This window comes from Lonchura striata, chromosome 19 (genome assembly GCF_046129695.1).
Source record: "Lonchura striata isolate bLonStr1 chromosome 19, bLonStr1.mat, whole genome shotgun sequence".
NCBI lineage: Eukaryota > Metazoa > Chordata > Aves > Passeriformes > Estrildidae > Lonchura > Lonchura striata.
In genome coordinates this window covers 4,267,290-4,401,003 of record NC_134621.1, presented here as the reverse complement: position 1 = coordinate 4,401,003, position 133,714 = coordinate 4,267,290, and the positions used below count along the sequence as shown (strand labels likewise).

General features: G+C 50.2%; 10 protein-coding genes across 14 annotated transcripts; 3 read left to right on the top strand and 7 right to left on the bottom strand.

Moving 5' to 3' along the window:
• Window positions 1-1,562: 1,562 nt before the first annotated feature.
• Window positions 1,563-7,887, bottom strand: WBP2 (WW domain binding protein 2). Of its 2 annotated transcripts, none has more exons than XM_021541672.2 (8): window positions 7,766-7,887; window positions 6,055-6,163; window positions 5,387-5,522; window positions 3,747-3,839; window positions 3,411-3,527; window positions 3,073-3,198; window positions 1,910-1,986; window positions 1,563-1,735 (listed from the first exon to the last, which is right to left on the bottom strand). In XM_021541672.2, the coding sequence occupies exons 1-8, from the start codon at window positions 7,822-7,824 to the stop codon at window positions 1,682-1,684; spliced, it is 771 nt and encodes a 256-aa protein (XP_021397347.1). In that variant the 5' UTR covers window positions 7,825-7,887; the 3' UTR covers window positions 1,563-1,681. The 2 variants fall into 2 exon arrangements, with proteins under 2 accessions (XP_021397347.1, XP_021397348.1); XM_021541673.2 differs by having other exon boundaries at window positions 7,761-7,865.
• Window positions 7,888-9,193: 1,306 nt separating this feature from the next.
• TRIM47 (tripartite motif containing 47) lies at window positions 9,194-19,281 on the bottom strand. The gene is made up of 6 exons (XM_021541639.3): window positions 18,565-19,281; window positions 16,794-16,889; window positions 16,029-16,259; window positions 15,290-15,485; window positions 14,564-14,638; window positions 9,194-13,137 (listed from the first exon to the last, which is right to left on the bottom strand). The coding sequence occupies exons 1-6, from the start codon at window positions 19,279-19,281 to the stop codon at window positions 12,512-12,514; spliced, it is 1,941 nt and encodes a 646-aa protein (XP_021397314.3). The 3' UTR covers window positions 9,194-12,511.
• Window positions 19,282-20,427: 1,146 nt separating this feature from the next.
• On the bottom strand, window positions 20,428-25,010 carry TRIM65 (tripartite motif containing 65). Its single transcript, XM_077787423.1, has 6 exons — window positions 24,428-25,010; window positions 23,755-23,850; window positions 23,453-23,683; window positions 23,000-23,171; window positions 22,588-22,668; window positions 20,428-21,485 (listed from the first exon to the last, which is right to left on the bottom strand). The coding sequence occupies exons 1-6, from the start codon at window positions 24,872-24,874 to the stop codon at window positions 20,965-20,967; spliced, it is 1,548 nt and encodes a 515-aa protein (XP_077643549.1). The 5' UTR covers window positions 24,875-25,010; the 3' UTR covers window positions 20,428-20,964.
• Window positions 25,011-26,162: 1,152 nt separating this feature from the next.
• On the bottom strand, window positions 26,163-31,387 carry MRPL38 (mitochondrial ribosomal protein L38). Its single transcript, XM_021541640.2, has 9 exons — window positions 31,313-31,387; window positions 30,028-30,207; window positions 29,410-29,538; window positions 29,117-29,325; window positions 28,717-28,789; window positions 27,989-28,034; window positions 27,504-27,662; window positions 27,015-27,151; window positions 26,163-26,745 (listed from the first exon to the last, which is right to left on the bottom strand). Exons 1-9 carry the CDS (start codon window positions 31,377-31,379, stop codon window positions 26,609-26,611), a joined length of 1,137 nt encoding a protein of 378 aa, XP_021397315.2. The 5' UTR covers window positions 31,380-31,387; the 3' UTR covers window positions 26,163-26,608.
• A 2,523-nt stretch (window positions 31,388-33,910) lies between these two features.
• On the bottom strand, window positions 33,911-54,454 carry ACOX1 (acyl-CoA oxidase 1). 2 transcript variants are annotated; one of them, XM_021541675.3, is made up of 14 exons: window positions 54,302-54,454; window positions 53,158-53,317; window positions 47,618-47,778; window positions 42,765-42,872; window positions 42,160-42,279; window positions 40,876-40,991; window positions 40,508-40,677; window positions 40,044-40,206; window positions 39,160-39,350; window positions 38,379-38,558; window positions 37,647-37,752; window positions 37,414-37,557; window positions 36,427-36,633; window positions 33,911-35,487 (listed from the first exon to the last, which is right to left on the bottom strand). In XM_021541675.3, exons 1-14 carry the CDS (start codon window positions 54,441-54,443, stop codon window positions 35,437-35,439), a joined length of 2,019 nt encoding a protein of 672 aa, XP_021397350.1. In that variant the 5' UTR covers window positions 54,444-54,454; the 3' UTR covers window positions 33,911-35,436. The 2 variants fall into 2 exon arrangements, with proteins under 2 accessions (XP_021397350.1, XP_021397349.1); XM_021541674.3 differs by lacking the exon at window positions 47,618-47,778 and adding an exon at window positions 44,589-44,749.
• Window positions 54,455-54,533: 79 nt separating this feature from the next.
• TEN1 (TEN1 subunit of CST complex) lies at window positions 54,534-58,698 on the top strand. The gene is made up of 4 exons (XM_021541676.3): window positions 54,534-54,573; window positions 56,237-56,339; window positions 56,460-56,617; window positions 57,857-58,698. Exons 2-4 carry the CDS (start codon window positions 56,254-56,256, stop codon window positions 57,994-57,996), a joined length of 384 nt encoding a protein of 127 aa, XP_021397351.1. The 5' UTR covers window positions 54,534-54,573; window positions 56,237-56,253; the 3' UTR covers window positions 57,997-58,698.
• A 1,356-nt stretch (window positions 58,699-60,054) lies between these two features.
• Window positions 60,055-64,163, top strand: CDK3 (cyclin dependent kinase 3). The gene is made up of 7 exons (XM_021541641.2): window positions 60,055-60,182; window positions 61,067-61,144; window positions 61,472-61,592; window positions 62,086-62,256; window positions 62,682-62,783; window positions 63,441-63,644; window positions 64,038-64,163. Exons 1-7 carry the CDS (start codon window positions 60,055-60,057, stop codon window positions 64,161-64,163), a joined length of 930 nt encoding a protein of 309 aa, XP_021397316.1.
• An 11,592-nt stretch (window positions 64,164-75,755) lies between these two features.
• EVPL (envoplakin) lies at window positions 75,756-100,937 on the bottom strand. Its single transcript, XM_021541697.2, has 22 exons — window positions 100,811-100,937; window positions 94,894-94,993; window positions 93,803-93,957; window positions 93,032-93,155; window positions 91,551-91,676; window positions 91,190-91,228; window positions 90,285-90,446; window positions 89,305-89,412; window positions 88,601-88,696; window positions 88,247-88,372; window positions 87,276-87,422; window positions 86,986-87,140; window positions 85,653-85,750; window positions 84,949-85,130; window positions 84,062-84,240; window positions 83,513-83,651; window positions 82,039-82,232; window positions 81,560-81,710; window positions 80,903-80,986; window positions 80,707-80,817; window positions 80,018-80,110; window positions 75,756-79,205 (listed from the first exon to the last, which is right to left on the bottom strand). Exons 1-22 carry the CDS (start codon window positions 100,882-100,884, stop codon window positions 75,756-75,758), a joined length of 6,093 nt encoding a protein of 2,030 aa, XP_021397372.2. The 5' UTR covers window positions 100,885-100,937.
• An 8,854-nt stretch (window positions 100,938-109,791) lies between these two features.
• SRP68 (signal recognition particle 68) lies at window positions 109,792-125,290 on the bottom strand. 2 transcript variants are annotated; one of them, XM_021541677.2, is made up of 16 exons: window positions 125,112-125,290; window positions 123,254-123,320; window positions 122,007-122,120; window positions 120,910-121,105; window positions 120,115-120,197; window positions 119,779-119,888; window positions 119,393-119,475; window positions 119,035-119,175; window positions 115,640-115,738; window positions 115,297-115,361; window positions 114,852-115,011; window positions 114,054-114,148; window positions 113,692-113,821; window positions 113,211-113,286; window positions 112,368-112,420; window positions 109,792-111,946 (listed from the first exon to the last, which is right to left on the bottom strand). In XM_021541677.2, the coding sequence occupies exons 1-16, from the start codon at window positions 125,260-125,262 to the stop codon at window positions 111,719-111,721; spliced, it is 1,851 nt and encodes a 616-aa protein (XP_021397352.2). In that variant the 5' UTR covers window positions 125,263-125,290; the 3' UTR covers window positions 109,792-111,718. The 2 variants fall into 2 exon arrangements, with proteins under 2 accessions (XP_021397352.2, XP_077643474.1); XM_077787348.1 differs by lacking the exon at window positions 125,112-125,290 and having other exon boundaries at window positions 123,254-125,033.
• A 3,420-nt stretch (window positions 125,291-128,710) lies between these two features.
• On the top strand, window positions 128,711-131,882 carry GALR2 (galanin receptor 2). Of its 2 annotated transcripts, XM_021541643.2 has the most exons (3): window positions 128,711-129,067; window positions 130,400-131,009; window positions 131,288-131,882. In XM_021541643.2, the coding sequence occupies exons 1-3, from the start codon at window positions 128,727-128,729 to the stop codon at window positions 131,300-131,302; spliced, it is 966 nt and encodes a 321-aa protein (XP_021397318.1). In that variant the 5' UTR covers window positions 128,711-128,726; the 3' UTR covers window positions 131,303-131,882. The 2 variants fall into 2 exon arrangements, with proteins under 2 accessions (XP_021397318.1, XP_021397317.2); XM_021541642.2 differs by having other exon boundaries at window positions 128,712-129,067; window positions 130,400-131,882.
• The last annotated feature ends 1,832 nt before the right edge of the window (window positions 131,883-133,714 follow it).

The following is a 133,714-nucleotide window of genomic DNA, read 5'->3' as shown; positions in this document are numbered from 1 at the left end:
CCCAAGAGAAATCAAGCAACTAATGTCGCCAGTGAAAAGCCAAGTGATTTTGCTTCTAATAAAATATAAAATCATAGTGATTTTGCTTCTAATTCTTCCTCTCTGCATCCAAAGCTACCAACTCACCAGATGCCTGCCCATTCACACACACACAAACACCCCAAGTTTTGAGCTGATTTCTCTTTACTTCACAGTCTTGGCAAAACAAATCTGCATTCAGAAGTCATTTCACATTAATATATTAATCAAATGCTTTCAAAATAAATATTTTTTTAAATAACAATTTCTTTACATCACCGCAGTAGCAATTCTAGAAAAGTCAGTGCACAAACAGTAGCAATTTCATTAATCAGTTAAAGAAAACAAGAGGTGGACCTTGTTTCTCTCCGAGCAGGCTGCATGCAGCAAGTCTCAGCAGTTCCCTAGCACAGGACCTTCTGTCACACTTTGCTGGGAAGGATTTTGTCTCTCAGATGTCAGAAGCCAGTCAAGTGTCACTTGTCAAAGCTCTGTACAATCAAAACTTCCACAGCCCAGAGTCTGATCAGTCCTGCACAGGTTCTGCACTGGAGTTGTTGCTAATAAGACGAAGGAATCAATGCTATGAGGAGTCCAAGTTTGGGTGACTGGGAATTCACAGCTGGACCACACAAACAGCAATAAACAACACTTTGTACCTTACAGCTTATTCCAATGTTTTGCATATTTCTCAAGTGCTTCCAGGGCAGAAGTAAAGCAACTTCTTTCTGCCCATTAGCTGTTAATTCACCAGGTAAATCACAGCAGGAAGATGCTTCACTGGCCAAGAAGCGTAACTTGTGTTACAACAAAGGAAAAACAAAAGTGCATTACAGATTATGAGAATGTTCAGGATTTAGGGAACTCACATACCCAACTGGAAAATAGAGACTGCAGAAATATTAGTGTTCCCATGGAATCTAAACTGGTCAGATGCTACTGGAGAATGCTGTTTAGAGCAGCATGTCTGAGGAAGGGAAATTGGTCAGCATTGTCATACATGGTGAGCAGCAGGGAAATTTGAAGGGCTACAGATTATCTGCTATGATTGTCAGGAATGACTTAGATTAAGAAAAAAAAAAAAAGAACCTAAGAAAGTTGAATATATATCTGAAAAATGTCATACGTGTGTACTTCCACTGAGATCCCAAAGGTTGCCTTTGAAGTCCTTTCTCAAGAGCAGAGCTGGATGTGACACTCTGGATTAAAAAGAATAACCAGAGGCATCCCTGTGCCCAGAGGTGCTCTTGGATGCACACTAAGGTGAATTCAAGACACCTCCAACCCCCAAGAGCCTTGTTTCCATGTCATGATCATGTTAATTAGCAGTTTAGAGCAGATGCTGACTAAAGAGTCAGTTTAGAGTCAGCTTTAAGTATCAAAAGAAACAGAGCTAAGGGAAGCAGTCACAGATGGAGAGAACCTCCAGGTGTAGCAATGCTGTGCACAGGGAGGAGGGAATGCTGCAAACCCTCAGAGCTCCACAGGTGGCCCAGGCTGCCAAAATGCCTCCTCTTGCTCTGCACAGACCTACTCCTAGAGCCCCTGAAAGCAGTGTGCCCTGGGGGAAGGTTCTACTCCTCACTGCCATGGACTGTGCCCCAGAATTCTGCCAAAATGGGAAAAAAGAAAGCAATGAGTTGTGGAGAAATTCTGTGTCAGCTTATTGGTTTTTCTTGTCCTCTGGTGGGAAGTATGGAGGAGGGGGTGGCTGGTCCTGCAATAAAGATGACAAAAGGACATCAGTGCATGGATAAGAATAAAATGTTAAACTCAAAGCCCCCCAAAAAACCAAGACACCAACATCAATTCAGACCAGCTTTGCTGTGCCACTGAGAGAAGATCTGCCAGGCACACACTTGGGCTCAACCCCAGAGCCCCAGGGACTCACCGTGGGCATGTAGACATTGTGGGGGTTCCCTGGGCTGTAGTAAGCACTGGCAGCAGCTTCAGCAGCCTTGGCTTCAGCTGTCACAGGGAGAGAAGTGACAGGTTAGGGACACACAGAGAGCTCTTACAATAGAACAAGAACTCCTGGCCATCACGAGTTACTTAACAGAGCACCCTATGACCAGTGCTCAAGTTTCAAAACAGCTACAGCAAACACAATTGAGCATTCTCTCTTCCAATCACCACAGAATTGCCAATTCCCAGTGAAACAGAGGAAGAATGAGTTTGGAAATGTCACCTGGGACTTGCATGTCAGCCATAAAAAAATGCTTGCTGTTGCCTTGCCTGAATACAGACAATACCCTTTATAAACAGTCAATGAACAAACCATCCTTCCCAGGAGTGAAATCAACAGGCAAAACAAAAATCAGCAAAAGTTTATAGCAGTTCAGGGGATTAGTGTATTAAAGATGGTAATTTATGAACACAATCCAGACCTTCCATTTCTGCACAACACAAAAATCTTGTATAACCCTTTGGAGCAGTGCCACTTTCCAAATAATAGCTCAAAGATGAATGGTTGTTTTTTCAAACTGAAGAGAAAAGTTAAATCCTTATTCAAACAGAGATTCTTATCTGCAAGAGATCTATGGTTGTGCCCAACCACAATAGCTCTTTTTTCATTTTAATAAATCCTAAATGAGTGAAAAATGAGGCTGGTATTTCCCCAGCTCCTTTCCATCATCTCTTCCCCTGCTCCATATTGTTTCAGCAAAAATAATCACATTAAGAATGAAACAGGGGAAGCAAATATCACCAAAGCCACAGCTGTGAACTAAAATGGACCACAAACACATTTCACCATCAGTTTCCTTGTATTCATCCATTAGGGCAAGGAGAATCACAACCTGTATTTTTTCTGTCAGAAGAATACATCCATCTGTAAAATGCCCACTAATGGTGTCTACCCTGAAGAGAATCAGGCTGGACTCTAGACTGAGCTGGACATGCAAGGCTGGAGATTAGGGGAGCTCCCTAATCCCTTTTCTAAACAAACTTCAACTTCTAAGTGGAGCTTCGAAGCTCCCCAAAAGACAAGAAACAAAGTCTGCTTCATCCCTAACACAACTGCTGTGAGTTCATTCACCTGGACATGCTCCTTACCTGCAGGAGTGGAGGGCAGGTCTGGGCCACTGACAGGGGGGGGTTCCATGGGCCCTGGGTATGGAGGGGGTGGAAGCTGCATGTAGCCCATGTTTCCAGCGGCTGCAGGAGGACCAGGATAAAAGTCTGTCAGGAAAGGAGATCACACAGCAAGAGGCTTAACTCCTCTGGGTGGAGTTCTCAACCAAAAGAAGCCAAGGCAAATGTAATTCAACTCAGGAAAAAAAGCTACACAAGTCATCACTAAAACATTGAGTAAAATCTGATTTTCTTGCCCTTTTTACCTATTTTAACTCTTCCTTGCTGGAATAACCCCCAGCCTCAGTTGCCAGGCTTACCTGGAGGAGGAGGTGGGTATGGATAGCCCCCATTAGCTGCAGGTGGTGCAAAAGCATAGGATCCATTTGGCATGTAGGAATAGCCATAAGCTCCACTGGGTATTTCACCTCTGGAGACTGGGAAAGCAAAGACAAGACTCATCAGAACATCAAGCCTGCCTCAAAAGCAGGCCAACAACTCCAACAAACTTAGAGAGACCTTATCAGAAAAACAAATAAGTGTCATCCCAATAAATCTGCTGCTCGTTGGATTGAGAAAAGTATGTTTTAAATCAAGCATCAGGCAAGGGCTCCTGAAACCACAGAACTCTGGCAGACACCCCCAGCCTTCCATACCTTGTGATGCCACCTGCAGCATCCGCTGCCCAAATTCAATTGCACCCCCAGCTGAAAAGGTCATCTTGAATGTGGCAGATCCTTCCCAGCCACCTGGGGGAGGAAAGACAGCACGAAGGAGAAACCATTTCCATGCTATTTAGGTTACATGCTGCACCTACAGATGCTCTGTATATAATTCTTAAAAGAGCTTATCCCAAAAATCCAAATTAAAAAAGAAAAAAAAAAGCAGAGAAAGTGGGAGAATTATGGTATCATCAGAAAAATTCACACTGGGGTATTGTCAGGTCAAGAGACACCTGAAGCAGAAACATCCATGAGGGAGAGCTTCAGAAGCTTTCTGGAGTTGTGGCTATTGCCACAGTAGCTGTCAGAGGCCAAACTGTCTGGAGTGCTGGATTTGCTCTTGCTTTGGATAAGATTAGTGCAGAAGGCAGGGATTTTGTTAATCCTGTTTGCTAAAAAGCCTCTACAACTACACCTGTCAGCTCCAAATTAGTTTGGGAGTCTGAGTGCCCAAAAAAGCAAAGAACTTAATGGAAAACATAGTCCACATAAATCCATTAGAGCCCATGGAAGATATTTCAAGTCAGGATAAAAAAAATCAGAAAACAAATAAATTAGTGCCATCTCACATTACAGTACAAAAAAGAAAAACATGCACAGTCCAGAGTCCCAAGAAAGCATCAAAGCAGAAGCTGTGCTGAAACAGACACAAGTAGATTAAAGAGCTTTTTAAGCTAAACCAGACTCTCATGGCTGTTAAGACAACATCATCATTAAAGGAGATGGCCTCTGGGGAAAATTAATGAAGATCTAGCTAAAACCTTTTGCCTTTCACACAGTTTAGTTTGTCATTAATGCTCAGGCTCCCTCCCATGCTGGATGGTCCCACTCAGCTCCCATGCAGAGGCTACAAAGCTGATTTCAGAACTCCAGCTGAAGGCTTTTACACCCTGTGCTGTGATTTCTGTGCCACAACTGTTAGACTGAATCAAGCTGAGGATGAAAGTTTGCTGAACTCTGTGCCTTTGGTAAAAAAAAATCAGTCAAAACCAAAATTATTTTTGAAAATGTCTGCCACAGCCTTCTCATTGAGTTTAATGTGAAACAGCTCCTTAAATTCCCCAATTTCAAGATAATCCATTCCCTTCCAAGTGCCATTTTCACTGCCAGGATGCACTACAGCAATACCACACCTGCCCTTGAACTGCACAAGAAACACAATGGAGAAAGGGCTCTGGGGGTCTGCACCTGAACCCAAACAGAGCAGAAAGGATCTGAGTTTTTGGCACAGGAGAACCTGGATGCAGGTGGGATAGGTGATCCCAAGTGACCAAAGCAAAATGACATCTTCATTCTTGCTGACTCCACTCTGGTGTTTATTTGCTGAGATCACTTGTTTGATTGAATTTTGTATTTTGCAGAGGGCAGAAATGAGATGGTTTGCAGAGCACATCTGCTCATTGTAGCTGAGCAGGGAGCTGGTAAGGGGAATGTTTTTAGCTGCCAGTGAAAGAAACATATTTTCACATGAGTGTGAAAACCCATTTGGACAGTGTCAAGGTTTGGTTAGCCAGGATTTTGCTATGAGTGAGCAGCTGAACTGAGACACAGAACATCCATTATGTGATACCCACCTCCTGCCTCTGCCTTCACTGTGCCCTTGATGTAATTTGCTCCAAACACTGGCTGCTTAATTTCACAATCCTTCAACAAATAAAAGGGCATCACAAATGACTGCATAGCATCCTTCCCCTTTGACACAAAGATAACCTGAAAGAAAATAACATGAAAAGAGCTAGTCAAAACAAACAGGAAACACAGCCCTGATTTATTTCATGAACAGATTTCTCCATGGACTGAAACTCACTCCAATATCACCAGTTCCACAAGCCAAAAGCTACACACAGCAGCCACAGGGGTAAACCAAATCCTCAAAGTACTAAAGCCTTCCAGGAAGTCCCTTGCTCAGGTAATGCTCCTTCCAGCTTCCTGAGAACCTGCTGCCCCACACAGCTATGATTTAGTAGCTGTGCTGCTGCATTCAGCATTTCCAGACCACTGCTAATTTCCAGTTTGAAGATGCCCGATGGACTAAACAGCTGCCTGGACAAGAACTAATCAGATTTATTATCTGCTGACAAATAGATGGGATACACCATGAATTCACAATGCTTCCCAGTGGGAGAGGATGAGCCACACTTCAAGCAGGAGTAGATTATCCTGACTTTTATACACTGAGGACATTTAAACAGACTCCAGGGCTGTTATCTCCTTAGATGAGATAAAGCCTTTCTCCACTTACCCGGTAGGGAGTCAGGAAAACACTCCCTTTCTTGGTGCCCTTGAAGGCCTCTGGCATCGGCTCCAGATCACTGAAGGTGATTTCTACGTGGTCATAGGTCATCAAAACACTGCACAAGTGACACAGAGACAGCAGTTACAGCTCCAGGCACAAGTGCAGCATGCACAGAAGTTTACTGACCTACCAAAACCACCTGTAACCTCAGCACTGAGGGAGATGCTGAGCAGACAGACTCAGTTCTGGTTTGCCTTTTTTTGGTTGTTGTTGTTGGCAGCAGCAACTGAAGTAGCACTGGCTGCTTGTTCCCTTCCCAGTGTGCTGACACAGCTGCTGCTGCTGTCTGCACAAGCAGGCAGCAAACCTGGTCAATTGAGCTGATCAAAATCTCAAGGGCTTTTTTTTTTTTTTGTTTTAAATTGTTTCACATTTCTGCTGGATCAGTTCCCTAATTCAGTTGCCCACAAGTGACACGACAGAGGAAGAACTGCAGGAGAAGAAAATGCCCAGGCTGGCTTATGTAACACGGCTGTTGAAGGTCTCAAGCACCTCTGACACAAAAATGTGATCCAGAAGAACTCCCCTTCCTCACCACAAGACTTCATTAACTTGTGTTGCCTGCACTGATTCCTTAATTCTCAATTACAAACTGACCTGATTAAAACCTTTGCACGGACATGGCAGGTAACTTGTACTGACATTACAGCACCCACATTAGGGACTCTAATCCCTAAAGCTGCAGAAATCTCCACCACCTCTATCTTTGGCAGCTGATGTGTTTCCTCAGTCATTTGCCAGTGAATGCCTGTCCCTCCAGAACAGCTCGGGAAGGGCAGTGGGACCAGCTCTGTTCTGGCTGCAGCATTTCAGCTGGATCAGCAGGCAGGCCCTGGTGCAAGGCAGGCTGACAGCTGGGAACAGCAACCCCTTCAGCTGCTGCAGTTCTCTCAGGGAATGCATATCTAAGTACCTGAGTTGATCCTTCTAAGAAAGGCCACATCCCAAGTGGAAGCCAGGCACAGAATTCCCACACCAATGTTTAAGCAGCCCCGTGGAAGGAAGGGCTGGAGGATGAAGCACTCCTTTGTCCCCGAAGCAGATGCCTGCCACGTCAGAAGCTCGCTGGCAGACAGGGCTGCGGACAGCCCTTTGCCGTGCAGACAGAGGCGGCTCTGTGCAGCCTTGCCGTTTCCATGGTTATATCCCAGCACCTTTTCCCAAGGCTGCTGCTGCCTCCCGCACACACAGAACGGGGGCTGAGCTCCAGGAGCCCGGGGCGGGCAGCCCCTGAGCTGAGGCACGGTGCAGCTGCAGCCCCGCCGAGCGGGGAGAGGCCTGGGCCCAGCCAGATCACCTGAGCCCTCCCGGGGACAGCAGCAAGAGCCAGCAGCAGGCTGGGGGACAGGCTGGATGCTGAGGGAAGCGGTGCAGAGGGGCAAGGCCCGCGGCTGAAGCCCAGCAGCTCCCCTCGCACAGGCCCTGGGGCAGGAGGATGCGTACAGCCCCTAAGCCGTAGGGAGATGAGGGGGGAACGCCGGCACCGAGAGGGTTAAGCCACCCCCTTTACGCGCCTCGCCCCCTCAGCACGCCCCGCCATGACCCACACAACTGCTCCCCCTGAGGGAAGGCAAGAGGAGGGCGGGGGGAGAAGGCAATTCGCCGCTATCCCCCGGCTCCCGAAGCCGGAGGAGGGGAGAAGGGGATAGCACCTCACTTCTCGCTGTTGTTAACGATGACGCCGCCGCCCTCCGAGTGGTTCTTGTTGAGCGCCATCGCCGCCTCCTCCTCCTCCTCCTCCTCACAGCATCGACCCCGCTCTGCGCCTGCGCGGGAAAAGCTGCGCCGTCAATGGGACCGAGGGGCATGCTGGGAGTTGTAGTCACCGCCATCTATGGAGCGGATAACTTATCTTTCTCCGCGCGGTGCATGCTGGGAGTTGTAGTCCACCTCACACCACCTTAGCGCCCGGCCATTTGCCCGCGCGGAGCATTCCGGGAGCTGTAGTCCGTCCATGCGCGGCATTTACACTCTCCATGTCTGCCACGCGGTGCATGCTGGGAGTTGTAGGCTGACCTCACCGCCTCAGGGCCTGGCACTGTCTCTCTATAATTGGTGGCGTAAAATAAAAATAATCCCGGATATCTGGCGGTTCTGCACGTGAAATGAGGTTTATCCCCTTAAACGGCGAAGATGCTTCATTTCCCATAATTTTTTAAATTCCCACTTGATGTGCATTTCCTGGTTTTGCACACTTGCAAACAGATTTTTGATCCAGTTGTTGGCTGCTTTCAGTGATGGAATCAAGCACATCCAAAATAATCCCTTTATACTGAAGTGTATTAAACTAGAAAGACTAACCAGCTGCCCTGTAAACAAGCCAAGATCGTGTCTGTGTGTCTGTCAGAAATCTGGGAGCAAGAAAATAGCTGTGGCATCTGCAGGATGGGTCTAAACTCTTTACCTTCAGGTGTGCAAGTTGGAGGAATTAAAAAAAGTAATGATTGCACAACTTCATTTAAAAAAGGAACCTGCAAACTTGTTTGAAGGGCTCCCAAAGATCAATAACTGACAGCTGTATATTAATAATATACAAATCAGAGATGTATCACCCTTTATTATATAATTTTAGATGGATCTGAGCTATTCCCTGGATTTGCAGCCCAGTTCTGTCTGAGTGCCTGAGAACCAGATGCGAGCAGTGGGGGAAAGCACAAAAACGACATAATGGAAACCAGATTTAAATAAATGCAGTGACATAATCTGTATGGTTTCTTGGCAGGAAAATGACAAGTTTGTGCTTTTCATATCCGCTTTTTTAATAAGCAGTAAGTTTCCCTTTTAAGAAACAGCCATAACAAACAGTTCTGATTCTTCTCCTATTAAAGTCAGGAGCAGAATCCACTCAGCTTCCACTGAAACGCCCAGATGGAGCATTGGCACCTCACATGAATTAAGGCTCACCAAGTAACATTTTTATCCTAACTCCAGTTGACATTTGGGATTAAGAAAAGCAGGCTTCACTTTACAAAGATGCTTGCTGTAATTGCCTGTGTGTGTGTGAAGCTCTAGACCTCCTCATCACACAGAAAACCCTGGAAATTTATACTCTAAAACTTAAAAACACTAAGGAAAAAATACCTAATCTGATAATCTTTTTTATTTGTAGGATGAGGACAGACATATAAGAGAGAACTGAGACAATTCATTGTTTTGAATTGCCCAGGGCTGCCAATTATTATTGGATTTTAAGGTTCTTCCGCTCCTTCTGCAATAAAAATGTGTATATGGCAGAATTCCCTTGGACACACTTAGAAAATAAAATCTGCGTTATTTTATGCCAGATGTACAGGACACAGAAAAATAAACATAAGATAATGGGACAAGTCAAATGGTTTGGTATTTAAAGGAAAGACAACCCAGGGCAATGATTGTATCATATTTAATGGTCAAATCATAGTCTCTAACACCATTATATTATTCTGTTACAGTTTTTTCACGCACTGTAAAACACCCTACAGTTACTGTATTTAAAAAATCCTAATTAAAAAGAGGAACACTCTGTGACAGCAGAAATAACCCAAGGGAACAAGGAAAGGCTGATTAAATTGCTAAAAGTGCTGTCGGCCCATCTCAACTCATCTCACCCTGTGTTTAACCCTTTGCTTACAGCAAGATCAGGGATCCAGAGCTGGCGCAGTGCACGTTCCCTGATCCTTCCAGTTTACAAACTCCTGGCAGCACAGAGCACACTCTGACCCAACTCCTGAGGGGATTGCTCCTATTTTAAACCATCCCTAAACCAGGAGGGTTTTCAGCACTCCCAACCAGGATAAAAGCAAGCAGCAGGAAAGAGAGGCTTGGGCAGCACTTCCCAACTGCGGCACATCCACAGGAGCCCCCAGGATGCTCCGTGGAGCTGCATCCCTGAACCCACCCAAAGCAGCAGCACAACCACACACCATGGCCAGACACCCCAGGGGCTTCTTGAGCTGCTCCCACGCCGTGACAGGGTGGAAAGAGAAGATCCCTCTGAGCTTCCCAAGCCCTGAAGGAGGCCAGAGGTTTGTGTCCGAGTTGGGAAAGTGGAGAGGGGTGGGATGAGTGGCTCCAGTGTGGGTTTCCCCTTGGAGCAATCAATCCTCCTACAGAGAAACAAAACAGGGCAAAGACCCAGATGTGCTGTGTTTACTCTGGCATAGCTCCTCGCTGCAAACTGTGGGAGTTTAGCCTGAATAAATGAGATTTAGGGTGCAGACGTGGGCCCACGTGGGAGATCTCTTCCTGCAGCGATGAAGGCTCCTTCCCTTCCTTGTCCTGCCAGGATGTGACTGTGCACAGGCTGTGGCACTGCTCTGCCTTTCTCCTTGCATCAGGAACTCTGACACCACGTTCTGCCCCCGTGCCTGCTCTGTGTCACCGCTGACATCTCGTGCAAGGGCTGAGCTCTGCAGGGGCTGCTGGCGCCAGCCAAACAAAGAGGGTTTGGAGCTCAGGACGCAGGGAATGAATTCCCATCCAGACAGAAGTCTGGGCAGCATTCCCACCAGCCAGGAAAGGCCAAGATTTCAGCTGGAGATTTCATTCTGGAAGCCCTACTGTTCCTTTTCCCACTGCTCGCAGCAGTTTAGGAGTAACCTCCTGCAGGGGAGGAGAAGGAGGAGGAGGAGGAGGAATTTGCAGACAGATCCCAGCAAGCCCCTTCCCAAACTGACTCATCAGCCTTGTCCTGGGGAAGGGGTGGCTGCTTTCAGACCCTTCATCCACTAAAATATCCTAATTTTCAGGGCACTGGCAGCTCTTTCTGCACCAGCAGAATCTGGCAACGCTGGCAAAGGAGTCACAGTAAAGGAGCTCTTTGAGCCTCAGCATGTAAACGTGGCTTTAACTGCAAACCTCCCAGATTTGTGCCTGCCTTTTATTCACATTTTTCCCTTGGCTCCACTTCAATATAGCACTATGATTTTCAGCTTATCCTTTGGGAAAAAAAAAAATCTATATATCATATATTTAGCTAAATGGGCTGCTTGTTATTCCTGCTGGTTGTTGCATCATCCCTGACTCACTCATGCCAGTGAAGAACCTGACCCTCTGTATTTTCTCTCCAGGTGTACATTATACAGCACCACGGTTCTGTAAAGCAAGCTTTGGGAGGTAGGTAGCAAAATAAACCCAGAAAAAATAAACTTGTGGAAAGGCATGCTGTGCTGAGACAGGGGCTGCTCTGTGCTTTTTCCTTCTGAAAAAGCTCCCTTAGGACATGTGAACTGGCAGTTTTGTCTCTCAGCCTCGAGTTTCCACCTCTCCTGAAGGGAACAGTGTTCCCTCTCATTTGAGAGTAATTTTTGTTAATTGTTACTTATTCCCAGAGTCCAAAGGGTCATTTAGTAGCTGACTGATGCTGCACCTTTATCAAGGCACTCACAGCTGTCCTACAACACTAAAACCAGACCATTTATCTCTGGGACATATTCACAGCACCTCTGTCATTTAAAAATCCCTAAGCTAAGGGGCAGATTTTCAGCTCAAGTGTGCCCAGGGCTCTTGAAGAGTTGGTCATTTAACAGTACTAAAATCCCCCAGAACAGTAGTGCCATCAAAAACATGGGGGAAAATTTGGCTGTAAAGCTTTGCTAAGAGTTACCAAAGAATGTGTTTACTTAAAGTATATCCTCAAGACTTGGTTTGTGCTGCTCCCTTCCCCATCTCCAGGTGGGAACAGTGGTTCTGCTTCTCAGCAGGAGGTTTCTCCCTTTCCCAGCTGGGCAGAGATCCTTGTTTCACATTTACAGCACTAATGGTGGGCAGCCCTGCAAGGAGAGGTGCTGCATCACCCCAGCATCACCCCAAAACCCAGCCAGGCTCCTCCATGTCCCTCTCCCTGGAGCACCATCTCTCCCATGCCAGGGCACAGAGGGGATGGGAAGTGACCACGTTTGCTTTGGGGGTTCACCTGGGCCACACAGGGCTTGCTCCATCAAAGGCACTTCACGAGGAGCATGCAGAAGGTGTCAATGAGGCAGCACTTAAAAAAGCATCAGCACAGAGCCTGAGATAAGGCACAAAGCATCTGCACAAGTCGCCGGAGCAGAGCGAGCAGAGGTGAAGCAGAGGGACTGGGCAGGTGGCCAAGGCACAGCTCTAAATCCGTGTGGCACTTCCAAGCAGCACACTTTACCAAGAAAGGCTGTGGCAGTCCCTGATGTCCAGAAAGGGAAATCAAGGGGCAGGGAGCAGCACAGGGACTGGCCCAAGCTCACTCAGGGGCACAGCTGGCACTGGGATCCAGCCCCATCCTGGCCCCCAGCCCTGCCCATCAGGAGGCTCCATCCAGCCCTGAGTGCCCAACAGTGCAGAGAGGAGAGAGGGCTGCCACAGAGACAGACAGGGCTACCAAAGAGAGGTGGCAATAGCCTGCAGGAGAGATTTCTGTGGCTCTGTCCGTGCCCCTCTCCCCGGGCAGTCACCGGCGCTTCAGCACCGACACACAATCCCTCTTCAGCGGCCCGATCTGCAGGTGGGCATCCACGCTCTCCAGGAAGAAGGCTGGCTTCAGCTTGCACGAGAAAAGAGAGGCAAACTGGTGGTTGATCTTGCTCTGGAACGGGTCAAGCTTCCCCTTGGCGGAAGGGGAGACCTTGAGCTGCTGCAGGCAGGTCATTTTGGAATCCTTGACTCCATAGAAGGTTAAAGCCCTTTCGGAATACTCCAGGAAGACGCCGATGGTGTGGAAGAAGGGCTGCTGGATGGCGTGCTCGAAGCCACCAAACCAGGCCACGTAGTTCTGGCCGTTCCACTGCAGGCAGCAGGACCTGTCGTTCCTGCCCAGGCGGCCGTGGTTGTAGGCCTCCCGCGGGTCGAAGTCCTCGGCGATGACCCCGATGCTGACCCAGCCGTCGATCAGCTCCACCTCCCAGTAGTAGTTGCCTCTGTTCATGAGGTTCAAACCCAGCACCTGCTCGCAGTTGATGAAGCGGGTGGGGCTCTCCGGGTAGGGGATGGGGCACAGCACCCGTTTGGCCCCCTTGGTGCCGAACAGCTGGATGAATTTGTCAGCTGTGTCACTGTCCAGGTCGATGATGAAGGCAACTGCGTGGGGAAAGAGGAAGAAGTGAGTGTGCAGAGGGAAATGCAAGGAAATCCTCCCTGCCCCAGCCTTTGATGATGAGCATGATCCTTTCTGACCTTTCCCATCACTCTGTCCCCTTGCTTTTAAGTCCCATGGCAAATCGCAGTCAATGAGGATGAAAGGCTGAAAGAGCTGACAGTCCCATAAGCAGGATGAATAGAGGTAACTGGGCAGAGGAGAGGGCAGAGGGGCTGCTTGATGAGCTCAACTGTGATACCAGGCATTGGAGATCCACCTGACAGACTGCTGGTAAGGAAATCTCACATAAAAGCATATTTCAGGCAAATATGATAAATGCACTTGAGAGAGACCCTAAGAATAGAGAACAGCCAGGTATGCCACAGCTACAAACAGGCATCCCCCAGCAAGTGCAGCCATGTGAGAGCCACTGGTGGATACCAAACAGAGAGGATGGCCAAGGAAGTTCTTCCAGGAAACAACTCTGGGCATGGATCACTATCAACTGCATTGCAGCCTGAACCATGGCACGTCTCAGTCTGACAGCAGAAGAGCACACCCTTCTTGAGCCAGGTTTTGCTGCTCTGTGCCACTGAGGCAGATCTTGTCCCCTACAGACATGTCAGATGTGACCCCATATCCCCTGTAAGGCTGGGGACAAACAGGTGGGGTGTGGAGGCTCAAGCCCAGCCCTGCACCCTCCAGCCTCAGCCTCTCCTGCCCCACTCTGCTCCACCACTGCGTGATCCTTGTCATTCTGCTGCTGCAGACAACTCTCACCAGCCCAGAGTCCTGCAGCAAACAAGGCAGATGCACAAACTCTGATCTAATTTAAAGAGGATCCAATTTGCCAAGGGCTGGAAAGCAGCAGGATTTACACAGGACGCCTGCAGCGCCCCTGGGGCAGCTGGGCCAGCAGAACCACGGACAAGGGAAAAAAACCATCACCTAACCAGGCTCTGACTGTTGTCAGGAAAGCCAGGAGGCTTCCCTGTTAGCCAAGCAGAATTTCCTCTGCTGGTGGCAGCGCTCCCGCAGCCGCTGGATCAGCGCTGGGCAGGCGGGAAGGAGAGAGGAAAGGGAAGACGGGCCTTAGCAACAACCCAAAGCAGAAATCCCCCACCAAAATAAATAAAATACCACCTAAGGAAGAAGAAGGTGAAGAAGAAGGACCAGTCACCTCCTTAAAACCTCCATCTTAGCTTTATATATATTACTTTACTCTAAAAACTTAAGCTCTAAGTTTTCTACTACGTGATGTTACGTGCTTCTTTTGAAACTACACACCCATAATCCTAGTTCTGTTATTTAATCTTGGAGGTCTTCTCCACAGCCTTAGGTTAATTGTAGTGTTCTCTTGAGGATCTGTGCCTTTCAGCACAGAAAGCCCAAAACTCTCAGTACCCAGGGTTCCAACACCCCACTTACATTTCAGGAAATAATCACGGTTCTCCAGGCAGGCAGGATTGTTTGACTTGTCTGGAAATCGGGATTCGGCCAACGCTGCAGAGACAGGGACAGGAGGGTTTGCATCAGCACAGGAACCAAACCACCACCAAGGACGTTGCTGGAGCATCGTCCCCTGCCCCTGATGGCACCCAGCTGTCACAGCCCCAGCCAGCATCCCCACTGCCCCTGCACATCCCAGTGGCTCCCACACAGGAAAGCACAGATACCACGTTTGTCACCCCAGGGAGGTGGGCAGCGGGGCAAGGAACCGGCTGCAATTCCCATGGGCATCCAAGGAAAGGAAAAAGGAGTGAGCTCAGGTTAAATAAGACAACTGCCATATCAACTCTCTAACCCTGGCATGTTTGGGAGCCCACAGTCTGCCCTGTGAGGAGGTCTGTCTGTCCTGGGAAGAAGAGTTCCCTTTCACAGGAGGCCACTTTGGCCACTTGCCCCCTCCCACAGGGCCCTGCCTAACTCCCAGGCTGTTTGTTGCCTCTCCAGTCTCCACGGAAAAATTCACAAAGCCTCAAAGAGGCGTAAGCCCAGACAGGGATTGTGCAACGTGCAGGGAACCCGTGCTGAGCAGCTGCTAGGCCTGGAAGGACAGGGGCTCACAGGGGCCATGGAGCCACCTCCCACCCAGGCAGGGAAGAGGGAAAGGGACAGGGAACCATCCAGGAGAGGGGCCAGGTGAACACAAACCTTCCTCCATCTCCTGGCAATTCAATCCATCAATTCCTTTCCCCTGCAAGTGGTTCCACTGGTTTTTGCAGGCAGTGGACAGCACATCCTTCATGGCACCCACGGCTTGGGTGCACTTGGTGAAGTTCAGCTCTTTCTGGAAGCTCAAAGGTGGAGAGAGGTTTTCTTCCATGGCTGCTTTCAAGGCCTGAAATTCCTGAGCCAAAAAAGACGGAGTTTCAGGAGGTTTCAAACAAGCCAAAGTTGTCTCTTGTTCCAGAACCCCACCCAGCCCTGGAGGATTTGGGATCTGGCAGCTCTCAGGACTTGGCCCAAGGACAGCATAAGGGAGGAGAGCACTTTCCCAGCCACGTGTTCCTGGCACCTTTTCTTCACTCCCTTTCAAACCCAGACTCAGACCATGGCCACCTCACATGGAGCAGCATCTCCTCCCTAAAACGTCTCCTCTTGCTGGGCTGTCAGGGAGGGGGGAGGATGCTGGAGGAGGCAGTGGGGCACCCCAAACTCTTGCCCCACACCCAGGTACCCACTCTGGGCAGCACATCAGCCTGTCCTGAGTCACACACAGGACAGAGGTGGGGATGCCTGCCTGGGCCCCTGGGAGAGGGGAGAGAACTGTGCCCACAGGAGTGAGACTCATCAGCCTGAACATCCCAGGGTTCCTGTCCCCCAACTCCATGGGAAATGGGACAAAAACCCAAAAATACAACATTGTCAGCTCCTTCTTGCCCCATCCCACCTGGAGGAAGTAGATGGTATCAGTGCTGGGGACATTCTCCAGGCTTTGCTTGCACTGTGCCAGCTTGGCTCGTCTCTGCTCCTTCCAGCGGAGATCGGCCTCGGCCTCCCCGAGCATGGAGCGCTCCTCGTCCTCGATGAATCCCATCACCTCCTTCTGGAAGGCTGCCAGCACCTCAGAGGCCTCTGCAAAGAGCTTCTCCACCCTGTCCCTCTCCTTTGTGGCAGCACCCTGAGTGCGGGGAGAGAGGGGTCAGGTCCCAAGGTGAGGGTGCAGGAGGTGCCCTGCCCAGCACCCAGTTCTCAGCTCCGTGGAATCCCCCTGACACTCCATCACCCTCTTCACCCAAGAACTCAGATCACTTCACAGTGCAGCTGCCAAGAGACCTGGCTGGACACTGCCACTTCCTGCTGCACCACATTTGGTGTCCCCAAGCAGGAAAGTGATGTGTTTGCACAAGGGCCAAAGGGGACAACCCCCCCATGAGCCTGGGGAGACAAGGTGCAAGAGCCAGAGGATGTCCTGGCACGGCCCTTGCCCTGTTCCTTCTTCCATGTTAAAAATGAAAGCAACCAGAGATGCCAGGAGTGTTAGCAGAGATGAGGAGAAAGAATCCTCAGGGATCTCTGCCAGGATCACATAATTCATGGTGCTCCTGTGAGCACCATCTTTACACCCCACGCACCCCAAAATCTCACAGCCCCTTCTCCTCCACCCCCAGCCCAGCAGAGCTGCACTACCAGAGCTAAGGCACTGCAGAGTCACCTTAATGAGCTCCACCATCTTCTTGGCCTGGGTGATGGTGACTGCCAGCTCCTGCAGCTCATTCTCTGCATCGCTGAGGAATTTGGCTTGTTGGGCCTGCAGACATGAAGGACAAACACTGAGCTTTACCCCCAGTCCCAACGGGAGCCACAGGGCATTCAGCCTCTCCTTAAGCTTAATCCACAGACCCTCTCTGACAGAGACCTTGCTATTCAGGTGAAGGATGCAAGGGGAACCATGAGTTGTTGTCCTGTTTTCCTTCCCTGCAACATCCAACCTGCAAACATCCCTTCTCACTCAGCTGGGAAACGAAAGGGTCATGTCCAGCTCCATATTCCCCACCCTGGCCCCAGCGGAAACCAAACAAAACAGGAATTGGAAAGCAAACCCATCAGGCAGTGATTGCAGCTAAGCAGTGCTCTTAGCAAGTATCCAGGGCTGGGAAAAATCCACCTGGGTTTGGTGCAGAAGCTGAAAGGCAAACCTGGAGCACCCAGACACTCAGCACAGAGTCCCCATGAGGTTTCTGTTTAGGAGCAAAGCAAACCAGCTCCGCAGCGCGGGCTGCAAAGGAAGCACCTTCGGAACACGGCGTTTCCTGAGATGCTATTGTTGGCTCAGCCATTGCCCATCACGAGGACGGGTCCCTCGGGAGCCAGGAGGGCACTCCCCAGCCACGACAGCTCCCTGCTGATGCTCAACCCCCGGCCGTGGTCCCTGCAGCGCTTGTTCCCGGGGAGCAGCTACAGGTGCTTTCCCTGGACACCCATCCCAGCCCGCAGCGGTGGCCGGGGGCAGTCACAGAGGTCCTGCAGGAGACATTGAGCAGCGCCTGCCGAGGTCTGACAGCTCCTCGGGGCTGGGATTACACACGCTTTCTATTTTAAGGCACCTCATGACTAATAGTGCTGATAAAAGGGTTTTCCTGCAATCTTTGCAGCCCGTCAGGAGGGGGAGCTGGCTTGGGGCTGCTGCTTGGGGCTGGGCTCCTCCTTGGAAAAGGCAAACTTTCCCAAGGTCTCCAAATGCCTCATGGCCATGCGAGATGCCACCACACCGTGAGCTCCACAGGTTCCCATCTGCCTGCAGCCCCACAGAGGCCCCACACTTTCAAGGCGGCAGTGCCCAGGAAGGCGGCACCACGTTGGGACTGGAGCCCCGGCTCCTGGGAAGGCTCGTGGGCGTGAGTTTAGGAGGTGACTCAGTCACATCTGGGAATGGGAGTGATGGAAAAACCCCCGCTGCCAAGACGGCAGGATACAAAAGGCTGGGGGAGCGGGAGCGGCGGCCGGGCCGGCTGCCAGCGCGGGCAGAAAAAGCGCCCGACGGAGCTGTGGGAACGAGACGGGGACGGCGGCCGCCCCAGGAGCGCGGGGGTGGCCGCTGTGGGGTGTCCCAGGCAGCCTCGCCCCAGCCCTACGCCCACGGGATTGCCAGTCCGGCTCCGCAGCGGGAAGACTCCCCACGGGATGCCTGGCAGCGCCCCTGCCCCGATACCCATCCCCACCTGCCCATCCTGCCCCAATCCCAGGGGTTCCCTGATGGCGCAGCGCCCTGTCCATATATTGGGGTGGAATCCCCCGAGGGGTGAGAGCACAACACCCCCCCGCCACATGGCATCCCACCAGGGCTGCACCTGCACACACCCCACGTGGGGACAGGGCTCCCCGTGAGGACCTGGGTGCAGGATGGCACCCACGACACCCCCACACCAGCGTCCCACCCGCAGCACCCGCGTGGGCACCTCCGCGCCCCTCGCCACCCCGCGCACCTGCTTGTGCTCCCGCTCCTGCTCGAGGGGCACCACGTCGTGGGCGCGATGCTCGTGGGTGCGGCAGCGGGCGCAGACACAGCTCTGCTCGGTGCGGCAGAAGCCGTCGAGGGGCTGCAGGTGGCGGGGGCACAGCCCCTCCTCCAGCCGGCGCAGCGGGGCCACCAGCCGGTGTGCGCGGAAAGCCGGGGCGCGCCGGTGCGGCTCCAGGTGCGCCCCGCAGAAGGACGCCAGGCACACCAGGCACGACCGCTCGGCCGCCACGCGGGACTCCGGCGGGCACACATCGCACAGCACCACCGCTCCTTCCTCGCCCGCAGCATCCTCCTCCTCGGCTCCCGGCGCCATCGGGGATGTCGGAGACGCGGCGGCCGAGGGCGACGGGGACGAGCCGCCGGTGGCGGCCGCCAGCAGCGGCAGGAGCTCGCACAGGGCGCGGTTCTTGCAGAGCCGCAGGGCCGCGGGGACGGGCTCCTGGCACAGCGGGCAGCGGGCGGCCCCGCCCGCCCCGCCGCCGTCGGGGGGGCCTGGCCGCTGGCGGAGCTCCTGCAAGCAGCCCTGGCAGAAGTTGTGTCCGCACGGCACCGTCACCGGGTCCCGCAGCACGTCCAGGCAGATGGGGCAGCCGAGCGGACCCTCCGGCAGCCCCGGAGCCGCCAGCGCCAGCCGCAACGCCGCGGCGGAGGACGACGGGGCGCTCCCGGGCGCAGCATCCATCCCTGAACGCCCCGACCGGCCCCGGCCCCGGTCCCAGCCCCGGCGGGGGCGGGCGGCAGCCGCGCCCCGCCCGCCCGCTCCGCCTCCCCGCGACCGCAGCCGGGCTCCGCTCGCCGCGGTGCCTGCGGGGCTGCTGCGCGCTCGGAGCGCTGATCCACAGCATCCACCGCGGCGTCCTGGAAAGGGTCTCACCCCAAATGGCATCTGCTCTCATCCGGGGAAGCTGTGCCAGCCCATTCCAGTCCCCCTCTCTAGGACCTGCTGCTCCCCTTGAGCATTCCTTCCCTCTCTAGGACCTGCTGCTGCTCCACTGCTCCCCACCACCTGGCCACAAGAAAGGTCCTGAGCCCCCCCAGTGCACAGGTGCAGGTGCTTTCCTGCCAGCCCTCGTGTCCGTGGACCTACATCAGCCCTCCCCATGGCCAAAAAGGGCTGCAGTGCCCAGGTCCTGGCTCAGTCACTGTCCCCTTCTCCCCTGGGGTCTGGCAGAAACTGGCAGGCACCAGAGAGGGCTGGGAGACCCCAAAGTGCTTTTAGAGTGAAGATCTGCCTTGTGAGATCTCTGGACCCCTTCTGTGCAGGATACACAGACAATTTTTGGAGTTGGAGAAGTTCCCAGGTGGATGCTGGCCCAAGGCCTCACCCAAGGACAGGGCTGCGAGAGCAGGGATGTGTTGAGTGAAGCAGGAAGCACAAGACAAATAAAATATGTTCTTGATGAAGGGGATTGAACCTTTTAAGCTTTTTGTCCCCAAACTTAACAATGATGTGATTCATTCCCCAGGTATTCATACCCCCAGCACTTTTGAACCCAGTGCCCAGTTTCACCCTGTTAATCCTCACCAGCACTCCCACAGAAGCGGGAGGAGACGTTGGACCTGCAGTCTCACTCTTGGAAAAACATCAATGAAAACTTTGGACTTTCCTCCCTGCCAAATCAACCTTGGAGCAGAGCAGTAGGAAACCAGGTTTCCTTATCACAGTGCTACAGTAAATAAAGCACCTTCTGGCTCTGCTGGTCACTCATAGGACCCATGGGGACACAGAGGGGCAGGATGGGGCCCTGCAGGGATGGCTGTGGTAGTCAGCTCCCCCCCACCCCCACTGCTGCAGGGTCCCACATCTCCCAACAGCAGCAAGGTCAAAGCAGTAAGAAAATAAAGCTTTATTGGGAAAAGCAGCATTGTACAAAGACCTGCAGTGTAGAACCCTGAGAAGTTGCTCTGCCAGGTCTGAAAACAGCAAGAGAAAACCAAGAAGGGGCTGGGGGGAGCAGGACCTACCTGCATGTGAGGCTGTGTGAGCACAGAGGTCCCTCCAAATTGTTTCAGAGCACCCCATGGCAGCAGTACCTCCCTTCCCCAGGTTTGGGAGTTTGGCAGGGATAGAAGAGGAAAATCTCATTTTTTTTCACCCTCCTTATCCCTTATTTCCTTGCTCTGTCTGCAGGGACAGGCACCCATGGTGAGCTCCAGCCCCGCTATATGTCACTAGTGTGATATTTGCATATGCAAATCAAACAGGTTAATTTACATGTCTGTCCCCATCAGCTCTTGTTAAAACACTGCACTCCACACCTGCCTGAGCACTGAGGTCCCACTGCACCAGGACAGCCTCAGCTGCAGCTCCACTTTGGCACCAGCCTGGACCTGCCAGCTTTGCTATGGCTCTGGCTCAGTGCCTCTAGCACAGCGTCACCACTCGCCCCTCACACAGCCAAAACACAGGGTACAGGGGCTCTGTGAAGACACTGTGGAAGGAGTGGATGAGTTTTGTCCTCTCCCCGAGGCCGTAGAAGGAGAGGAGCCCCTTGCCATAATCCAGGCTGACCCCCAGGTTCTTATAGAGCTGCTCCTGGATTTTCTGGGCGTGGCCCTTGTGCCAGGCCAGGTAACAATCCTCCCTCACCTGCAGCCCCCACGAGCCCCCATCCAGCCCGATGTTGAAGCTGTGGCCCTGCTGCTGCTCCTGGGGGAGCCCCCGGTAGGTGACCCCCAGGATGACAGAGTGGCTGGAGATCTTCACCTCCCAGTAGTGGTGGCCGGGGCCGTAGCTCTGCGTGCACAGCACCTGCCAGGGCTCGAAGCGGGGGCCCTGCCCCTGCCCAGGGACAGTGCCAGGACTGTGCTTGGCTTTGCGGGCACCTTTGGACAGCTCCAGGTACTTGTTGGCTGTCTCGGGGTCGAAGGTCAGGTTGCGGTGGTCTGGGGGAAGCAAGGGGACAGATGGGGCTGAAATGCTTCATCAGACCTTTATGCCCTCCCAGCAGTGATGGGGTTTAAATTCTGTAGGGCTGGCCCCCGAGATGGAAGGGAACAGGGTGTTTGGAGGGGAAGGGTAGTGGGGAGGATGCAACACCTGCCCTAAAGAGAATGGAAAAGCCCAGAAATAGCTTTTGAGGCACTGAAACACAATGTTTTGCAGTTCTTACACAACCCAGCTCACAGCTGTGAGTTCACATTGTGAGCACAGTGGCTCTGTGGCCATTTTGGCAGGGATGTGCTTGATTTTAAGAGGAAAAAGTACCAGTGTGGGTTGGGAGAGGGAGAGAAAACCAGGTGTTAAGTGAGCAAATATGGTAGTGCAGGGAATTACTCTCCTCTGCATGGGCTGTGATAGCTCCTGCTGTGGGCATTCCCTGGCCACCAGCAGCTCACCTTTCTCCCCCAACACCTGGGCCTTGCAGCTGGCTGGGCTCCTGCCTGCTGCCCATAAATAACAGGGGGTTCTCATTAATAACCCTAAGAATGTTCTGTGGGGCCTGATGGAAGGAATTCCTGCAGGCAGCAATTGACTCCTTGGCAAGAGTGACATGACCAACATGGCCTGAACATCACCCAAACCTCTTCCCAACAGGGAGGAGGTGGGAAGAGGAGCACAGAGGAATTTCCTAACAACAGGGGATGGCTGGCCTGGGGAGGAAAGGGGACATGAAGGACTATAGCTAGGAATGCTGAGACCATACTCCTGGACAGAGAGCAATGACTGCAGGCATGGCTCTGGACTGGGGCTGTGCCATGCAGGGCAGTGACTGATCCAATACCAGACAGCCTCAGTTCCATGGGAAAGCAATTCCTGGTGCTCCTAATCCCCCTAATGGGTCCTTTCCCATCCCAGCCCATCCACCTTGCCCCCAGACCACCCTTCTCTGCATTTAGGGAGACACATTGGAAGAACCAGGGATGGTGCTCCTGTCCCTGTAGCCACAACCACCCTCCTCCCAGGAAGGAGCCTGGCTTGGTGACATCTCTTTGTGCTGGGGACCCCAGTGAGGTGCTGTCCCTCCAGGCCCTCTGTGCTCCTTACCTTTCAGAAGCTCAGCTCGGAGCTGGCACTTGGGGAGAGGGTCCACAGCCTTCACCACCAGCTCCTGAGGATGCACTGGGCCTGTGGAGGATGGGAACAGGCATCTTGAGTAATGCCACCCAAAAACTTCTTTCTTCCTGGCTTCATGGGAAGAAAAGGAGAAGGAGGAGGAGGAACTCCACTGTATCCACACCTGGGAGCAGGCATGTGCCACCATGGTTCAGCATTCCCAGCAAGGAGGGGCCACAGGGAAGCCACCCTGCTCATCCCTCTTCATCTGCTGACCAGTAAATGTGTGTCCCATCCTAAACCCCTGTGCCCAACAGCTGTGTCCCCAGCAGTGGCACAGGCCAGGCTCATCTTCAGGATGACTCAGAGCCTTTCAAAGTACCCCTGAGAGCAGGAGGGTTACCTTGGTCAGCAGCGTTGGGGGCTTTGGGGGCCACACAGGCAGGCAGGTCCTCTAGCAGGAGCCTGGAGATGCTGGTGAGGATCTCAGAGATGGGCTTGATCACAGGAGCCACATCAAACTCCACGGGGACCAGCACCTCTGGGCTCTCCAGAGGTGGGAACAGGGGGAACTCCTGCAGACAGACACACAGACACCATGAACCAGTCTGGGGAGGACTGTGCAAACCCATTTGCACTCATCATATCTCCCCAGTGGGCAACAAGGGTATCCCAGCATTGCTCAAGCAACTTTTCAGAGACCCCCAAAAAACAGCTCTTTCCCACAGCCCCAGCACATCCCTGAGCCAAACTGAGGGTGCATTCCCAGTGGGAATGGGTTGGACATGATTCTGCTGTCATCAGAAGGGTGCAGGCCCAAGCAAATGGGAGAACACAAACAGTGCCAGAGTGGTACCTGCAGGAAGCTCCTGTGGTCAGGGCAGGCCAGCAGGCTCTGAGCCTTCTCCATGTGCTGGCCAAGGATGTCCAGGCGGTCCTTACACAGGTTCCAGTTCTTGTCCACATGCTCCAGTGCCACCCTCTGCTCTTGCTCAATCCTGGCCACTGTCTGACACTGGAAATCCTCCAGAGCTTTCTTCAGATGGGTGAATTTGCTCTGAATCCCATCTTTGAGTTCAGAGCAGTCCTGGGCAGGAAGAGCCATGAGAACCAGTGTGCTCCCACCCACAGGCCAGCACAGGGAGGCTGCAGCGTTACCTTGATGCTCTCTGTCTGCAACTCCAGCTCCTTCATTGCCTGTTCAATCCTCTCTGATTCCTCCTGGGCTTTTTCCAGGGATTCTTTCAAAAAGGTCTGTGAAGGGAGGCATAGGATAACAGAATAGAATAGAATAGAATAGAATAGAATAGTTGGAAAATACATCCAAGATCATTGAGTTCAGCCTGTGACTGAACACCCTCAACTAGCCCAGAGCACTGAGTTTCATATCCAGTCATTTCTCCCAGTCATGTCCAGTTGCACATCCTGTGGAACAGCCCACTGCTGCCCTCCTGGCTCCCAGGACCCTTTCAGGGATACAGGACAAGGCTAAGAGGAAAGGAGGCAGCCTGGGAAGGGGACTCTGCGTCAGGATAACAAGTAAGTGATTTTTTGTGCTGCCTATCACCCCTTTTTTAGCTGTTTCCTTTAGATCAGAGGGTAACAAACAGCTCACTGCTGCCCCCGACAACACCCGGTTTCTCAAGGAGCAGCCGGGCACTGGTGGCACCTCCCTGGCCAGCCCCGTGTCCAGCTGCGGCTGGGCAGCCTGGCACACAGAGGGACATCACGTCCCTGCAGCAGCACACGGGGCAGTGGAGTGGATGTCGCGCGTGCCTGAGCTGTCACAACACCCCTGGCTTCTCCCATGGCCCCCAGCCCTGTCACCCACCTGCTTTTTGGCTCGCTCCTCCTCGAAGAGCACCCGCCGGTGCCGCTGGCAGTCCCGGACGGTGCAGATGCAGCAGATGCAGCGCCGCTCGTCCTCGCAGTACAGCTCCAGCGGCCGCCCGTGCTGCCGGCACAGCTCGGCCGGGGCCACCTCGCAGCGGCCCGCGGCCGAGCCCCGCTCCTCACTGTCCCGGGCCAGCTCCACCACGCTGTGCAGGGTGACATTCTTCTTCAGCTCCGGGCACCGCTCGAAGCCCCTGCGGCACTCCGGGCAGGTGTAGTTCGCCTCGGTGCCGGCGGCCGCCTGCTTTTGCTTGTCCCAGTGGTCGCTGATGCAGCGCTTGCAGAAGTTGTGGCCGCAGGGCAAAGTCACGGGCACCCTGAACAGCTCCAGGCAGATGGAGCACACCAGCTTCTCCTCCAGCTTCTGAGACATGGGTGATGCCATCCTGCCTGTGCCCGAGACCGCGGCAAGAAGCCGGGGAAATGGAAACTAAGGAGCGCAGAAGAAGACGAGGTGGTGACGCTGTGCCCAGAGGCGGGGCAGGGCTCCCGGCCAGACGCACTCCTAAAGTGACACCCGGTGGCTGTCCCTGGTCACACTGGCTGTGCCACAGGCTGCGGAGGGAGGGTTGGAGCCGCTCCCCGGGGAGAGAGAGGGCTGGGAAGCACCCTGAGAGACTCCGGAGAGGATGGAATGCTGCAGTGACAGCACAGGGAGACACGCGGGAGGCTAACAGGGATCAGAGTAATTTGTATTTCCAAATGAACACGTTTGCGGGGCACACATCCATGTGCAATTGGATTTTCACTCCTTTACTGCCTTTTGAGGGGACTTCCAGGCATCCTCAGCTCTGCCAGGGCTGGGTCTCTGAGCTGAGCATGGCAGTTCCCCCTGGCACAGAGCCCTCTGTGCAGAGCTCCTGCCTGGGAGCCAGCAGAGAGGCACCCACTGCTGCTGCAGCCACATGTCACCTCCCTGTGCCGTGGCAAGGCTGTGACACATGCCAGCACTGTGTTCTTCCCTTGAACCACAGCTCCTGCTGTTTGCCATGTCCCCATGCACACCCAGCACAACTTTTCCTACAAACTTCCTTGCAACACCTGTGCACATCAGCACTCTGAAATGCAATAAAGATGCCACCTGGGCCACCTGTTCCTGCTCAGGTGGAGTCTCCTGCCTGGAGGCCAGTGCAGTGCCTGTGCACTGCAAACCTTCCCCTCGCCGTCACACAGTTCAGTTTCAGTTTTCCCAGCCCAAGACTTATCTCTACCAGGCCCATGTGCTATCTTGCTCATGTCCCCAGGCTGCTGGGACAGCCTTTTTTTTCTAGCCTCCCCTCACGAGCAGCTTCCCTTTCAGGTGCACAGGTGAGGGCAAGCAGGGAGCAGGTCTCTGGTGGTTCATCCAGACCAGCTTCCATACCACAGGCAGAGCTACCCTCTCTGACGACAGGAGAGAACTCAGGATATGTGACAGCTCCCTGCATGTCCCAGCAAGCTTCAGCTCCGAAACATTCCTTTGGGTTGCATCTGTCAATTCTGACCAAATATTTAAAGCCCAGAGAGGCTAACATGACCTGTGTGTCTGCCTGGAACCTGTGTCCCCACCGTGGGCACCTCCCCAGTGCACTCACCCCAGATTAAACTAGACCCCAGAATCTTTCAGGCTGGAGGGGAGTTCAAGGGGCTCTGGAGTAACAGGCTCCTCCCAATAAAGACAGTTTTGCCAGCACTACTCAGAGAGTGTTTAATCAGACTCAATCCTCCAGAAGGACTGCACAAATAAAATCTGACACAGTCCTGAACCACGGCACTGTGAGAGGAAGAAATCCAGACTGGCCTGCTCTCTTTGTTCCGTAAACAGGCAAAAGGAAAACTGCAATCCTTGCAGGAAAGAAAGGCAGATTGTCGCTGGGGAGATGCAGCCTGCCAGTCACTGCTCAGCTCTGCTGCAGAATCAGGAGCAAGGTTTCAGCCTGGCCATGAATTCACTTTGAATGTTCTCACTGAGCAGCCTCTTGACCACGCAGCTGCCAGCCCTGTGAGCACCCAACGCCAGCTCCCAGCACAGGGAAACTGAGCTGAGGGGCTCAGACTTTGTCATTTCCTTCCTGAGGCATTGAGGGGGGCACAGGAAATCCAGGAGCCAGCATCCCACGGACACAGAGAGGGACAGCTCCTAGTAGATGCCGTAGGTGGGCTCCTCTGTGTCTCTGTACCTGTCCAGGTACCTCAGGGGCTGGTGACGAGGGAACTTCACCTGCGGAGGGTGGTAGGGGGGCGGCCGCACGAACTCGAACACGGGCTCCCTCATGTCTGCAGAGAGTGACAGGGTCAGCAGGGGGGCTCACATCTGAGCCCCACACAGGACCAGCGCTGCTCAAACATGCCCTTGGAGTTATTTTAAAATCCTCAGCCAAGGATTAGGAGTTGCTCCTTCAGGCTGCTGTTAGTTTGGAGGAGGATGGCTCAGGAAGGGCTTAGTTTGTGCTGATCCTGGACAAGTGCCAAGATCAAGTAAGAGCCTGCAGCCACAGGGCCATGTCCCACCCACAGACTCCCCCTTCAGTGTCCCCATTGCTTACTGAGCAGCTGATGGAAGGTGGAAGTGACAGAGCTGTCCCACTGACACTGGAAAAATGCCAGCCCTGCCGGGGTCATGGCATCCTTATGCTTTCTGTAGAAGTCAAATGTACTAAAGGTTCTCATCTTCAGGCTGTAGCTGAAAACAAGACATGAGCACCAAGTGAATCTCTCCTTGCAGCAGTACCTTCTTCCACATCACCCCAGGGCATATGAGAAAGGTGGAAAAAAAAAGCCACTAAGAGGAAATTTCCCAGTGTCTCCAGCTCCATGCACATTTCTGGGCAGGACAAACCACTCTCTAACAGCCTCTTCTGTAACAATGGGACTCTGCAGTGCTGGGATTGTGGCTGCAGAGGGCACACAAACCCAAAGCAGCCCTGGAGAACTCTGCAGAGTGACAGGAGCTGCTCCTCCAGTGCAGTGACAGGTACACAAACCCCACAAGCAGCAGCAGCCAAGCCCAGCTCTGCAGTGAGCAGAGGAATTACCACGGTGCTGGCCGAGCGTCCTGGCTGAAATCGATGGGACCGTGTTGCTTGAAGAGCAGGAAGATGAAGCGGTGGTAGCCCGTCCCCATGGCAGGGAAGGGGGGCAGGTAGTGGCACATCTCCTTACCAGCCTTGATGTCACTGCCTGGGATGTTGGTCCTGGACACAAACACATTTACACTCATTTCCCTCCAGCAGATTCATCCAGGACTGCAAATCCCTCTGCCATGCTGTGATGTGATTGCTGCCCCGTTTGATAAGGGAACAGATAGTAGTAATCGATTTCACCACAGGAAAAATCCCACCCAGTGACTGGAATGCTGAACAGCAGCAACATCTGGAACTCCTGCATCCTTAACAAGACCCAGAACACAGGGCTGAAGGAGCTAATGGCAGGAGCAGCAGGAAAAGCCATGGATTCTGAGCTGTTGGAGGAGTTTTTGCCCAGGCCACAAGCACAGAGCACATGGCTCTGATGTACTCACACCAGCCAGTGGAGGTACTCGGAGTCTGCATCCCTCAAATGTCCATCTGCCAACACACAACAGGGAAAAGTGACTTAGGGACACCCTGGTGCCAGCATCCACCCCAAAGTGAGAACGCCCAGACCTGCTTTGATCAGAGGGAACAGTTCAAGACCTCTCAACATTCCTTCCCTGGCAGGAAAGGAACTCATTCCTATTGGACTGAGTTTAAAATGAGGAGCAAAGAACTCTGCAGATCTAATTCCAAGATTCTTGAAATCTTCTTGGGTAGCTGCATCCTTCACTGTGCCTTGGTCTTTCAGGGTGAACAGTGTCAGCAAAGCTGCCTTCCAGGCAGACTGCCAAGGAAGAGGAGTTTGGAGGTAAGCAAAGATGGGAGTCAGGAAATTGTTTCCTCTATAGTGTGACACAGGTCCTGTTGTGTCACTGTCCCTTCTCTCAAGTGCAATGGATTTGGAGAGGCTACAGTCTTTCCTCCATATGTAATATGTCCCAGACTAACAGATATAACATCACAGAATCACAGCACAGCTTGGGACCTTAAAGCTCATCTCATCCCACCCCCTGCCATGGGCAGGGACACCTTCAGTAGACCAGGTTACTCCAACTTGGCCTTGAACCCTTCCAGTGTTCATTATCTCTGTGCAGCCAAAATAATCAGGAGTTAACCAAAAGCTGAGTGAAACAACCTAGTTTAAACATGTTCCTTTAAAGAACCTGCTGCTCACCTGGATTTGTGAGTAACAAGGTCCAGAGGGAGCCTTTGTCTGCCTCATATGACACTGCAGGGGGACTGGAAGCCTAAAAGAGCAACATAAAGAGACTGTAAATCACTCACACAACAGCTTCCATGAACTCTGTCTGGGCAAGGCTTGGACACAACACAGACTGGGCACTGCCAGGCCACTGAGGAATCCACCTGGAGAGCCCCAGGGCATAAATAACCATCAGCCTCCTGCCACACAACCTAAAATCTCTGTCCCTATCACAACCATCAAATATTTTCCTTCAGCACAGAGGAAACACCCTTGTAAAAGGCATCCCCTGGAATGAACCATGCCATTGGAAGCACCTGTCACAAAGAGGCTTCCCAGGGGCTCCAAGTCGTTCCCATCTCCCTTCTCGCACCTCTGATGGAGTCACCATGTTCCCGTAGTAGACTGGCACGAGGTGCTCGTCCTCCTGGCTGTACTCCACCCTCAGGGCCACCCAGGGGGTGAAGGTGGCCCCCTTGAACAGGTCCCGGAACACCCCACAGTGCTTGGCCACGCGCTGCTTGTGGAACGGGCCACTGGTCCTCTCCCACTCAGCCCTGACCTCGTCCAGGGGAATGAGCTCTGCAAGGAGAGAGGGAGGATGCAGAAGCAGCAGCTGGACACCCAGAGCAGCTGGAGCAGGAAGGGAGGTGCTGGGGCACTGACCAGTCCGGAGCCGCGCTGCTCGTTCCATCTCAGCATTCCGGCGGTTCTCCCTCAGGATCCTCTTTCTTTCCTTGAGCTCCTTTGCCCGTGATGACCTCTCACGTGGCAGGCCAATGTCTGTCTCGGGCTCTTCAGGGAGGGGTGAAAAGAGAGGAGGTGAAACATGTGAGCACCCAAACCACCCAAACACAAACCCCTGTGAAACGTCTGAGAGTGTGAGACAAAGAGTTCCAGAGATCAGGATGACAGCGGGGTTTGGGTTGGGAGGGGCATTGAAGACCATCCACTTCCAACCCTGCCATGGACAAGGACACCTCCCTCTAGAAAAGACCTGAAGGAACAATCAGGCCTTGATTCTGTCCCCTCTGCACCTCCTTCCCCAGCTCATGGCCCTCCCATTCCCAGCTGTGTTATCTGCTGCACGCCTGAAGCTCTGGCTCTCTGCTCTCCGTGGCACCAGCAGGGCTTCAAGGAATCGCTCTTTTGCTCTGTGTCTTTTGGCAGGTCCTGGCCAGCCTCTCTCCCTCTGGAAAACCACTTTCCCCTGGAGATATCTGCACACGGGACAGGGCTAAGCCTGTGCCAGAGCCCCTGGGGTTTGGGGACACAGCTGGGTACCTGCAGGGGGGTCGGTGTGCTGACGGTAGGTGTTCCACCAGCGCGGCTCCCGGCTCGCCTGCTCCGCCTGCCGCAGGTAGCGCGTGAAGCTGCGGTACTTCTGCAGCGCCTCCAGGTTCTCCACGTCCACATCCTCGTTGGGCATGGGCCCCAGCGGGGCTGCCCTCTTCCAGAGCACGGCTGGGGGGACACACATCCCAGGGGCTCACAAGGAGAGGAACGAGCTTGGCATGGGCAGAGCACGCACAAGGCCGGAGCCATCCCCACCTCCCACAGCCACGTTCATGGAGTCACAGGATGGGCGAGGCTGGAAGGGACCGGAGTCACCTGATCCCACCTTTTGCTCCAGCAGGCTCATCCCATAGCACAGGACTGTGTCCAGATGGCTCTGGAATATCCCCAGGGAGGAGACTCCACACCCTCTCCGGACAATCTGTTCAGGGCTTGGGCACTGCACAGGGAAGAGGTTCTGCCTCATGTCCAGGTGGAATTTCCTGGGCATCACTTGGTGTCCATGGCCTCTGGTGCCATTGCTGGCCCCTGGAGTGGAGCCTGGGCCCTGCTGTGCCCTCCCTGCAGCAGGGACACACGGGGACGAGCCCCAGCACCCTCGGCCTTTCCCAGGACAGAGATGCTGCCGTCCCCAGACCATCCTGGCGGTCTCCACAGGACCCGGAGCTCCGTGTCCCTCATCCCCAGGAGCCCAGAACCGGACACTGCTCCAGGGGAGGCCCGGCCAGGGCTGAGCAGAGGGGCAGCATCACCCCTGACCTGCTGGAAACGCTCTCCTCACGCCCCCGGGCCAGCAGCGCCCTTGTCGTGCCCTCGGGCACAGCGCTGCTCACGGACAGCTCCTGGTGCCCAGCACCCCCAGCTCCTTCCCCACAGAGCCGCTTCTCCAGCCAGCTCCTGGTGCCCAGCACCCCCAGCTCCTTCCCCACAGAGCCGCTTCTCCAGCCAGCTCCTGGTGCCCAGCACCCCCAGCTCCTTCCCCACAGAGCTGCTTCTCCAGCCGTCAGCCCGGCCTGTGCTGCTGCCTGGGCTGCTCCTCCGCAGTTGAAGGACCCTGCACCGAACTCGGGGCAGTTCCTCTCTGCCCTTCTCCCCAGCCTGCCCGCTCCCTCTGAAGGGCTCACAGCACCCTGGGCCATCGACCCCTCATCCAAGCCCCTGAGGAACAAATTAACACTGCGCCCAGTACTGATCCCTGGGGGACATCACTAGCCGTCCGAGAGCACCCTCCCCTCTTTCCCCGGTGTGTTTCGGGGCTGTCCCGGTGTCTCACCGGCCGTCCCGAAGCTGCGCCCGGCGCGGGCCCGGCGCAGCGCCGCTCCCAGCAGCGCCGCCGCCATGTTGCGCGCGCGCCGAGGGCAGGGCCCCGCCGCCGTCATGAGGCGCAGCGCCGCCGCCATGTTGCGCGCGCTGAGGGCAGGGCCCCGCCGCCGTCATGAGGCGCAGCCCCGCCTTGGGCGGGCCCGCAGCGCTTCCCTCAGCCCGGCTCCCCGCTGAAGGCGGCGTCCCGACCCTCCTCGGTGCCGGGAGCTGGGCGCAGCAAGGCTGCGAGCAGCATTAGGGCAGTGCTCCAGCACAGAGGAAACCCCCTTGTAAAAGGGAGTGTGGTGCTGGAGCTGCTGCTGCCCGCAAATCCCCGGTTTGATAACCCAGGCGCTCCTGCGGTGCCTTTCACCTCACACGCTGCCAGCCCCTGGGAGCACCGCCTCCCTGCCAAGCCATCCCCAAACGTCCTAAAAATAGACTCGTTTTTAGGAGCCCATCTATTTAAAATGCATACTTTATGATTGGCTTTTTTGTAAATATTACAATGAATATTGTATGTGTAATGCTAGAGAGTTATGCTGTATTCATTCTCTTAACTACATTTTTAGGTTATGTGAAAAACGCCAATCGCTTGGTTTTTCAAGTTTTTAAAGTTTAATAATAACAAAATGGTTATAAAAATAGTAATACAATTAGAGTAATAAAATTTAGAGTTAGGATAGTTACAAGACAATAAAAAGCAAAGTATTACAGACATCCAGATGCTCTCGGACACTAAGTCACGAAAAGCATAGTTTGTGAACAAAGGAATCACCCTTAAAACAATACACTGTTGCATATTCATACATCCTTCATGGTTATGCATACATTCTATATAAAACAAGAACTCTGTCTGTTGTATGTCAGCTGTTTCCTTTAATCCCCACGGCATCCTCGAGTCTGAGCAAAGCCTGAAGAAATTAGCTTCTTCTGATAAGAAAACCATAAATTCTTCTTCTCTGGAAGATTTAGGTGTTCCTCGAAGCGAGTATCTCATTCCTAAAAAAAAAAAGCCCTCCACATACATAGCTTGTATTTCAACATTATGTTGTAACCTAAAACTATATTTAATACACTACTTAAGAGAATACAGCATAATTTTCTAACACTACACATATAATATTAATTGTAACATTTGTGAAAAGCCAATCATAAAATACACGTTTTTCACATGTTATAACACCATGTTAAAATAGAAACTATGCTATGTAAGATACTTTTAAACTAGGTTAAGAAAGAGAGGAGATAATCAAGAAATTCTTCGCACAGAGATAACAACGAAAGGGCACATAAAGAGTTACAGACTCCTTATCAGAAAAGAGAAACATTCTTCCACCTTCTCTCTGTCTTTATGGAACCACCAGGATTAAGGGGACGAAGTTGACAAAAACCAGAAAAGTTCTAAATTTGCAAGGAATTTATGCATCATGTATAAGATACATGAATATGCAACAGGCTATTGCTTTTAAGGGTTATTCCTTTGTTCGCAAGGCATGGTTATGGGAGCTCAGTGTCCAAAAACATCCAGACGCCTGTAATTCTTTGCTTTTTATTGTCTTGTAATTGCCCTAACTCTAAATTTTTATAACTCTAATTGTATTGCTATTTTTATAACCATTTTTTTCATTCTTGAACTTTTAAAAAAAGTCTAAAACCAAGTGATTGGCATTTTTCACACATCACTGCCATAGCGATCCCACAGGCACAGCCCCCTCCTTTCAGGACTCTGCAGGAACAGAGTCACTTCCAGGGCCATGGCTTGGCCCTGAAATTGCTCCTGTGCCACAAGAGGCTCAGCACTTGTGACAAGGGCACCATGGTGTTGCCCAAAGATGGATGAGGCTGCAAGGGACAGAGTTTAAAGGCTTGTTTGCTGAGACACGGCAGATCACACCAGGTTGTGGGATTCAGGTGTTATCACCAACCACAGCAAGGAGAGACGTGCACAAAATCCTCACCAACAGCAAGGAAGGAAAGTGTCTCCCAGTGCATCAACTCCAAAAACAAATGGAAAACAACTCCTATGAACTGAATCTGCTGTTGCCCAGCACCACGGCCAGACCTTGCTGTGGGCACTGATCAGCCTTTGTGGGCACTACAGCTGGAGCTGCAGTGACACCAAGCAAACATCACAGCCAGCTCTGCCCTGTGCCAGCCCTGGGGCTGAGGGCAGCAGGAGAGGCTGGATCCCCTGGGATGGAACAGGGATCTCCATGGGATGGGCCTGGATGCCCCACAACACTTCAGAGCAAAGCCAGGGAGGTTGCACTATATAAAACACCAACATCCAACTAATTTGAGGGCTTCTGAATACTTCGTTCTACTTCCCCCATTAATTTACACAACATCCACTGAAGGCAGTGTGTGAAAAGAAAGACATTTTGTCTGAAAACACATTTTTGTAATTTATTAGATCTGTACACAGCTAGTGCCATTCTCATTAGCATATTTTTAACCTGCTCCTCCACCCCCCCCCCCCCTCCACTGGACACAGGGAAGGCAGAGCCCTCAGCCTTCTCTGGCATCCTGAACTTCCACAGGACCTGAAACACTCAGAAGCCAAAAGGCAAGTTTGATTAGTTTATTTAAAATTAAACATTTCTTTCTGTTCAGCTACTGCATGTGGAGCCAAACCTTGTGTCTGATCACTGTTAGTGCCAGGAAACTGATTCAAAATTAGAGACTAACAGAGCCCAAAGCTGCAGAGAAGCAGCTTCTCAGTCGTTGCCTCAGAACTGCAGGATTTGGGTTTATGCTGAAGGTTTTTACCATTTTAAGCTGAGACTTGCCCTTCTCTAGTGTGAAAAGGTTTTATGGTTATTGGACAGAGTTACTGGTGTGGAAAAGTAGCAATGATTTTGCTTGGTTGTAGTTGTTGCACTGATTTTCCTGGGCATCAGGACATTCTCCTCCAAGCTGAATTCTTCCTGTTCAACCAGACAGCACTGTGCAAGGCCCAAGTTGGTATCAAAACAAAATTAAGCAAATCAGAGAAAGCTCCTTGGAAATGCATGGGTAGGAAAAATAATAAAAATCTGGGCACTTCACTTGGGATTGTCATTTTCTTGACAAATGCCTTTAAAAAACCAAGACAACATCCCAGAAAAATCAGAAGACCTGAGGATGTTGGTCAACTGATTTCTGCCCTACAATACTGGCTTCATCATTCCAGGTTAAATTTGCAGTTTTTACCACTACATGTGTTTTTTTTCCCACCAAATCAACATAAGTAATGTTTGTAAAGTGCTTTGAGATAGTGCTAGAAAATGCTAAGAGTGAAAAGAGGGGCAGAACATCTGTCATCAGCACCCAGCTGATTACTACGAGTTGGTTTTCTCCTCAGAGCAGCATCACTGTGTTCTCCTTTGACCTCCTGTTTACCAAGAGCTGGCACAAAAGGAAAAGGAGTTTGTGCAGGGCAGTGAAAGAAGGAAAACAAAGGAAACACGAGGATTTCTTCTGGAAAGATGCCTGAAGCAGAGCTCCAGAGAAGGATGGGTATTTACTTCCCAGATCCATCAGGAAAACAGTGCCACACGCAGACTCACGTGCCCAGAGCTCTGCAGGAGGCTTCACACAGCACAAACATTTGCCAAATGAGGAGAGAGGTGAGGCTAATCTTAAAAAAAAAAAAAAACACCAAAAAAAACCCCAAAACAAACAAACAAAAAAAAAAACCAAAATCAAGACACTGATGCTTATTTTGAGGGGAGGACATAACTGGTCACCACAAGCTACTGCCTGAGGGCTGTCAACTACGTCATAGTAAAGCTCTGCCACCTTTTCCAGTTAACAGGAACTTCTCTCTAGTTAGCAGCTTCACAAAAGCAATTGTTGTATAAATCCATAAAGCTTTCCCAGATTTGTAAAAGGTTAATTTTACCATTATAATTGCACTTTAAAAACAGGCATCAATCCCTACGCACTCTCCCCAAACACGTCCTCCATTTAAAAAAGAGGAAAGAAAGGCTACAATTATTCACTGTCCTACAGCTACAGCATTCAAAGGTTTGATTTAAGTGCCTGAAGGATGGATGCAAACATCCACTTTTCAGGGCAGGGCAAGAGTGCATTTTAAAAAACCTGCAGGTTTCACAGCTTGGCTTGCATTGGCTTCAGGTGTTTATGGAAAGATTCATGAACCTGCAAAACAACAAGACAGCAGTTACAAGGTCAGGTATGATCTTTGAAACAGTTTTACCTCCTCACATCTTGCAGTGTGTTTGTATGCTAAGAAAATTTGAATCAGAGGCACTTTGGACATTTAAGAACAGCACATAACTTCTGTATTTCAGGGTCTACATGATACAAAACATGAGGATATAAAAACCAGCCTGCTCACTACCATTTTTTTAAGAAAGAAATACAAGATTTACATCCATACAATTGTTTGGCATTTTAATTGCAAGAAAACTGGTACAGGTTTCCTAAGGGGTTGTAATGGAGCCCCTAAGCCTCGCTAACTTCAGAAGAACAGAACACTGAGCAAACTGTGGAGGGATTTAACTCCAGCTGCAGACTCTGACAGCCCAATGCAGGAGATACAGTCTGCCCTCAAAGGCACCAGGAGACAAGATTTGCCATTCTGGCTGATGGAGCAGGGACAGTTTATTTTAGCTCAGCTGCAGCTCCAGTCCTAGGCTAGATGTACAACATCTGGCACCTAAGTACTACAGGGAAGCAATTTATTTTCTTTTTCACTCACTGCTACTGCCTGAAGCCTGGAAGATTTGCCAGAAAATGGGCAAGGCTTCCATAGCTACTGTCACTAAGCAGAATCAACAGCAAGTGATAATTACTTTTGAATTCATTGAGATACTTAATTTGCTTCTCTGTGGAATGCACCATTTCCTCCCTCATTGAGAAGCTCAAGAGATCCCACAGGGATGAATGTAAGGTACACCTGGGAGAGAAAACTACAGAGAGCAAACTGAAAGTAGGTTGTTAGTTTTGGTTCATCACTACTTGTGGCTTTTCTCCCCCCTTCTTCAAGTACATGCTGAGATCACTGGAGCAGAATTAACAACCCTAAACTGAGTTATTTCTCTGGTCACGTGAGAAAAAGAAGAGAAGTTTCTTTACCTGTGTTTTGTTCAGTGGGGATTTCTTTGCCCACTCAAACATGTTCTCGTAGACGTTGCCATCGTAGCGGCCAAGCACAGACCCCAGATGGACATCATGGAAGTCAAAGGAGTCCACCAGTGCCACTGCATTGGGACGAATGACAGCCAGGAGCTCCTTCACGTGTTGGTTCACTTGGGTTATTTGGGCACTGCTCAGGATACCCGCCTTGAGAGGGGAAACAAGGATTACACAAGTCACAAATCCTTCCCCAAGGTCTCACACAGGTCAGCTTTCCCACACACAAAAATACAGCAGTTCATGAAACACCAGGTTTTTTTTTTCTTCACTAGGTAATTAAATTGGCAATTTGCCACACTGCACAAGCAGGAGATGACTTCCATACTGCCCAGCTATTAATCCTGGATAGGAGACTCAGTCTATGAGTACCTGTAAGTTAACTGCAGCAGCAAGTTTTCTTGGAGAATATGCATATAAGGGTACTAAATTGTGCCTGGCTTCAGGGAAATTTTTAGTAAGCAGGAAAGAGGAAAATGGGAAGATAAAACATACCATGTCTGCCTGAAGTGCAAACACAATACTCCTGCCCAAATGTAATCTCAAACTGACAATGAAGAGAAGAAAAGCAACAGATGACAATGTAAAGCCGTTCATTGAAGGATGGGTTAGAATTTGGAGTACAATATCCCCTTTCAGGGGTATTAGTTGTGGAGCACATCTAACTGCAGCTCCTTTATTAATTCCTTGTTTCTTAACACACAGCAGCTGGTCACCAACTGGAAACCATTTCAGCTAAACCTTGTTTCCATTTATCACAAAGGAAACCTGACAAAAACCTTCCAGCACACCTGCACTGCTAAAGACCTTCTGGGCAGCCAACAGCCAAGAACTTACACCTATAACATCCATACAGCCTGGCATGTAAAGCACATTTGCAAGCAGTGAACCTGGCTTCAGAGGTCTGGAGTGCTGGAGGAAGGCACCAACCTGCAGGAAATCGCCGGCGTTCCTGCTGATGCCGAACAGGGCGTACAGCAGGCACAGGTCGGTCAGGACCGCACGGACAGCGGCGTCACCGACCTCGGCCAGCTTGGCTGTGAACAGCTTCACGACCACATAGTGACAGTGGGCCTGCAGAAACCAAAAAGGGTCAGTCAGGGACACGGAAAGATGAGGAGGGAGCTCTCACAGCACATTTCTTTAGCAGGCACATCACTGACCTCTGATGCCCGCACAAGATCAACAGAAGTCTTGTTCCAGGCATCCTCCTTGTTTTTTCTGTGATTCAGCTCAGCTTGCAGATTCTTCGCTGCAGATTCTACAAGCCTGTTTCATATGAGAAAGAAAAATAGTTTACATAATAACATCACATTAATAGGATGACATACACTGAATTTTTACATGTCAGTCATAGCACATAAGCTCAGAATTCTTTTCATGTGCCATGAGTAATGACAGTGACTGGAGTGACAAGTTGTGCTTTTGTAACACCAGTAATCACTGCTGCAGCTACAACACAGTTACAGTGGGGTAAGAGGACTTCTGACAGCACACATGTGGTGCTTCAACATCTACTCACAAGTAGGTGTCTGTTCTATTCTCCCATTTCCCTCACAATGAACTTTAATATCAGGATTGTTTCTCTCCAGAGAGATCTCTGAGTAGTTTGGTATTTCTAAGTTTGAATATACTTTACACATAAATAAGAAAAACATAAATCTCAAAGGATTGGGGAGCAGAGTAACCAGGCTATGAGCAGGCTGTGAGCAGCCTCCTTCAACCTCAAAACACTTAACCCTGTCCCCAACCCAGTAAAGTGTGTCACTTCCTCAAAGCAACACATGGACCAAAGCTTCTCCAGCCACGCCTCGAGAACCCAGCACAAAGAGGGCAGTGCATCACCACCACCTCACCCAGTTTTTCTTGGCTCAGCCCAGTCAGTGTGAGCTCACCAGGCAGCACGTGACTTGTAGGCCTCCACCAAGCTGGTGGGGTCGTTGATCCTCACAGTGACAGTCCTGGCAGCCACGTGCTGGGGCTGGATGCGCTGCCTGGAGAGGTCGTTCAGGTAGGACACCATGCCACTGACCTGCTGCCCAGAGGTCACCTGGGTGTAGCTTTTCATAAGGAACCTGAAAACAGACAGCAGATGGCAGCTCTTACTCATGAGTTGTTTGAATGGACAAAAGTCATCTCACTGAGGCTCAGGCCAGAAAGAACAGTTGTAGCACACAATTATCTGTCAAAAATGGGGTAGGGGACATAAACATGACACCAGTTTTGTGCTAATACAGACACTTCTGCTAATTACTTTTTCACCAAATTTACTGCACACCAGTCAAATAAAAGACTCCTCAACACCAATTTAGTGTTAAGAAGGGCATCATTTATTACAGGTGTCTGGTTGCATGGGTGTAACTCCTCCTTCTGTGCATATGATTTTTTACAAGTGTGTTGCTTACATACAGTCACTACATGCATACTATAATTAACTCATTACCATAACCCCCCTCCCCATATTCCCATATGGAGTCCTTGTTTTGGCTGTAGCTGCATTCCTAAGCCAGATGTCTCCCCCTTATCTTCCAACTGTCCTTGCTGGGATAGCAGATTCTGTTTCTCTGCTCAAAGTTACACAGACACGGCAGAAATTGAATTAACCCTTTTAGTACCAACTTCAGCCACAAGGACTATGAGGAGAGGCTGGAGCACCCCCGTGCAGAGCTCCCATACCGGGCTGTCTGCAGCATCATGACGGTGTTCTCCCCCTCGTAGGTGCAGGTCGGGGTGAAGGTGACGTAGATGTCAGGAATGCCACTGCAGCGGGAGTAGCCGTGCCCGCCGCACGCCATCCGGCACTCCTCAATGCCAGCGCTGGCAGTCCAGGAGGTGAACGCCTTCAGCCCCGCTGTCAGGGCGTGCAGCTGAGGGGAAACAGCAAAGCCAGATTTATTTTCCAGTCTTAGCTTGCACACATACGTGTTAAGCACTGCAACTCCCAGAAAAAAAAACAATAAAGTCAACACCATTCTTGTGCTGCTCCACACGTTTTTGTTTTTCTTGAAGGAACTCTTTCCTGAGACAAATATTTCCATGAAAACCCTTGTACCTGGAAAGACTTATTTGAAAGACTTATTTTAAGTACTTCATTCCTTCTGCCCCTACACATTTTATGTACAAGACTGTTTTCAACTGCCCATTGTCACAAACCGTGACAGAAAATTAACATTTTACAACCCTCACCACTCAGTATAGTACTGATACTTTGATCAACACACCTATTCTACCCTAGGAACCTGGAAAAATAATTAAGAAGTTACAGCACAAACACAAGACCAGTCTGAACTCCCAAACAGTACTCCATCATTCCTGGAAATACACCTTTTGAATAAAAATGTATTTCCAGTAGTGTATTACTCCCTGTTTTTTATAAAGTGCTAAATTAATAGAGCAAATAAATGTCACCAGCACATCCTGGACTTGAGGGCTTCTGAAACTACAGAAGTAGAAGACTTCTCATGAGTGAAAGCCAAAAAGGCTCAATGCCTCTTTTTGCATGCTGTAAAAGAACCTCACACAAATTCAACCAACACTCTGGTTTCCAGAGGACACAGTACCTCTGGCAGCTCACTGAGGTCCCCCTTGCTGATGTCCCCATTGATACGATGGTAGGTGTACTTGATGTAGGCTCCCACAAAATGGAAGGCATATGCTGTTGCCAGGAGAGGAAAGAGTTTGTATTGTTGGGTCTGATAATCCAGAATCTGGGGTTCTGGTTCCCTAGAGTAACATACAGATGAGTTAGCATGTCAGTGGTAGCAACCTGCTGCAGAAACCCAGTTATCCCTATTCTAAGTAAGTTCACCACCCATATCAAGCCAGACTCTCTAAGACCATCTGGCAAAAGGCTCTGGCAGGGGAAGACATTCCAAGAATGAAAGAGTATGCACTCCCCAGGACAAACAGTGTTCTGAAACCATACTGAGTGCCAAAGCAAATATCAGCCACAGCCCCCATTCCTCCCAGTACTTCAGAATTTTCCCTGAGCAGTTCAGGCTGCTCTGGGTCTCCCTGCACTCACCCTGGTTTCAGCTCAGACTGGTGTCTGACTGCACTGTAGCGGATGGCGATGGTGCAGGCCCGGGACAGGGAGTGAGCAGAGTCACCCACGATGAGGGAACGGATGAACACCATGGTCCCATAGGTCAGCTTGTCACTGACTGGTTTCACATAGGTGCCATCTGGTTCAACCTGCCAGAAAAAGAAAAGATTAAAAAAAAAATAAAGCCTGTTGATTTGTGAAATTTCTTCCCTTTAACATGTTCATACTCTCAACTCATCAAGCAGCATTTACAAATTACTCACAATCCTTTTGGTGCAGTACTCAAGCTCACAAGAGCATTCAGCGTGCCCATTTCTAACAGCAGATGCTGAAACTCACTGCTTTACCTGGGCATATTTCATCAGCATGTTTTCCCGAGGAATTCGGTAGTTGTCCATTTTCAGGTAGCCATTATCCATTTCATCATAGCCAAATTTGGGGCCAATGTCACCCACTGTAATACCTGCCACAGACAAAGCCACTTGCATTAATAGGGTGTTTAGGAACTAAACATCACACAAGAAGTTCAAGCCTTCTCCAACAAGGAGATTGGTTAGATTTCTAGCAAGTCCTGGCAGTGTTATGAGTAAGAGTTAACAGGGACCTTAATCTCTTTGATAGAAAAGTGGTGTCTTAGTTTTGGCTGGGATAGAGTGAAATTACCTTCCCAGTGGCTGGTACAGTGCTGTGTTCTGGATTTAGCATGAGAACAATGTTGATAACACACTGATGGTTCAGTTGTTGCTAAGTAGCACTTGCATCAGATCAAGGACTTTTCAATTTCCACATTGCCCCAACAGTGAGGAAGCTGGGGGGACACAAGAAGCTGGCAGGTGACACAGCCAGGACAGCTGACCCCAGCTGGACAAAGGGATATTCCCCACCATGTGGTATCATGCTGAACAATAAAACTGGGTGAAGCCAACTTGGGGGGATGACAGCTCCCTGCTCAGGGACTGGCTTGGAATCAGTCAGCTGGTGCTGAGCAATCCCACAGTGATCACATGCTCTGCATATTCTACTATTATTATCATTGTTGTTGTTGTTACTGTTTTTATTATTAATTTCCATTCCTTTTTTGTCCTATTAAATTGTCTTTATCTCAGTCTACGAGTTTTACCTTTTTGACAATTCTTTCCCCCATCCCTCTGTGTGGAGGGAATCGTTGTGTGTGTTTAGCTGCCTGATGAGTTAAACCACAACAACTGGATATCAAAACACGGGAGTCTGCATAATTTCCATGCAGCCCTACTATCCACTCACTGCAGGAGCTGTCTCTAAAGTTCATCCAGCTCACTTCCAGCTAAAGAGTGATGAAAGCTCTTCTTCCTCTGTCAGAAAGCAGGATGTGCTGCTCATGGAATGCATAGCTAGGAGACATTGAGGGAGAACCAAATCCCAAACTAAACTTCACTGGGGAAGAATCAAATCCCAAACTAAACTTCACACTGAAGGCATGGTAGGAAAGATGATTCAGTGGTAATTCAGTCATAAGAAAGGCTCATTTAAGCCCTGAGATCTACCAGATGAATTCAGCTAACAAAATACGCTATGGACTTTAACAAGACACAGCAGCTGTATACAGTCAGAGAGAAACAGATGTAGTCTATTCCCTGAGTGTGAATTTGTACCTGGCAGAGGTTCATGTGTGCCCAGCTGCCGGATGGGGACAATGAAGGCGTGCAGGCCTTTGCACTGGCCCTGGGTGTAGAGCTGAGCCAGGACGATGGCGTGGTTCGACGTCTTCCCAACTGCAACAGGAGCAGGACTCAGCACACAAACAGAGTCAGACACACTGACACACACAGTCTTCTTTCTGAGATAACCTCATCACATCGTGCACTAGAAACCCACTGACCCCACTGGATGCCACCCCAATAGTAAAGCTCTCTGACAAAATGTTGCTCAAGTCAATGGAAGCTGCACAACACAATTTTCTTCACTATAAAACACCGAGTCCTTGGCATACCCATCAGTGAAGCTGAAGGAACTATAAATAATTTGACAAGCAATCAAAAATTACATCAAATCCACAGTGTGAATGGTTCTGAGCAACTGTCCAGAGCACACAGACAATGTTTAGCAGGCTCTGATAAGTCTGCTTGTTATGCCAGAGTGACTGGCTTTCAGCCAACAATTTGGATAAACTTTCACTTCTATCACTCTGTAGATACAACACACATAGCATCACCTCCCTGAGTTTTTCCATACATCTTTCAGACTGAGATACACTTACGTCCACCTGGCCACCACTTAATGGAGGTGACAGTGGGGCTGTTGAGGATGAACTCCTGTGTAGAGGGGTCGTAAGTGGCTGTTGTTTCCAGGCCCCGAAGATGAGTCCCTGGAAACAAACAAACACATTGTTTTGGCAAGAAGTCAGTCACAAAACAGAGACAAGGACAGAACTGGACAATGGAAAGTGGAACTCCAGTAGTAATGTTTGAATTTCAATTTTGCTTTTAGGCTATATGTATAAAAAGCTAAATATCAACAAATTAAGGAAGAACAAGTGAGGGCCAGACCAAATTCTGGGACTCCCAATTCTCAGAAAACATTGATTTTTTCCCCCAGTGGCCTAAGACTAGTTTTCCAAGCACCTCCAATCTGACACCTTTTTGCTATCACACATACCAGAAGCCCTTTCTCATTTAAAATATTCCATGGGAACACACTCACCTGAATTTCACTAAAATGCAATCTGGTTAAATTGCAAAATAAAACTATGCAGTTCTCAGCCACAAGATGAAATAATCAGCCATCACCTCTTCATTCCCTCATCAAGCCTACATTCTCCTCACTTGATAGAGCTGATCTCCCAGAAGAGATATCCACAGCTCCAAGAGAGCAAGTAATGGCATGTGTATGCCAGGTACTGATGCAGGTAGATGAAGAGACTGCATAAAGATGGAGGTAATTCCAGGAACAGTCTTTGTCTTCTGCCCCCAGTGCTTCACTTCCCATACACCTGTCTCAGAGCAGAGGCACTGCCCCGAATGCCTTAAAAACTCCCAAAATCACCAGGCCTACTTGCTTAAACTAGACAAGCTGTGAACACTCCTGAGTCTGGAGTGACAGGGCAGGACAAGAGCTCCAACAGGAAAAAGGAGATCACCTTGCAACAACCACGTTCCCAAAGCATGGAGGTAATGGCAGACTTCCACAGGCAGCTCAAGACAGACATACTCTGTTGGCAAAGGATCTTCAAACCTCACTAGTTCCAAGAGATTCTCCTCAGACTTGCAGTTACTTTATGCTTCACACAGTCTCTACATTTCCCTTCAACACAAAGGTGAATCCTGCTCATCTTTAGAAAACAATTCTCATCTGCAACTCTGAGATGACCAAAATTAAAGTTTCCCAAGGTAGAATATCCTCCCTTTGAAACTTGAATTAGAAGTGTTGCAATCACAATACTGCTGGAGTTATCAAAATCCATTTCAAAGCTTGAAAGCAAAGAAATAGCAACAAAAAACAAAGTCAACATGAGACAGAGAACTCAAAAAGCTCAACACATTTCATAGTCAGTTAAAAAGAACACATGGGAGTGAACTAAGAGGAAAAAGCTCCCCACAGAACATGAGCATTGGAACCAGGTTAATCCTGAGGCATCTGATCCGAGGTTAATCCTGATGTGAACAAACAACTCTTACTTTTTCGGCATCTCTTTCACTACCTCAAAGCTCTGTCCTTTTGTCTTTACACTGAACATTAATTACAGCAAATCAGAACTCAAGCAGGAAAAACAGCAAGTGTAAAATGAAGAGATGCCACCAAACTCAGAGCACCAGTGATGGGCAGTAATGATACTGGTTTGAATTGGAGGAGCACCCAGGTGCTCATTTATAGAGCTACAGACATCAAACCCTTTCTTCAGAGGAAGAGGGAAGCAGCACATGGCATAATGCTCTGTTAACCCTTGCAGAGGCTGTCCACTTTTCCCTACAACCACAGCTGCATTGCAAAACTGTGGGACACACACACACTGCTCTCCCCAGGCACGGGAATCCTCTGTACACAAAGGCATCGTTAGAAAGAGCATTTACTGAATGTACTGTACCATGGCCCATTTCAGTCTGGGCATAAGTGCCAATGATCTCCAGGTTCCAGGCAGGCATGAAGAAGCGATCCTGCTGCTCTGGGGTAGCCTGGGTGAGAAGAGTGGGGAGGAACATGCCCAGGTGAAGGTCCAGAGGTTCAGGCCGTCCACGGTGAACAAAGCTGTGAAGAATTGTCACAGGATGGGAGCGTGAAGGGAATGTTATGGGAGGGAAGCAAGCATGAGGATTCATGGTGGAGATTTAGGAAGAGACAAAAAGAAAAAAAAAATGATTCATGTGTCAATCAGAATTCAGCAAGTGTATTTCAGAGAGCCAGAGCACTGTCCTTTTCTCAGGCCTGAGTAATAAGAAATTGCACTCACTTTGAAATAAACACGCTGCACTGCATTTCTTTGTAATCTTGCAGACAGTGCATCTGCAACATTCCCTTATTTTTGATGCACTACGATTGATTTAAAAAAAAGGATGAATCCAAACCAAAAGATGGACCAGACCTTATGGTTTGAACATCAGAGCATCCCTAAGTTCAATGGGCTGAGGCAGTCAGCTGAGAATGTCAGTCTGTGGGAGATGTGATGTGGCTGAAAGCAGTGTGTTTTCAACCAAATATACCAAGTCCACCTTTTTTGGTTTTTTTGACATGTTTTGAAGGTAGAACCTGGTGAAAGTCACAGCTTATCCAGCTAAATGAGTTAGGTTTTCAATTAATTTTATCTTTTTTTAAAAAAGGCAAATCCTAACTGGCTGCACTATTTACTCTATTTTTAAAAAATTAAGTATCAGACATAATTAGTGTACATGGCATTTCAAATCAACTCCCTTCAATTTCTGCTATTTTAAATAATTTTCTTAAAAGGACAGTGCTCTGTATGCATAATTCAAAGTTGTGAACATTAACAACTTGGGGAGAAAGTCAACATTTTTGATTTTGTAAATTACCAGCACAAATTATCTCAAATTAAATATATTTAATTAGAATTACTTTTTCTCCATGTTCTGTCGAACACCACTGTCAGGTAATTAAGTGGTCTATTAAGTTTTTCAATATAAAGAATGAATTCATCATTAAATCTTAAAATATTGTCAGCTTTGAGTATTAAAATAGTGGTGATAGATTGAGGACCAGTACCTCCATCTGGCTCATTTATGAATGAAATAAATTTAATTGGACTTTAACAGGAATATATCTATATTTAAATGATATGCATTATGGAAAGAGCACTGATCTGAGCTTGGCTCAAATTCATCTGACATTCTTAGCAAAGTGGGAACAATGCATCCTTGTATTCTCTAAATACACATTAATATGAACTAGTTCTGTCCCTAGGGCTTCCCAAGAACTGTTTTTTGATAGTCTCAGACTCCTACAATTAAATTCAACTATAATAAACCCAGCAGCAAGGTTTTCTAAGCTTTCTGACTGCACAGTGACCAAGCCCAACAGAGGACTAATGGCCTACCAGGAATACCAGATTTTAAGTGAGTTCAGTACTGGTGAGAAGTACACAGCTGACAGTCAAAGAGTGACAAAAAAAAAAAAAAAATCCTTATTTACCAGCAGTAGTTATAAACCAGACAGAAACAGCACAGTATTTTCACTTTTTCACTGCTCCTTCTTGTTTCATTTTCAGCCCTGTGCTATTTTTTTTTTTTTTTTTTTTGAGAGAGAGAGGAGACTTCTTCACTATGAAAAAGGTTAAAATCAAAACAGGCTATCACACATAGAGTCAACAAGATAAACCTGAGTAAATACCCATCCAGGCCAGAGCTCAATTCAATAATCCAGAGGTCTGCTTCCTCATCACCAGATTTTAAACATCAGGATTAAATTAAGCAAATCTTATTGACAATTACTGCAGCAGCTTTACTGATGAAATATCAGATACTCAGCATTCACAGCAGGAATGCCAAATGTTTGCATTTTAATTATTCAGCACAGGAAGTGTATCTACTTCACTGTATTCCATTTAGTGTCAAAATACCAATTTAACCATGCAACAACATGAGAACTATAAGGAAATCAACCACCAGCAGCCAAGAAAGTGCAATGATTTGATGTGAAAACAGAAGTAAAACCAATCACTGCGGTGTGGATGTGACTGATTTCAAGCAGCTGGTGTGAGAAAGCAAGGCAATGATTGTTGCCATTCAGTTCTCTCTCAGCTTCTGGTGTTGAGCTGGGTTTGCTGAGCAGGACAGAGGACAGGGTTTCTTCCACTGAGTCTTCTACAAATGTTTCAGCAGCTGTAACTGAGCAACCAGGCAGCTGGCATTGCCATCCAGCAGTGTCCAGACTTGGCACCTCAGGCTTTTCCACTTCAGATGCCAGCACAAGCACTGGAGTCCTTGTTTGTTAACTATTCTTGCTGGTTCTTAACAGCCATAATTCCAGGTTCTTGGCTAAAAGACTGTTTTTTGATCCATTAAATGTTTTTCCATTTGAAGCAGTGAAAATTGCTTTCAACAACAGCAGGAATAGGATGGGTTTTTTTCCTTTGTAAGCAAGACCTTTCCAGGAAGCTGTACAGCTGCAGTGGAGCAGCATCTGGAAGAGAAGTGCCTGGGGCAAAGCATACCTGACTTCCAAGCCAGAACTCACAATCTTGCTGCGCTCCACTGCTCCTGTAGGAATGCTCCTGACCTGTTTCTGCAGGCCAGCCACACACTGAGGGCTCTGGCATACCCATCCCAAAATCAGGCAAAAGTAAAAACCACAGTACTGTTCATTGACACGTTCCAACTGGTTCAGGTGAAATTCAGATTCTCAGGGCTTGGAACAACCTCCTCATTTCAAAACAAAGGTAACTACAAATGCAGAGATCAGCTAAGAGGTGCATTCTGGAAAAGACCAAAAGGATGTCTGGGATTGTCAGGATGTGAAATGAAGCAGCTGTCTGGCTACAGACATTAACCATTAACTGAGGAATTTTACCTTTCCCCCTTTTAGACTGACCCAGGAGAAAATTAACAATTTACCCACTGGAGTTAGAGAAAAGAGGTTACCCATTGATCCCTGAAGGGAACTAACCATGTCCCATTTCGGTTTGGGCGTAGGTGCCAATTATCTTGACTCCACGGACCAGGGGCAGCCACTTCTCCTTCTGAGCAGCAGACGTTTGGGTCTCTATGGTTTTGTGAAACATGCTGAAGTGGAGACCCAAAGGTTCAGGAAAATTGCCCAAGCATGTTCTACAGGAGAGAAATAGAGGGATCTGGATCTCAGTCTTACTCTTACCATGAACCTGAAAGACTTTTCTCCAACTGGAGCAAAAGCTAAATAATCTCTTTGCCTCATTCAACCTTTTTTTTTTTTGTCCCACAAGCAACCTCCAAATGTGGAGGCATCAGACGCAATGCCAATGGGGAAACAGATGTTTCTTCCAGGCATCTTCTGCACCCCATGAATCCTGCTGTTGCTATGTAACTGGAAAAAATATTATTCTACAAAGGTACATGAGGAACTTGAAACTAAGGACATGAAAACCAAAATATTTGCTCCTTCATCTCTCAGGCTTTGTGGGAATAAATCCCACTGCTGCTGGTAGCCTACAACTAGGGCATTATTAGTTAGAAGAAATATGTATTAAAAATGAAAAGGTTTCTTTGGTGACTAAGTTCTTTTTGGAACAACTCAGCTGCTTCTATCCATTGTGAGAGCTGGAACTCACTTTCAATTAAAATTACCATTACAGTCTAGTGCTAGAGGGAATGGAAAGAAAATTCGGACATTTTAGGTGTGCTTCACCAAAGCAGAAGTTATTTCATGAAAGAAAACTCTAATCATCTAGGAGCCACAATGACAGGCAGAGTACATTCTCAATTAAAACATCTTCCCTTCTGCAGCTTGATCAGTTTCTTCATCTTCAATCTACTGGACACAAATGTTTATTCCATCTAAACTCTAAGATAGAGGAGGAAAAAATGAGCCCTCTGCATAAAAACCATAGGGGATGTTCTGCATATAGCTTGTCTATTATAGCAGCATTTATGATGGGCATTTTGCACCATGCAGGGAGTAAATAATTGATAATTCAACAGCAGGTCCCGTACAGGCTGTGGAAACCAGCCTTAGAGTGAGAGATAAAGCACCACTGAACTGCATGTTTCCTGTTTTAAAGGAACAAAGTTAAATGAGCCATGGATTTTTCCAGGAACAAAATTATTGTGATCAAGTAATCTAATGCTGGTGATTAACATATTAACTGTGCTTTAAGCTGGTGTGGGTGCAGGTACAGTGAATGAAGTTCCTGGAATTGAGGCACACAGTTCTTTCACCAAAAAAACTTCTCTTGCCTACAGCAGCAGATGTTACCAAAGGGCTTAAAAATGCTGCAAGGACAGCAAGACACAGCTTTTCAACACTCTTGTGGTTTCCTAAATAGGTGATTCTTTTAGCCCAGAACCTATACAGCAACAGCAGCACCCTTTTCTTCCTCACTGCCTGCAGCACAATTACTGTGCACCTACTCCCTGGGCCCAAAAAGGATAAATCTACAGGGAGAAAGTGACTGCTGACCTTGAGACATGAAGTTTCAGGGCAGCTTGGGAAGAGCTTGAATGGGTCTCTGCATATTTTCAGCAGTCATTGAAAGAACTTGAGAAAAATGTGCAGCCCATGCTTTGCTGTCAGAAAAATCAGGTCAGACCCTGCTTCTTTGAAGGTAATGCTCCAGGAAAACATCCCAGAAATCTTCTGAAAGGTCACACCAGCAACCTTCACTGCCTATGAGGAAGTTCAATCACAAGTGCCAGATATCTAATGATTACTATTACCTTCTCTGACAGGAGAAGGACAACAGACATTTTGCAAGTGGATGGTTTAACACCCCTGTGTTCAGGGGTCATGATGTTTCTGTAGCCAATCATGCAGCATTTTAACAGCTTCTTGAATTAACTAAGCTGAAAATTAAATTACAGCAGAAACTGTTCATCTCTGTGTATTCCACACTGAAGATTTAGGATTTCCTTAATGGGCCTTTCAACTTGCATGACAATGAGAGAGAATCCTGTTTTCCTCAAGATACAGGGCAAACAGAAGAGATACCAGCTGTGAAGGAGGAACAACAGGTCTTCTTCCCTTCTGTTTCTTTCTCTGAACTCTTACTGCTTCCCATTACAATTTCAACACTCCCAGCACCTGGATTGGCTGTTCTCCAAAGGCTGCAGTGTGTGACTGCTCAAATACTCTGCTCCATCAAGACTGATTGTGGCAGTGACCATCTGATCAATGCCCAGCTGCTCTGAGGTCAGCCTCGCTACAACAACCAGTGGCACAATGAGGACACAGCTCCAAATCCACTTCTTGGAGAAGGCTGTGTAGTAATATGTGCTTTGGCAATACAGATCTTCTCAGATTTCACAGCAACCAGTGCCACCCACACAGTAAAAAGGCATTTATGTGACAGGTGTGTCACTGTCTCAAAGTGCACAGAGGATGACAGAAGCAAAGCCTGTGTGTTCAGAGGCTCCAAAGCTACAGGAACAACTGCAAAGCCGTCCTCAGGCTGCAGAACTGGGCACAGAACAGGAGTATTTACTTTACATTAGTCTGTGTGCAGACCTGCTTTGGGCAGTTCTTAAAGTAACATTTTCAAGGATGAGCATGAAGGGTCATCCCAGTGGAGAAGTAGCAGGAGCTGTGTTTGAGCTGTGCTAACTGGGCTTCAGAGCTAACAACTGCTCTGGCAATAAACTCCTGTTCCAGCTTTATCAAAAGTAAGATCAAGCCAGACTCATTCACTCTGTATTAATTTAGCAATGCCAAGTAGGGCCCATAGTAGAGTTCTACTATTTTGATTTGCTCAAAACTCGGTCTGAATTTAGAGATGTAAGAACAAATTCCAGCAGGGAAAGTGGACATTCATGCAATGCTTATGAACACAGGAATCATTTGGTGACCAGCAGCTCTCAGATCTTCTCTTCTTCTGTGACCCAGTTTGTCTCAACTGTTTTTCATTTCTTTGTTTAATCCTGTTTTCCTCAATGAAAGTTAATTAAAGTTGAAGGTGAATTAAAACTGAGCAGCTCACTCTCTTCCAAGAGCATTGGAGCATTACACCAGACACATTTCCCATTTTTCATGATGATTTAGATTTTGCTGCAGTTAGACTGTAAAAGAAATCTGAAATATTGGCACTTTTAGGCTGATGGGCTTCAAAGCTGTAGTCACAACAGCTGCAACTGCAGTGTGGACATAGAAGAATTACTACATGAAAAGCACTTAAGTATATTTAATAGATCCTTTTATGATTTGGAGTCCAACAAAGCCCTTTGGAAATAGATAGGAGGAGCATTCACTTGGACATGTCACAGCAGCAGCAGTAACTTTGTCTTCAGGGCAGTGAGGGAAGCAGAATTTCTCTTCACCTACTCATAAATCAAGCTATAAAGTTGGTGAGTTATGTGCAAAGCTATCTAGAGACATTCTGGCACTTTAGGAAAGCTACAGGAAAAAAATCTTCAAAATTACATATTTAAATCTGTCCCTGCATTTTGGGGATAACTGACAAAATTTCTTAAGCTTCCATAAGTGGAAACGTCAATCACAATAAATACAACTTGACCTCTGAATCAAGGAGATCAGTCTATTTCATAAACTTAATTTGAGTCATGTTGCAACACCATATCCATTCAGTTTTCAGTTTGGAAAAATGAATAAGCCCAAACACACTTTCTCCAGGTCAGGTTTTACACTAATGAAGTCATTTTCAGTTAGCATCAATTAACATGTTCAGATATGAGATAGAAACAAGCATAATTTTATCAGTTGGGTGCAGTTCACCAAATTTAAAAAATATTTAACACTCAGCAGGTGGGAAAGTGGGGACAGATGTTAAAATGCAAATGAAATCAAAGGACAAAAAAAATAACTCCTTCATTTAATCAATTTTTTTAAATAACAGCAAGCCCACATCCTCCCTTGCCAGCACCACACATTATAGTAAAGGAGTAATTTCAGAATATCAAGTGTGCAGTTCTTAGAGCAAACACACTTCACCTGCAGGCAACAAGTTTATGCACTGCTCTTCATTCTGTTGCACATTATTACAGAATAAATATGGTATATGAAATAAATTTAAAATGGCAAATACGCTCAGTCTACAGTAATTGCAATTATATTTTGAAATCCTGAATGGTGGCAATTAGATTTTACCTTAGAAAAAAGTAAGCCTTTTTTATTGTTTCCATTGGATTTGGACTGTGAATTCTGACTAGTCACACCTGACCAGTCATGCCACGTTAGATATGGAGGCACTATTTGGTATCTGTATGAAATATTTATTACACTTTCATTCACCCAAGTATTGCTGACTCCAAAGTAAGTTTATAGAAAGACAAGACTAGAATCTCTCATTTGACCACTTCAAAAAAGACCGTTTTCATATAATATTGCTATTAATGTTACAAAAAGACAGAAAAATTGTTAAAATCTTCCATCTGATAGACTGGATAGACTTTGCTGAATTTTCTCTGTAGAAATAAATAAATAAATGAAGAAACTTTCCCATCACTTTCAATAAACCTTGTGTAGGAAAAAAAAATTAATTATTAACTTTGGCTGTGCAGCATCTGAATAACCCACTACTGTCACTGAACTTGCTCTCTGTTATCACTGTCCACCAATGATGACTTTCAAATTATTTACATTATTTTCACAAGAACTTTCATGACACGGGTTAGTGCAGACCAGTTTCTCTGAAAGTAAAACCACAGTAGACAAGATAACTTCAATTTCCTAGTGCCAAGGGTCATGCCTTGGGGCCCATGACAGCTTTTCTACAAAACCAGTCAGAGGGGGCTTGTGGTTCATTATTTAATGTGCCAGAGGATATCCATGGGATTACGAGAGATTTCTACATCTGTGTAACTCCTGTTATCAGTTTCTGTTTGATTAAATCAGAAAGAGTTTAACAGAATCAGGGGGAGAGATGCATCAAAATCAGAAACTGAGTTCTAATTTCTTCTGCAAGGAATGAAATCTCAGATGTAAAGACAGTCTTATTTTCATTAACTTGATCCAAAGGTGGTACTATCAGATAAACCAAAGGTCAGGTACAACAAAAAGCCTCTGGGTCAAGGAGAACCTCTGGAGCTTAAGAGGAGGGACCCAGAAAAGACAGTGATACACAAGAATTTACAAACCATCCTGGAATAGTTTCAAGTGTCTCTGTAATGTGACTTTATTGGGTCTAAGTGCAAAGTGAAGTAATCAGCTTTTAGAGATTTCATCAGAAGCTGCAAACTCATCAGATCTATTCAGAGTCAAAGTTATTCCTTTTGGAAAAAAAAAAATCTGACTTCAAGTTCTGTTTTTTTAGTTTCTGCACCACACATAAAGAACACGGTATAATTGTTAATGTCGCATTTCTCTTAAAAAAAAAAACCTAAGAAAACACAACATTCAGGAATTCAGGGTTTAATCTGAAATTACTGAAGCCAGTAATTGAGTGGGCTTTTATACAGGTTTTGAGCTTCCTTTAAACAACAAACATAGGAAAAAAAGCACAACCATAGCATCCTTGGTGATGACTGAAGTACAAAGAGCAAACTCTGGATCTTTTTAAGTACCTTTTAAACCAGTAGATCTCCTCGGGATCTGCAATTCCATATTCCCTTAGCTTCATCACCATCAAGGAGCTCTTCCTGATGGCTTGCTCATAGCGTTGGCTACGGGACAGGAAGTTCAAATCCTCGTGCTGGAAGTCAGGGTCATTAAGAACTAAGGCCTCTGGGGACAGAACAGAAGAGGAAAACACGCTCAGTTTCCACAAACCTCAGCAGAGGGCAAGCAACGACCCAGCATTTTACCTGCTCTACCTCAAGGTACAGGTATCAGAAAATTGGAAACAAAATTAGAGGTTGACGAAATGAGAATGAAATCAAAGCTCTTTGAGAGCTCAACTGCTGGCACTCTCATTGCACACATAAACCCCATTTTCAGTTCAAAGCACTCAGGACTTGGCAGGAGGGCAATTCCCTGATGTAAGACCAGCCAGGCCCCCCAGCAACAGCCTGAGAGGCTCGGGCAGCCTCCTGAACTCTGATCCTCACGTAACTCCAGCAGAAGGGCACAGTTATTATTCCCACCGTGCCAACTGGAAAACAAGGTGCCCAGAGAATACAGACTTTTTGTGTCCCCCCTTTGGCAGTGAAGTTACACAACACCAGCCTCTGACAGTCCCAAACCAGAAAAGAGCCTGGAAATAGCTCATTAATCTGTCATAACCACATTGTGCTGGGTGACAAACATTACATTTGTACTGCTGGGCAAGAGCGTGCTAGGAAGGAAAAAGGAGGGGACAAAGCCCATGAGAAATGCCCATGGGAAGCCGTCACTACCCTCTGGAGGAAGGGGAAACAGAGAAGAAAAAGGACACTGCTTTATCAGGGCCACCCTATATCCCTCCTGGGGAAAAGAGGGGGACCAGGCACGCAACGCAGCTCCTGTTCCTCTCTAACCCGTCCTTTACGCTGACCCTCCACCTGCAAACCCTCTCCTCACAGCTTCTCTTCTCCTTGGGCTCCACAAAAGCTCCTCCACACCGTCTCCCGCCCCACGACCCCCTCACCTCCCCGAGGCTCCCCACCTCCTCACCCCGCCCTGCATCCGCTCTCCCTGGGTCTCCCCTTCCCACCCCGCGTGTCCTTCTCGCCCTCCGAGCCCTGACCGGGGCTGTCTCTCCCCGTCCGCACGGCCCCGGCCCTCCCTCACCGATCTCCTTGCGGCGGCGGGTGCGCTCAGGGCCGCCGTCAAGGATGTGGGTGAGCAGCTCGGGCTGGAAGGTGGCGGCGGCGCGCTCCCTCCGCAGGTCCGCGTTCACCGACATCGCGGCGGCGGCTCTGCCCGATCCCATCCCGACACCAATCCCGAGCCCAGCCCCGGTCCCTTCCCGTCCCGCCCCCGCGTGGCGTCAGCCCCGCGACACCGCGTGTTTCCTGCCCACGTTGGTGCCCGCCCTTCCCGCGGGAGGCGATGGCGGAGCGGTGAGCGCGCAACGTGCCGGGCGCGGTGCCTTAAACCGCGCCGCGACAGCCGTCGAGTAGTTCACTAAATCTACTCGTTAAATGTTATTGCGTTTGTTTGTGCACGCGTTAAATGCGGTGTTGGGTAGTGCTGTGGATCTGCGTGTAAAGGGCTGCGCGCGGGGCTGGGCCTGCCTTAAATGTCTCGGCAAGGTCCTGCAGCGGAGCTGGCGCATGCATTAGGTGGCACATTGGGAGGGCACAGGGTGTGTGGCGGTTGGGGTACGGCTTGTACGACCCAAATGAGTCCGTGTATTAAAAAGTATGTTAAATGAATACCGAGCATCTTGCATTGCGTGGCTGATCTACTTTGCTGCACAGCGTGACTCGGGAGCAAAACCCGAGCAGTGCAGGACAGCCTTCGCCCTTTTGGAGGTGCAGAATTGACCCTGTTTTTTGAATGTTAGGTGCGGCGGGGAGGTGGGCTGGGACTCTGCCAGAGGGGTTTTTCAGCGCGCTCTGGGTGTCCGCAGCCTGGCACAGGAGTGTAAGAAGCAAGCCGAGAGAGAGGCGTGTGCAGGGGTGGGGTAAGCCAGGATCAACCTGGTTTCGGCAGCCTCCCACGGAATCCTCCTTGGGGCATTTTGCAAGGTTGCAACCCCGGGAGCAATGCATGGGGTGGGCAAGGGTCACCAAGCATTAAAGCTACAGCATGTGTGTCAACTCACTGTCCCCTCTGCTGAATAATCAGTGTTGGGGGTCCTTGAATGCCCATCGATGGACCCACTTGTTTGAGTGGCAGGACTCCCTGCCTGGGCTGTTGTGCAGTCCTTGAGGGCCCCTACAGAGAGACAAAAAAATAAATAAAATTAAGAGAAAAGCACTAAATGAAGCATGGAAACATTCCAAACACAGGCAGCGTGTAAGGGAGATCAGAAGGAAAATGATGCCAAAAAAAACCACTTCAGGGCACAGCCAGGAGCATGGCTATGACACTGACTGGGCAGGATTAGAACTTGGCTGAAGCTGCTTTGCATTCCTGCCTTTCTGTGTGCTCTGTGCTGTGGCTGACTTGCCTGTGCCAGCCCTGCTCCACCGCAGAGGCTCCTAGGAGGTCCCACCTGAGCCTTGTCTTGGAATTCATCCTTCTCACTCCTTGCTGTCTGCTAAACCCTGCCAGACTTCTGACAAAACTAGCCTGGCTTGGATCCAGTTTATTGTTCTCCAGCTGCAGGATCAGACAGAACTTTTAAATGTTTTTAGTAAGAGAACAGGCTTGGGATCATTCCTTAAATCTTGCTGCATAGTACGCTGTCACCCCAGCAGCTGAGGTTATCCCAGTATCTCAGTCCCTCACACTCTCTGAAGTGCACAGTCACTATTCTCCCCACTTCCTGAACCTTTCTCAACTTATCCATACCTTGGAGGAGACCCAAAGTACCTGGTGAGCTGCCTGTAGTTCATGCTAGGTTGTGTGGGACTAGGCAGCTCCTCTTTGTGCCAGGATGCCCTGGGCTTGGCACATGCAGTGAGCCACAACTAGGACTCAGCAAGGAAGCTGTGAAGCTCTTGCAGCCCCCTGGATGGTGGAACCTGGGCAGGGAAGGAGTTGAAGGGCAGGATCACTTAACATTTGGATCAGGTACTGAAGAATCATGGAGTCAGACTTTTTGCTTTACTGCAGGTCAGCCATTGTGTGAGATGCTGCCAAGTGCTGGTGTCTATTACTTCCCGTGGGAGATCAACAGCTCGGTCCCCGAGGGGAAGACACTGAGGACATTTGGCAGGTGAGAAGGGTACCCTGCTCTCCTTTTCAGGCCAGGCCTTTCCTTCACTGACTGAGCACCCCCTTTTGGTTTGTACTTGGTTTTCTGCACAGCTGAGCTTCCCAAATTGATCATTCCCAGGTTATGCTGCTATGACCTGGCCCGATCTGAAGCCATTCTAACCACACAGCACAACTCAGCTCAGTACCTGGTCTATGTTGACACCGAGTTTGTGGAGCCATTCCAAGCCCAAGTGGGATCTTCCTACATGGTCCTGGGAGAGGCTGAACACAGGGAAGGTAAATGCTCCGGGAACTGGTGCCCTTTGCTGCTTTTCATGGTACATCAGCTCTTTCGGGGCTCCCTGAGTCACTGAGAGCAGCCTGGACCAAGACTCCTCTTGTGCAACTCCTCCATCACACGACCACGTGATTCAAAGTAGGAGCAGCCTGTCTGTCCCAGCTGACCATGAGAAGAGCCACGTTTATCTTGGTGAAAATCTGATCCTCTGGCACAGATTTTTTTAGAAACGGGAAGCATTTCAACCACATTGCTGGGCTTGTGAAACCTATGCTAAAAAGCCTTCTGGCATCACTGCCAGCCACCACACCAACCATCTTAAACCCAAACGTGGCAGATTGCAACAATACCTCTTTGCAAGTGGCTGGGTTGGTCTTTGCCATCCTTGAAAGGCTCTAATAATATATTATCCCTGCCCTCAGACATATGAGGAATGCAGGCAGACTGTCATGCAGGGCACCCTGTTGTCCTTTCCATAGGGCACATGGGGTGCCCTATGTTCCAGCTGCTTGGTGCTTTGCATGGGGAGTTGATCTGAGCTGGGCCATGGCATGGTGAAGCAAATTCTTTGTTATCTTGGCCACACCTGATAAAAAACATAGAAGTCCTCAGTGGCATGTGGAAAGCCACACTTCACGTGGCCTCTAGAGAGTAACCTGTTAAGCCACTGCTGCAAAATCTCTTTAGAAAATTATTACTTTTGTCATCCCAGTCTAGGAGGGAGTTTGCCCCATTTTGCAGGGGTGGAAGGGGAGTAGACTAAGATGGTGGCTGTGTCACCAGGGCTATGTCACCACAGTTTGGCCCCTTCTGTGCAGCTCCATGTTCCCACTTAAATTCCACCAATGAGCTGTTGGTTGCAACCAGCCTTGAGTATCTTCTAAGCCCTCTGCACGGGGCATTCAGAAATGAGCTCAGACCCATCACTGCTGCTTTTCAGCCAGGGAAAGCCAAAGTGCATCCAGCCACAAAGTAGACAGGTGCTGTATGGCAGGCACTGGCACTGTTCCCCAGTGTAAGGGGAATTCAGTGTCAGTCACTCGCATTTTGTAGCCATCAGGGCAGAGGGAAAGCATGTCACTGAATTAAGCTGCTCCTGCTGCTCACATCAGTGGTGGCATGCAGCCAATCTGGTCTCCTGAAGTTCTCAGGCTGTGGTTATTTGCCCAGCTGCAGTCATATGTTGCCTGAGGAAACTCTCTGTCTCCAGGATGCTCGCTTTGTTTTCCTTTCTCCAGAAACCTCCAGTCCTGTGATAAAAGCACGAATATTGACCTGCGTGGAAGGGATGAATGTGGCCCTGCTGGAACAAGCCATACAGGAGCAGAGGAAATACTTCAATGAGAGGCAGGAGCAGAGGGAAAACAGCACATCCTGACAGCAGCTCTGAGACCAGCCACATGCTGGTCCTTGCAGAACCATTTGCAACAAACATGTTAAAAGTAAATTAGAAGGTGTGTTTGCTGTGGCAAACGGCAAAGTCACTGAGCAGGTAAACAGTTGAAGACTGAGTCAATGTGTGTGACTGTGGGTTGTCCATTCCTGCCCTAGGTGTCATGACTGACAATTGCTCTGGGAAGCAAGTTTGTTGTTTGCTTGAAAGGGTGGTTAAGGAAAGGGAACACTTGGGTTACACTGGTTCTTTCGTAATGCATGACATGAAGTCAGAAGAGGTATCTGGAGTTAAGCAGCTCACCTTTGGCAGATGGGGGAAAAGGGTATTAGCACAAAGTTCATCAGCCCTGCCTGGCTGCGGGCCCAGGAGTGCCTTATATTGGGGTACCCTGACTCAAGTGCCACACAGGAACATTCCTGGCAAAACACTCACCTAGCTGGACTGACCAAAGAAACAAGAAGAACAAAGAGTCACTATTTTCAGTAGCACCTGCCTCTTCAGGTGGGAAGAACTGGTATCTAAAGGGAGGATTAATTCTAACTCTAAAATAAATATTTGCCGTACCCTGAGTACTTGACTTTCTTCCTTGACACAACTAAGTTTGAGAGACCTTAAATCACTATTTTTGAAGTATCAAAAGATTTTGAATGAAATTTTTCTAAATAAAGATGAAAAAAGAAGGGAGCCTGTTTTTTATTTATTAAATCCCTCTTTCTTCCCAAGTCAAATGTGCTAGGCCTTACACAAACCCTATAGATGACGTGAGAAAATTCAGTTTTCTTCCTCCTAAGTACTGGGTGTGTATGGAAGTGGCTATGTGTGTGTACTGGGTGTGTATGAAAGTGGAACTTTTTAAAAAAGTTGCAAGAAAAGGAGATGAAGTTACATCAGAGCCACTCTGGTTGAAGAACATGATGCCAGGCCCACACAGCTGTATTAAACCATTGACACAAGGACAAAAGATTGCTAATGTCAGATGAGAATCAAATGTTTGTGTAAGGCAGGGAAGACTCTCCTGTACTGTAGAAATCCCCAAATTCGGTGTGACCATGCCTGTGGTTTGCAGGGGAATACAGCCATCTCCAGCCTTTTCTGCTTGCACTCAAAAGATTTTGAGCCCCCAAGTCCTCCAGATGAAATTCCTTTTGCCTCTGCCTTTCCTGGTGCCACAATACATAAAATTATTTTAATCTCGTCTTCTGCCAGCTATCAAGTCAATGATTAATTCCCCTTCAAGGACATCTCCCAAAAGGCTGACTGAGCAGCACAGCCCATGTTGGGGAGGTGCAAGGGACAATTATGCAAGACAAAATAAAAGGGGGAAAAAAAAGAAAAAAAAACCACACACACAACCCCACCCAAAAAACAAACAAAAAAACCCCAAACAAAAAAAAAAAACCACACAAAAAAGTCCCCCCCAAAAAACCCCTTCCAAACAAAAAAAAAAAAACCCAAACAAACAAAAAAAAGCCCAAAAAAACTCCACACCAAAACTTCCCCCTGCCCACCAACCAACCAAACAATTAAAAAAGACATTTCTGCTTTTCACATTCCCATTTCACATTCTGCTGGCTGTTTGCCCTCAGCATGTCCCAGGGAGCCAGAATTATGACCACAATTACTCCAGCGATGCCCAGCGCTGTGCAGATGGAGCAGGAGAGCTTCTCCTGGCCCTGTGCAGTTTGTGCTGCTTCTCCAGAAGCCCCAAAGCACATCTTTCCATCAATTCCCTCAATTTTTAGCTGTGGCCAGCACACAGCACAACTTGGGCAGCAGAATGCTGGGTGGCTCCTGTGTGGCTCTGTCCGCCTGAAGCTCCCCGAGCCCACCAGGCTGCCCTGTCCCCTCACAGCTGCCCCGGCAGGTCCCTGAGGGCTCCCTGAGGGCTGAGGGAGCAGCAAGGTGGGACCGGAGCCCGGCAGCACCTCAGGGGACCCCTGAGGGGGTTCAGACGCTTTCCCCACATTCATCTTTTCCCTTCCCGCTTTTTCCCCTCCCCTCAGAGCCGCCCTCACTCCATCGCCAGGCTGAGGCAGCCCCATGGAGGCCACCCAGGCGTCGTTCCAGAAGGTGGAGAAGATCGGGGAGGGCACCTATGGCGTGGTGTACAAGGCTCGCAACAAGCGCACGGGGCAGCTGGTGGCCCTCAAGAAGATCCGCCTGGACGCGTGAGTGGGGCAAAGCCCTGGGACTGCCATGGCGCCAGCCCTGCGCCTGTGTGGGGCGAGAGGCACGAAGAAGCCTGGCATGAGGGGAAAAAGCTTCTCTAGGATTAAAATAATTGTGTGCATTGTGGCAGAGCCAAGGGGAACGTTGTCTGGAGGGCTTGGGGGCTCTGTGTCTCATGGGTGTGGCAGCTGTGGGGGTCCACAGGGAAAAAACAACTTCCACAGGGAAGACCCCAACTTTCAGGTGACCTAAAACAGGGCTGATTTAACCCACTGCTGAGCCAGCAGCTCAAAATCTTGGAGTGTGAGTGTTTAGGGCCTGACCTGGCACCACTGGGCCCCAGGTTCACGGCACAGGGCAAGGGGAAGCAGCTGCCATTTTGTGAGGTATTATCTCCAGGGCTGTGCTGTGGGGTCAGGCAGGGTCAGCCTTGGCCCTGAGCACGTAAAAGCTTATTTCTGTTGCCTTATTTCTGAGCTGTGTGCACAGTGAGGGGTGTCTGGGAGCCAATATACTGGGGCTGCACCCCATGGTGGCCCCTCAGCGTGGAGGAGGTGGCTGCCTGAGGGGTGAAAAGCTTTCATTTTCCCCCACCTCCAAAAAGAGACCTAGGTAATTTATACATGATTGCTTCTCTAAATGCACCCTCAGGTGCTTCCAAACAAGCTCTGCCCCAAGGCTTGCATGTCTAGGTCATCCCTTCCCTCTCCTTGCCCACAACTCCATCTCCCCCTGACTCACCCCAGCCCACCCCAGCCATTGCTCCACCCCAAACTCAAATGCTCCCTTGGGGTACAGTGGAAGAAGGAAAGGACAAAGCGCTCACTTGGACTGTGGGATCCCCCTGGGTTATGGGGTGTAGTACAGCCTGTCTCTGCCACAGGGAGTCAGAGGGTGTCCCCAGCACCGCGATCAGAGAAATCTCACTGCTGAAGGAGCTGAAGCACCCTAACATAGTCAGGTAAGACCTGGATGCACCCTTTCCACCAACTCATCCAGGAGCAGGCAACAAGCAGGTTTTTCTGTCCTTCCCCAACTGCATAGGCAGGACAAAAATACAGAGGAAAATGCAGGAATCCCTTAAACTTCCCTGGTTTTCAGACATACCTCATGGGTCTGCCACTTCACCAACACACTGCTGCTGCCCCATACTAGATTCTTCCCTTAAACTGCCCCTCTCTTCTCCAAAGGACCAACAGAGCAGAGGCATGTGTGGGAGGAGGGATGTTTGGGTATTTGCATAGGTTTGGAGCAGATATTGAAGGGAGGGCCTGTACTTCTTTTACAGGCTCCTGGATGTCATACACAGCCAGAAGAAGCTCTATATGGTGTTTGAGTATCTGAATCAGGACCTGAAGAAGTACATGGACTCATGCCAAGCTGGAGAGCTTCCTTTAAGCTTGGTCAAGGTACAGCATGGAAGGAATGCCAACAGGCAGGGCAGATAGCATGTCCCTGCTACCTTCTGCTGGATGGAGTCATCTCAGAGATGCTCAGACTGGGCCTGGAAATTGTTCCTCAGCCTCCCAGGTCTCAAACATTTTAGCTGGGAAACCTTCAGGGCACTATTGCTCTGAAATGTTTATTTCCAAGCAGTTTCCAGGCTCTCCAGCCTATCTCACTGCAGAACAAAGGAGGGATCTATTACTAATTGCCTTTGTAGACAGTAATGGGTGGGTGGAGGAGACTGACAGTGCCTGGACCAGAGTCTCTCTGTCCCCATGTGGTGTGGCAGCAGTTTGTGTGTATCTCTGAGTAGTGGCCCATAACCCTGATGTTGCACTGAAACAAGGGCTTTCTTCCCATTCAGATCTACGAGAGATCCAAAGTGCGTTGGTTCACACAATCCAGAGTTCAAAGTGTTTTCATCATGGCCTTACCTGAAATCTCTTCTCTCCTTAGAACTACCTTTTCCAGCTGCTGCAGGGTGTGAGCTTTTGCCACTCACACAGGGTCATCCACAGGGACTTGAAGCCACAGAACTTGCTCATTAACGAAGCAGGAGCAATCAAGCTGGCTGATTTTGGACTAGCAAGAGCTTTTGGTGTCCCCCTACGCACATACACTCATGAGGTAATGTCAAGGCTTCCTGAGTGGGGTACAAAATCCAGAGTGGGTGAACAGCAGCAGCACAAGTTGCTCATCTATAACAGAAGCACAGCAATGCCAGGAATGTGCTCTTAACCTCACCTGCAGCTAAAGGACCTCCATGTCCCCACAAGGTGTGCTGACTGTCTCTACTGGGGCCAGGCTGCCAGCTGGGCTCCCACCTTCTCTCCACAGGGTACACTTAATTGTTCCAGAGTGTGTTGTTGAAGAGTGTTCCGTAAATCCCAAATTCAGTGCTAATTTGCAGGCACTAGTGTCTGTAAATTCAGCAAGGCCTTAGCATGCTCTGATTCGTACAGTCACAGCATTACAGCTGAGAAGGGAGGGTCCCACGCCTCTGGTTTCATCCAGGGAAATCAGACAAAGCCTGTTTGTTGGTTCCTTTCCAGGTGGTGACTCTGTGGTACCGAGCCCCTGAGATACTGCTGGGATGCAGATACTACTCGACCCCTGTGGATATCTGGAGCATCGGCTGCATCTTTGCAGAAATGGTAGGATGGGTTTAAATAATCTCTTTCATGAACCAGAGAAGGCAGCTGCAGTGGGAAGGAGGGATGAAATGCAGACCATCTGGGATACTGTGTTCCCACCTTGTCCTGGGCTGTGCTTTATGGAAGGTCCACCCTAAGGGTTATCTGGTCCTTATCTCAGAAGGAAATCCACCACCCTGGGGGCCTGGCAGAAGGCTGCAGTTCCAAGTACCTTGGAACATAATGCTTCTCCTTGCAAAAGGGATAACTTCAGCCTTATTGCTGCAGCATTTTGGCCCTGGGAGGAGGTGACTCTCTTCCAGATGTCCCCATGGTGGGCTGCAGAGAACAAGCACTCTCATGGCATGGCAGAATGGATCTCCTAGGGGTCCATACTCCTTGGAAGAGCTGTGGTTAGCCCTGCAGTATAATAGCACTTTTCCTCATTCCCAAAGTCCCTGAGCTGCAGAGCAGGCAGGAGAGAGCTAGCCAAGAGTGGGAGCAAGCAGTCAGACACCCGTGATGCTCCCAGCTACTGCCTGGCAGAATCACTGCATTGCCACTGCTCTGGTCTGTGCAGTTGTTTGCACCTGCTGGGACAGAGGGTTGCTTGCAGCAGGAAATAGGGCACACAACTGATGGAAAGGTGGGAACTGGCTTTTTATTTTCTTCCCCCAGATGACCAGGAAGGCCCTGTTTGCAGGGGACTCTGAGATCGATCAGCTCTTCCAGATCTTTCGCACCCTGGGCACTCCCACCGAGGTGACCTGGCCTGGTGTGACCCAGCTCCCTGACTACAAGGGCAGCTTCCCCCAGTGGCCACGGAAGGAGATGAAGGACATTGTTCCAAATTTAGATCGAGATGGGAGAGACTTACTGACAGTGAGTGAGGGCTCAGAACAGGGCCTGGGGGTAGACAGGACTTTTTCAAACTGGGAAAGGAATAGGGATATTTGAGATTTAATTACCTGGAAGTGTAGCTGATCTGGGTTGAATGCTCACCTCTGACATTGCAGAAGCACCAAATAATGGAATAGCGCTCAGTCTTACTCTGAAGAAGGACTGTCAATGTAGGTTCCTCTAGGAATCACTGCACTGGGAGTCAAGGAACTCTTCTAACATAATCCCCAGAGTAACTTCAGTTGTTGGTTACTCCTGAAGCACAGAGGAGGAAAAAGGCAGGACCAGTATCTGCAACTGGGCCCAGCTGTGTGCAGGTGCAATTAATCACCCGGTTTTTAAAATCCTAAATCTTCTGGGTTTTTCTCTTGGCAGCAATTGCTCCTGTATGATCCCAGTAAGCGCATCTCAGCCAAAGCAGCCCTCAACCACCAGTACTTCCTCTGCAGAAACTCTGGGAGCCCTGAACAGCAACCTGTGCTGCAGAGAGACTACAGATGAGAAGACACAGCTCTCCCCAAGCTCTTGCACCTCCAGGTAGCACTGCAGATGTCATCTGGGGCACTGAGCAGGGGCCTGGCTGGAACCCAGGGTCTTGCTTCTGCTGAGGAGCCTGGGAGGGGACATTCTTAGCATTTAAAGACTTTCAGTCTGTTGCTGGGGGAAAGTTTGGGTTACAGCCAGGAGAGCTGTTTTGAAGAGGTCATGTGCAAAAGGTCAGGGTAATTTATCAGCATAAACCACTGAGATGTAGAGAAGAGAGCATTGTCCTTTCACTAGTAAGCTAAGGTGACTCACAGTGATTTTTATCTCCAGCACTGGAGCATCCCCAGATCTGTTGGTGGCAGTTGCTGGCCAGGGAAGGGGGACACTTCTCTGCTCAGCTCTTTGCTGCTGTCATCAGCGAGGCTTCTTAGCACTAAAAAAACTACTTAGTCTGACCTGTTTAACAGAGCTGACATCCTGCTCCTTCACAAGCTGAAGAGCACTATCAGGTGTCTTAGTTTGTGCCTTAGCTGGGACCAAGAAGCCAGATGATACAGTTAGCATAAAGCAGGTCCAGTTAGCATAAAGGACTTGCTGCATATGACTGGAAACAGGGAGCAACTAAACCACTGGGTTTTCATCATCATTCCAGATGTAATGCTGTTTCCTTTGCTTTATTGCCTTGGAAAGATTTTTGCTGTTCAAATGTTTGGAGGATTGTCTCTGACTCTTGGTGTGGTGTTGACATCTTAATTTCTTTTTCTTCAGTATAAAATAAATACTTGTCATTTGTTCAGAAGCCTTGGTGTTCATTGTTTGGCCAAACCATCAGGTTGGTAATGCAGGACAGCCTGGCTGGTTCTTTTTTCCACAGAGCCTGTATCCCTTCCTTATCTCCTGCACTCTTTCTTTTATCCTTTCCAGCCCAAGTCCTTGGCAGGTGCAGAGATGTGCTCTCAGTCCTGTTGTGGAACTGGTACAAAAAGTGTTAATCCAATTTCCGCTGTGTCTGTGTACTTTTAGCAAAAAAACAGTGTATGAGGAGCTGCTTTCTCATCAAGGACGGAAGGAAGATAAGGGGAAGACATCTGCCTTAGGAATGCAGCTATAGCCAAAACAAGATTATAGAAAAAACTGAACCGGGAAACATGGGGAAAGTTTTATGGTAATTTAACAATTATAATACACACACGGTGACTGTATTTAAGCAACGCACTTGTAGTGAATCGTGTGCGCACCAGGTGGAGCTTATCCCCCGTGCACCAGGCTTGTGATAGCTTCTTAACACTACTTAGGGGTTAAGGGGTTTTATTTTACCCACTTTTCGGTGGCATTTATTGGGCACCCAGATAGGAGCTCACCTCTGAGCCTCGACGGATCTGCAGTCGACAGATCTCCAGCCAGCACCGGGGGGTTCTCGGGGAGAGCCTCGGCCTCAGACCGTCAGGGGCTCGAGGCAAGATCCCTGGGGTGAGTAAAGGCATCATTTAAATTGTTTATCTTTGGGTTATTGACGAGGGATACGAATCCCCTCACAGAGTTACTGGTGAGGGGTTTGAGTCACCCAACGGGGGTTAAGTCCCTGGGAAACTCACCATCCAGGGCTTTGAGTCCCCCAGGACTACTGGGACTTCCAGTCCCCTCCGAGGGGTTCCCCTGGAGCAGGAAGCTTAAAACAGTGTTGTAGCTGGCTGAGGAGAAAACAAACCAGGCTTATAGCACCGGAGCCAAAACACTGCTGTACTTTTGTGGTGGAGTTTGCTTAGATACTCTGAATTCTTTTTGGTCTCTGGCAGTGTGTGTATAAGTGGGTTGTGTATTGATTTCAGTTTGCCGGCCTGCAAAATCAACACTGGGACGCCTGTGCTATAAAGCTCGTTAGCTGGAAGAGTGTTGGAACTTAACTGACTGTTGGGCTTTCGAAGCAATCGGGGTGTGTGTGCTATCGATTATTGATTTGCTTTCTGTGTGCGCCGCTGAAATCGCATTTGTGGACGCGAAGCGCCCTCTCGTGCCAGTGCGCACCGAATTCCCGGCGCGAGTGGGAGCGGGCGGGCGGACAGGGGCACCCCCAGTTGCAGCTCCGCCGTTCCCCTGCCTTCATCTTGGCTCGGGGAGGAGAAGGAGAGGAGAAGAAACCCAATAGACCCGCAGCACAGCAGCCCGGCCCCGGCCCGCCGGGCTCTCGCCTGCTCCAGCGCCAGCAGTCTGGGCAGCATCACCCACCCGCTGCATCCCAGAAACAACCGCGGGGACTCCCCGCGCCCAGGTAATCGTTGTATTCGCTTCCCAGCCCTTGTTATATACTTGTACTGCTGAGTATGGGGGCGGTCTGTTCTAAAACTAGAGTGGGAAATGATATCCCGAGTTCTCCGTTGAAATGTATATTGAATCACTGGGAAAAGATAGGGGGAGACTCGTTACTGAAATCCAGACTAATCCAATATTGTAACCACTGGTGGCCACTGTATAAACTGGACAATCAGGCGAAGTGGCCAGAGAACGGCACCTTAGATTATCACACCATGTTACAGCTGAGGCTGTTTTGTAGAAGAGAGGAGAAGTGGAGCGAGATGCCTTATGTAGATCTGTTCTTTGCTTTAAGAGACCACCTGGAGTTGCAAAGGGGGTGCCTACCCAGCCTGTCAAACCCTCTCATGCTAGCTTTTGGAAAGGAAGGGGAAAAGGATAGGAGATTGAAGCAGTGTTGCTCCTCCTGTAGTATTGGGCACCACTGTTTGAAATGCCACAACCAATGGGAGGAGGATGATGTAGAAATGATAGAGGCACCAGATGCAGGAGACAGGGGCGTAGAGAATTGGGGTGTGCCTGATAAGGGGGAAGCACAAGCAGGGGATGAGCAGTCATGGGGGAGGCAAGAGTTAATTTCAAGTCCAGTGGTGGGGAGATCCCAGGGTGAGCAGGAGGTGAGAACACAAGAGGCAGGGGAGCAGGGCGTGAGAAAGCAGGAGATAGGGGAGCAGGGGATGAGAAAGCAAGAGGCAGAGGAGCAGGGGGTGAGAAAGCAAGAGGCAGGGGAGCAGGGGGTGAGAAAGCAAGAGGCAGGGGAGCAGGGGGTGAGAAAGCAGGAGATAGGGGAGCAGGGGGTGAGAAAGCAGGAGGTGAAAGAGCAGGGGGTGAGAAAGCAGGAGATAGGGGAGCAGGGGGTGAGAAAGCAGGAGATAGGGGAGCAGGGGGTGAGAAAGCAGGAGGTGAAAGAGCAGGGGGTGAGAAAGCAGGAGATAGGGGAGCAGGGGGTGAGAAAGCAAGAGGCAGGGGAGCAGGGCGTGAGAAAGCAAGAGGCAGAGGAGCAGGGGGTGAGAAAGCAGGAGGCAGGGGAGCAGGGGGTGAGAAAGCAGGAGATAGGGGAGCAGGGGGTGAGAAAGCAGGAGGTGAAAGAGCAGGGGGTGAGAAAGCAGGAGATAGGGGAGCAGGGGGTGAGAAAGCAGGAGGCAGGGGAGCAGGGGGTGAGAAAGCAGGAGGCAGAGGAGCAGGGGGTGAGAAAGCAGGAGATAGGAGAGCAGGGGGTGAGAGAGCTGGAGCGGGATAAGCAGGAGGCCATAGCTCAGCTCTGGGCAGGGGTGGGACCTCACAGCCTGATAGTGATGAAGGTACCTTTCTCCCCAGTCGATCTCGAGGCATGGATGAGACTGGCAGGACCCTACAGAGAAGATCCAGAGAGAGTATCTAGAGTATTTGAAACCATTCTCAAGACCCAGAACCCGGATTGGGGGGTTATACAAGTTCTATTAAATACTCTATTAGACTCCACAGAAAGAGAGATAGTACTCAGGACTGCTAGGAAAGAGGTGGACAGGATAGGTACAGCAGGTGCATTACCAGGAACTGTGGAAGAGCACTTTCCCTCCCAGGACCCCCATTGGGACCCTAACACAAAGGAGGGGAGGATTTTTCTGGGACAATATCAACAATGGATATTATTTGGCTTTAGACATGCAATGCCAAAGGCAATCAATTGGTCTAAACTTTATGAGCTGAAACAAGAACCACATGAGACTCCAACTGCATTTGTGGAACGCCTAAGGGCAACTGCCAGGAGATACACTAATATTGATCCAGAAAAACCAGAGGAAGCTGTACAGCTGGCTCCTATTTTCATAGGGAATTCAGCACCGGATATTAGAAAGAAGTTACAAAAGCTGGAGGGAGCAGAGTCTCGTGACCTGGGAGAACTATTACAAGTGGCCTGGATAGCTTTTAATAACAGGGGAGAAGAGGAACAAAACAAGATCCGGGAAAGAGAAAACGAGAAGGAGCAGAAAGAAAAGAGGCGCGAAATTGAGTGTGAGGAGAGAAAAAAGAAACGGGAAATGGAACGGGAGGAGAGAGAAAAGAAACGGGAGGCGGAAAGGAGGAAGAGAGACAGAGGCAGGGATGCAATGCTGAGCGCGGCCCTGCAGAGGGCGCTGTTTAGGCGCAGGGCGCTGCAGCCCAACCAGTGCGCGTATTGCAGGGCGCTGGGGCACTGGAAACGGGAGTGCCCCAAAAACCGCAGCGGGCCCAAGCCCGCCGCGATAACCCCGCACCACGAGTGACGGTGAGAGCCCCAGCCGAGCCCCTGCTTACAGCAGAGCTGGGGGAAAGAGAAAACCGACTTTCTAATAGACATGGGGCTACTTGTTCGATGTTAAATACAAATAAGGGAAGTGTAAATGTTGTTGGTGCAACAGGGAAAGAGGAAAAACAAACTTTTTAAAACCCTATTAACTTTAAATTTGGCAAATAGTGGATAACACACCAATTTCTATATAGCCACAATGTCCAGTTCCTCTATTAGGAAGAGATCTGCTAAGTAAATTGGAGGCATGGGTTTTGTTTAAACATGGAGAAATGCAATTATTGGTGTCCGAGACTAAAGCCATCGAGGCAAGGACTTTAATGTTGCAGGGAACACTGGAACCAGATAATTCTGGAGGAATACCAGAAATAACAGAAAATGCAGTAAAACACTCTTGATTTGGACCAGTGGAAATCCAGGCTATTCCCAACAAGCTCAGCCTGTAAGTGTTACCCTAAAACCTGGATGAAAACCAGTAAAGCAGAAACAATATCCTTTAAAGTTAGTATCTAGGAGGGGAATCAAGGGTCTAATAGAAAATTTCAGGGAATTTGGATTACTGATAGAATGTAAGTCAGAACACTCCCATTTTGCCAGTTAAAAAGCCTGGGATGAGTAAGTACAGGTTGGTACAGGACCTATGAGCAATCAATCAAATATTTCAGATATCCACCCTGTCCTAGCCAGTCCCTTTACCCTGTAACATCCCTTACAGAATATCACCAATGGTTTACAGGGATAGGTTTGGAGGATGCCTTCTTTTGCATACCTCTTGATAAGCAAAGCCAGGGCATTTTTGCCTTTGAATGGGAAAATCCTCAAACTGGTGGGAAGACTCAGCTTACCTGGACTGTGTTACCACGAAGATTTAGAAATAGTCCAACAATTTTTGGGAACCAAGTGGAAAAATAATTAGAGACCTGGAAAAAGGAGACCCCTGAAGGGTTGGTCCTGCAGTATCTTGATGATATCTTACTAATGAAAACTACATGGAATTGACTATCAGTCTTCTAAATTTCCTAGGCCAAGGAGGTTACAAAGTATTTTGGGAAAAAGCTCAAATCATGAGGCAGGAAGTTACCTACCTAGGGTTTGAAATTATACCAGGACAGTGGGAATTCAGAATGGAGAGAAGAGAGGCCATCTGCCAAGTACCCCAACCTGCAATTGCCTGAGATTTAACAGCATTCCTGGCTGTGGCTGGATGGTGAAGATTGTAGGTTTTAAATTATGGACTTTTGGTCAAATCATTGAGCTTTTAAAGGAGGCACCCAAAAGGACATTTGATTTGGACTCCTGAGGGTGAATACACGTTCTGTAACCTAAAGATGTCCCTGGTGTCTGCACCCACCTTAGGACTTCCAGACTTAACAAAGCCCTTTGAGTTTTTTTGGGCAGGAATGACAGCACCTCATCCTTGGAGTTCTGGCTCAGAAGGTGGGAGACTTGAAAAGGCCTGTGGGGTTCTTTTCAAAACAACTGGACAAGGTCAGCCAGGGATAGCCCTGATGCCTGTGAGCTGTGGCAGTGACTTCTCCTCATCCTAGAGGCCAGGAAATTGAATATAGAACAAAAGACATTAGTGCACACTTCACACACCACACTGTGTTTTGCCAAAAAGTGGGGCATTGGCCTTCCCCAAGCTGTATGCTGAAATATCAGACTGTTCTAACGGAGCAAGAAGATGCAGAGTTGAAAGTAACCACAGTGGTAAACCCAGCCCAAGTCCTGAACATCCCGATGCAAGAAGAGCAGCTGACCCTCAATTGCCTGCACACAGTTGAGCAAGTTTATGTAAGCTGACCAGACCTACAAGATGCACCAAGTGAAGATCCAGAGCTCTTTACAGAAGGAAGTGGCTTGGTGCAAGATGGAAAATAAAAAGCTGGCTGTGCCACAGTAACACCAGCCAAAGTAACAGAAGTTGCACCACTGCCCATGGAAACCTCAGCACAAAAGGCAGAGCTCGTAGTGCTGTGAAGAGCCCTGGAATTGGCAGCAGGATGAAGAGTAAACATATGGACTGACTTGAAATATGCTTTTAGAGTTGTTCGTGCCCATGGAACCATAAGGAAGGAAAGAGGTCTATTAACAGCACAGGGATCTGTGATCAATATACACAACAAATATTGTCCTTCCTTGATGCCACCCAGTTGCCCAGAGAGTATCTGTACTACACTGCAGGGCACACCAGTGTGGGGAGTCCCAAATTCTTGTAGGAAAAAGACTTTCAGATAAATCTGCACAAGAGGTTGCACAACAAGGCACCCTGGCATTAGTACCTAAGAAAGCTGTTTCACTTACAGAAGTTAGCCCTGGGTATATTCAGGCAGATTTAAAATTAGCTACTTACCTAAACGCCCAGAATAGAGAGGGTGGATGAATGGCAACACCCAGCAACCAGATCATAATCCCACCTCAAGTGATGCAAATTATCAAGGAGAAATACCAGCAAACCCACTGGGGAATCAGTGCTATGGTGACTGGTCCAAGGACTGAGATACCAGTGTCCCTGTGACAAAAAGTATCAAGTCTGTTACAGAAAAATGCCTGATATGTCTTAAAAATAACCCTTTGAATTCAAAAAGACTGCCTCCATGGATCACTAATAGAGGAAACAACCCCAGAGATTACTGCTAAATTGTTTTTCCTGAGCTACCACACCAACAACAATACCACTATCTCCTCGTATTATTTATTGGATGCCTTTTCCAGGTGGCCAGAAGTTTTTCCCTGCTGCACCAACAAGGCCAGGAAAGTCACCAAAGTGCTCTGAAAGAGATCATACCCAGGTTAGGAGTTCCTATTGGGGTGTCGTCTGATAGAGATCCCCATTTTATACCTGAAGTGTTGCGGCAACTTGGTAAGCAGTTGGGAATAAATTGGGATTTATATGCTCCATGGAAACTACAATCTAGCAGAAGGGTTGAGTGAATGAATCAAACTTTAAAGAGACAGATTGGCAAAATGTGTCAGGAAGCTTTCTTAAAATGGCCACAGGTGTTACCACCAGGCTTGCTATGAGTTAGACTACAGCCCCAAACTAAGCTGGAGGTGAGCCTACATAAATTGATGTTCAGATCAGATTCTGCTGCAACTTTCTTTGGATCTGAGGAACAAATTGGGAATTGGGAAATAGAATAATATTTGATTTTATTAGGGAAACCTTTGAATGAATGAGAAAGGTTTGTCAATCTCTCAGAACCTCTTACCCTAGACACGCCAGTTCACTCATTTCAGCCTGGGCATCACATACACATCCAGATCTGGAAACCTGAGCCACTCCAGGAGCAGTGGAAAGGACCTTCTCTGGTTCTGTTGACTGCAAGACCAGCTGTGAAAATGAAAGGAATTTACTCCCGGATACATTGCTCCCAAATTAAGAGGACTCTTGACTCAGTCTGAATCGTGGAAAACACAGGACCCTTGCAGCTGAAAGTGTTGAAGACATCTGTAAACGAGCAGCAAAATGTATAGACTAATATTTATGGGAATTATTTTATCTTTTGGTGGAGCTAAAAGAATTTAAAATTATTTTTAAAATAATTTAAAATTTTAAATTTTTTTAAAATATAATTTTAAATTATTATAACATTTTTTTGAAGAAAATTTGAAGAAAATTTAATATTGAAGAAAATTTAGTTTAAAAGAAAATTAAGAAGAAAATTTAATGTTGACTTGAATCCAAGGGTTTGGTAAGATGCACAATCTGTCCAGCATTACAGCCTGCCTCCCTATCCCCAGTTCAGCAGGGGAACCTATTCCTTGGGGAATTATCCCTATAAATCTGTCAACGGTGATTCAATATGATAATCTGACATTACAAAACAGAATGCCCTTAGATCTATTGCTGGTGAAAGAACAAGGGGGTTATGGATATTTAAAATTGGATAGAGAACATTGTTGTGTACACATCCCAAATATAACAGAACATCTCCAAAGACCACAAAATGTGGGCAGTTGCTGAGGATAGCAAAGCTATCCTGAAATGAATTGGTTCGATAAAATTCATCAAGGAATAGTGTGAAGGTCCCTTAAAGAAAGGCTGGCTGAAATACTGGAAACCATCCTAACTGTAATTGTACTTGTAATAATTATCAGCACTGCTATTGATTGTGTTTGCAAAATGATCAGTCATAATCTTATGGGAATATAGGTGACTAGAGATAGAAATCAAGTTGGAAGTTATCAAATGGCCTTAAGGAATTTGAGATGTTTCAGAGGGGGGAATTGATACCAAAAGGGTTAATTCAATTTCTGCTGTGCATTTGTACTTTTAGCAAAAAGAAATGGAGTATGCAGGAGCTGCTTTCTTAGCAAGGACCTACTGAATTCTGAAAACATCTGGCTTAGGAATGCAGCTACAGCCAAAACAAGGCTATAAAAAAACCTGAAGCTGGGAGCACTGGGAGGGTTTTATGGTAATGGACACTTGTAATATGCATGTGGTGATTGTATATAAGCAATGCACTTGTAGAGAATCATGTGCATGTTAGGTGGAGCTTATCCTGTAATAAATGATGCCTCTTAACACTACATTGGTGTTAAGGAGTTTTATTTTACTCAGTTTTTGGTGAACTTCAGTGACAGAACAAGGGGCTGATGGTTCTGCAGCCCACTGATGTCTCAGTGTGGGGCTGCTTTCCATTAGAAGTTGCCAACACCATTTCAGAGTTATGTTCTACTTAATTAAATACTCAAAAGTCAGATCTAATTTACAGAAGACAAACTTCTGCACTCCTGTTTCTCATGCAGGTGCACACATGTGCTCTCCTAGTAACTGCAATCAAAAAAACAAAAACCAATTTCAGCACAATCTGACAGCTGTGCTCTTGCATCTCATGGCCTCTGTGTGCTGACAGCCAGCTTGGAGGCACATATTTGTGGAGGAATCCATATAAAGATGGATGAATTCTGCTGTGGGAATAATTTCCCTGACTTTGCATACATGTTGTAACGTCTATGCTTTACTGTTTGCTCTATGCAAACAATGCTCATGTTGTACCAGGCCAACTGTTTGCAGAAGAGCTTCCTTTTTGTTTTGTTTTTAAAAGATCTGCAGTAAAAAAATAAATACCAAGGACATTCATCCAGTCCAGAAACATAAATAAAACACTAGAGCAAACCTAGCCCAAAAACTGAAGCAGCTGAGTTAACTTTAAACACTCCACTGCCAGCAAAGGGAACACATCACAGCATGACATGAGCCACTTTCTGCAGATAAGGGGCACTTGGCAGCTAACAGAGGATTTTTAGTGAGTGTTTTTCAGACTAGACTAAACTGCTCTGCCACCTAATCATCTCTTAACAACTTCACCCAACCCCAGGTAAATCCCTCCCGGCATGCAGTTAGGGTGCACTTTGTCCAAAATTATTAACTCCCTGCCTAATTACCAGAGCTCCAAGTCTGGTAGTTACAGAGCACTCCTCCAAACCATTATTCACCCCAGAGCAGGGTGAGGAAGGCTGGCAGCAAACTCACCTGCTGGCACCTGATTGATGCTCCTGCTTTCGGCCAGACATGGGGAGCAAAGCTGAGGCACAGCCAGGCAGCTTTAAAGAGCTGGGACCCAACAATTCCTGGGAGCTGCACTGCTCCAGGGCTCCTGGGTTGTGCTGGGACAGGATCCTCACCTGGCCACGCTCCTGTGCTTCAAGGACTGCTGGGCAGAGTTTTTTTCCTGGTCCATGACAGCCCAGCTCCAGGGCCTTGCTGCTGAGCCAGACCAGCAGTGTTCTACCAAAGGAAAGAGGCTGGAGTGGATGCTCCAGGCTGTGGGCAGTGGTTTTCCCTATTGTAAACCAACAAATTGCCCAGCACTGATCACGGCAGCTGAGATGGCCACGAACAGCAGCCATAAATCTGACAATAACCAGAGACCCTGCAGAGCCTGGGACAGAGCCTGGGCAGATCTCAGGCTGGAAACTTGCTCTTACAGATTACTAATGCTGGGCACTACCTACCACTAGGAAGGTCATGGGAGCTGAGTGTGCTGAGCCTGCCAGACTGGGAACAGTTTCTTCCTAGAGCCCAGACTTCAAATTCCAGCTAGGCTATATGGAAGTAGAGGCTATGCTGCTGATCCGGTGGGTGAAGGAGGGAGAGAAAACTTCTACTCTCATGGATTGTTTTGGGTATGTTGGAGTTCCTGAATCCCATCAGCTAAAAGAGCCCCTGGGAGAGGAGAAAGAGCAGCTGATATGAATAGAAAGTAATTTTCTCATCCCATAAACACAGGGGATGCTCCACAATAGGGTAGATAATAGGAAAGAACATTTGTCATATGAGAATTGCTTGTTTCAGGAAGGACTAAGTGATGGAAGTTACATAAAGGAGTAACTTCCTTTTAGTTCACCTAAAGAAATAGCAGGTGCAGATTTTCCAGTACTGTTAGGTGGGACTGCACCCCTTTGGTGCTCAAGTCCTTCTTTTAGAGGTGTCCAAATGACCAGGAAGCAAAGTCCTGTTGGTTTTCAGTTTTAAAGACAAATAGAACAAAATATTTTAAAATATGGACTCATAGGCAGGACACTTTAGGGGGTTCACTGCTGTGGGAGATCAAGGAGAGCAAGAGTCTACAAAACCTGTGTGGATTGGGCTGCAGGGCATGGGATTGCATGGGGAAGGAGTAGCTGTTCCTCCAGCCACAGCCTACAAAGACAGCACAGCCACAGACACTCACTTGCTATATTTATTGCATGCAGAATGACCCAACTGGAAAACACTCTGGCTCTCCCCGATTTCTGTACATAGCCACATTTAACCTACTGCCTGTGAAGTTCTCACAATCAACCCCTCTCTGGGCTGATCTCTGGGGACTGTGGGGACCCCTCTGTGGCAGGCCTATGACCACGTTTCCTTTCTCGCACGGCCGAGCTGTGTTGGGAGGCAGGTAGCTAAGAGAGAAGAGTAGACAGCCCTAAATGCTAGATGCTCCATTCCTGTGAGCCTGCTGCCTCCACAGGGAGAGGTGTTCTGAAGGGATGAACTCCTGAAGGAACCAGCCCCAGTATGTGCCTTGGTTCATTCAGTGCCTGAACCGTGAGAGCCTGGGGGAACGGCTCGCCTGGTGGTACCGCTGATACCCCTCCGACGCGGCCGGGAGCAGCAGCAGGTGGCTCAGAGAATCCTTCTGGCAGAGAGCCATGGCCTCCTTGTAATTTATCTTCTCTTTAGTGACAGGGTCAATGAGATCTTTTTCATAGTTGGACTCATCCTGGAGCCTATTTGCCAGGTTGCTCGTTATCATCCCTGTCTGGACAGCTTCTAGCACAGGAATGCGACCAGTTTTCTTGGGATCGATGAGCCCTCCAGTTAGATGCTGGACTTGCAGGTAGGGGAAAGCGCTCTCCTTGGTCATCCAACCCTTCTGAACTGCTTCCCCCACAGACAGCCTTCGCTTGGTCACTGGGTCCTCAATGCCTGTGAAAGCTTTCTGGGCATTGAGGAGTCTCTGCATGTAGGTCCTGTCAATCAGCCCCCTCTCAATCGCCTTATGGACTGAGAACCGGTCCCTGGAAATGAGGTCTATGATGCCCCCCGTGGCAGCCTGGGCTTCCAGGAGCTTCTGAGCTGTCATGGGATCGAGCAGCTTCTTTGCAACAGCAGTTTTGATGTTGTACTTGGTGTTGGTGGTGGTGTCGTACACCCCAGCGATGGGGGATGTGTCATCACATATGCCCTTCTGTGAGGCTGGGGGGAAGAAGGTTTGGGCTTGGTGGGTGGTGGGTGATGTGAGTGGGGATTTGGAGATGATGGAGCCAATTGAGAGGGATGAGGGAGGCTTGGTTTCCCCAGCCACCAGCAAGGCAAATTCAGAGATGGGAATCTTGCCATCCCGATACAGTTGGTACTCCTCCTTTGTGATCCTCCTCAGCCTTAGTGCATCATCGATGGAATACTGCTTCCCACTTTTCTTGTCAAGGAGAAGTGAGATCTCCCCATTTGGGCCCAAGGTGGTGACTTCCTCCCAGTCACACTCCAGCTCCTGCAGCTGGATGTACTGGCCTCTGTCTATGATACCTCGCTTGTAGGCTTCATAAGGGGACATGTCCTTCCCTGTGTCAGGGTCCAAGATAGAGATCTTGGTAGAGAGGTTGGTCTCTCTCATCTGGGTCTCATGATTGATTTCTTCACGGTTGACCTTTGACTGGAGATCCCGAATTAACCTCTCCTTGTTGTAGATGTGGTCCTTCTCCCTAAGGATGTCTGCCTCCAGCAGGGAAACCTCATGTTCCAGCTGCTTCTTCTTCTGCCTGTCATTCTCAGTCCGCTGGCTGAGCAGTTTGGATTCCTCACGAAGGAAGAGAACTTTCTGCTGCTTCTGCCTCTCCAGCTCCCGCAGTTCACTCTCCAAGTTGGCTCTCTCCTGGATGGCCAGGTTCCTGGCTTTCTGCAGCTCCGTCTCTTCACGAGCCCATGTCCTCTTCATGCCTTCAGCTCTCTCGATCTTCTCCCGGAGCCGCCGTACCTCCTCTTCTACCTTTTGCTTGGCCCCCCTCTCCCTGCTCAGCAGCTCCCAGATGCGTGCACGTTCACTCTCCAGTGCTCTGTCTTTTTCCACTCGAATCACCTCCTTGTAGATGGTCTTCTCCTGGGATTTTGTTTTCTGCAGGACATCGACTTGCACCTGCAGGTTCTTGCATTCTCTCTGCAAGTTCAGCACCTCCATCTTCTCCCGGTCCAGCTCCAAGCGCAGGTTGCTGGCAGATTGTTCCAGGACTGGATCCTTCTCCAGCTTGACCACTTCTTCCATAATGATCTTTTCCTGCACTGGGGCTGGGCTCTCCTCCAGCTCCTTTATTCTCAGTGTAATTTGTCTCATCTCCTTCTCCAGTGCAAGCCTCTTGCTTCGATCCTCCTGAAAGTTGAGCAACTTCTCTTGCTCTTCCACCAGCACACGAACCTGCTGCACGTCACGTTCCAGGCGACGCCTGTTGCTCACCTCCTCATCCAGACTACGTCTCAGCCTGCTGTGCTCATCTCGGAGCTTTGGATCCTTTTGGGTCAGTATCACCTCTTGAACAACCACTTTCTCCTCTGGCTTCCGCCTCTCCAGCAGCATGTATTTGTTCTGCAGGTCATAGATGGCATCCTCTGCAGCTCTCCTCTTCTGGGACATGTTACGCACCTCCTGACGCAGGCGATCGGCTTCTTTTTCCAAGAGTGGATCATTCTCATATCGAATGACTTCCTTGTTGACCAGCTTGGTTTCCACCTTGGATCTCTCCCTCCTCCATTCATCCCTTTCCCCCTGCAGCCTAATGAGCTGCTCCTGGGTCCTGCCGTTGGTGTTCACAAGTTCATTGAGCTGCTCTTTCAGCCTATCAATTTCTCTGAGAATCTCTGGACTTTTTTCATGTTTCACCACCTCCTCTATGACCTCCTTAAACTCCACCTCTGGTTTTTGTGACCTGAGGACTTTGAGCTCTGCTAAGGCCTCTTCCACTTCGCTGTCAATCTTTGTCCTTTTCAGAGTGACTTCCTGCAGTTCCCTTTTCAGGTGTGCAATCTGCCGCTCTGTTTCAGGGTCCACCATGAAGATCTCGTTGACCCTCTCTTTTACCTCTATCCTGGGCTTTTGCTTCTCTGCGATGCTGTACTGGGTCTGCAGCTCTCCCAGCTCACCTGTCAGCATCAAGTTTTTGCTCCTCTCTTCTTCAATCAGAGTTTTCAGCTTGGAAGTCTCTTTCAATAACTCTGGGTCCTGCTCTACCTGTTTCACCTCCTTCACAATAATTTTGGGTTCTGCTGTTTCAATCAGTCTTTCCACCTCCTCAATCTTGTTCTTCACTTTCACTATTGCTTCTTCTGCAGACTTCCTTTTGAAGGATTCATCATCGATTTGTAACTGCAGGGTCCTAACAGACTTCAGCATTTCTGGGTTTTTCTCCAGCTTGATGAGCTCCTTCACCACCACTTTCTCTCGGATGTTGGGCTGCTTTCGCTCCAGCATGTGCAGCTCCCTCTTAAGCTGCTCAAGTTCAGAAGCAGCAGCCAAGCTTTCCTCCTGGAGATGCTTGATCTCCTGATGAAGACTGGCTGCTTGGCCATCCAGGCTTGGATCCTTCTCAATTTTTGTAATCTCTTTGGTAAGGAGCTGGGCAGGAGCGACCTTCTTCTCGCTCTCCATCTGGGCAAGCTTACGGCTCATCACATCAATGTCCTCTTGCAGGCTCTGCCTCTTTTTGCCTTCCTCTTCAATCTGCTGTACCATCCTAGACAGGTTGCTCTCCACCTGTGGGTCTCTGTAGTATTCAATCACCTCTTTTTCTTCCACTCTTTCAATGGGCTTCTGAGTTTTTAACATCAGTAGCTTGTTTCTGTGTTCCTCCAGGTCCTCTTCAATCCTGGCCACTTTCCTCCTTTCCTCCTCCAGCTGCAGTTTCAACCCCTCAGATTCCCTGCTTGTTTTCATTTTATTTTCAGCTTTCTGGGTTTGCTCATGTACAGCTTCAATGTCCTCATGCACTTCCTTCTGCAAAGTAAAAAATAAAAAATAATTTAAAAAAAAGGCAGGCAAACCAAGCCACTCTTTTAAGGTGACTCAGAGATCTTTTAAATGACATGGCATAGTGGGAGAAAAAAGTGGCACAGAATCCTCAGGCAGTTTTCAAATAAGGCTGTTTGTAAATGGAAAGTGAGGGCACAATCCCATCATCTCAAGCAACTGACTTGGTGGTGTGGGAAATGAATTTTTAGAAATTGGGTCTTCCCCTTCAGATGGAGGTGCTGCAGCAGCCCACAAAGGTGCTTTGTGCTGCCTTCTTGTATCTTCAGCCAAGGGAGAGCATCACAGCCAGTCCCCAGCTTAATCTCTTGTGTTTCCTGAACCCACGGAAAGTCACCCAGTTCTGAAATCTTTCCTACAGGTAGTTCAAACCTTAGAAAGGTACAAAAGTCCTGTTGCTTTGAAGTGTTTCCAGAAGGTTGTGACCACTAAATTCCAGCTACACCCACAAACAAATCTGAAATTCTCAGTCTGTGATGGTCGATTAGCTATGGCTGAGAACTGGACTTAAAAGCCCTAATATTTTTTTTTTTTCCCAACCATAAACTACAGCTTCAGTAATAAGCCAAGGGCCCCCAGAGGTGATGGGAGTCACAACCCAAGATCAGTGTCAGTGAAACTGTGGTTTCTTGTGGTCTTTTTCTCAGAGAGGTTTCCTTTCCTATCATTCCTCACACCTGGATGTGGAGACTCAGGGAGGAGTGGGGGAGCCCCAGGCTGAGCAGATTTGAACCCCAGTCTAGAGTGCCCCAGTCTTGCAGTGAGCTGTGAGCTGGTACCTTCTCAACAATCTTCTTGGCAAACTCCAGCCGGCTGAGCTGCTGTTTGTTTTCTGCTGCCAGCTCCATGTAGAGCTTGGTGACATCATTTTCCTGCAAGAGAAAGAGTGGTGAGAGTTTTGTGCCCTCACCCAGACTCTGCCACACCTCCTTTCACCTGCGCCAGTTTTGTGTATGTCACAGTTCTAGGGATGAGTGTCTTCCCATCTGACTCTTTATAGAGATACAGAGTGTGAGGATTCCTACAGGAGATCCTGTCCCTGTTATTTGAATACCTGTTAGATGCCTGCAGGCCTACACAGGGCCCAGTCTTCCAAATTCACAGATGGAGAGCAGCTGGCAAAAGCCTCAAGGCAATGCAGGAGAACTGGGGTGTAACTGGGAAGAGCTCAGAGGAGCTCTGGCTTCTTCCTCTCCCCACACACCTACCCTGTAAGTTTTATCTTCATAGAAAATGTGGTGAGGAGGCAACATCAGCAATCTCAACCAAGGTTCCAGGCACAGCCCTAATTCAGGATCTCTCACATGCTGCTTTGCCCCAGGGACAAAGGATCCCTGAGCACTCTGACTCTGGGATTAGGACCATAATCAGTGGTGGCTGTAAGAGTGGATTAAGGCCTTGCAGAGGACACTGGGGTACGGGTAATGTGCTGGAGAATGGTTTCTGTGTCTTCAGATTAACATTTTACCTGGGCCTGGATGCTTTCCTGCAGGGGGGTCACACGCAGCCTCTTGGCAGCGGAGTCGGTCAGGGAAGGGTCCAGGGAGGAGCTGTATTTGCCTGCTTCAAGCTCATAGTCCTGTTCAGAGCAGACACATGAGAATCAGGTGGGATCTCTTGGGTGAAATGCTAGGGGAGTGACAAATGGGAAAACCCATGCTTACATTGAGTGTGGACTGCACGTTCTGGGACAGCCTGACCAGGGCGTTCCTCTCGGGCTCCTTGCCCTGGATCTCCTCCACCAGCCTCTGCAGGAGACACACGTGGTGTTAAGGACACACTGAAATCCAGCTGCCCAGTAATACCCTTGCAGCCTAGAGAATCAGCTCAGCTGAGGGAATGGTGGGAACAAGAGGATTTAGGAAGAGTCTCAAGGGTTTTAGGGGATCTCAGAAGTGCTATAACTTGCCTAGGACTTCCCACACTGATTTATCACAAATAAGATAAATAGCAGCCAACGCAGAGACATCCATAACTCATTGTCTGAGCTAGTGAGCTTAGAGTCTGCTCAAGAGAGAAAAATGAAGGACTTGGATACAAAATCTCAGCCCGAGGTGCAACATTGCAGGATCTGAAAGTGTCCTCTCCATGGAGAAGATTTCTACAGATGAGGACACCAGTACTATAGATAAACCCAGCAAGGTGAGATACACCAGGTAACACCATCTGTGGGCTGCAATCCTGCAATCCTTCTCTAGTTTATTCACTGTGGTGGGGTTGCACACAACCAGGAGCTGGCTGGTAATATTTTGCATGTGCTGTTCACAAGCAAATTGCCCTATCCCTGTAAAGTTAAAGATTATTCTTGCCCTGGAACACACCTTCTGTGCCTGCAGCTTGTAATTGATCTGGCTTGGCCCATCAGTGGTTTTCACTTGGTGCTTGGGCAGGTTGTTCATCCAGAACATCAGGTTCTCATTGGAGTTTTGGAACTGCTGGTAGGTGAGGCTGATGTTCCTGAGGGTCTTCTCTCTGCCAGCACAAAAGTGGACAGGAATGTTAAGGGGAAGGGCAAAGATTCATGTGCAAGTTTCTAGGAAGGAAGACGAAAGATGAAAATATCACCACAACAAACACCAAGATAACAAGAATGAGGAGGTGACAACTGATGCCTGAGTGGGGAGCACGACTCTGGAAGCTCAAAGCCTGTGCTGTGAACAGGAAGGTGACAACTATACAGAAGGACACACCTGGTCCTCAGCATTACAGGGTCCTGCAATGAAGAACATACTCAGGGCTCTGACCCCTGCCCCAGTCCACCTTAGCTGAGAGGAGCAGAGATGCCCCCACAGGTCCTCACCGCTGATCCAGCTGGTCGGCCACGGCGTGGTAGCGATCGTTGAGGAGCTGCACCTCCCGCTTCTGCCGGGGCAGGTCGGGGCAGTACTCCTGGAAGTTGTTCTGCACAGCACTGCAGCTGTGCTCAGCATCCTTGAGCCCCCGGTTCAGCTTCAGCACACAGCCCTCCTGGGCCACCAGGTCCCGCCTCATCTTCTGCAGGGGAGAAAAAAAGACACCGGAGCTCACCCTGGGTCGGGAGTGGCTCCGTGTGGTGGAAAAATCTCTCCTCCAACCTGTGCTTTCAAAAAAAAGCTCAGAAGTCTTCTGTTGTTTGGTCTCAAGGCAGTTTATTGCAAGTTATCTAAAAGATTTTCTTCTCGAGCTGCTGTGGTTTGCTCACAGCTCAGGCAGAGGCACACACACACCCTGACATCCTCTCTGACCCCAACTGCTTCTTCTCTCCCCGCCAGGGCTGCTGCTGTCTTTTATATGGGACATTACATGTTACATGGTTACAGTTTTTCCCCAATGCCTATTACCTATATTAAATGGTGCTTTTCTATCTTTTATATGGTACATTACATGTTACATGTTTACAGTTTTTCCCAAATATCTTCTACCTACATTAAATGGTGATTTTCTCTTCTAAATCAATCTGTGAGTGCCAACATCACCAAGAACATGGAGGTAAGGAAGGAGAAAGAGGAAGGACAGGGCAGGCCCAAATCCCTCCATCTTAAAACCTCTGACCCTATGTACAAAACCAAAACCCCCCCGTACAACACTCAAAAATTCTTCCCTCTACTTTGTGACTACTTCTGTTATAATATCTAAACTTTTGTGACTTCTTGTTCTTCTTGCAAGGTTGGTAAATTCCATGGTTCAAATCCAAAATCACAGCTGTTTCCAGCTGCCTGCCAGGGTCTCAGATGCTTCTGACCTGGGCCTGGAACATCCAAAAATGTCTGAGGGACATCTTGAGTTCTGACAACCTTGTGTTTGCATCAGTCAGAGCAGCACCAAACACCCTCCCTGACGTGTCACTGTCTGGGCAGCACTGGGGGCTGGTCAGGCTCTCTGAGTGAGGTGGAAGAGGTGGAGCAGTGAGGCTTATTCACCAGGGAAGCTGGGAAGCAATGTGGCACCGAGAAGTTTTGGGGAAGGCAAAACATCAGGTCACTGTGGGTGCCAAGGATGGGGCAAGGAGATTGGGAGCAGGAAAGACTGGGGAGAGGCGTGAGGCAGAGCAACAGGGATTAGATGCTAAGGGGGTCATGATGCATTTTAGGGACTGCAAAGTGAGGGAACAGGGTGTTTTGCTGTTTAGTGAGAGCAGGTCAGCCTGCAACACCAACATTAAACATTCAAGGAAAAAGTCCTCAAAAATATTTCATTGCTGGTGCCTCAAGGTGCTCAAATAAATCCACTTCCTCCCACACTGGTCCCTGAGCTCAGGGATCCCCCCCTTAATGAGAAGCCTGATGTTCCCCTACCTGCAGGTCATTGGCCCGATCCTGCAGGGCATTGGGGGATGCAGGAATGATGCTGTCCTGAGCCAGCTTGGCCTCAAACGTGCTGACAATCTTGTCTGTGTTCTCAATCTGAGTCTCCAGGTTCAGGGCAGCCTTAGCCCTGGGAAAGGGGAAAATGAAGGACGAGGTTAGCTACAGAAACCCCACGCTTCTTCTTTTCTCCCTTTGATGTTTAACCTTACTTAAAATTAGAGCTTCTGCAATATGTCAGAGAACAAGCAAGGTGCACTCACACCCCTGTCATGCTGCTCACAAGTCAGATGTGTTGCAGTTCACCACACAGCAGGGCTGGGGCACACACCATTGTGGTGTATTTTCCACAGTGAGGGGATCTCCTCACGAATTACACACAGGAACTCCTTCAGAGGAGTCCTTTGATGATGGATGGGAGGTTTCCAGCCTGTGCTGGACCTCAGCCAACACTCATATAGATCAAAAGCATTTCCTGTCATGCTTCTGTGTTGGCACACCTGTGCAAGGACACTTCCTTCCCTCATCCCCATCACTCACTTCTCGTTGTACAGGCTGGAGAGCATATTGACATCGTTGTATTTGCTCCTGAGGGCATTCAGTGTGACAGGGAGCTGGGAGGCTGAGGTGCTGCTGGGTTTCTTGGAAAGGTAGGTCTCACACTCCTTCTGCAAGGCATCCTTGGCTGCCCCCAGGTTCTCAAGTTTCTTTGTTGTTTCCTGGCACACCAGATGGAAGCACAATCACCCAACACAGCCATAGCAGTGCTGCTGTGGAAATGTGTTTCCCTCAGGGGTGGATTTGGCTGTGGGGCTCAGGGTGTGGTGCCCCTCTCATAAGGAGGTGCCCCTTGGGGCACAGCCCATCCAGACTGTGTCTGTCTGGCAGTGGCAGGGTGTGGGAAAGAGATCCACACAGGCAGATGGAAAAAACCTACCTGCCTGAGCCCATCCTGCTGCCAGAGCCAGATAAATACCCACAGATGAAGATGTAACAAGCTGAAATACTGCAAACCCAGACCTTGACCCAGAGGAAAGGAGGGGGGCTTCAGGGCACTGACAATGTCTCACTGACATTTACGAGTCTGTACTTCCCATCAGGTGAGACAAAGCTGGCCCTTGGATTAATTCCCTTTATTCCTTAGTCTTTTTGTTACAGACTCGAGTGTAGGGTGACAGCATTCCCAGGACTGGCACCTGGACCACAGCTCTGAAATGAATGGACCCTCTTGTTCCAGAGCCAAGGGAAGGGCTTGCATTTCCTGAGAGTTTCACTTAGTCCCATTTCAAGGGTTCAAGCCAGCCTGAAACCCTTAAATCTGCAGTGTGGTTTTCTCCTTTGGAGCACCAGCTGTCCTCTCCAGTGTTATTTCCACGTTGTCCTGCTTTGGGCCAAGGACACAGAGCTACCAAACTGCTCCAGCTCACCTGCTGCTGCTTGATCCTCCTGCCAAGGTCATCTGTAGGGTCGCTGTAGTTCACAGGAGACCTCACTCGGTTCAAGACCTCCTTTTCTACCTGGACCAGGTCCTTGCCAACACGATCCAGGCTGCTGAGGAGCCGGTCAGCTTGGGGATCATCCTGGACTGCTGGAGGGTTCCTGGACACAGCTGCAGTGAGACATAGCTTAGGTTAATGCCCAGGTTTTAGCTGTGCTGTGGTGAGCCACAGCTCCAAAGGAGGGACGAAGCCATGTGCAGACACATCCCTTCTCAGCTTTGCTGGGAGTCTTTGAACTGCAGCTGTGGGAATAGCACAGATAACCCAGGGCTGGGATTTAGCCACCCTCTCATCCCACAGCCCCCAGCTAGGGAAGACAACTGCAAGGGACCTAGATTACAAAGCAGGTTTAATTAAGGTTTCTGTATATACACATCCCCCTGAAATCCTAAATACCCTCCAGCTGTTGATGGAGCTCAGAGGCTTGAGAAGGGCAGCAGACTTTAGGTGAACTGCTGAGACAGGAGTCAGGTTATCCTGCCAGCTGTTCTTGGCCATGGAGGAGAAGGCATCCTCCCACAGGGACCTCTGCAAGTGTCTGTGTGTGAGCTGCAGGTGCTCGGCCCACCCTGGGTGGGTGCTTTGTTTCCAGAGCTGCCTCTGGAGAGGGCTGGACTCTCCAGGTGACAAACCTTGCTGGCTGGGCTGCACCTGCTCCTTTTGGCTGCGTCTCAGGGTGCCCTGAACCGCTGCTCGCTTCTGCTTCACCGTGTTCAGCTCCCCTTCCAACCTGTGAGCAGAGAAAGGCATCAGCAGCCAGGAAGGGACACGGCACTGACAGAGCCCTGCACAGCAGCAGCAGCTCCATGGCTGTGCTGGGGAGGTGTCCCCAAAGGCAAGGCAAGGTGTCCTCACAGGCTGGGAGCCTGCAGCCTGTCATAACTCAGAGATGTCCCTTAGGAAAGGGACCAGCAGCAAGAGCAGCTGAGTTCTCTCAAGGAAGTCGATCTTTCCAACTCTCAGCAGAAGCTATCAAAGCTGGAAATGTGTTTCATACGGTTGCAGTGCTTTGCAGCCTTGCAGGAAGCAAGTACAAGTGGCTGCTGCACTAGAAATGCCATGTCTCACTTGTAAGGATGGTTCCTGCCTCATGAAATTAGGGCTGGGATCTGCCAGAGCTGGAAGGACCAAAAAATATTTCTGGGTGAGAAAAGACTCATGGAACCAGAAGGAGGGGGAGCAGGAAGGGCCAGGCTGGTTCTCATCCCTGCTGTGCACTGTTCCAGATAAACACTTGTGCTAAAACCAGCAATTCACAGCTTGCCTGGCTGCTGTCAGATGAGGGCTGTCCCTCTGTGCAGAGGAATTGAATTTCTGTTTTAAAACACTCCTGAAACCCATATATCCAAAGGATTCAGTAGTCTGGGATGTGTGAAGAGGGATACACACTGAGGAACACAATGAAGCAATCACACCCAAGCCCCCACTTTGGGCATGCCTCTAGAGCTCCAAGTTTGGGCTGTGGCCTTTCCTCAGCACTTGAGCAGCCCTGATTTACCCAAACACCTGGGGCCATGATTAAGGAGGCAGTGCCAAGCTCCCTGCACCACCACCCCTTCCTGTGGGAGCTGGCAGGCAGCAAAGCCACACAGAGGCTCAAGGAGCCCTGCTCAGGCTCCAGCTGGGGCTGGCTGAGAGCAGATACCACAGATAACTCTGTCCTGTTTGGCAAGTCCCAAGCTCCAGACTGATTCTGCAATGAATTTAGTCAAACCTATGCAAGTCACATGTTTGGGTGAAGAAATCAAGCCTGACTGCCAGAAAACTCATTGATAGTGAGGTCTGTGCAGTGTGCAGGGAGGTTGAGGAATGGTAGACACCTGGATAAGATACCTGGGTGCAGGAAAAATCCCTCTCCAGGAGAGATTTAGCCAAGAGGCCTGTCCCCAGGTGCTGTGTCTCTGCAGTCAGGCTGGTTATGATCCAAGAGAGTCTAAATGTTTCTCTGGGTCCCTGCAGACTCACCTATTGACCTTGTCTATGGACTCAGGGTCAGGAGGAGGGATGGAGAAACAAGCAGAAGGTGCCTCCTGGACCACACCAGTGCTGCTCTGGACCACCCACATCTCCGGGTTGCTGTTGTCCTTCAGAGTGTACTTGTCCCCTCTGGTCAGCTGCACCTGGGAGGGGACACAAAACCCGGTGAAAGGCTTGGACTTCTGGCCCCAAGACAGTTCCTCACGCCACAGAGCCGAGCTCTGGAGCAACCAGGGAAGAATCCAGTTCTCTGTCCCTTCTGAGGGTGCTGCCCTCACCTCCCCAGCATCCCAGTCGCAGAGGGTGTCCAGGGTGAGGGGCTGAGAGGGACGAGTCCTGCGCAGCTTCAGGGGGCTGATCTCTTTGCTCCTTCTCTTCAGGTCAGTGATGCTCTTCTCTGCCTGCTTCAACGCCTTCTCCTCGTTCTAGACAAAGCAGGGGAGACGGTGGTTGTGGCCAGGTTTGGATAAGGAGGAAGGGGAGGGTCACACTACAGCAGGTATGCTGGGACCAGTTATCTGTCCTTGTGAGGTGGAGTCAGGGGTTTCTCCATTCTCGATCCCTCCACGTCCCTTCTTCCCCTTTCCACTGCCAACACTGCTCAGTTTCTTTTGTTCACACATCTGCCATTGAGCCTGGGTTAACCTTAGGTGAACCCACACTTTCATATCAAATATCCTGAAGGAGTTTTCCTTTTCAGAAATGGAGCTCCTGCCAGGAGGTGGCTGCATTCCAGTGTCAGAAAGTACCCAGATTCCAGCATGTTTGAGAGCCAAATGTGTTGCATACTTGGGAAGATACTATGGTAAACGTGTCCTCTCCCTCTCTCCAAGGCAAATCTTCCTTTCCTATCTGCATCTCACCCCTGAGGTCAGATTTCTTTATTCCCTCCCTTGCCCTTGGCTCATGAGAGTGCTGAGGAGATGGGAGGATCTTTCCCTGCTTGGATGCCAGGCCCTCTAATCCAAGTGTCTTATGTTGGGGACAACACACGGCTTCTCCTGCACTTCTCCTTTACTCTGAGGGTGCCCTGGGGCCTGGCTCTGTGTCACTGATGGGGACAGTGCCATCTCAGGGCAGCATGAGCAGCGTGGATCTTCTGGGCTTCCCCCTCCCTAGCACAGAGCTGGGGTGAGCTATCCCTGTAGGATGATTCCCCCACCCCTTCCCCTCTGTCATTTACTGGGGAGTTTTTAATTTTGGATTTGCCCTGAGGTCTGGCTGGTGCCACCAGCCCTGAAGGCCCCACCTCCAGCTGAAGCAGCAGATCTGACACCACCCCAGGGCTGTCTTTGTTGAATTTGCTGTATTTGGTGTCCAGGTCAGAGCTCATCTTCTTCAGGGAGCGGCTCACAGCCTCAGCATCATCCTGGAACTGCAGGTGTGGGAAGGGAAACAGTCAGGCATGGGGGGACATCACTGTCCCCAAGTCCAGTGGGGGGTCTCAGTTCTAAAAGATTCCATTTTGGGGGGCATTTCCCCAAAATATCTTTATTAGGTGCAAGCAAAGGGTCTCCCATCCTCACCCCTTTGCTGTCTCTCTTCCCAGCCTGCCCACTCTGGCCTGACCTGCAGAGCCACGACCCATGATTTTGCTTTTTACCTTCTTATAGCTCTCCACACTTTTCAGCTGGCTCTCCTGGCAAATGCAGAGATTCAGGAAATTCTGCCACTCGTTCTTCAAGGCTTCCTGGTGAGCCTGTGGTGGGACAGAGCACATCTCAGTGGGTTCCAGCTGGTCCTACCTCTCCCACCACAGGTCTCCTTTCCTCAGAAGTCCCAGAGATCAGAGGGAGAGAAGGGACAAAGCTGTGCCCAGGCACTGCCTGAGTGAGGACACCCCTTGCAAAGGACCTGGCTCACCCAGAGCAGCCATCACTTCTCAGGTGGTCTCAGCTCCAGGGGTGCTGGGGACTGAGCCCACCATAGCCTGGCACTGCATCTGCAAGCTTGGAAATCCAGCCTTGGAGGATGGGAGCTGCTTTCACGTGGGAGAAGTGACACCATGTCCCAGCTGGGCTGTGTGAGGGTGGCTGCACAGATGTGTGTGAGCACCTGAGAGAGGGCTGGTCCCAGCACAGAGATGTTGGCCCTATCTCCTGGAAGTTTTGCAAAGGATGAAGACTCTGCACTTCCCTCAGCTTCCTTGTAGGGCTGGAGCAGGCAGAAAGATGCTGCAGCACAGTGTGGAAGGAAGGAGTAACACAACTGCAGGGAGAGGTGAAGGAGCCTCCTCTGACCCACCACCCGAGGCACAGAAACACTCTCATTGTCCCACGGGGCTGGGGAGAGACCCCCTCTCCCTACCTGGATTGGTTTGATGGCTGGGTGCTTCAGCTCCATCATCCTGTCCCCATCGTCCTGAAGGTGGTTCACAAACTCCTCCTGGCTGAGCAGATCATTGGACTTGAAATCCTGGAGGGGAAAAGAAACTTTCTGACCTTGGGAGCACGCAGGGAGCACAGAGTGCTCTCCTGGGGCACCAAAGATAGCAGAGATAAGGCTCCCAAAGCACAGACATCCTTGCTTGTTTGTTTTTGAAAACAGAAGGGGCTAGGCAGAGCTAAAACAAATTAGACACATGTGGGCCCCAGAAAATGTTGCCCTGATTTTTAAAAGTGTTAGGTTTTTTTTTTTCTAGTTCTTTTGAAAGTTTTAAAGTTCTCATAAAACTTCTTTAGCCTTCTGATAATGTTTACATATTTGAGAGTCAGAGTTCCCACACAATTTCATATATAAATAGAATAGTTTACATATTTCTCTGTGGGTGGAGAGAAATGACTGATTGATCTTTGGACCAGTGTGGTTGGAGAGGTGGTAATTCCATCCTCCAATCCACAGGAATTCTTTGGAATTCTATAAATACCAGATGTTTGAATAAAACTAGGTATTTTTCTCTTTTGAACTTACCAAGCTTCTGTGTACTCATTTAATGTCCAATAACGAGAAGAAAGCATCAGGGCTTTTGTTCAAAGAGCATTTTCCTATGCAATTATCCCTCTCCTTTTCTGTGTCCCAGCACACGGCAGGCACTGAGGCTGATGTGCCTTCCCTTCTCTCTCCATGGAAAGCTCTGCAATGTCTGATCCCACGTGCCAGCTCAGGGGACCGAGGGGTCACACAGAGCAGCTCGTTCCCAATTCCAGCATGGCTCTGGCATGGCTCTTCCCCTCTCTTTTGGAAAGCCTCATGCTCAGGGCTGCTGGAGGAGGCTGGGATGCAGCCTGCAGATCCTGGCCAGCCTTGGCCAGCCTTTCCTGGCCACGCTGCCACCCCTGAGGGCTCACCTCGTACTCCCGGCGCACGCTCTGCACATCCATCATCTGGTCACTCCAGTCCTGCTTCAGGATCTTGGTCTGCTGCTCTGTCAGGTAGCTCAGCTCCTTGGTGCAGCCCTGCAGGTGGTGGTAGAGGCTGCCAAGGCTCTGCCCTCGCCAGATGGAAGCTTTCTGCCCACACACAGGACAGATAGTGTCAGTGCTCAGCCTGGAGAGTCCCCTTCCCCTCCTCCTCTTCCTCCCCAGGACCACACTCCTGTTGCACATCCAGCAGGAGGTTCCCAGAAACCTTGGTGAGAAATCTGCTACCACTGGTCTTATCTGATGGGGCTGCTGTTCCCTTTCCCTCCTCACAGACAAGATATGTTTGTCTAACCAGAATCCCAGGTGTGGGCTGGTGCCTGGGGCAGTCTCAGAGCTGGCCCAGCTCTGCTGTATTTCTCACAAATCCCATTTTCAGCATCAGCTTCATGGGCCTAGCTGGGTAAACCCAGGACTTTCTTCCTGGCCACCTCTTTGCTCTGGCTGCTCATTTCCTCTCTGGAGCCCTTGTTTGGGATCAGGGCAAGCCTCCACATTTGCAACCCTGATTTGGAGCAGTGTGTGGGCTGGGCTGGAGTTCCTGGTGCCTCCTGGTCCCTGTGCTCACGGGCACAGAGGAAACTGCAGGTCCATGAGCATGAAGTGGAGAGACATGGATCTCACCCTCAGCACTGCCCCAAGGACAGCAAGAGTTCTTTCAGTTTACACTCATCCCAAGCAGGGAAGGAACTGGGAGATGATATGAGGGACACAACCCTACTGTGCAAGCCCAGGGGTGGCTCCTGTTCTGAACTGGGCGTTCCCTGCCCATCAGGGATGGTGCTCCTCTGCTGTAAGACCCCATCTGCACACAAAACCACTGAGAACCTTACCAGCAAGTCCTTGTACTGGCTTTTTAAATCTGCCACATCCTGGGTTACAACACAGCCAAGACCAAGGAGTTGAACAAAAAAAAAAAAAAAAAAAAAAAAAAAAAAAAAAAAAAAAAGAGAGAGATAAATATAAGCTGTTAGCAAAACATGTGGTGGATGCTGATGAACTGATTTGTGGAATGTGCTTTAGGCTTTAGAAACCATCCAGGAGCCACCTCGGTGGCCTCCCCTGCCCACTGCAGAACAAAGGTGGACATTCACCATGAGGAGGAGCAGGTGGGACACACGGCCAGCAGTGCCAGGGCCAGCAGGGTCCCAGGGGAGGGACGGGACAGGACAGGAGGGGACGGAGGGGCCTTACCCCGGAGCGCAGGTTCTTGATCTGGAGCCCGTAGGCCTCGATCTCCTTCTGGAGGATGTTGTGCTCAGCTATTTGCTTCTCCAGCTCCGACATGCCGGGGCCGTACTGCCCTGCATTGACTTGTTTCTGTGCAAAAGGAGTCAGGGCAGACACTAAAGCAAAAGGCTTCATTGCAGGGAGAAACCCCAGGCAGGGCATGGAAAGATCTGGTATCTGATAGCGGCCCAGGAGGAAGGGAGGGGATTTTTTTTTTTGGTTGTCGTTTCCCATTATTGCTGCTGGTTGCCATTTCCCCAGCCATACACGGGGCAAAGATAACCACACCACATCACCTGGGGTTACCGACCTGAGCTGAGCCACCCCTGCCCATGGTGACGTGCATGGGATGCACTTCATTACCACGCAGCTTTCAGGGGATCCAAACTGGCTCCAGGCTGAGAACTCCACACACCCAAACCTTGCAGTGTGAAACCCTGAAAGGCAGGGCTGTAAAATCCTAGGAGACATCCCCTTCTCCATCCCTTCATCCCACAGCGGGACTCTCCACCTGATCCCACCTCTGGTAACTCTTTATCTGAAGAGGTTAATTCAGAGGGTGCTCCAGAGGGTTTGAAGAGGTAGAAGGAGAGTCTTTCTTCAAGTCAGAATAATTATTATTTATACACTATTATTATATTATAGTACTTATATTTTTAAATATTATTTCTATTTATGTATATTCTTTTTATTTTATACTATTATTTTATATTTTTATATTATTATTTTTATATTATTACTGAATTATTCCCACCATGTCCAACATCCCAGCATTATGCTGAACATGCATATTATTTTTATATTATTATTTTTATATTACTATATTTTTCATATTATTACTGAATTAGTCCCACCACCTCCAACATCCCTGTATTATGCTGAACATGCATGTATTCATTTTTATTTAGATAATTTATATTTATTGTTTTATATTATTATTTTACATTATTATTGTATTATTTATATTATTTCTATTTATGTATGCTATTTTAATTTTATATTATTATTTTACATTTTTATATTATTATTTTTATATTATTACTGAATTATTCCCATCACCTCCAACATCCCAGCATTATGCTGAACATGCATATTATTTTTATATTATTATATTTTATTATTTTATTACTGAATTATTCCCACCACCTCCAAAAATCCCTGCATTATGCTGAACATGCATGTATTAATTTTCATTTAGATATGTATATTTATTATTTTACATTACTATTTATATTTATTTATATTATTTCTATTTATGTATATTATTTTTATTTTATATTATTATTTCATCTTTTTATATTATTCTTTTTATATTATTACTGAATTATTCCCACCACCTCCAACATCCCTGAGCACGCAGTGGCTGGCACAGCCCTACAGACAACACCACCATTATGTGGCCTGGCAGGAGATGGGAGGTAGCACCCAAAGCCAGCTGCTGTTACCATCTTCTGGTCCAGGATCCTGGCCCAGTCCACCCTGGGCCCCAGCTCGGGGATGTCCAGCTGCTCGTAGCGGGCCCGGTACTCGGCGCAGAGCTGCGTCACACGCTCATGGAGCTGCTGGATGCTGCCAGGGGAGAGGCACAGGGCCCTGCGTCACTCAGGATGCAGGAGAACCACGGTGGAGCCCAAATTTCACCCGCAAGCAGACACCCAGTGGTGTCTTGCTGTCTCCTTCAGCAGTGTCCAGCACTTGTCCTGCTGTTCTCCATCTCCAGGGATGGCTCAGGAATTTCTGCCTGGAGGATGCTGCAGGGAGGTCCCCTCCCAACTGGGAAACTTCCCTCCCAGTTTCTACATAGAAGGGCTGGAAGTGAAGGGGAGCAAAGCACCAGAAGCCAGCTGAAGCTCTTCTCCCACTCCAACACACACTTCTGGCTCTGTGCTTGCCCCAAATTAAAGGTATTTATTTTATGGAAGGCAGAGGAAAAGAATTTGCCCTGATAGTGGGGCCACATTTTAGCTCTGCGTTTTTCTATTACCTTTTATAAGGGCTCCCAAAAGACTGGGGCCTCTTGGGCAATCACTCTGGCATCCACCCTGCATACCAATACCTTTATAATAGATTGGCAGAAAAAAAAAAAAAAAATAAGGCTAAACTCTGTGGGAAGAAGAGTGAAACTACCACTCATGGCAAGGACTGGTCCTCTGTGTCCTGAGGAGGTTCCCAATTGCTCAGTGCCCTCATCACACCTCTCCCCACACTGTACTCACTCTTTCTCTATCTCAAGAGCCTGTGGGTGTTTCAGCCTCTTGGCACGGTCCACATCCAGGAAGAGATCCTTCAGCAGGATCTCAGCTTCCTTCAAGTTCCTTGCATTCTCTGCCTGGAACTCAAAAGCCTTGTTCTTCTGGTGATTGCTGGAATCCTGGAGGCCGGGAAGACAGAGGAGAAAGCCCGGTTGGACCACACAGACCTCACAACCCTTTCCTTGGCCAACACTGAGCTCCAGATCCTCCTAAGAACAGCCCCAGAGGAGTGCTGGTGCCCGGCCCCCTCCCTGCCAGGGGCTTTGCCATCAGCCTGGGCTGTGCAAAGCCTGAGGCACTGAGCAGAAAGGAGCTGGGAGGTCTCGGGATGCAGCCCCAGGGTTGGGAGACTCTGTGGGGCATCTGCTCCTCCCCTCCTCGAGCCAGCCCCCAGACCTGCAGCAGCACGCACACAGCAGGCACCTGAGTGCTGGAGTCCTGGGTGCTGAGAGTTTTGGGCTTTCTGTGCTGGCAGGCACTGACCACTGTCACCCTGAGTAAGATTTTCTAAAGCTTTCTGAGTTTATGTTCTTGTAACAAACTTTCCCACACACTTTCTGTAAATAACTTAATGTTTTTACAACCATCATAGAGGCGGAGAAATTTGATAGACTTAAGTAGCTTGTCCAGTGTCGTTAGAGAAGTGACACTTTCACTCTCCAATCCACTGTCACCTTTAGAAAACTATAAAGCTAGAATCAGAAAATAAACTTGCTTTTTTACCTTTACAATAACAACAACTCACATAATACTTTCTCATGTCCTGTAATGACAGACCCCCAAGAGAACACTGCATTTGACCTGAGGCCGTGGAGAAGCTTCCAAAATGGAATGATAGAGCTGGGATTGGGGGTGTGGAGTTTGAATAGAAGTGTGTGATATCACAGGGTGGGAAACTTAGAGTTTAAGGTCTTAGAATATAGTAATATATAGAGAGCAAGATGGAGGTTTTAGGGTGGAGGCTGCTCCTTCTTCTTCATAGGTTTGGGTGGTGTCCTAGACACTGCATTTCTAGGCAAATCTTTCACCTCCCACCACCCCCTGCCACGAGTGACCTGCTTGAGTCTGGACTGAGTCTCCAGGATGTCCTTCTCCACCTGGTCAGCATTTGTCTGCATGCGGGAGATGAGCACGGCCAGCTCGTTTGTGGAGGACCTGGGAGAGGGAACAGCAAAGCAGATGGGTGACTAAAGCAAAGCTCACCCCCTCCACCCCTGCCCAGGACCCTCCCCTAGGTCTGGTCCTTCAACCCATGCCCCCATGACCACTGGGTCTCTCAGGAAAGAGCCTGAGCTGTGGCCAAGGGCATGGACACACACACGTGGTCAGTGCCTGCTGCTGCCCTCAGCCAGAGCTGCTGTTTTCTGAGTCTGCTGCTGGGATTTTGTCACCACCCAGCCCCTCTGCACAACTCCTTGCTGCAGGTGCTCAAAACTTTGCGTGGATTTAAAAAAAACATCAGAGGGGACAAAACAACAGGGGGGAAAAAAAGGGATAAAACCTGCTGTAGGGTTCCCAAAAGCACCAGTCTGGGGTTGGAAGACCCAAAGCCACAGACAGCTGGAGGCCAGGGGAGCACCCTGCAGAGGCAGCACAACGTGCTCACCCTGTTTGGGGGTTCTTCCCTGGCACAGTGGCCCTCCAGCCCCACCCAGAGCTGCCATCTGTTCCATGTGGAGCTCTCACTGCAGAGCCCAGTGCCACCCCGAGCCCGGGCTGCAGGAGACAAGGACTTGCTATGGAGACCACAAGCCCCTCTGGGTGCTGTAGGGTGTTGTGGTGTTTCCAGAGCTTGGGGAACAGCATGAAGCTGAGTTAGGGCAGGTTTAGGTTGGATGTCAGGAAAAGGTTTTGTACCCAGAGGATGCTCAGGCACTGAACAGGCTCCCAGGGAAGTGGTCACAGCACTGAGCCTGTCTAAGCTCAAGGGGTGTTTGGACAATGCTCTCAGCACATGGTGGGATTTTTGGGGTGTCCTGCACAGGGCCAGGAGTTGGACTCGATGATCCTGATGGATCCCTTCCAACTCAGGATAGCCTGTGATTCCCAAACTCCAGTTTCCCAAGGCATGGCACACCTACCAGCCCTCCTCGCCCCATTCCCTACTGCTGTCACCTCAGTGCCACCACACAACCAAAGGTGCCATCACAGCCCTTGTCCCACCAGCACCCTTGGGAATGAGCACCCCAGCTGGAACAGCTGGATCCAAAGCCTCAGCCAGGCACGGGATGGTTCCCAAGGCTCCCTGCAGACAAGGAAGCACAAACCTGGGTGCCACCTTTGTCCCCATGTCCTGGTCCCAACAGCATCTGCCCCTGGGGACACTGCCAGCCCTGCCCTGCAGGCAGGGAGAGCACAGCACTGCCAGGACGGGCAGGAGGGTGTGGAGGGACAGCAGCACCGGGATGGAGCCTCGGAATGCTGCTGGTGGGACAAAGTGCAGCAGAGGCTGAGGGCACGGCGTGCTGGTGCTGGCAGCTGACAGTGGGAGGAAAGAGTGAGCAGCAACCATGGGACATCAGCGCGGTCAGCTGGAGTGGGGGACACTTCTCCAGGGCAGGTTGGTGCCTCTTTGGTGGAAGAAGGTGGTAGGAGAAAGGTGATGTCCTGCAGCTGAGCCACCACATCTGCCCTTTAGCCACGTGCTTTCCTTCCAGCCCCCTGAATCCACAAAGGATGGGGGATATTACTCCCTTAAGGGCTCTGCCATTGCTCCAGCTGTCCCACGGTTCATTCCAAAGGCTGGAGCTGATGCTGGGATGTTCATTTATTGCAGCCCCAAGTGACTGTAGTGTGGCAGGGAGTGCTGTGGCCATCCCAAGCCAAACCCACACTGAGCACAGCCCGTGTGGCTCCAGAGCAGGCACAGCCCCAGCGCTCCTGCTCACCTTTCCCCAGCTCCTCCCTTGTTTTTCATTTCCCAAGCGTGGGCCTGCAGAAAGCAGCTCTCAGCTGCCCCCGGGTTTGGGGCTGGCACATCTCTGGCCATGCCTGGAACACTCATCAGAGAGGCAAAAGGGAACAGCAATTCTGCTTCTGCAGGGCCTCACCCCGGGGACTGCAGAGCCCAAGCAGCACATCCATCTGTGGGTCTCAGATTCAGTCAAAGAAAGAAACTGAGAGTTCCTAGCCAAGCAAAAGCCTGGGAAAGAGCTGGGAAAGAATGTAAATAATCCTTTATCTCTCTTGTTTTTCACATTGTTTATAGTTAAATTCTATCACTGTGCATCAAGCACTCTACACCAATGCTGTTAGTTGTTTTCACTTCAGAACCAATGGATTTGATCCTTGCAAAGCTCTGTATAAAAGAGCAGTGTATTTTGAATAAATGGGAATTTTGCTCTCAGGAATTGGTCCTCATGAAGCTCTGTATAAAAGAGCAGTGTATTTTGAATAAATCAGAGTTTTACTCTCAGCAGCCTTCTGAGTCAGAGTGTTCTCATTCCCGTCCTGCCTCGACAGCAACATCCATCACCACCAAAGCAGCATTCCCTGCTACAACCCGCGCTCTACATCCCGTTCATCGTCCCTCCTGCCCTTTCCCGTGTAAACTGCAGCGCTCGGGGAGATGCTCAGGGAGGGTGGGAGCGGCACAGGGCTCGGTCCCCGCCGACCTGAGCGAGCAGCGGGCTGGCAGCTCTCGGGTCCCCCCTCCCCAGGAGCTTACACAACCTCCCACTCATCCCTGACACGCCCGGAATGAGGTGGTGTCCCATGAGCAAATACTCGAGCACCACCCAGATTTCCTGCCCGGGCTCCCTGCGCAGGGAGGAGATGCGAGTGAGTCACGGGCGCGGCTGGCCGCTGTCCCGGGGGACCGAGCCTCTCCCGGAGCTCCGGGAACGTCCCCCGGCAGCTCTGCCCGAATCCCGCTCCTGCCCGCAGAGCCTGGATGGGGAGTCCTGCGATGAGCCCGTCCCAGTTTGTCTTGTGGCTGTGGACAGCTCTGTTCTGCTCCAAGAGGGGAGAAGTGAGGATCCATCCTTCCCAGGGATGGTAGATCAACAAAATCCTGTTTATTCCTACTGGAAACACTGGGGCGCTCCATCCCTTAGTTCCCGAGGTTGGGCACAGCAATCTGCTTTAAGCCACAACAAAATTAAGGACAGAAAAGGTGTCACCAACCTCGTGGTCACAGGGACTCAGCCCATCCCATCCTGTGCTGCACGGAGCACCTGAGGCTGAAGGTCAGGATGCTGCTGCCAACAGCCTGGTTTTCAGGGAAGTGGGGATGATTCCTGGAGAACATCATCTCAGGGCTGTGCTGAGAAGAATCTGTGCAAACACCCACCCACACAGCCCGTGGTGAAAGGGATGCATCCCTACCCCTCCTCGGGATGTCCCCCTGCCCACCCCTGCTGCCCCTGGGCAGGAGCTCTCAGCCAGGGCTGGGCCCTGCATTTCAGGGTGAACATGCTGACATTTGGGCTGCAGAGAGGCAGCCTGGCATCAGGTGGGATACAGGCAGCCACGAGCTCATGTTGGACACCCCTCAGCCCCCCAAATTCGGGTCCAACCCCACACACAGAGCAGGGCACAGCCACAGCCCCGGGATGGCTGTGGGCAAGGCTGGGCCAAGCTCCTCCTGCTCAGGAGCCAGGGCAGCCTCCTCCCTAGGGCACCTCATGCCTAGGAGAGGCACAGCACAATTATCATCATTATTAATTGGTTCATTTCTCCTGCCACTTTCTGCCTCCTGGTCAGTCCAGCTGCACAGAGGGGATGGTGTCTCCCAGCAGCAGCAGGACTGTCCCCACTCCTGTTCCTCCTGCCAGGGCACTGGGGCAGCACCACAGCTCCAGCCACTGCAGTCCCTGACCCCTCTGTCCCTTCCTGTGCTTTATGGCCACAGGGCCCAAAGCTGGGTCTGCTCTCCCCGATACACGCAGAATTCCTGGCACATTTTGATTTGCCAGCAGATCCCAGCAGCCCAGCCCTGACCCCTGCCAGTTCTGGGTTTGTGCCTGACCCCCTGCCTGTCCCCAGGGGCCACACTGCTCCAGACTGACTGGGGAGCAGCAGAGGGAGATGGTGGGAAAAGCAGCAATCCCAGGAGACACTTAAATCCCAGGAGATGACTTGCCATCCACCTCCTTTGCCAGAATCACACCCAGGCACAGCCAGTCCAGCCAGATCCAATTCAATTCCACATTCCCAAGAGTTTTCCCTTTCAGCCCCTCAGTGCCTCCACCTCGGGCACAAACCTCTGCTGCTGCTGCAACCACCAAGGTGAGACAGCCCTGGCAGGAGGCTCAACTCCACAGCCCAGGGACCAAGAGCCCTCTGTGGGGGTCCACTGTGAACCCCAGAGTCAGGGAAACTCAGCTGCTGCTGAGGCTTTGGGGCCACCAAGACAAGCTGTGGGCCACCAGCATTTTCTTGGGGCCATCTGCAGGGCGTGTGCTGGTGGCTGCTCCCAGGACAACTCATCCACCTTCATTTTCTCAGCTCCTGTGGGCACTGACCAAGCCCCAGGCCATGGCCAAGCGAATGAGGCTGTGTCTGATGGTTGGTGCCTCCTGAAAGAAGCACAGCCAGCTCGGGAATTGCCGTGCTCCTGGCTGCAGCCTCCATCCTGCACAGGGAAGAGCTCTGAGGTCTTCCTGGAATGCAGCTCCAGTTATTCTGAGAGGTTCATGCTGGGGCACAGCCTGCCCAAACCCTCTGCAGGCTGCCGAGAAATCCCCAGCCTGCTTTGGGAGCTGGCTGGGGAGGTGGAGAGATTGCATTAGTAAAGCAGAATAAAGCAGAGCCCGACAGAGCTCCCGGGCTGCTGGGGAGGTGCCTCACTGCAGGCAGGCCCCAGGCAAAGCTTGGTGTTCAGAGAGCCCCCAGAGCTGCCTCTGAGGTGAGTTTGTGCATGCTCAGCTCCACTGAAGCTTCCCATGGCAGGGGTCCAGCTGCTGACATCCCCCCGGGCACCCCCAGCCTTTGAGGGGTCACCTTGTCCCCAGGCCCTGCTGCCCTGCCCGGCTCCCCCTCCCCAGAGGCTGATGGCTGGCTGGGGTTTGGCCCCCAAAACTACACATTTGGGGACCAGCACCGTGTTGTGACCACCCAGGTGTCCACACACACACACACAGAGTCCTGGAGTGCTGCTGGTGGTCCCAGGAGATGTGGCCAGCACCCTCTACACCCTGCATGTCCCCTCCTCCTCAGCACAACCCCCCTGGCTGCTTCCTCATCTTCCAACCACGCCAGGGCAGAGAATTCCCATGGAATCAACCAACAACATGCAGAATTGCTGAGGAAGGTGGAAAATAATCCTGATTTAATAAAGCAGCTGGAGGGAGGGCTGAGATGTCCCTGCAGGAGGGCTCCCTCCCAGAGGAGTCACATCTCATCCCCTCAGAACTGAGGGAACTCTTCATAGAGCCACAGAATGGTTTGGGCTGGAAGGGACCTTAAAGACATGGCCAGGGACACTTTCCACCAGACCAGGCTGTTCCAGGCAGGTCTGAAAGAGGCAAACTCAGTGACAAGACCTGGCCTGTCCCTGATGGGTTACCAGCAAACCCATCCCCACCTCTCCACCACCTGAGCATCCTCCTCCAGGGATCCCAGGGCAGCATCCCAGCAGCCTCACACAGCCAGGGAATCCCGGGATCTCAGACCCAGCTTGGGATCTGCTTCAGCACCGAGCAGACCCCGCTCCACCCAAGCACAGAGGCTGCTTTTACCCTGCTCCTACCTGCCCAAAAAGGGTTTTTCTTTGCACCTCCCTGCTCAATGACCACAACTCTGAGCACAGGGCTGAGGACAGCTCTGAACACAGCCCAGGACACTTGTGGGAAGGAACACGAAGCCCCCCAAGACCAGGACAACAGCCAGGCAGCACATTTTGGTATCAGCTCCCAGCAAACCTCAAACTTCTGCTGCTCCACGGACGGATGGCACTGAAAAACCACAGATCAGCCACCCCATGTCCTCCCCCAGGGTCACACAGCACAGCCAGAGAGAGCTCACACTTACTTGCTGGGTTTGACAGGGGAACATCTGCTGGGGGAGCTTCTGCTTGGGGAGCTTTTGCCCACCCCCTTGAACATCTTGGCCAGGTCCTGGCAGGTGTCCTGGGCTCTGCACGGCTGTGGTGGCTCCCTGCTCCTGCTCCTCTGTGTGGGGATGGAAGGACAGAGCTGCAGTAAAGAGCAGCTGCTGCGAGGCTCCTCCCCGAAGGCAGGTGAGCAGCAGCAGCAGAGATGGAGGCACCTCCAACAAATGACTCGAAAAACCAGTTTAGGGTGGAAAGAGCAGAGCCCCAGAGGGAGAACGGGAGACCTCGCCCTGGCTCCCAGAGTGCTGGGGCTCACACAGCCCAGCAGCATCTTCCCAGCAGAGGGACAGGGAGCACTTTGCAAGCAGGAAAAGCCTGGGAACACGACTTGCAGGGAGTGCACTGCAGCCACTGAAGCACATTTTAAAACATCTCCTTGCAGCATCTGTTTAAAATGCTACAGAACAGCAGAACCCACAGGGACAAAGCCAACCAAGTGTTTTCCGAGGTGGCAGCAGCAGTTTGGGAATCAGCAATTCTCAGAGCATTTTCAGCCCAGCATTTTATTCAGTCCAACATTTTCTCAGTCCAGCAAACTTTTGGCCCTGGCTCCCAGGAGAACACTGAGGGCTCATGGCAGGGGAGGTCAGCAGCTCCCCACAGCAGCCCAGGAGCCTCAGCCAGCAGGATTCAGGCTCTGGGACAGACCCAGCCCCAAAGATCTGGGTCTGAGGCTCTGCCCAGCCACCCTGTCCACACCACACCAAGCTTTGCCTCTGGGCAGCTCTTTCCCCTCTCTTCCAGAGTCCCACCAAGCCCAGCACACCCTGGCACCTCTGTGGCTCCTGGGGGTGCTCATCCAGGCTGTGCCCAGCCCTGAGCCACAGCCAGGCCTGGCTGCCTGCTGCTTTCACACAAAGCCAAGTTCAAAGGTCCCCACAAACCCAAATTCAAAGGTCCCCACAAACCAGGAACCCTGTGTTTCAGGCTGATCCAGCACAGCTCCCACAGCAACACAGGCTCGTACCCAGTGCAGGAGCAGGGAGGGAGGGCAGAGGATGGAGGAGGAAGGGGACGGGAGAAGATGGGGTTCAAGCCCCCACATAAACACCAGTGAGACACCAGTGATGCCAACACAGGTTTGTGGCTGCTCTTCACCTGTTTTACCTGGTCCAAGGACAACCCAGGACCAGAGGAAAAGGTCCAGGATCTACTGTCCCTTCCTGGGTGACCTCTTTGTCCTCTTTAAATCCCACTTGTTTCAGGAGAGAGGGAAAGACACAGGATGGAAAGTGGTTGCTGAGAGATCACCCCTTTCCACTGGCATCCCACGGACTGATGCCAGCAGTGATGCTCTCTGACCAGAGCTGCTGGAGGGCCCCCAGACCAGAGCCAGTCCTGTCACTGCCACTCAAAGGCTTTAAGTGACCTGAAGCCTTGCCAGAGATGGGAGCTGAAGGAGTTTGATTCCACACAGACCTGATTTTGTACCCACACAAAGCAGGAGCATGGGACAAGCTCTTCTGTGGAGGGGCTGCTGTTTGCATGGGCCAGGAGGGGATTAGTTCCCTGTAGATTCAAAGGAAACTAAATTGGACAAGATCAACTGCCTGTAATCCCCTGGAAAACAGCCCCTGGCACATGGAGGAAGTTCTGAGAATTAGCACCAAGAGTAAAGCCACCACATACCAACACAGCCCTCTGGCCAGCCTGCTTCCCAAGCCATCCATCACCCTGGAGCAGCCTGGGGCTCCTGTCCTGCACAGCTCCAGGACAGCACCTTCCTCCCCTCTGTGCACCAGACACTGCTGTGATCCTTCCCCTGCCTGCAGAAGATCCCTGGGCAAGGCAGAGCGTTCCAAAGGCAATGGTCCCTGCTGCCAGCCCTGTGCACACACAGACACACGCCCTGGCAGGCAGCAGCAGCCACCCAGACAGGACAGACACACGCAGGATAAGCTCTGGGAGGAGAGCAGCGTCCTTGGCACGGCACCTGGCTGCTCACAGAGCGTGTGAGGCACCAGCTGGGAAGCCAGGCCAGGTCCTGAGCCCCCTGCAGGAGTGATGCTGAGCACCCAGCCTTGCTCAGCCAGGGGAGGAGGAGAGGCAGAGTCCATGGAGGGGCAGCTCCTGGCTGCCTGCTCATCCCAGGAGAAGCAGAGCTTGCCCAGCCCTCAGCAAAGCCCCGTCCCAGCCTCGGGAGAACAGGCTGGCAGGGGAAGCCAGAGGATGGCTTTGGGCTGATGGGTCTTGCCAGCCCAGCAGCCCCAGCCCAGAGGTTTCTGCTGCTGCCCAACGCCTGTGGCACACAGGAAACGTTCTCCTGCTGCCCCTTGGCCTCCCCTGCTCTGTGATGGACACCAAGATCTGCTCAGGGGAAGTCGCTGCAAGAATGCTCAGGGGGTTGTGACAGATCCTCCCACTTGTGCCAGGTACTGCTGCATCGAGCCCAGGTCACTTCCAGATCCCCTGTGGGGTTTTGCCCAGACTGGCTCGAGCCGTGCCAGGGCAGAGCACGGTGGTTAACCCAGACCCTGCAAGAAGCAACAGGCAAGGAGACCAGTCCAACCAGTTCCCCAGCACAGCCACCCACGCAGCTGGCAGCGGGGCCTGGGCAGGACCCACCTGCCCCGGTGCAGCTGGAGACCCCAGCCAGCCTGGAGCCCACCCCACAGCCAGGCTCCCCTGCTCCAGACCACCCCAGGCAGCCCCAGCTCCATCACTCCGTGCTGCAGTGGGGACCCAGCTGGCAGAGCTGCTGTCCCCAGGTGGGGTGGGCAGGGGTGGGCAGCCTTCTTTGCACCTTTTAGCCCAGCCTGGAAACGCTGCCACCGAAGCAGAGGCAAAACCAATCCCAGGGCAGGTTGTGCCTTGCCCAGGCGCATTCCCAGCTGGGCTCCAGCTCTGTTTGGGAGCTGAGACATCTCCTGGGGGGAATAACCCGGGGCTGGCTGCTCCTGCAGGGCTCCAGACACAGCAGGAGGTGGTATGGGAAGCCACACCACAATCTTCACTCGTTTTCCAGAGCAGGATTTGTCCCCGTGGCTGGGAGCTGTGCCAGGATGCAGATTCCTGGTTTGCCAGGCCACTCACACAGCAGCAGCTGCCTCTTGCTGCTCACACAGCCGAGGAGCTGCCTGCAGGGACAGCAGGCACAGCTGCCACGGGCACCTCGGCAGGGAAGATTTCAGAAACCATCCTGGGCTCAGCTCTCCTGAGAGGCTGGCAGAGGCTGGAGGATGGCGTGCTGTGGTTGCCACCTTGGCCTCTCTGCTGGGTTTTTACCGAGGGGATGGCAGGTGAACGTGGCCCATAAATGATTTCCTGTTACCTGTGAAGACCATTTGCCTGGACTTGCCTCCCCTGTGCCTCTCCCCTCCTGAACACCCTCTGCACACCGTTCCTTTGGATCAGTTTTCTTTCCATTTCACCTCCTTGCTTTTGAACTTCTTCGTTCTTGAACTTTTCTCCCTCGGACGTGATGCAACAAAATCAAAGCACTGCACAAACCTCCTGTGTCATCACACACCCAGAGCTGCTTCTGGCCAGACACTGCAGGGGAAACTCCCCTTTTAAGGTCCTAAATGACTCTGCAGAGTACTGGGTGCCACAGCAGAGCAAGGGAAGGACCTTTACAACAAATTTAATCATTGGGAAGTAGGAGGAGAAACACAGGAACAACCAGGGAACACAGATGCAAGGGGGGGATGGGGTTTGGTCTCCAATTGTTTGGCACCTGGAAACAGCCCGGAGCTGTTTATAAAATACCTATGGAAAAGCAGTTTGTGCATCTCCTGGCCCTGTAAGGCCCATGCTCACAGTGACCCATATTTACACCAAATAAAACCGAGGGCCTGTCTCACCAGCAGCTCCCACCACCACATCCCCAGGGAACCCTCTGCATCCATGAGGGATGCTCTGTTCTCTGGAGGTGCTGCTTGTTTGGCAACAGGACCAGCAGGTACAGGCAGCCCAGGCCAAGGCTTACCTGGTATTTGCAGCTGGAGATTGAGCCTGCAACACTTGAGCTGACCTCAGCCACAGGGAAATTCTTCTGAGTGTCTCCAAAGCCATGGAGAACAGTGGAGCATGAAATCAGGGCCCCCACACACCTCCTTGGGAGGAATCAGAGCCTGGCTGCACACACTCATCAGCCTCTGATTGCCTTGCAGATACCAAGGATGGCACAGGTTCAACCAACTCCCATTCCAGCCCTTTTCTCTCCTTGTGGAGCAGTTTTCATACTCCTCAAGCCAAAGTGAATCTCCAGAGCCTCAGAAAAGCCTGGCTGAAAAAGCTGCCTCACCACTGGGATAATAGGACACTTGGTGCTCTGGAGTCTAAAATTGCTGGGTCCTCAAACCTTGTTCTGCTTTGCCTTATCTTTGCTGACTGATAAGCAAAGGGGAAGTGCAAAGGCCCCAGGACTCCTCCCTCCAGGTGGAATTAAGACCCACTAAAAAGCTCCCCAGCCTGGGGCAGGCTCAGCACCCTGCCAGGGTCTGCAGGGGTCAGGGGGCTCTGGGTGCAGAGCCAGCTCAGCTCCAAGGGACCTTTCCCCAGGAACCAGAGGTGGCCCAGTCCAGCACAGCACAAATGGGCAGCCCTTGTCCTGTTCAGCCCTTGTCCTGCTCCTTTGGATCTCTCTAAGTACAGGGGACATTCCCACCACACCATCTCCTTAACAGCCCAGTCCCAGGGCTGTTGTAGACGACTCATCCTCAGACCCTTCAGACATCAAAAGGATCTGCCTGCTTCCCACCCCACGGCCTCTCCAAGCTCATTCCAGCATCCCGCAGCTCCTTCTGAGTTCAAGCCCCAGAGCTAAGGAGCAGGACATCAGGGCAATTCCCTGCAGCAGTTAACGCCTTAGCCTAATTTTCCTCTCCCCAGAGGATTAGCAAGGCTGTAATAGCACTAAATAAATTCACTAATGGCAGATTCTCAGGACACTTTGTCTGGAAAACTTGCTTGTAACTTACAGGATGCAGCCTGCAAATTTGGCTTTATTATCCAGTGACAGGGCTGAAGGCAGCTGCTCCCTGACAGAGTGATTGGGTCTGAACAAGATGTGTCCTAGATCATTAACGAGGCAATGAGGTAATTAAACACCTGCCTGGAGAGGCAGCCTTCACTCACATGGCACAGCTGGAGAAGGAACCCATGGAATCAGGGTGGGAGATCAGAGCTTTTGGAGTGCTTCTTTCAAAGCTGCTTTGCCCAGACTCGAGTGCCCTGGAGAAGGGACCATCCCCTGCAAATGCTGGGATAAAGCAGCAGGCAACCAGCCCGTGCTGGGTGATGGAAAGTGAAACACCTGGGCAGGTTTGCTCTCCACGCTCAGGTGCAAGGCAAAGGCCCTGCAATGTGCACAATACCTGCAGGATGGTGGATTGCAGGTGGTGGCCAGCTGAAACATGTGCTTGGAACAGCTCACAGATGTTCCTGCTTGGGAGAACAACCTCGACACAAAGAGCTGGCTGAAGCAGAAGGCATTCAGAGGGGCCCAGGCTGGAGCAGCACATCCAACGAGACCTGGAGGCCCTTAGGGAGGAGGGTGCTTGCACCAGCTAGGCAGGATCATGCTTTCAGACACCCTGCAAACCAAACCAAGCTCCTGGAAGGGCTCTGGTGAACCACAGGGCTATCAGGGAGAGGGGATAAACCCTTCCAGGGTGAATGAGGCAGGGGACAGAACGGTGACAGCCCCTACAAAACATCTCCCACCCCATCTGTGAGGGTGCAGCAGCCAAGAACACTTGAGCCAAGGGGGCTCATACTGCAGCTTCCAGACCACAGCCCCAAATTTCAGTCACGCATAAACCTCCTGCAAAGCTCCAACTGTGAGCTGCTGTTGCCTGAGTCAGCAGCAAGTGCTTCTGTGTCACAGGCAGGGACCAGAGCAGGATGAATGTGTCTGCCACAGCTAATTCTCCACGGCCAGACCTCACCTTCCCTACTTAATTTGATGCTCTGAGAAAATTAGACGCTCTCCTCCTTCTGTGGAAAAAGGCAAGCACTGAAGGTAATTCAGAGGCTTTGATGGTGCTCTTTAGTCATTCGGGCACCACAGCCTGGCATTGGTTCCCTGGACTGACCACGGGCAGGGACGGGAGTCACTAATCCTCAAGCACAGCGTGTGAGCCTGGGGCAAAGCACCATGTCTGTGCTGGGCACGGCCAGCACCGTCCTGCAGCCCGGCAAGGCAGGGACAGATCATTTCCACAGCAAGAATTTTGACTTTAATAACGGCAGCACCGCGGGTGCTCAGCGCTGGAGGAGTTTGATGAAGATCCCAGCGTGGCAGTGCCTGGAAATGCCCAAAGCACGCTCGGACCTGGGTCTGGATTTGAATGGATGGCACTGGGAACATGAAAGCTGCACCCAGGGCCGCCCGCACACGACAGACATGTAAATGACATTCTTTAGTTTTTAACCTCCCCCTCTGAGCTGCTTTTTAGGCCAGAGGGGGGAATGTTTTCACCACAGGAGAGGCAGGGGATGGACACAGCCTCCTCTCTCCCAGGAGGAGCTTGCGCCTGGGCTCAGCTCCAAGGCTGCAGCCGAGCTCCAGCGCTGAGCTGCTGCTCACAAAGCAAATCCCACAGCGAACACGCTCCGGGGGTGGATGCTCCCGAGCAAGGACTTCCCAGTTGGGCCCCACGCAGACCCCACCGTGATCTGGCCCGGCAGGGACCGAGCCCAGCGCCGCTCGCAGGAGCGCTTTGGGCGAGCCCAGCACTGAGCTGGGCTGTGGGATCAGCTCCCGGCGAAGCGACCTGCGGAATAAATAAAGAGACTCCACAACTCAATGTGGTTCTGAAGTGGGTATGTATGTCAGCGCCCGGCACAAGCGAGATCGCTCTCCAAAAACTTGTGCCCCGAGCTGCCGTCTGTCCCACATCTTTGTTCACAAAGGTGTTCCATATTCAGTACATTACACAACTTTTCTATGCATATTCAGACCCTAGCCCTGCCTGTCCTCGCCTCTCATGCTAAATAGGTCCATGCCCTTCTGGGCATGCATGGTTCGTGGTGGTCCCACAGGGGTCTCTGGTGGTCTTCTGAGGCTGAAGATCATGGTCTTCCTCTGGATTGAACTTTTGAACTTTTCTCCTCTGCACATGTGCTTTTGGTCCTTTGGTGTCTTACCTGAGTATGTCTGTTAGCCTTGACATGATTTGAGACAGAGGGGTCCCCTTATCTGGGTTCTTTGCATTCCCTGGTCTTCTCTGGTATTGTCTTTTATGCAGGTGGCTCCAAAGATTTACATTTCCCTATGCCCTTTGTACCATGGCAGAGGTTTCTTTCATGATACATTCATTTTGTTAGTTCAAGTGAACTCCGAAAATCTCTATTTCAGCGGGACATCACTCTGCACCGAGCCCTCAAGTGCCAGGGCTGAAGGGCAGGTCCCAGGGAGGACAGGGCTGTGGGCAGAGACCCCGGGATCTCAGCAGAGGCACTCCCAGCACTGCCTCAGCCCGGAGCAGGGAGGGACGAGAGGGCAGAGCAGCCGGGCAGCTCCCAACGCTGCCCCAGCTGCTCCCAGCCCTGCCGGGATCCCACCTTGGCAGGAAAACCCTCCAGCTGCTCTCGTTTGAAAACAGCAATCCCAACCTGAAGAAAGAGGAGCAGCCACAGAGAGTATCACATCAAATCACTCCTTAAGTGAGCCTCAGTCACGCCCCGGCTGCAGCCCACAGGGCACCTGTGCTGACAGGGCAGCACAGAAATCCCTCAGCAGATGCATCTTCTCCCTCTCTCAGGGATGAATTCTAGTCCCACTGCAGCTGGACAGCGACTTCCCACTCCTCAAACCTGCCAGCCAAACCTACAACCTGCTGCTCCAGAGACACGGCCACAGAGAACTCCTGACAGTGCCCACCCGGGATGTCCCACAGCTGCAGCAGCTTGGATCAGGCAACAATTTTCTAGCAACACAATCCCTTGTTTAAAATACCCCAGCCCTTTTTTCAAAGGACGCAGACAGTGTTATTTAGGAGCTCCCAGGCCAGACTGTTAGAATCCCATCTGCCACCTTTCAGTTCTTTCAGTGCCCAGTTTGCCTCATGCTCCTCACTTCTGTCCCCCATGAGTCCCTCGAGACCCATGCAGTGTCCCCAGACCCCTCAGAGTGCACAACCAAAAGTAAACATTGCTCAGACACAGGTCTGTCACTGGTGGTGGAGTGAGGGCCGTGATGAACATCTCATTCCTATTTTAATAGATGCAATGGTACCAAGCACAGCTAGCTCAGCCTGTAATTAAAATTCCAGTGCTAATGCCAAAGATACTCCATAGGAAAAGTTGATTGAAAGCAATCTTCTTGACCATTCTGCTGGAGTTTCCTGTTTTGAGGGCAATCACGTGGCCTCCTCGCCAATTAATTCATGGAAAGAGCACAAGCACTTTAAAGGCACAGCGATGAAAGAGCAGGGCAATGAGGAAGTTTCCAAGCCCCACAAGGTGCTCTGAACCTTGCCCTGGCTGTTCCAGGTGGGAATTGGTTTGTTCTGCACATCAGACACTTCACCTGCCTGCCCTGTGCCCCTGCAGCTCTGTGAACCTCACCTGAGCCAGCCCAGGCTCCACTGCAGGGCTAAAAGCCTCAGTTTTGTCTGATCTGCATTGTACAGGTGACTTCAAAAACATTTTTTTCCCCCCCTTATTTACATTTTTAGGTTTATTTTCCTGAGCCTCATCAGCACCTTCCACGATTTAAGCCACACCACTGCTCACAAACCCCACTCCATTCACTTTCCACTCACATTACACCAAAACAAGCCAAGGCACCTCGGGGTGGTGTTATCTGAGCCTTGGGGCAGATCCTCCTCCAGGGCTGTGGCCATTCCCCAGGGGCTCAGCAGCCCCAGGTGATGGTGTGACCTCGATCTTCCGAGTGCTTGGGAGGCAAAGAGTGCTCGGTGTTCCTAATACAAACTACACACCTCAGAGGTCAGGAATAAAAGTTTATTGTTTTCACATTTCTTATCGGTATTCACCTCATCAGTTCCCTGTCAAAAGATGTTTGGCAGAAAGAAGCCAATTGCTCTTTATTTTTGTAACTGTAACTAGAAAGTGGCCACAGTAGGAGTTTCCCTGGAATCAATCCAGGCAGAGCACAGATCCGTGGAAGGAAAGCAGTTTGGTGCAAACCAAGAGAGAACACTTCTGTGATTTGATCCAAAAGCTGAGAAGAGCAGCTCAGCTGGTCACAGTGAGCAGGTGAGCTGGTCACTGTGGGCCTAAAAGGAAATGGGCTTTAAAGGGGAAGACAAAGCTGCCAGTCAAGACCAAGTTTTCTAGAAATTGCTATCTGATTAATAAAGTCTCCCACATTTCTTTCACCTTTACATTTCCCTTTCTTCTGTAAAATGCCCCTGGAATTCAGAGGCAAAGGGAATTGGCTACAACCAGAAATTCCCATTTTGTTTCCATGCTGCAAAAATTAAAAACAAACAACAAGTTCCTCCTCCCACCTCTTTCTGAGCACACAGTCCTCCTGTACTTTGAGAACTCACAAATCAGATCAACTTGGAACAAAGTGAACATTCATATTAAAATAATGGGAATTGTTAATTCCCCCCATTCATCTGACATGCACCTTGCAAGGAAAATTCCCATTACAACAAAAACCCAGTAATTCAAAATGGTCCTTCTGTTTCCAACCTTAACTCCAATGCCTACAAAAGGAGAAAAAAAAACACAAAGTCCACACAATCAGAACAAACTGTTGCTTCACCTGCCAGGACAGGCTGAGTGAAAACCCACACAGTGCTGGTGGAATCTTCCAAATGCTTTATTTAGGAACAGTTCTGCCCATATGCTATGGGCTTTTTTTCCTACTGAAGTGATCACAATTATGAAATTATCTGCACTTTCAAAGTGCCCATCCCCGTGGCACCTGGGTGCTTTATAAAAAACACTGTCTGGCATGACAGAGATGAATTATCACTCACAAACCTACTGGTCTCCTGTTCCTTATCCCTCATTTCAGGTGTAGCTACTGACCAGGGACAAGAAACAAAGCAACAGATGAACTCCAGAAAAAGATCATCTTGTTTTCAGGCAAGGTTTAGATCAGAGACAAAACGAACACCAAGAGACCCAACTTCCCAAGAAGAGCAAGTAGCTATTGCTAAAGCCACCCATGAAGCTATTTTCCCAGGAAAATACTTTCAGAATAGGTTCTATACTGTATTTAGGTATTTAACAAAGTGTGTATGAATAAAGAAGGGTGCTATTGGCCCAGAGTACAAATTCACCATCACAGCAGGAATAACCATCAACATCTGATGTTTGCCATCCTTACTGACAAGGAAAGAGGCTCTATTTCATTATTTCAGACTGTTACATTCTTAAAAAATAGAGACTTCTGGGTTGAAAGGGAAGGAGAAGTTGCCCCCTTGGCTACTGTTCCACAGCCATTGTGTGGGAGCCTCACCTTGCTGGTTTAGTTCTGCATCTACTTCTGCCTCTATTTCCCAATTACACCCCAATTTCTAGATCAAACCTCCAAATTATAGTGTCAAATAATGGAGCAGAGGCAGGAATCAAATTGTATCTATGCCCTGGTCCATGGTAAGTAGATGTGTACCAACCTTGGACAGGCCACTGACCACAAAACTTCTCCAAGCAGAAAGGAATTTCTCTGTGCTCCAGATTATTTTCAGCCATTTATAGTGTATGTTTGTTTCTGAGTAATTGTTTGTCTTTAATACACTGGGAGAGAATGTGTTTGCACAGACATGAACACAGAACACAGGGGAGAAGATGGTAAAACTTCCCTCTGTTGGTTTCAGGTGCAGGTATTTGTGTCCTAGAACCTCTTGGAGCTTCTCCTTCAATACAGAATAAAACCTCTGTTCCTCTGGGGGTCCTGGTTAACTTTTGAATCCAAAAATGCCCTTTATATATCCTGTGAGGCCACTCTTGGCCTTCTGCTCCACCTTGTCCTCCAGAGGTGGGAAAGCCACATGGTTAAGGGCCAGGTCAAAGAACAAGGGTTTGCATGGAATGGGCTGGAATCCTGGTGGGAAGTGCACGAGGCTGACTTGCTTGCTGACCAGGGAAGGATCCAGGCAGAAAGTCTCAAACCGTTCTGAGAGTGGCTGCAAGAGACCGAGGCAGGGACACAAATTAAATTCCAGTCACATCAAAAGGGTCAAACATCAAACAGGACTGAGCAGCAACTGAGACAGGAGAAGTTCAAGCTCCCTTGTGAGGGCTCTGGGGACTCTGAAAATGATTTAACCTCCTGTCAACAGCTGCAGGATCTCTGGAAAACCCTCTTATGTGCAGAAAGAAAGCTAAACAAAGCAAGCTGCCACACTGGAAGCTGAAAGCTGCCTCCAAGGTCCTACCCCACTATGTCCTCAGCACCAAGCCTAATAAAATCTCCTAAATACACCAGTCATGACCAAATCCTGATCAATGTGACATTTCTTGTGTTGTAGAGACACTCAGGTAAGAGGATAAAGATGATGGTCATTAAAAGCACAGCTGGAATTTGCTTGAGCTCTTGGTTCTTACCTTGCCATCCCTGACCTGAGATGGAGACTCAGTCTCATGAGGATCATTTGCATCTGCAAAATTGAATAAAAGGGGTAAGAATAACAGGCTTGACCTTGGTGTAGAGTAAGATTGTCTCAGGAAGCAGCTGTGCTCCATGCTTAGCATGATCCTTGCTCTCTGGGATACACAGGACAATATTTTCAGCAGAATCAACTCGATTTCTACAGCCAACACAGCCCTGCAGTGGTGAAGCTTCTCCTTCACACTGTCACGAGAAGGTTTGGAAAGCAGCACAGACTGAGTGAAGCACACAACAGAAGATGATAAGAACACCCCAGGGGGGTTCTGTTAAAGCAACATTAAGGCAGTAAAGGAGGCAACACACTCCTTGTCCTGGATATCCAGCAGCAGGCACAGGAAAAACAGCAGCCCAAGAAATCACTAAGTTCATCCATCCCCCAAAGTTCTGCTGGAGGATGACACTGACAAAACATCACTGCTCTCCCTCTCCTTAGTAGCTCACCCAGCCAGGCAAAACTGGGATGAGTAAGGCCAAAGTCTCTGCAGCAAAAAAATGAAACACTGAACTGCTCTGTGCAAGTTCCCAAAACATCCCTAGGAAGGGTTTTAACATCTCTGGGCAGGGAGCAAGATGCCAATGGCCAGTCACTGCCTGCCCACCTGCACTACACACAGCTAGAAGCAGCTAGAACTGGGGGAAAAGTACTTTTCCAAAGCCTGAGTGAATGGAGATGGAAAAATCTTTGGAACTTCAGAAATTAAATAGAAGGAATGAAATAGCTGCAGGGGCTTTAGTCAAGATACATTAGAGCAGAGTTCTAGAATAGCTCTATTACTCACCTAAAATAGCTGCTGCTTGCAAGGAATACTTCTCTGCATTGACTTGAGTGATGAGATCCTGAACATCAGGCAGCTCCTAGAGCATTGAAGAAAATTATTTGAGAGCCTGAAATGTGCCAGTCTAAGAGAGCAAAAGTAAAACCAAAGTAAGAACTAAGAAATTAACTGCTAGTGTTGATAAGCTTTCCCAGAAGGGGAAAAGCTACAGCACTGTGCTTCAAGCACTACAGAAGCTGTATAAGAGAAAACACACAGGTGAGAAAAAGTGGTAAATTGTTCTGGAGTTGGTGCAAGTCTGTCCCTCCTCCAAGCAAGCAGCCAGCTGAAGTGTTCCCATGTCACTGGAAAGTCTCTGCTATAATGAACATTACTCTTCTCCCTACTTAAAGATCAGTCTTGAATTATAACAGCCTGGCACCTAATTAACAATAGTGGGACAGAGCTGCTTCATAAAACTTCAGCTTCAGGACTGGGCTCCTACCTTCAAGCTGTTCCTGTGAGCTCCAGCTCCCGACTGAACCTCACGGGCATATTTCAGCACCCTCTCGTACAGGACAAGGGCTTCACTCCATTTCTTGACCAGGACATAGGACTGGGCAATGAAGAAACACCTGCAACAGTCAAGAGAGCATTCCTGACCTGTTTGTTATCCACACCTTTTGCCAACTGAAATGAGTGACAATAGGAGACAGCCTTAAGTAGCAGCAGGCAGTTTCCCTTTAGGAACCAATCTCAAAGGACAGAGGAAACTGCATCAAAGGCCTGCACAGCACACAGAGCTGTGGAATTAAATTTCTGAAGGTGTCACACATGCTAAAGAAAACCTGGCTGTTTCTCAGTCACCTGTAAGCTTTGTACACGAGTGTCTTCAATCCAATCTCCTTTTGGAAGTTCTTGTCCTCTTCTAGGCCAGGAAGTTGTGTCAGTTCCACAAGGTTCTGTGCAAAAGAGAGTCAGAATAACAAATGCAGGCATTGCCTTCCTCTGGAATCTGCTGGTCTAAGAGAAAGCTGACCCTTTTGACAAGTCAACAGAACACTCCCAGGGAAATAGTTTCCAGTTTTCTAATTATCAGTTTTCTAACCTTCTGAAGGACTCTCATTGAAACTTGTGCAAGTTGCCCTCAGGACAGACTTCCTGACACAAACAGGAATTGGGACAAAGATTCCTTAGATTTCACATGAACTAATTCTTTCATAAGGCATTTCCCTCTCCCATTCACAACTGCTTCAGCCACAGGCTTCCTCAGTTAACTGCAAAATTATGGGATAAACTGAGAATCTGCTTATGAAGAACAAGTATTTTTAGCTGCTACTTTCCCTGGCCAGCAGAAACTAAGACAGCTCTAAGGCTGTTGCACAAGAGTCGGAAAGACTTAAAAGTGTATCGGAGTGCACAATAAAGGGCACCCATTCAAGCAGCAGGTTCTGCTCATAACTGAAGGAGGTTTTCTGTGTTTCATGCAGGTACTTGAAGGTACTCAGCTACTCTTCAGACTTCATGGTAATTCACATACAGTGCTGTATTTCTGAATAACCTTTTGTAACACTCAGGTTTCCTACTCATCCACATCCTGTTTATCCTAATCACACCAAGTTCTCGGGCTGGGCTGCAGAGCTGGCTGTGTTTTCTCAGCACTACCTGCAGGATGATGTCGTAGAGGCGGATGAGGTCCTGCGGCCGCGGCGAGCGCTTGCCGTCCTCGTCGGAGCGCTGCTGCTGCAGCAGGGCCTTCTGCAGGGACTTGGCCATGCTCTCGTTGCGCTTGATGGCAGTGGACAGCTTGATGTAGGTCAGATAACTGCCCAAATAAAAAGAGAAATCCCATCAGCACTCCCAGAGCTAGTCGCACATTACTCTGTGTTCCGAACTGGAGGCAGAAAAATTCATCTGAAAGGTCAACGTGAGAGTCTGGAGTAAAATGTTTACAAAGCTGCCTGAATCAGATCCTTATCTGTACAGTCATCCTTTGGGATTCCACAGGCCCAGAACAAAAACCCCATAAAACAAAACCAAACAAAATAAAATACTGACATAAGAACATGGCTTCTTCACACTAGCACTGGCAGCAATGTTTGCCTATTACCTGTGTAAGTACTGGATGTTGGACACCTTCCCAGAATCATTTTCCAGAGAGTGTTCTCGCTGCTTCTGTGGGCAATGGAGACAAAACACTGCATGATTTACTTCAAACTGGCAGCCAAGGGATGAAAAACACAGAACTCAAGGTTTGGGTAAGCCATGGAAGTAACACACTTTTAGGCAAAAGAGGGAGGGCTTCTCCACTGCTATTCCCCCGCTCCAATTCTGGAGAGAGTAAATTCAAATTCTGCAGCTCTTTATTAAAGAAATCCCAGCAAGCTGAACACTAAACCAGTCCCAAGGGAACACGGTGTCATTGGAAGTAGAAAATGGTGTTTGCTGCTTACCTGGTCTGGCTTCAATTCTTCCCGAACAGCCTGAATGGCATCTCTGCACTCACTGAGTAAAGACTCAAACAAACGTTCTTTCGTCTCCTCATTTTCTGCCTAAGAGCAAAGGAGATTCAAGACAGATCAGAAATCAGAAATTTTTGTATGATGTGTGAATTAACTGAGGAGATTAAATGAAGTTTCTCCCAAATTATATCTTTAAGGTCTATGGGCAGTTAGAACTCCAATCTGTGCCTGTCTGCAACAGATTCTTGGGGGAAATCTGCCAGAAATCTTGGGCAATGGGGTTGGTGCTGAGAACTGAATAGCAGTGAAGGCCTAGCAGACACAGTTCATGGCCTCATTCCTGCACCAGTTACCCTCCTTCCCAGCAACTCCATTCCCTTCCTGGATGGCACCTGCACTGCTCCCTCAGCTGAGGCTGGACTGCACTGTGGGAAAGGCCCCAGCAACAGAAGAGCTGAGCAGTCCTGAACTGGCAAACTACCAATGCAGACAGCTCTTGTTATGCTGATTTAATTTTCCCATGTGGTAAGAACATGCAGATGATTATCTCTTCTCCACTCCCACTCTAGCAATGCTCACAGTGGCAATAACTTGCTTGTTTGAAGCATCTTTCACAGCAACCATATATTTCAGATGCAGGAGTGACCGAGTGCTTTTCTGCTGTCACCGTAAGTTTTGTTTAAAAAAAAAAAAGTGAAGCAGCTTTTGTCCTTCTGCCCCAAAACCAGAACTTGAAAGCAAATTTTAACAAACAAGTTGAAGCCTGATTTCTGCCTAATTTATTGGCATATCATGTACCCAATTAAACAAGCTCCCAAACCGAAACTCAGCCTTTATTCAGATGCTGAGAAGGAAACCAGGTGGAGATTGCAAGATTTTCAATGATTCAGTAAGGAAAAACAACTCAGAAGCAAACCTCAGCCTCAGTGATTGAAGGAAAATTCAAGAGCACCGGCACCATGCTCTGCCACTCCCATCTCATGTAACAGTGCAAGATGAGCTTTGCTGCAATAAATTTGCAATTGGCAAAATGAATAAAAAAATGTCTAAAACCAAGCTCACTTGTTCATCTACTGCACAGCTCTACAGTCTCTGCCTCTCCACATCCCACGTTCACAAACTCAATCAGGAATGCTATTTTTACTCCCTCACAAAGCCTCAGGTACCCTAATGGAGGTGGTTTTTTGGGTTTGGAATTTTTTTGCTTTTAATTTAAGATTTGCTGTGAGAATTTTTAAGGTGGGACTGGTTCCTGAGAATAACCAGAGACGAGTCTGACTGCATTCTCAACCTCACCCAGAGCAGCACAGCAATTTCACCGTAAGCACAAAAATGAAAACAGACACAGCCAGATCATCATTCAGGCATAAACAGGGCAAGGGCTGGGCCCTGCAATGAAACAAAGGCTTTCCTTTCCAAGCAAAAACTCCTTAAGCTGATTCTATGCATAAATACACATGTTCTGATTTGGGAGATATCAGATCATAGGACTGAAACACAAGTGCTACAGCTGGTGATTCAACTGTCCTGACAGAACTGCACAGGTTCATCTTAAAGGAGTTCATGGAAACCAACTCCACTGAACCCAATTCCAAAAACGTGGCATGCTCATCTCTGACTTTCTTTGGTCTAAACCACTGTCTAACATCTCTGACAGTTATTACCACCCATTTTTGCTGCAACCTAGAGATGAGCACAGAATCCTTGAGGCAATACCAGCTAGGAGCACACCTGTGTCATGCTGCCCTGCAGCCTTGTCACTTCTACCTGGTGAGAGCCAATGGGCCCTCAGAGTCACACCTGCAAACCTACAAAAGGACTGACACAAGCACTTTTAAACCTGGATTCCTATTTCAGTTTGGCTTATTTATTCTGTTCCTCCCATTACCAATTATGCACCAAAGGCAATGGTATAATTGCATTGGGAGACTCCATTTTTACACAAAACAGACTGGTTTTACTTCTAATTAAACCCTGCAGGGGACTGCTGTTATGTCAGGGTTTCAGCTCAGTGAAGATGAGCAGAAAGGTGCCAAAGATCCCAGGAAGCACAATTCATTCACCTGAAGCTGGACTATCACAGCTGGCACAACTGCAGAACTGCTGCCAAAAAAGCAAGTTTTAGCCCTCTGGGAATGAAAACAGTGCTGCTGCAATGCTCAGCTCTCACCAGTCCACTCAACTCCTCTGTTTAGTCAGAGCTTCCCAGGAATGCAAAGCAAGATGAGAACAAATTCAGGCTGTTCTGCCACTACTTTAGAGTAACTAAACTGAAAAAGTCCAGGATGAAGTTAAATGAGGGAACTCTGAGCTGTACTTCCACCTGCTGGCCACACTTATGTGCTTCCTGAAACCAAAGCCATTCAGCAACATCCAATTCCTAACATTATGGGTAACACTCAGGTTTCCCACCCAGCAACATCCTGTTTATCCTAATCACACTCCTCTCACCACTATCCCCTGCTCTGGTCTTAACCCTCTGTAGGGTTTTTGTTTTATTAATTTTTATTTATCATTCTTATTCTCCTGGTGATAAAAGGTTTTTAATGCTGCAAAAATCCAATTTTTAGTGGCAAGAGTTGTTACTGAAGATCCTTTCACTGCCTTTTCAAACTCTTGAGTGTGGATGCAGCCACTGAAAAGCAGGATACCTCATCTCGCCACTACTTCCAAGGAAAAAAATACATGTGGAAAACTTGACTACAATACTAAGGACATGAACTGTATGTACCACTGCAAGTTCCAGTGAACTGGACTTCAATGATCCTTGTGAGTCCTTTCCAACTCAGGATATTCCATGATTCTATGAAGTGTTTCAGAACCATTACATGTGAAATTGATTTACATCCTGACATCTATTAATCCACTTCCTATTTTTGAAGATTTCCATAAGTCAATAAGAGAATGGAACAGCACCTGCTACACCTGGCAGATGGCTTTCTGTTGCTGAAGAAAACATGGTCAATATGGATTTTCATTTTGGCTACTCTGAAGTTGGAGCATTTGAGCAAGATGCTTAAAGAAATTAAAAGAGTAATTCAAAAACCAGTTACTCTTTAAAAATGTAGCCTTCATCTCCAAGTGATGTACTAATAATAATGGTTATCAGCCTGCTGCTGGAAGGCAGCACAAAACGTTCCAAGGAGCAGGAGGAATACTCAGAACAGATCTCCCAGACTACTCCACTCAGCAGACTGTGAGAGTTATCCCCAGACAACACTTCAGCTTTGGGTTATAATCAGTATTCCTCCACTTTTACCTTCAGCCTTCCAGCCCCAAGTCTGAGAAAATGAGATTACTCAAAAGCTTTTAGTTCAGGTACCAGGTATTGCACAGAAGGAAAGAGGATGGTTAGAAGGCCAGGAGGGAGAGAGCTGCTGGGTTACCTGAGCAATTGCTGCCTCATTGTCAGCCAGCCCCAGCAGGAAGATCCTCACTTTGTCAATCTTCACTGGGACAGTTCTCCCTCTCCACTCCACCTCACTCATCGTGGCTGCCTGCTTTGCCCGAGTCTGGGTGATCAGAGCCTGCACAGAACACACTGAGCTTAGAAGCTTGAGTTTACAGAGATGCAAAACTGAACCTCCTGAATTCATGTTAGACTTGACTGTTTTGAAATCAAAGGGCCTAGGTTTGCTTGCTCACTTCTGTTCCAGTCTGGCTCTTGAATGGTTTGCTGCAGCAATATTCATGCTCAGCACAGTAATAACGAATATCTCAAGCTGAGGCATGCAAATAAATTACCTCCAGTTTTTCTGCAAGAAGACCTTCAGTGCCACCAGACCTCAGTCTCATCTGCATCAACTCATTCATGGCAGACTGGTCACCTGAGAGAATCAACAAATTGAGATCAGGTTTCCATTTGACTTCAAAATCACTTTCATATACCAAAACTAATCATTAGATTTTACAATGGCAGTTTAGGGACAAGCTACCACAAACAGTTATTCTGTCTTTCTACACATAACCACAGGCGCTGTTGCAAAATGAGGCCCTTTCTGCATTGTTAAACTGTCCCAAAACACAAGCAGAATTTGCCCAAAATATTATGGCCTCAATGTCACTTAGACCAGGGTTTAACTAAATCAGTATTGCCTTCCTGGGCACAGATGAAGCCCCCCTTCCCTTACCAATGTTGTAGGCACAGTAGCGGATGTTGGGCGAGATCTCCTCCACACGCTGGTTATACAGCACAGCTTGTTCTTCTGTGAAAGCATTGGCCAGCTTTTCATAGATGGTCCTAGAGCAAAGAACAAATATTACACTGCAGCATGTGTCACTTGTGAGGTGCTATCCTAAGGGAACACATTGTGTCTGTGCTCCGGAGGATGCTATTTCTTCAGCAGCACCTCCCAGTTAAGCACAATTAACAATGCACAGAGTTAGTTATGTTAGTTTAGTTATGAACATAACTAAAGTGATCCAACACTATTTCCTGAAGGAAGCTGACGAAGTGAGGGACTCACTTGCATTTGTTGAAAGCCTCCATTGCTGCCTTCCACTCCTGGTGCTCGAAGCGAAGCATGCCGGTGAGATAAGCCATGTACGCCTGCACACAGAGCGAGGACAAGGTCACTTCCCCACCATCAACAGCCCAAAGGTGCCACCTTTAGCAGGAAGGCTGCTGTGACTCCTGCAGTGGGTGACTAAGCTTTGCCCTTTTCACTGGGGCTTCCCACAGAAGACAACTGATTTGGATGACAGGTTACAGGTAGCTGTAACCTACCTACCTCATCTCCTTTAACTGCCTCTGCAGCATTTCTAAGGAACCACAGAATCATAAAATGGAATCACAGAATGGATTGGAAAGGAGCTTAAAGATTATCTAGTTCCAAGCCTTCTACCATGACAGGGACACCTTCCACTAGACAAGGTCACCCAGAAATTAAAGATATTTCTTGCTTGTTATGCAATGGCCCACTAATGTCACACAACTTTTCTCCCCAGCAGCATGCTATACAATGGCAGTTTAATTAACTGAGTACATCACTGCTGTTCAAAGATGTCACAACAGTTGTTTCCTGTTTTCCAGGAACCGAATCCCCAAATCTTGCATTCTAGGTGGCTACTTCAGCACATTTAACAAAAAGGTAACTCAGTAGATAAACAGTTTCTTAGGCTGTGTTGCACCATCTTAGCTACCCTCAATTCTTTGTACTTTTATTATCTATGGAGAGATAGTAATTATTTCTTCACTCCAAATTCCAAGGTTTTCTTGTTCAGCCCTTGGTGTACAACAAGATGAAAGTATCAGTGGTTACCTGAGCTTCCAGCTTTGTCTTGGCATCCACCCTGTTGCTCTCACAGAGCCTCTCCAGCTCCTCGGCGTGTTTCACAGCCTTGCGCAGCCGCGAGAGCAAATGGAAGCGCTTGCGGGGCTCCGTGTTGGCCTCCTGCTTCAGCTGCATGGCATAGCTCCAGGCCCTCTCTGCATCCATCAGGATCAGCAGCAAATACCTGCCATGGGACAAGAATGACACTCAGACAAGAGCTGCAGCACCGCCAGCTCTTTGCCATTTGGTCTGCCAAGCTTAGCAGCAGAAGTGCAGCTTGGTAAGTAAAAGGCAGATGCTTTCACTTCTTAAAGTACTGAGCACAAAGTCTGGTTATTCCTGACTAGTTTCTGCTGTGTTTCTCACTCAGAAGTGCAACTGGTAATTGCACTGAGGGATAAAATTAGGTACCATTCTGTAGTACCACAGACACTACAAACACAAGGGATTTATCATTTTAGGCCACTCTTAAAACTAGTTCAATATGTTCTTAACAACACAAGTGACTGCAGTTTTCATGTAGAAAACTGTATCACGTGTAGTTTTCCCACAAGAAAAGACAAGACAGGAAACATTTCAAGTATTCCTAAAAGATGGGAAGTGAACCCAAAATCCTGGCTACTCTCCACATACTCTGTCAGACAAGAATTCTGTCAAGTTTAGAAGACTTAAGAAAAACTTGCAGTGCAATATTTCTGTCAAACAGAAGGGATAGCATCTCTAACCACAACCTTGCTGGCTACACCATTTACATTACCATCATTCCCATGGCTACCTCGCAACCGACCTGAATAAGCATTTCCTCTTCAGTGCCACAGGAATTTACTGATTATGAAAATAATCCATTTTAACAGCTATGAGGGAAGAGAAGGAACAGGCTGTTGCTGCTCCTTCTTGTCCCACTGTTTGAAGCTGGATCTGAGCAGTGTCTCACAGCCTGAATTTTTATTAATACCAACAACACACATCTCTGAAAAGAAATGTTTTGCATATTGCACAAAATAGTTTTCCACCTGCAACAGAAATTACTGAAAGGGAACTCTTCAGTAACATACTGAATTCTCAATTCCATCCAGTCCCTGTACCTGTTGTCTGAGAGAATCTCTTCAGTTACTTTCTTCCCAGTGAACTTGTGTCTGTTGCCCATCTTGAAGTTGAGAGTTTTGCGGAGCCGCCTCAGCCTGCGGGAGCAATAACCCCTAAAAAAAGACAACCACAGTCAGTTTGGCCAAAGGACAACTTTGCTTCTGTTTACTGCTCTATCCAAATAGAAAAAAAAAAAAAAATACTATGGCTGTACCAGGCAATGTTTTAGCAATTAAAAATCCATGTGTGACATATGGTAGCTCAAAAACTACCTGTAAAACAGCAATTAATAGAAAACAAGGTAAGAAGACATATCATTATTATATTGAAAATTGAGAGCGATGTGCTCACTACTAACTGCTTTATGTGTTTATTGAACTTTGAGCTCTGGGGGAGTACTGTGCCTATCAGGGAGGTGTGAACACAAGCTCCTATGGGCAGTGGAGATGCAAAGGCCAGCCTGCAAAGCCACAGCACAGTACAGCCAAGGGAGATCAGCACACAGACCCCACGTGGAACAGCCTGTCAGGAGTTTTCACCTGGCAGATGGGTTTTGTTGCCTGCTGCAGGGGGGTTATATTTTAAATGAAGTGAAGCCAAGTCCCAGAAGTCCCAGGGTCTGTGGTGCTGGAATGACCCCAAGATGTAAAAGGCTTTTCTTCCTAACCCATGCAGCCAAAGGAGGAGTCTGAAATGCGCAGGTTCAGCTCCTCAAGGTTGTTTGTTTTTCATTATCTGTAACATTCTTTCTCTGACCTGCTGAGTTCTGTCTAGCCATGACATTCTGCCTATCACCTCAAGTAGCATTTACATTTTATATCAATATATCAATAGTCTGTTTACAATAATGTGCCAATATCTATAATCTGTGTTAGACAGTGTGTCTCTACCTTCAAACAATAGAAAAGTGTGACAATCACAGCAAGACATGGAGGGCAAGAAGGAGGAGGAGGAGGTCAGGACACGCCCAAATCCCTCCATCTTGACCCCTTGAACCCCATTCTAAAAAGCCCCAACATTCTACTTTTCCACCCTGTGTTAATCCAAATATCACACTACTCAAACCCCTGTGGCTTGTAATTCCTCATACAGAGTTGGCAGGTTTTTTTCACGGGCTAAAATCAAATCCACAGGTGTTTTTGAGTTTGTGCCAAGGTCTCTGAGCCCCCTACCAGGGTCTGGAGGCAGCCAGGGCAGCCAGGGGGATGTGCTGGACTCCGACACAGGAGCAGCCCCCCACACTCACCTGTACCTCTGGAAGTCCCCATGCCTCAGGCCGTGCTGCTGCTGCGACTCCTTCACGATCTGCAGGACTGCGGCTCGCGTTAAGGCACACTCCCAGTGCAGCTGGCACCAGCTCCTCCTTCCACCCCAAAGTAACAGCAGGGAACCCCACAGATCCATGAGACAAACACACTTTGAACAGTGGGGCACCCCAAAAACTCCTAAAAGCAGAGAGCTGATGGTTCTAAAGCACCTAACAAGTGCACGGCTCCGTCCAGAGCTCCTGCCTGTCAGGAGAGACCTCCAGACATCCACAGCAGTGCTGCTGTCACCAGAGCTCCTTTTGGGACAAGGACCCATCCAGGATAACACACCTGACTGCCCCAGCCACGCTTGTGGCACAGATTTGCAGGAAAAATTGAGGTAGAGAAGCTTTCCTGCCCTCGCTCAGAAAAAGGATAAGAATACCCTGAACAGAGCCACTGCTGCCTCCCCAGCACAGCTTTCACAAACAAAGTGCCTTCTGAGCACAGAACCTGATAAAAAGAGCTTTTGGAAATAACTCCAGGGCTGGTTTTTTCCATTTTTCAGCATGTTTCTCGTCTTGCTGCAACAAGTATCTGTGACACAAAGCACTGCCCTGTGACCTGGGGCACCATCACTCCATCATTTCCATCCAGTCTCTGCATCCTTCAGTGTACCTGCAGAGTTCTGCACTTCCTTTAGTCCCTCAGTTGTTCCTACCAAATAAAACCATGCCACATTCTAGTAAATCTGATGCTTTCCATTCAGTCTACAAGGCAGATTATTTTGTTAAATAAAATCTTCACCACACAAAAGAAATCTCTGTGCTGTATATATTCATATCTTAAAATTTCCCTTTTAAGCTTTACCAAGAAGCTTTTATAGAAAACCCACAACAGAAAACCAGACTGTACAACAACCCAAACAAAAGAAAAACTACAACTACACCTAAAGAAACCACCAAAAGTTTAAAGTTTAAAATGCCAGACGTCTGTCACAATGTTTTCTTGGGACTACACCTAAAATAAAGTCTCTGAGGTATTAAAAACCTGCAGCAATAGTTATTACACTGAATTATTCTATATTTGCAGAACAACTCAGTTGAATTGCAGCTTCTCAACACAGCCCCCCTCATCCCTGCTGTCTACCCAAGATTTTTTTCAGTCTCTCTTTTATCCTGCAGTTACTTGCTGAATTCATATCCCCTGAACTTTCTTATTTTTTCATTGATTTAGACAATCCCAAGATTCCCAGGGCAACTGCTATGTCTGCACTTTACTGCACAGTCACTGACTACACAACACCTGCCATATGCCACGTGGAAATCTGCAACCTGGTTTCCTTCTGACCCAGAAGATAAAACCCAGCTCTACCACAGCTGTGCAGCTGCACTGGTTTCACATCGAAGTTTCACCTACAAAACCTCCAGGAGGTATACACGCCGGGATTTCAGAAGCACTAAATCTGCAGGAGCCATTCTACCACCTCATCTCTCCTGTTAAGATTTTTTTTTTTTTTTGATCTATTACTGCTCCCTTCAAGCTGCAGCATCACCGCGAGCAGCTCGGGGTACCCCAAAGCACAGGGCAGAGCTGTGGGGACTGGCACCAGCTGTTAATGCGGTTCGGAAGGAGACGCAGCCCGGGGAGAGCGCAATTCCATAAATCAGGAAACACAGCTGGGCCGTTTTATCCAAACCAAACCCTCCCTCAGCCCAGGCCAGCACCGCCCGCACCTCGGGGTGTCCCTGCACGGGGCCCGAGGCCGGACTGAGGGCTGACCCCGGCCCGGCCCGCCCGTCCCCCCGCCGCCCACGGGCCGGGCCTGCCACGTCCCGCCGCCGCCGCGCAGGATGCTCTCCAGGCCCAGGCTATCGCCGAGGCCGCCGGGCTGCGGCCCCGCCGGCCGCTCGTTCTCCTTGCCGTCCTTGCCGTCCTTGCCGTGCTCCCTGCTCTCCTCCGGGCCGGCCCCGCGGCCGCCGCCGCCGCCCTGCCGCTCCGCCGCCATCTTGCCCGCGGTGCAGCACGGGCCGGGAGCGGCGGCGGCCGCGCGGGGGCTGCCGGGAACGGGGAGGAGCGGGGGCGGGAAAGGGAACGGGAAAGGGAACGGGAAAGGGAACGGGAACGGGAACGGGAAAGGGAACGGGAAAGGGAACGGGAACGGGAACGGGAACGGGAACGGGGAAAGGGAACGGGGAAAGGGAACGGGAACGGGAACGGGGAAAGGGAACGGGGAAAGGGAACGGGGAAAGGGAACGGGGAAAGGGAACGGGGAAAGGGAACGGGAACGGGGAAAGGGAACGGGAACGGGAACGGGGAAAGGGAACGGGGAAAGGGAACGGGGAAAGGGAACGGGAACGGGAACGGGGAAAGGGAACGGGGAAAGGGAACGGGGAAAGGGAAAGGGAACGGGAACGGGAACGGGGAAAGGGAACGGGAACGGGAACGGGAACGGGGAAAGGGAACGGGAAAGGGAACGGGACTGGGAACGGGAACGGGAACGGGGAAAGGGAACGGGAACGGGGGCGGGAATGGGGAAAGGGAACGGGAACGGGGAAAGGGAACGGGAAAGGGAACGGGGAAAGGGAACGGGAACGGGAACGGGGATCGGGATTGGGAACGGGAACAGGAACGGGAACGGGGATCGGGAACGGGAAAGGGAACGGGAACGGGGATCGGGAACGGGGAAAGGGAACGGGGAACGGGAACGGGGAAAGGGAACGGGGAGGAGCGGGGGCGGGAGCGGGAAAGGGAACGGGGATCGGGATTGGGAACGGGAACGGGGAAAGGGAACGGGGAAAGGGAACGGGGAAAGGGAACGGGGAAAGGGAACGGGAACGGGGAGGACCCGGGACGGGAGCGGGAAAGGGAACGGGGATCGGGAACGGGAACGGGGGGGAGCCGGGACGGGAACGGGGATTGGGATTGGGGATCGGGAACGGGGATCGTGATTGGGAACGGGGAGGATGCGGGGAGCCGGGACAGGAACGGGGGCGGGAGCGGGAAAGGGAACGGGGATTGGGATTGGGAACGGGGATCGGGATTGGGAACGGGAACGGGGAAAGGGATTGGGAACGGGAACGGGGAAAGGGAACGGGGATCGGGAACGGGGATGGGAACGGGGATCGGGAACGGGGAAAGGGAACGGGGAAAGGGAACGGGGATCGGGATTGGGAACGGGAACGGGGATCGGGAACGGGGATCGGGAACGGGGATCGGGATTGGGATCGGGAACGGGGATCGGGAACGGGGTTAGGGATTGGGAACGGGGACTGGGAACGGGGGCGGGGAAAGGGGATCAGGATAGGGAACGGGGAAGGGGATCGGGGATCGGGACTGGGAGCGGGGAACGGGGATCGGGAACAGGGACGCGGATCGGGATTGGGAACGGGAGCGGGGAACAGGGATTGGGAACAGGGACACGGATCGGGATTGGGAACAGGAGCGGGGATCGGAATTGGGAACGGGAACGGGGATAGGGATCGGGGATCAGGATAGGGAACAGGGAAAGGGATCAGGAGCGGGAACGGGGATCAGGGATTGGGAACGGGGATTGGGGATCGAGACTGGGAACGGGAATGGGGATTGGGAACAGGGACAGGGAACGGGGATCAGGGATTGGGAATGGGGATCAGGGATTGGGAACGGGGATCAGGAACGGGGATCCCCTGTGGGATGTCATCAGGAACACGGAGCATCCTCACCCCAAAGGGGTTTGGTCACCTCCAAACAGGAACTGGTTTTGGGGGGGTCCTGGTGGGCAGCCGAGGGTGGGAAGGGCTCTGTGTGTGCTGCGGCGGCCGTGTCACAGGGCTGTGAGTGTCCCCAGAGCCCCCAGCTCAGCTCTGAGCACCCATGAAGAGAACGGAGAAGCTGTGGAGTGACTTAGGTACAGAAGTAATTGATGGATTAAGGATTTCTCTCTCCACATAAGCAAAACAAGGCAGGCTGGGGTGGGGTTAGGCCAAGAGTCCTTGGAGAGCTGATTGCACCGGCCGGTCCCAAGGCTTCCATCTGTGCAGGACCAAAAAGGCAATTTTGCAGAAAGAAGACACAGCACGAAAAAAAAATCTGTTCTCGCTGCAACGTATCACGCTGCTCTCCTAGCCGTGGGGAGAAATTCAGTTTCTCCTAAAAACCTGGGCTCACCTCGGGTGTTTTGGTGCAAGGATTTAGCTGCTCACTGGACAATGTGGAGGATAAACGGAAGCAGGCAGAGGAACCCCGATTCCTAAAAACCTGCAGCCCCTGGGGTTGAACAAACCCTCTTTCAGTGACTACTGAAGGGGGAGGCGGTCAGAAAACCCCCGCAGCCGCCTCACTTCGGGTGTCCAGCTCCCTTTGGGGTGCCCAGCCCCTCCGCAGGGATAGCAGCACTGCCTGACATTTCACCCCCATCCCAGGGCAAAGCCGGCCCGAGCCCCTCGCTCCCCCGGGGGGAGCGGGGTCGGCATCCCCTCCCCGGGGCGCGATGCGCGGGGCCGGGCGGGAGCCGCGCCCCGGAGCCCCCGGGCCCCCCCGCTCCGCCGGCGCACGGAGAGCGCCGGAGCCGCCCCGCCGGAGCCGCCGGAGCCGCCGGAGCCGCCCCGAGCGCCCGCGGGCTCCCGCAGACCCGGAGGAGGTGAAGGGCGCCCGGCTCCCCCGCCCGCTCCCCGTGCGCCCCGGCGGGACCCCCGCACGCTCCCCATGCACCGCGGCTCCCGTGCGGCTCCCGTGCGCTCTCCGTGCTCCCCTTTCACCGTCCTCCCCCTTCCCGTGCATCCCCGGTGCGCTCCCCGCTGCAGGCTCCTTGCACCCCCTTTTCCCGTGCATCCCTTCTGTGCTCCTTAGCGTGCTCTCCTTGCACCCCCTTTTCCCTTTCCCTTTCCCTTCTGTGCTCCCAGCGTGCTCTCCCTGCACCCCCTTTTCCCGTGCATCCCTTCTGTGCTCCTTAGCGTGCTCTCCCTGCACCCCCTTTTCCCTTTCCCTTTCCCTTCTGTGCTCCCAGCGTGCTCTCCCTGCACCCCCTTTTCCCGTGCATCCCTTCTGTGCTCCTTAGCGTGCTCTCCCTGCACCCCCTTTTCCCTTTCCCTCCCTTCTGTGCTCCTCAGCGTGCTCTCCCTGCACCCCCTTTTCCCTTTCCCATCCTTCTGTGCTCCCCAGTGTGCTCTCCCTGTACCCCCTTTTCCCTTTCCCATCCTTCTGTGCTCCCCAGCTCTCCCTGTACCCCCTTTCCCTTTCCCTTTCCCTCCCTTCTGTGCTCCCCAGCGTACTCTCCCTGCACCCCCTTTTCCCTTTCCCTCCCTTCTGTGCTCCCCAGCGTGCTCTCCCTGCACCCCCTTTCCCTTTCCCTTCTGTGCTCCCCAGCTCTCCCTGCACCCCGCTTCCCGTGCAATCCCGGTGCACCCCACAGTGATCTCCCCGTGCACCCCCTCACCCCGTGTGCCCCCCCGGTGCCTTCTCCACGCCCGCTGCCCCCTCCAGCCCCTGGCCATGAACGGCTCGCTGGCGGGCTCCGGGGCGGGCTGGCAGCCCGAGTCCGTGATCATCCCACTCGTGTACCTCATCATCTTCCTCGTGGGCACCGTGGGCAACAGCCTGGTCCTGGCCGTGCTGCTGCGCAACGGGCAGGTGAAGAACACAACCAACCTCTTCATCCTCAACCTGGGGGTGGCCGACCTCTGCTTCATCCTCTTCTGCGTCCCCTTCCAAGCCACCATCTACACCCTGGAGGGATGGGTGTTCGGGCCCTTCATGTGCAAGGCCGTGCACTTCTTCATCTACCTCACCATGTACGCCAGCAGCTTCACCCTGGCCACCGTCTCCCTCGACAGGTAGGAAAGGGAATGGGGTGGGGGGCTGCCTTCATCCCCTTTCTTTGGATCCCACCAGGGCAGGGAGGAGACAAATTCCCCTGGAGTTAAATCCTGACTGCTGTGATCTCCCCGGGGCTCCTGGGGGAATCGAGGAGCGTTTCCCAGTTGATGCATGTGAGGAAGTGCAAACATCCAGTGTGAGGTGCTGCAGAGGACTGGATGGGGATCCCTGGCCCCAGTACCCAGCTGGAGAAGCTTTCAGACCCCAAAGCTGTAGGACTGGGATTTATCCACAGGCCCTGGCAGTGAAGTGGGGATGAAAAATGAGAAAGAAGGAAAGCTCAGGCCCTGTGCAGCTCTGGCTCTTCCTGGGATGCATGAAGAGAGCCCCTACCCTCCCAACAGCCCCTGTCAAAGCAGGCAGACCTTGAGGAGAAAAAACCGGGATGTTTGAGCTGGGACACTGATTTTCCCACCCTCCCCTTCTATTAGCAAAAAGCCCCTTTCTGTCCTGGTGCTGTCCCTTGTCCCAGAGGTTATCCCAGCCCATTCCAGGGTGAGTTTTGCTGGGAAGCCTGGTGCTCCTGCCTGTGCTTTACCTCAGTCCCTGCCTCTGCAAGGGCCGGTGAGTTATGACCCTGCAGCAAGTGAGAGGCTGGGAGCTCCTGGAGCTGCTCCACTCAGTGTTCAAACCCTGCAAGGTGGGATGTGGAAAGTCCATGTGCCAGGCCCCTGGGAACCCTGGAGCCCGGCTGAATGTGTCCTACCATCCCAGCAGAGCCCTGCACTGGCTGCTGAGAGCACCCCCAGGAGCTAAAACACATCCAGGGGCTGCCTCTCTCCCGGGATCCCACAGAGCAGAAGGAACAGATGTGTTGAGCAAGGGAGAGCTTGCACAAGCCTCAGATCTGGTGTAATTGCAGGACCAGCTAATTACAGACCTGAAAAGGGGTGATGTGTTCTCACGTGTGCCAGTACAAGGAATGCTGTGTCTGGGGATCTTGGGCACTTACTCCTGTTTTTGTATCCTCACTACCCCAACCACTTGTGCCAGACACTGATGGTGAAGTGAGGGTCTGTTGGATTAGGGGAGGGACCGAATGGGACCATCCCCATTGTCCCCACAACCACTGCCAAGAGCAGAGGGTGATGGGACTGGGTCAGGGGGAGAATCTTCCTCAATCCTTTGTGCTGCAGGTTCCCTAAGAAGCACCAGGGAATCAGCTGTGTGACTAACTGCCCTGGAAATCTCAAATCCATCATTTCTGCCCTCTGTCCAACCTGCTCTGGCGTTGCTCTCTCTGTGCCCTCCCCAGCACTGCAGCATGTCCCTCTCCCTCTCCCATGCAGGTATTTGGCCATACGATACCCCCTGCACTCCAGGGAGCTGAGGACACCCAGGAACGCCCTCCTGGCCATTTGTCTCATCTGGGGCCTCTCCTTCATCTTCTCGGGCCCTTACCTCAGCTACTACCAGGAGTTCCAGCTGGCCAACCTGACTGTCTGCCACCCCATCTGGGAGATCTCCCAGCGCAAGATCATGGACATCTGCACCTTCGTCTTCAGCTACATCATCCCCGTGCTCATCCTGAGCCTCACTTACGTGCGGACTATTCGCTACCTGTGGCGGTCTGTGGACCCTCTCCAAGACATGTCGGAGTCCAAGAAGGCCAAGAGGAAGGTCACCAGGATGATCATCATCGTTGCCGTGCTCTTCTGCCTCTGCTGGCTGCCCCATCACCTGGTCATTCTCTGCGTGTGGTTTGGGTACTTCCCCCTCAACCACTCCACGTACGTGCTGCGCATCCTCTCGCACGTCATCTCCTACGCCAACTCCTGCGTGAACCCCATCGTCTACGCCCTGGTCTCCAAACACTTCCGCAAGGGCTTCAAGAAGATCTTCAGCTGCCTCCTGCACAGGAAGGCAGAGCACAGGGTGCACGCCCAGGCCGCCAACACGGTGAGCACGCTGGAGGCAGAGCTCAGCGAGGTGACCCAGCCGAGCGAAGCGCTGCCCGGCCGCTTGGCCGCGCGCTGCAGGGTCCCCGCACAGCCCTGGCGGGAGGCAGGGCTGGAGGGGCAGCAGCAGGGAGCAGATGGCTCCTCTGTCACCTTCACTGTCAGCTAGCAGAGCTCCCTCCCACCCCACGGCTTTGCAGTCTCCTGCAGGCCTGGGGCTGGGCTCTGTTTTGGGTTGAAATGTGTCCAGCTGAAACCTTTTCATTCAAATGCATCCAGATGTCACGACCGTGATGCTGCTGATACAAACTCAGCCAAGAACTAACCAAGAACAGGATTCGCTTCCACCAAGCACCTCCTGAGAGCAGAGAGATCAAACCCAAAATCCACTGCCACGTGTAAACCTGTTCCTCTGTCGTGGATGGACTTACTCCCTGTTGCATCTACACCCAGAGCCTGTGAAAAGCTCTGGCCCCTCCAACCAGCACAGCATCTCTAGCTTGTGGGTGCACTTTTAGGGACATCTGGAAAATCTTGGTTTGTTTGTGTCCTGGTTTAGGAGCTGCATCCCAGGGCAGCACTGGGCACAAACCCAGCTCAGGTAGGAAAATCCAGGAGTGAAGCGCAGAAGGTCACCAAGGACCAAGGGGAGGGAGGTTGTTTGCCAGGGAAGCACAGCCATGGACCCATGGCAGGGAAAGGATTTTAATGCATTTGGACAGCCTGGGGACAGCTCAGCATCTCAAGCAGGCAGGGTGCTCGTGGAGACAAGCAGGGCACTGACACTGCTCCCCTGAACGGGACAGCCAGGGCTGTGTGAGAGCTGGGGGTGCCCAGCAAGCCAGGGAAGCCTCAATAAAGCCCCTCCATCCCACCTGCCGTGTCCAGCTCCTTTGGGAGGCCCCACAGCTTCAGCAGAGGAGAGGCTTGGGGGTGGTGGGTCCTGCTGGATGCAGGGAAGCTGTGGGGGATGGAGGATATGGGTGAGGACATCCTTGGAGGGGGACACTGCGGCACAGGAATGTCACTGCACCCGCTGAGTGCAGCTGCCCACAAGAGGCTGCTGTGATTCACACTCCCACCTCTTAACCCTGCAAAGGTTCCACGGGTGCCCGAGCCCTGGGACTGCCACCAGCCAAGAGCTGGAAGTGAAATCCTTCCTTTTGTTTACCAGAAGAGCATCACAGGACTAGGATCAAGTCACCCTTTTGAAAACCCCATGGCAGAGCACAGCCAGAGGTGGTGGCCAAAGGGTAGGGGAGCGGGGTTGAGCTGTGCAGTGCATCCCTGCAATTCCCAGCTGTGCCCCCCAACAGCTCCCATCAGTCAGGTCTCCATAAATTGCCATTACAGAGGATCTAAGTCTGCCTGCACACATTTCACTGTTGTGAACCCCCATGGCAGAGCTCCCCAGGACTGGGGTGGGTGTTTCTGTACAGGACCCTGGCTCCCCATGGGGTCTGGTCCTGACACAGCCCTCCTCCACCCAGCTCCAGTACTTGGCCTTTTTTTCTTGAGAAACTTTTGACTGTAAAACATTTTTTTCCCCTGCTAAGTGTTATTATAACCAAATCTTCCTCTCCCCACAGAGAGGGCCATAAATTGGCCACCTCCTCCTATCAGTGATGGTGATATTTAGTCTAGTCCTGTTCCCAGCATAAGTCACAGACAGCAGCATATAAGCAGCTCCATTAATTACATCTGCATTTATCTCCCTGCTCAACCCTTCACAGGCAGGGAAAACACTGAAGCAGCTGCACAAACACAGCTAAAAGCCCTACTTTTCTCATGCCCTCATCTACCTCTGCTCTGAGAGCCACAGGATCTGCCTCCAATGGATCCCACACGCACTGAGGGGTTCAATCCACTCACCTTGGGGATGGAGATGTTGCTCACCATCTCTGCACTGCCCAAGGGCACAGGTCCCTGTGCTGGCATGGCACAAGGTGCAATATCCCCATGGCCCCTGTCAGAGACACTGATTCTGCTCCCCCATTCTTCCACCCCAGCCTTTCCAACAGCCTCCCAAGCCCATGGCTGACCCTGCCCAGCTCTAGAGCTGCCCAGCCAAGCTATGACCACTCTGAAGACACGTCCCAGGACAACCCTAACTCAGCTCCCAGCCCAAAGCCATCACTGTGGTCCCTCTCCCAGGCCATGGGCACCACTGGCACCTGCTTTTTTCTGGTCCCTGGTCAGCAATGAGGTCCCAAAGGATGACAGCGGGCTGGGGGCAGGCTCTGCACAGCTCCCAGCCTGGGGGGCTGCACCTCAACACTGCCTCCAGCACCCCCAAATCCCCTCTGACATGCACATGGCTGCTCTCACCCTCTCCAGGAGCAGAGAGGGGCTTGGTGATGGTCAGACAGCAAGGTCAGGGCTCTGTGTTGTGACACATCCAACACCCCTCATTTTAGGGATCTTCACCCATCAATTGAGTCTCACTTGGCTGCATGCTGTAAGAGTGAAGCCTGGAACAGAACATTACACTGTTTACAACAAATTCAGAATTAGGAAAAAAAGCCCCCTCCAGCTTATCTGGCATTGTTCATGCTCTTCTGAGGAGGAAACCATCGCCCTCACACCCAGCCCGTGCCTTGATGAGCCCTCCAAGGGCAAACATAAGGTTGTGGTGCCAACACAAAACCATATTTAGAAGCTACTTCCCCCCTCAAATAAGAGCATATCAGGTCCAGATGGAAAAGA

Excerpts from the sequence above, each read along its gene's own strand:
- WBP2 (XM_021541672.2), bottom strand. The coding sequence starts at position 7,824 with ATGGCGCTCAACAAGAACCACTCGGAGGGCGGCGGCGTCATCGTTAAC. Across the intron at positions 6,164-7,765 it reads ATCGTTAACAACAGCGAGAA|TGTTTTGATGACCTATGACC; the intron begins GTGAGGTGCTAT and ends TCACTTGTGCAG. Across the intron at positions 1,736-1,909 it reads ACAATGTCTACATGCCCACG|GACCAGCCACCCCCTCCTCC; the intron begins GTGAGTCCCTGG and ends TCTTTATTGCAG.
- TRIM47 (XM_021541639.3), bottom strand. The coding sequence starts at position 19,281 with ATGGATGCTGCGCCCGGGAGCGCCCCGTCGTCCTCCGCCGCGGCGTTG. Across the intron at positions 16,260-16,793 it reads AGATGGTGGAGCTCATTAAG|GGTGCTGCCACAAAGGAGAG; the intron begins GTGACTCTGCAG and ends CCCCGCACTCAG. Across the intron at positions 14,639-15,289 it reads TTGCCAGGAGATGGAGGAAG|CGTTGGCCGAATCCCGATTT; the intron begins GTTTGTGTTCAC and ends CTGTCTCTGCAG.
- TRIM65 (XM_077787423.1), bottom strand. The coding sequence starts at position 24,874 with ATGGCATCACCCATGTCTCAGAAGCTGGAGGAGAAGCTGGTGTGCTCC. Across the intron at positions 22,669-22,999 it reads CCCCAACGCTGCTGACCAAG|GCCCAGTGCATCCTCAGGAG; the intron begins GTAACCCTCCTG and ends CATCCTCCACAG. Across the intron at positions 21,486-22,587 it reads CCGAGCTGAGCTTCTGAAAG|ACCACCGCAACCTGACCTTC; the intron begins GTAAGGAGCACA and ends TGCTTCCCCCAG.
- MRPL38 (XM_021541640.2), bottom strand. The coding sequence starts at position 31,379 with ATGGCGGCGGCGCTGCTGGGAGCGGCGCTGCGCCGGGCCCGCGCCGGG. Across the intron at positions 30,208-31,312 it reads GCGCAGCTTCGGGACGGCCG|CCGTGCTCTGGAAGAGGGCA; the intron begins GTGAGACACCGG and ends GTGTCCCCCCAG. Across the intron at positions 27,663-27,988 it reads GAGTACCTCCACTGGCTGGT|GACCAACATCCCAGGCAGTG; the intron begins GTGAGTACATCA and ends GTTTGTGTCCAG.
- ACOX1 (XM_021541675.3), bottom strand. The coding sequence starts at position 54,443 with ATGGGATCGGGCAGAGCCGCCGCCGCGATGTCGGTGAACGCGGACCTG. Across the intron at positions 53,318-54,301 it reads CCGCCGCCGCAAGGAGATCG|AGGCCTTAGTTCTTAATGAC; the intron begins GTGAGGGAGGGC and ends TTCTGTCCCCAG. Across the intron at positions 35,488-36,426 it reads CCCCACTGAACAAAACACAG|GTTCATGAATCTTTCCATAA; the intron begins GTAAAGAAACTT and ends GTTGTTTTGCAG.
- TEN1 (XM_021541676.3), top strand. The coding sequence starts at position 56,254 with ATGCTGCCAAGTGCTGGTGTCTATTACTTCCCGTGGGAGATCAACAGC. Across the intron at positions 56,340-56,459 it reads ACACTGAGGACATTTGGCAG|GTTATGCTGCTATGACCTGG; the intron begins GTGAGAAGGGTA and ends GATCATTCCCAG. Across the intron at positions 56,618-57,856 it reads AGAGGCTGAACACAGGGAAG|AAACCTCCAGTCCTGTGATA; the intron begins GTAAATGCTCCG and ends TCCTTTCTCCAG.
- CDK3 (XM_021541641.2), top strand. The coding sequence starts at position 60,055 with ATGGAGGCCACCCAGGCGTCGTTCCAGAAGGTGGAGAAGATCGGGGAG. Across the intron at positions 61,593-62,085 it reads TTCCTTTAAGCTTGGTCAAG|AACTACCTTTTCCAGCTGCT; the intron begins GTACAGCATGGA and ends TTCTCTCCTTAG. Across the intron at positions 63,645-64,037 it reads ATGGGAGAGACTTACTGACA|CAATTGCTCCTGTATGATCC; the intron begins GTGAGTGAGGGC and ends TTCTCTTGGCAG.
- EVPL (XM_021541697.2), bottom strand. The coding sequence starts at position 100,884 with ATGTTCAAGGGGGTGGGCAAAAGCTCCCCAAGCAGAAGCTCCCCCAGC. Across the intron at positions 91,229-91,550 it reads TCAAGAACCTGCGCTCCGGG|GATGTGGCAGATTTAAAAAG; the intron begins GTAAGGCCCCTC and ends GTTGTAACCCAG. Across the intron at positions 87,423-88,246 it reads ATCTGCTGCTTCAGCTGGAG|AACGAGGAGAAGGCGTTGAA; the intron begins GTGGGGCCTTCA and ends TGCTTTGTCTAG.
- SRP68 (XM_077787348.1), bottom strand. The coding sequence starts at position 123,591 with ATGGGTCCTTGTCCCAAAAGGAGCTCTGGTGACAGCAGCACTGCTGTG. Across the intron at positions 121,106-122,006 it reads GAGATTCTCTCAGACAACAG|GTATTTGCTGCTGATCCTGA; the intron begins GTACAGGGACTG and ends GTCCCATGGCAG. Across the intron at positions 113,822-114,053 it reads CTCGTGTACAAAGCTTACAG|GTGTTTCTTCATTGCCCAGT; the intron begins GTGACTGAGAAA and ends TGACTGTTGCAG.
- GALR2 (XM_021541642.2), top strand. The coding sequence starts at position 128,727 with ATGAACGGCTCGCTGGCGGGCTCCGGGGCGGGCTGGCAGCCCGAGTCC. Across the intron at positions 129,068-130,399 it reads GCCACCGTCTCCCTCGACAG|GTATTTGGCCATACGATACC; the intron begins GTAGGAAAGGGA and ends TCTCCCATGCAG.